General features: G+C 54.0%; 8 protein-coding genes and 1 long non-coding RNA gene across 26 annotated transcripts in view; 4 read left to right on the forward strand and 5 right to left on the reverse strand.

Moving 5' to 3' along the window:
• Positions 1 to 21228: 21228 nt before the first annotated feature.
• On the forward strand, positions 21229 to 27118 carry ACHE (acetylcholinesterase (Yt blood group)). Of its 9 annotated transcripts, none has more exons than XM_061402073.1 (6): positions 21229 to 21359; positions 22471 to 22632; positions 22958 to 24047; positions 24412 to 24896; positions 25688 to 25857; positions 25982 to 26529. In XM_061402073.1, exons 3-6 carry the CDS (start codon positions 22983 to 22985, stop codon positions 26107 to 26109), a joined length of 1848 nt encoding a protein of 615 aa, XP_061258057.1. In that variant the 5' UTR covers positions 21229 to 21359; positions 22471 to 22632; positions 22958 to 22982; the 3' UTR covers positions 26110 to 26529. The 9 variants fall into 9 exon arrangements, with proteins under 9 accessions (XP_061258057.1, XP_061258052.1, XP_061258053.1 ...); XM_061402069.1 differs by lacking the exon at positions 25982 to 26529 and adding an exon at positions 26773 to 27118 and having other exon boundaries at positions 21232 to 21359; positions 22961 to 24047; XM_061402068.1 differs by lacking the exon at positions 22471 to 22632 and having other exon boundaries at positions 22961 to 24047.
• Positions 27119 to 27221: 103 nt separating this feature from the next.
• On the forward strand, positions 27222 to 28351 carry UFSP1 (UFM1 specific peptidase 1 (inactive)). The gene has a single exon (XM_061402104.1). It carries the CDS (start codon positions 27775 to 27777, stop codon positions 28177 to 28179), a length of 405 nt encoding a protein of 134 aa, XP_061258088.1. The 5' UTR covers positions 27222 to 27774; the 3' UTR covers positions 28180 to 28351.
• Positions 28352 to 28643: 292 nt separating this feature from the next.
• SRRT (serrate, RNA effector molecule) lies at positions 28644 to 42677 on the reverse strand. 2 transcript variants are annotated; one of them, XM_061402061.1, is made up of 20 exons: positions 42372 to 42677; positions 41965 to 42104; positions 36109 to 36237; positions 35725 to 35871; positions 35282 to 35470; positions 33271 to 33440; positions 32959 to 33143; positions 32679 to 32777; positions 32483 to 32600; positions 31998 to 32155; positions 31617 to 31678; positions 31428 to 31506; positions 30943 to 31131; positions 30394 to 30567; positions 30146 to 30299; positions 29800 to 29993; positions 29456 to 29612; positions 29173 to 29262; positions 28939 to 29065; positions 28644 to 28837 (listed from the first exon to the last, which is right to left on the reverse strand). In XM_061402061.1, exons 2-20 carry the CDS (start codon positions 42084 to 42086, stop codon positions 28762 to 28764), a joined length of 2619 nt encoding a protein of 872 aa, XP_061258045.1. In that variant the 5' UTR covers positions 42087 to 42104; positions 42372 to 42677; the 3' UTR covers positions 28644 to 28761. The 2 variants fall into 2 exon arrangements, with proteins under 2 accessions (XP_061258045.1, XP_061258044.1); XM_061402060.1 differs by having other exon boundaries at positions 29173 to 29274.
• An 896-nt stretch (positions 42678 to 43573) lies between these two features.
• TRIP6 (thyroid hormone receptor interactor 6) lies at positions 43574 to 47631 on the reverse strand. 2 transcript variants are annotated; one of them, XM_061402084.1, is made up of 9 exons: positions 47197 to 47631; positions 46798 to 46925; positions 46582 to 46707; positions 45932 to 46318; positions 45518 to 45611; positions 45241 to 45410; positions 44361 to 44539; positions 43979 to 44099; positions 43574 to 43844 (listed from the first exon to the last, which is right to left on the reverse strand). In XM_061402084.1, exons 1-9 carry the CDS (start codon positions 47303 to 47305, stop codon positions 43713 to 43715), a joined length of 1446 nt encoding a protein of 481 aa, XP_061258068.1. In that variant the 5' UTR covers positions 47306 to 47631; the 3' UTR covers positions 43574 to 43712. The 2 variants fall into 2 exon arrangements, with proteins under 2 accessions (XP_061258068.1, XP_061258069.1); XM_061402085.1 differs by lacking the exon at positions 45932 to 46318 and having other exon boundaries at positions 47197 to 47629.
• A 153-nt stretch (positions 47632 to 47784) lies between these two features.
• SLC12A9 (solute carrier family 12 member 9) lies at positions 47785 to 57400 on the reverse strand. Of its 3 annotated transcripts, XM_061402058.1 has the most exons (14): positions 57229 to 57317; positions 56253 to 56475; positions 55905 to 56039; positions 55320 to 55451; positions 54379 to 54687; positions 53443 to 53550; positions 53213 to 53324; positions 52525 to 52682; positions 52344 to 52426; positions 52060 to 52184; positions 51714 to 51906; positions 51376 to 51550; positions 51003 to 51149; positions 47785 to 49063 (listed from the first exon to the last, which is right to left on the reverse strand). In XM_061402058.1, exons 2-14 carry the CDS (start codon positions 56431 to 56433, stop codon positions 48177 to 48179), a joined length of 2745 nt encoding a protein of 914 aa, XP_061258042.1. In that variant the 5' UTR covers positions 56434 to 56475; positions 57229 to 57317; the 3' UTR covers positions 47785 to 48176. The 3 variants fall into 3 exon arrangements, with proteins under 3 accessions (XP_061258042.1, XP_061258043.1, XP_061258040.1); XM_061402059.1 differs by lacking the exon at positions 56253 to 56475 and having other exon boundaries at positions 57229 to 57400; XM_061402056.1 differs by having other exon boundaries at positions 56253 to 57320.
• An 11659-nt stretch (positions 57401 to 69059) lies between these two features.
• Positions 69060 to 85590, forward strand: EPHB4 (EPH receptor B4). Of its 2 annotated transcripts, none has more exons than XM_061402054.1 (17): positions 69060 to 69217; positions 71771 to 71841; positions 72085 to 72372; positions 73098 to 73494; positions 74778 to 74933; positions 75115 to 75447; positions 75774 to 75898; positions 76561 to 76747; positions 77711 to 77813; positions 78035 to 78099; positions 78212 to 78325; positions 78442 to 78689; positions 81665 to 81880; positions 82177 to 82326; positions 82753 to 82946; positions 83148 to 83303; positions 84512 to 85590. In XM_061402054.1, the coding sequence occupies exons 1-17, from the start codon at positions 69166 to 69168 to the stop codon at positions 84639 to 84641; spliced, it is 2985 nt and encodes a 994-aa protein (XP_061258038.1). In that variant the 5' UTR covers positions 69060 to 69165; the 3' UTR covers positions 84642 to 85590. The 2 variants fall into 2 exon arrangements, with proteins under 2 accessions (XP_061258038.1, XP_061258039.1); XM_061402055.1 differs by having other exon boundaries at positions 69062 to 69217; positions 76582 to 76747.
• A 2362-nt stretch (positions 85591 to 87952) lies between these two features.
• Positions 87953 to 124797, reverse strand: ZAN (zonadhesin). Of its 2 annotated transcripts, XM_061402047.1 has the most exons (47): positions 124232 to 124797; positions 122880 to 122932; positions 122411 to 122557; positions 121963 to 122234; positions 121710 to 121797; positions 120535 to 120687; positions 118524 to 118688; positions 118109 to 118200; positions 117511 to 117589; positions 117273 to 117419; positions 116461 to 116732; positions 116074 to 116158; positions 113536 to 115239; positions 112623 to 112807; positions 110119 to 110260; positions 109842 to 109958; positions 109205 to 109329; positions 108859 to 109004; positions 107926 to 108069; positions 107461 to 107568; positions 107188 to 107357; positions 105925 to 106127; positions 104505 to 104646; positions 103983 to 104230; positions 103591 to 103771; positions 103234 to 103345; positions 102783 to 102877; positions 102308 to 102484; positions 100406 to 100614; positions 100000 to 100144; positions 99463 to 99707; positions 99207 to 99371; positions 98879 to 99003; positions 98274 to 98563; positions 94813 to 95024; positions 94216 to 94357; positions 93651 to 93898; positions 92450 to 92579; positions 92066 to 92240; positions 91581 to 91757; positions 91210 to 91349; positions 90632 to 90831; positions 90386 to 90524; positions 89696 to 89836; positions 88251 to 88356; positions 88114 to 88157; positions 87953 to 88035 (listed from the first exon to the last, which is right to left on the reverse strand). In XM_061402047.1, the coding sequence occupies exons 1-47, from the start codon at positions 124306 to 124308 to the stop codon at positions 87995 to 87997; spliced, it is 8703 nt and encodes a 2900-aa protein (XP_061258031.1). In that variant the 5' UTR covers positions 124309 to 124797; the 3' UTR covers positions 87953 to 87994. The 2 variants fall into 2 exon arrangements, with proteins under 2 accessions (XP_061258031.1, XP_061258030.1); XM_061402046.1 differs by having other exon boundaries at positions 87953 to 88157.
• A 57-nt stretch (positions 124798 to 124854) lies between these two features.
• Positions 124855 to 134997, forward strand: part of LOC133238703 (uncharacterized) — a 17307-nt gene continuing 7164 nt past the window's right edge. The window contains exons 1-5 of one of the 4 annotated variants that reach the window (XR_009733603.1): positions 124855 to 125165; positions 129006 to 129387; positions 132246 to 132402; positions 132857 to 133161; positions 133303 to 133507. This is a non-coding gene — a long non-coding RNA (uncharacterized LOC133238703). Of the gene's footprint in view, positions 125226 to 129005; positions 129388 to 132245; positions 132403 to 132856; positions 133162 to 133302; positions 133508 to 134997 lie in introns of all 4 variants that reach the window. The other 3 variants (XR_009733601.1, XR_009733600.1, XR_009733602.1) reach the window with 3 other exon arrangements.
• Positions 129872 to 133405, reverse strand: EPO (erythropoietin). Its single transcript, XM_061402106.1, has 4 exons — positions 133273 to 133405; positions 132926 to 133012; positions 132535 to 132714; positions 129872 to 132382 (listed from the first exon to the last, which is right to left on the reverse strand). Exons 1-4 carry the CDS (start codon positions 133393 to 133395, stop codon positions 132224 to 132226), a joined length of 549 nt encoding a protein of 182 aa, XP_061258090.1. The 5' UTR covers positions 133396 to 133405; the 3' UTR covers positions 129872 to 132223.

Genomic DNA, 134997 nt, shown 5'->3' on the forward strand with positions numbered 1-134997 from the left:
AAGTCATAACATAGACTACCATGTTCAAATCAAAAATAATGGTACCGTCATGGCAAGGCTCTAAGAATGGTTCATGCAGTGAATCCAGTACACAGTTTTGTTAAAACATACACATATATGTTTCCTATGAATACATACACACACATATACACATACATATGTATAAGTGCATTCAAACTTTGGAAAGAGACTCACTCCAATAACAGAGGTAAGGTTAGCTCAAAGAAGCATAAAGGAACTAATGTTGGGAATGATTGTCAGGCAATTCTGGCCCTATCTGTAGTTTTTACTTTGACAAGCATTGTCTCCTTGACCAGACTCTAGCCTGGCCTCCCTGAGTCTCCTTCTCTGCTGAGCCTCAACCTTGAACTATAAAGACTTGGACAGACACTAACAGAGTTTGTAACCACTCAAGGTCCCTAGGATGACCCCAGCCCTCCTTAAAAGTGCCAATCTAAGAAAACTCAAGGCTGTCAGAAGAACTTACTAATTGTTCTAGCCAACAGCTGGGATAGGGCTCCTGTCCCCAGGCCTTTGTGAAGGATAGGAGCCTAAATTTATAAGAATGAATAAGAAGGCATTGCTCATGCACGTGTGCTCAGTCACTTCAGTCATGTCCAACTCTGTGAGGCTCCTCTGTCCATGGGATTCTCCAAGGCAAGAATACTGGAGTGAATTGCCATTTCCTACTTCAGGGGATCTTCTCCACCCAGAGATCGAACCCCATTATCCTGTGTCTCCTGCTTTGGCAGGTGGAGTCTTTACCACTGAACCACCTGGGAAGCCAGGTAGCAAATCAAGATGAGTTTCACATGGACTACTCACCCCTTTGGGGAATTTTTCACTTTCCCAACACTGCTGAGCCCTTGCTTTCTCTCTTGCCTACACCTTCACTCTCCCTTTAAAATATCACACACATGTGCTAAGTCACTTCGGTCACATCCAACTCTTGGTGACCCTATGGACTGTAGCCCACCAAACTCCTCTGTGCATGAGTTTTTTTTTTAGGCAAGAACACTGGAATGAGTTGCTATGCCCTTCTCCAGGGGATCTTCCTGACCCAGGGTTCGAACCCATGTCTCATATGTCTCCTGCATTGGCAGGTGGGTTCTTTACCACTAGTGGCACCTGGGAAACTCTTTAAAGTATCACTTCTGTGCAAATCTAAGTGGAATTCACTTTATGCTAGACTCTTTTTCCTATTGAAATAGTATATTACTGATTAAGATCTGTCCTTACCACTTTACGGAGAAGGCAATGGCACCCCACTCCAGTACTCTTGCCTGGAAAATCCCATGGACAGAGGAGCCTGGTAGGCTGCAGTCCGTGGGGTCGCTAAGAGTCAGACACGACTAAGCGACTTCACTTTCACTTTTCACTTTCATGCATTGGAGAAGGAAATGGCAACCCACTCCAGTGTTCTTGCATGGAGAATCCCAGGGACAGTGGAGCCTGATGGGCTGCCGTCTCGGGTCGCACAGAGTCGGACACGACTGAAGCGACTTAGCAGTTACCACTTTAATGTCTGGCTTTGTTTATCTTTGACAACTTGGAGAATATGTTTTTAAAGGTAATTAAAAAGTACTTTAGAGGAACTTTCTGGGGAGGCTGTGGGCTAGGATACATCAGGGCTTCATCTTCCCAGCTAAACAACAACTGCATTAGCAGAATCTGTCTGATCTAACTATTTTGGAATTTTAGAGTCTGTTGAAGGCTTGAAACTTGCAGGGGAAGACCTGGATGGTAAATTGCAAATTTTGGTCAATTTTAGTTCTTAGCACAGTTGCAGCTACCCATTCAACACCTCCAGCCACATGGTAGGCAGCTATGCCTGTGTTCCTGGAGTTGCTCACACACAGCTTGTGGGAGCTAGGGTAGGCAAAAAGGACCATGTACTCCAAATGTCAAGGATCTGTGTTCTGATCCACTGATTGCTACTGATCACATAGGTGCAGGAAAAGAGGTCGATGGCCAAAGTTGTTCCACTTCTCCTGCATTCTTACAAGCCCCTTCCTCTCCACCTGAAATGATTTCTGGGTGATTTAAAGCGCCAACAGCCCTCCCCCCTTCATTTTTTTGTCTTTTCTCCTTTTGAGAGTCAGATATTAAAGACTAAGACATTAAAAAACAACTGCATATATGGGGAAGATTTGAAAGTGGCCATGCATGCCCAGGGGAAGTATTAGAAAAGACCTGACAAGATTTTAATTTGTATATTATGCTGCGATCCTTGGCACAGAGACAGAGCACAATAATAATAAAAAAAAAAAGAAAACAATAGAAGAAAACAACAGACCCTAGGGAAGGAGGAGAGTCTGATTTCCAGAGTTGCCACACTATTAGATTCAAATATTTATTGTTCAACAAGAAACAAAACATTAGCAAACCAAATTCAATATTGCATTAAAAGGATTACATACCATGATCAAGTGGAATTTATTCCAGGGATGCAAGAATGAATCCATATCTGCGAAACAATCAACATGATACACCACATTAACAAAGTTAAAGATAAAAATCATATGACCATCTCATTAGATGCAGAAAAAGCACTTGACAAAATTCAACAACTTAAGATTTTTTTTTAAACCTCTCAATAAAATGGGTCTGAGAATAACATACCTCAACATAATAAAGGCCTTCTATGACAAGTCCACAGCAAACATCATACTCAGTGGTGAAAAACTGAAAGCTACCTCTTTAAGATCAGGAACAGAACAAGGATGCCCACTCTTGCTCCTCTTATTCAACATAGTATTGGAAATCCTAGGCAAGAAAAAGAAAAGCCTCCATATTGGAAGAGAAGAAGTAAAACTTTCCCTAGTTGCAAGTGACATGATTTTATGTATGCTGCTGAGTTGCTTCAGTCGTGTCCGACTCCGTGCGACCCCATAGACGCCAGCCCACCAGGCTCCCCCTTCCCTCGGATTCTCCAGGCAAGAACACTGGAGTGGGTTGCCATTTCCTTCTCCAATGCATGAAGGTGAAAAGTGAAAGTGAAGTCGCTCAGTCAAGTCCGACCCTCATCGACCCCATGGACTGCAGCCTTCCAGGCTCCTCCATCCATGGCATTTTCCAGGCAAGAGTACTGGAGTGGGGTGCCATTGCCTTCTCCAGATTTTATGTATAGAAAACCCTAAAGATTCCATCCAAAAAAAATACTTGAAAAAATAAATGAATACAGCAAAGTGCAGGGAATGAAACCAATATACAAAAATATGTTGCATTTTTATATTCTAACAACAAGCTAACTGAAAAATTAAGGAAACAATCCCATTTATAATCACAGCAAAAAGAGTAAAATACCTAGGAATAAATTTAACTGAGTGAAAGGCCTGTGCAATGAAAACTGTAAAACATTGCTGAAAGAAATTGAAGAAGACACAGAGAAATGGAAAGATAGTCTGTGCTCATGCCCCATACAGCCATCCCCAAGTTCCCTTCAGTTGACCCAGTGTGCCATATGCATATTCATTTTTTAAAGGTATTCTGTACTCATGGGTTAGAAGATATCACATTGTTAAAATGTTCATACTACCTAAAGCAATCTACAGATTCAGTGTAATCCCTACCAAAACCCCAACGATATTGTTCACAGGAATAGAACCAAATGTTCTAAAATTTATATGGAACTACAGAAGACTCCACCAATCTGTTCTCCGTATCAGTGAGTTTTGTTTTGGGTTTAGATTCCACATCTAAGTGAGATCAGGCAGTACTTGTCGTTTTCTGCCTGAGTTATTTCACTTAGCATAATGCCCTCAAGGTCTATCCACGTTGCTGCACGTGTCAGGATTTTCTTCTTTTTATGGCTAAATAATATCAGATTGTGATATTAGAATAATATGTGTATACACATTTCCTTTTCCATTCATCCATGAATGGACATTTCTCTGTCTTGGCTATTGTAAATAATACTGCAGTGAATATGAAGGTGCAGGAATCTTTTCAAGTTAGTGGGTTATCTTCCTTGAATGAATACTCAGAAGTGGAAATGCTAAATCATATGGTAACTCTACTTTTGATGTTTTCAAGGATCATCCATACTTTTTTCCTTACATTCCAACAGTGCACAGAGGCTCCCTCTTTTCCACATCCTCTCCAACACTTGTTATCGCTTGTCTTTTGATAATAGCCATTCTAACGGGTTAATGTGATTTTGATTTGCATATCCCTGGTAATCAATGATGCTGAGCACATTTTCTTGTACCTGTTGGCTTTCTGTGTATCTGTAGTATGTTTATGATATAGGAACATTGTGGGTAAAATGCTTTTAAGTATATTTTTTGAAACTTCTGTTTCCGTGTGAAGTTTGTTCCTTGTGAAATTTTTCCCATTAATCAATATCCCCCTTCTCTCCTCACCCCTGCTTCTCTCTTCTTCCTTGTTTTATGTATGCACAGTGGTTCCTAAGAAAGGAGTACCTAGCTCACCCTATTCATGTACCCAAGATCATAAAGTGGCATTTCAAGTGGCAGCCACTTCTGTTCTTAACTTTCATGCTGGCAGTTTTATTTTATCACCACCACTTTAATGTAGTTCCTATAAATCCATTATATAAGCTTTATGATTTAACGCAAACACTCTAGCCTGAGAAAAAGCAAGCAGGGGGTGGGAGGACGGGGAGGGAGTAAGAGAACAAGTTTGCCAGTTTCCGTTTGCAATATGACTTAATATTATTGCCATCATTTTCATTCTAATGAGGGCTAATACCCTAATTAATTTCAGTTTGAGATTTATCCTCTTAGGAGGAATGCTCACATTAAGTTAGAGAAATGAATGCCACCATTTATAGATTTATGAGTTTAAAAAAAAAAAGCTCACAGGAAGCTTGTGCAAGTATTTCTCACATGGCAACTGACTTCTGGGGGCTGTGTATAAGGAAGACCAAGTCAGCTTGAAGACTTCTGAAGGTTCACCAAAACGATTTCAACTCAAGGAAATTTAATCTCACCTTTCCCTAGCATTTATATCTTCTCTTAGTCACCTTCCTAAAGTCTGGTGTATTAGAAAGTTCTGTTAACACTAGCCTACCTGATACAGTCAGCCCAGGAACAACTATAAACATGGAGGGCACTATTGCCTACTGGAGAAGGCGATGGCACCCCACTCCAGTACTCTTGCCTGGAGAATCCCAGGGACGGGGGAGCCTGGTGGGCTGCCGTCTATGGGGTCGCACAGAGTCAGACATGACTGAAGCAACTTAGCATAGCATAGCATTGCCCTACTACTTATAAAGCCTTATAAAGGGCTTCCTTGGTAGCTCAGCTGGTAAAGAATCCACCTGCAATGCAGGAGACCACGGTTTGATCCCTGGGTTGGGAAGATCCCCTGGAGAAGGGAATGGCTACCCACTCCATTCTGGCCTGGATAATTCCATGGAGGGTATATTCCATGGGTTTGCAAAGAGTCAGACACAACTGAGCGACTTTAACTATAATGCCAACAGAATACTGAACAGTAAACACTCAACTAAAATGTAATTGAAGCTTTGGACCAAAACTGATGAAACTGAAAGATCTGTGTGTGTTGAGCATCCCAGACCATAATCTGTCACTCAGCTTTTACTTCCTATTAGTTACAGTCTTGTTGCTTCGAAGCTCTTGGAGTTTTTTGTTTGTTTGTTTGCCTTTGTTTTCTGGTTGGAAAGTTGCTTTTGTAAAACTACGCATTTATAAATACAAAGTTGCTCTTAATAGTGAAAGTCACTCAGTCATGTCCAACTCTTTGTGACCCCATGGACTATGCACTCCATGGAATTTGCTCTTAGGATTTGGTTTTTTGATTGTTTGTTTAAAAAATTAATCCACAAGTCGTCTTCTGGCTTTGATGAACCTCAGTTCTTGCTGAGTTTGGGGTTTGTTTTTTTTCAATTCTGATATCTAGACCAACTTCCAACTCAAACCACACTAAGAAACCCCTTTGCTTCCAAGTCTTAGGACTGTTTCAGAAGTTAAAACTGTTTTTTCCATGTCGGTGATCTTAAAAACTATCCTTTTTGTTGTTTAGTCACTAAGTCATATCTGACTCTTTTGAGACCCCATGTGCTATAGCCCACCAGGCTCTTCTGTCCATGGGGTCTCCCAGGCAAGAATACTGTAGTGGGTTGCCATTTCTTTCTCTAGAGAATCTCCCCCACCCAGCAATCAAACCTCATCTCCTGCACCGGCAGGCGGATTCTTTACCACTGAGCCACCAGGAAAACCTTAAGAAAAAAAAAAAACTATCTTAGGAGTTTTTAATAGTTCTATTCTCTAACTGCAATCTGAAGTTGCTATAACATCTAGCCTTGGTGAATTGGTTAAAGTGTGCATTTTATTCAAAAGTAAAATTTAAGATAAAATATATACTCAACACATCTAGAAAACTTGGCTTGTGGTACACAATGGTGGATTACTCAGTAACTGTTATAGGTAGCTTTTGGGTCACACTTTTCATTTCTGGGTAGTGCTTTTACAATTCATTCCACTTTTATGACGTGAATGAACACCATATTTTAAAAAATATTACCAGGTTCAGTACCATTCTTACACTTTATACTACAGGAAATTTCATTTAATGGGTTTAAAATAAAACATTGTTGATGGGACTGTTAAAAGCAAACTACTATTCCTCCAGTTTACATGGAACATTCATTCACCAAGATAGACCACGCTCTCGGCCATAAAACACACCTGAACGTATTTCAGATAGAAATCATACAATGTCTGCTCTCAGACCACAGTGGAATTAAACTGGAAATCACTAATAGAAAGATAACTAGAAAAACATCATACTATATACAGATTAAGCAACCCACTTCTAAATAACACGAGCCAAAGAAGAAACCTCAAGAGAAATTTAAAAATATTTTGAACTAAATGAAAATGGAAATATAACTTATCAAAATCTGTGGGACGCAGTGAAAGCAGTGCTTTAAAAGGAAATGTATTGCATTGAATGCATGTATTAGAAAAGACGATCTAAACTTAATCATCTAAGTTTCCACCTTAAGAATTCAGAAAAAAGAAGAGCAAGTTAAATTCAAGGCGAGCTGAAGAAAAGAAACAATAAGAATTAGAGCAGAAATCAATGTAACTGAACACAGGAAATCAAGAGAAAAAAATTAACTAAGCAAAAGCTAGTTCTTTGAAAAGATCAATAAAGTCAATAAGCCTCTAGCCAGGATAACTAAGAAAAAGAGAGCGACTTCCCCGGTGGCCCAGTGACTAAGACTTCACACTCCCAATACAGAGGGCCCAGGTTCAATCCCTGGTCGAGAAACTAGATCCCACATGCCACAACTAAGACCCAGCACAGCCAAATAAATAAAAATAATTTTAAGAGAAAAAGAGAAAGGGCACAAATTACTAATATCAGAAATGAAAGAGGGAACATCACTACAGATCCTCTGGACATTAAAAAGATAATAAAGGAATACTAAGAATAACTCCAAGCCCACAAATTTGATAACAGATGAAACAGATGAAATGGCTGCTGCTGCTGCTAAGTCGCTTCAGTCATGTCAGACTCTGTGCAACCCCATAGATGACAGCCCACCAGGCTCCTCTGTCCCTGGGAGTCTCCAGGCAAGAACACTGGAGTGGGTTGCCATTTTCTTCTCCAATGCATGCATGCATGCAAAGTCACTTCAGTCGTGTCCGACTCTGTGCTACCCTATGGACAGCAGCCCTCCAGGCTCCTCTGTCCACAGGATTCTCCAGGCAAGAATACTGGAGTGGGTTGCCATTTCCTTCTCCCCAGATGAAATGGACTGATTTCCTTTTTGGTTTAAAAACTGAACGCCATACATGCAGGGCAAGAAGAGACTGAAAGAGTGACCACTGCAGTGCCCAGGTGGGACTGTATATTGTCAAAGGTGTTGGGTTACTCTTGAGATAGAGTGACTTTGTTAGTGTAGTAATAGCATGTCTTGTGAGTTCTAAACAACACCCAAGGCAACCAAGAGTTTGGATCCATCCACTAGGGTTCCAATTGGTGAGGAATTGATTAACCAGTGCCTTATGAGCTGGGATGTGGGGGAAAAAAAAGATGGCCTCAGACCCTTGCAGGCAAACCCAAATGTCCTTTTGTTACTGAAAGGTATGCATCGGTGGGGGGGTGTCAGCTGCTCGCTACTCAAAAGCCAGTAAACAGGCCAGGTTGATGGAAAGGAAAGTTTGCTTTATTTCAGATGCCAGCAACTAGTGGGGGGAGGGTGATGGACATCTGCCCAAAGGCTGACTCTCCCCACCTCCGACAAGCAAGGGGTGAGAGCTTTTATAGATTCGGGGGGGGGGGGCGGCGAGTGGCGGGAGGGGTCCATGCAGAAACAGCACAGTCATCTCTAATAGTCACTTTCAAATCAGTCATCTGTGGTCTGACTAGCATCACCTTGGTTTTTTAGGTACAGTTAATCTTAATCATTCCACTCTTTGTCCACCCTGTTCTATTTGCTTTCTTGTTCTTACACCCCGAAGCCACCCCAATTGGTAAAGAATCTGCCTGCAATGCTGGAGACCTGGGTTCGATTCCTGGGTTGGGAAGATCCCCTAGAGAAGGAAATGGCAACCCACTCCAGTATTCTTGCCTGGAGAATCCCAGGGACCGGGGAGCCTGGCAGGCTACAATCCATGGGGTCGCAAGAGTTGGACACGACTTAGTGCACCGTCGTGTCATGTCAATCTTTAGTTCTTGCAGTCAGTTCTCAGAACTGTGACAGCTCAAGTCCTGGATACAGTCTGGTCATCATGTAGTTAACTTTTCCACCTCATATTTTGGTATCTATGACAGCTCACAGGACATGGCTCCAAATATTATCTATAGCCCTTGAGAAAGAACTAAGGGTCCTTGACTATGCTTAGTGACTACATTATTATTATTTAGTCACCATAAACTGTGGAAAATTCTGAAAGAGATGGGAATACCAGACCACCTGACCTGCCTCTTGAGAAACTTGTATGAAGGTCAGGAAGTAATAGTTGGAATTGGACATGGAACAACAGACTGGTTCCAAATAGGAAAAGGAATACATCAAGGCTGTATATTGTCACCTTGTCTATTTACTTATATGCAGAGTACATTATGAGAAATGCTGGGCTGGAGGAAGCACAAGCTGGAATCAAGACTGCCAGGAGAAATATCAATAACCTCAGATATGCAGATGACACCACCCTTATGGCAGAAAGTGAAGAACTAAAGAGCCCCTTGATGAAAGTGAAAGAGGAGAGTGAAAATTTTGGCTTAAAGCTCAACATTCAGAAAACTAAGATCATGGGATCCAGTCCCATCACTTCATGGCACATAGATAGGGAAACAGTGGAAACAGTGGCTGACTTTATTTCTCTGGGCTCCAAAACCACGGCAGATGGGGATTGCATAAAAGACGCTTACTCCTTGGAAGGAAAGTTATGACCAATCTAGACAGCATATTGAAAAGCAGAGACATTGCTTTGTCAACGAAGGTCCATCTAGTCAAGGCTATGTGGTCATGTATGGATGTGAGAGTTGGTCTGTGAAGAAAGCTGAGTGCCGAAGAAGTGATGCTTTTGAACTGTGGTGTTGGAGAAGACTCTTGAGAGTCCCTTGGACTGCAAGGAGATCCAGCCAGTCCATCCTAAAGGAGGTCAGTCCTGGAAATACATTGGAAGCACTGATGTTGAAGCTGAAACTCCAATACTTTGGCCACCTGATGCGAAGAGCTGACTCATTTGAAAACACCCTGATGCTGGGAGGGATTGAGGGCAGGAGGAGAACGGGAAAACAGAGGATGAGATGGTTGGATGGCATCAACTGACTCAATGGGCATGGGTTTGGGAGGACTCCAGGAGTTGGTGATAGACAGGGAGGCCTGGCGTGCTGTGGTTCATGGGGTCTCAAAGAGTCAGACACAACTGAGCAATTGAACTGAACTGAACTGAACTGAACTGAGTCTCCTTAGACTGTTTTCCTTTGTTTCATCATTTTTCACTTCTCTGATTAAACTTATTTTTTGACTAAAGTTTTCCACAGGCAAAAGGCAGGCAGAAGACATGGCAAGGACCACAGAGTCCTGATCCGTTTCATTTTCCCACCACACACCCTGACCCCAACAAGTACCCACTCATGAATCATGCACCTCGTGGCTTCCCATTGGCCAAGCCATAGGGTTAGTCTCTTTAGAACAGACCAGCTCAAAGAGCTAACAACCAGGGTTCATGAGCCATCACCAGCCAGACCACTCTGAGGTCCCCCCGTTGGTGGCTGGTTTACTCCCTTCTGAGAGCTCCACCTGAAGAAGCACGTGTACACTGCTAGGAGCTGTGACTCTGCGGAAGTGGATGGGGTTTCTGTCCCCTTCCAGAGCTGGGACCAAAATCCTAGGGGACTCCTCCCGTCCTGCTGTCTCTGCCACAATGTCTGAGCCATACCTTCCGGAGCCGCAGACCCATCTAATGCAAACGGCAGCCCTGCTAGAGAGATACCTTGAGCTATTTCACTAGTATTTTGCCTTCTCAAAAGTGGTTCTCTGCTCTGATCCCCAGTTCCATATGTACCTTTCTTTACCTGGCAGCACAAGGAGGGACAAGCCTACTAGCTCCCAGTTGCTATTTTCCTTCAGCTCTGGTTTGATAAACCCAGAGGCAGAATTCACTGATAGAGGTGGCAGAGTCTGAACTTGCAGGATGCCAAAGGATATGTTCTTTGTATTGTGTGTTGTGTCGCTCGGTTGTGTCTATTTGAGACCCCATGGGCTGCAGCCTGCCAGGCTCCTCTGTCCATGGTGATTCTCCAGGCAAGAATACTGGAGTGGGTTGCTATGCCCTCCTCCAGGTGATCTTCTCAACGCTGGGATCGAACCCAGGTCTCCTGCACTGCAGGCAGATTCTTTACCAGCTGAGCTACCATGTTCTATGCATTAGGAGAAAAGAACAAGACTGTACCCTGGAAGGCTCTGCTGGAGTAGGCGGGGCCTCAGAGATGGTGGAGGCGGAGAGGGCAGGTCTTATCTGTTGTTCGGGTTTTGTTGTTTATTTGGCTGCACCAGGTCTCAGTTGGGGCACACAGATCTTTAGTTGTGGCATGTGGGATCTAGTTTCCTGACCAGTGATCGAACCCAGAGCCTCTTCACTGGGAACACGGAGTCTTATCCACTGGACCTTCAGGGAAGTTCCTGTTGTTCGAGTTTTAAGACTTTCCACAGGTTGACCTACTCAACAATGTGTTGTTGGTCCAGCTGTTCAGGTGGGGTCCCCGCAGCCATGAGGTCAAACCACATGTGCTTCCAGGTCATTTTCCCCTGACCCTTTAGAGCCCATTAGGATAGCCCCTTTGGCTTTCTGAGCCACTTCTCCATCTCTGGTCTTTCCCCCAGCCTGCACCCATTCCTGGGATTTGTCAGTTTCCCCCAGATCAGCAATGGGTGGCCCAACGTCATAAATATCGTGAGTCGCAACTGGGCTCAGCATGGCTAACCCTTCCCACACCAGGTAGTGAGGGCGGACAGGAGCATCTTAGCTCTCATTCCTGCAGTGAAGGTGGCCCAATCAGGGCCTTTGAAGACAGGGGCAATGTGCAACTAAGAACCAGTGCAGCCAAATAAATAATGGATGTCCCAGGTGGTCCAGTGGTTAAGACTCCATACTCCCAATGCAGGGGGCCTGGGCTCACTCCCTGGTCAGGGAACTAGACCCCCATATGCTGCAACTGAAGATCATGCATGCTGCAACTAAGACCCAGTACAGACAAATAAAAAACAAATTTTAAAAGGGCAGGGGCACATAGACTGCCTGCCTCATTCCCAACTTCCTATGAATTTGTTGCACCTCCTCTATAGATTTCCGGGGTCCCACATGCTCAGGAAGGTCCCTGTCATTGAGCAAGCCTCCCTGCCAGATAGAATAATCCAATCTCTAAGGGAGTGAGGACCGTGAACCTCCTGCAGGCTTGTCGGAGGCTAGAGTGTCTGGTGCTGTACTTTTTTACTGCTTCCACCGGATCAGGAAAACCATCACCTCTCCTATCCCCTGGCCACACCAACCATGCCTGCTAACTTTCCCTGACCTTTAGCTGAAATTTGGCACCTATATCCAAAGCTCAGTGGGTGTGTATTCTTTCACCACGAACATTTCCTGGATACATGTCATTTAAAACTAATTAACAAGTACTAACTGTTTTAGAAAAGGCAGAGGAACCAGAGATCAAGTTGCCAATATCCGCTAGATCATGGAAAAAGCAAGAGAGTTCCAGAAAAACATCTATTTCTGCTTTATTGACTATGCCAAAGCCTTTGACTGTGTGGATCACAATAAACTGTGGAAAATTCTGAAAGAGATGGGAATACCAGACCACCTGACCTGCCTCTTGAGAAATTTGTATGCAGGTCAGGAAGCAACACTTAGAACTGGACATGGAACAACAGACTGGTTCCAAATAGGAAAAGGAGTACGTCAAGGCTGTATATTATCACCCTGCTTATTTAACTTCTATGCAGAGTACATCATGAGAAATGCTGGTCTGGAAGAAACACAAGCTGGAATCAAGATTGCCAGGAGAAATATCAATAACCTCAGATATGCAGATAACACCACCCTTATGGCAGAAAGTGAAGAGGAACTAAAAAGCCTCTTGATGAAAGTGAAAGTGGAGAATGAAAAAGTTGGCTTAAAGCTCAACATTCAGAAAACAAAGATCATGGCATCCGGTCCCATCACTTCATGGGAAATAGATGGGGAAACAGTGGAAACAGTGTCAGACTTTATTTTTTGGGGCTCCAAAATCACCGCAGATGGTGACTGCAGCCATGAAATTAAAAGACACTTACTCCTTGGAAGGAAAGTTATGACCAACCTAGATAGCATATTGAAAAGCAGAGACATTACTTTGCCAACAAAGGTTCGTCTAGTCAAGGCTATGGTTTTTCCTGTGGTCATGTATGGATGTGAGAGTTGAACTGTGAAGAAGGCTGAGCGCCAAAGAATTGATACCTTTGAACTGTGGTGTTGGAGAAGACTCTTGAGAGTCCCTTGGACTGCAAGGAGATCCAACCAGTCCATTCTGAAAGGAGATCAGCCCTGGGATTTCTTTGGAAGGAATTATGCTAAAGCTGAGGTTCCAGTACTTTGGCCACCTGATGCGAAGAGTTGACTCATTGGAAAAGACTGATGCGGGGAGGGATTGGGGGCAGGAGGAGAAGGGGACGACAGAGGATGAGATGGCTGGATGGCATCACTGACTCAATGGACGTGAGTCTGGGTGAACTCCGGGAGTTGGTGATGGACAGGGAGGCCTGGTGTGCTGTGATTCATGGGGTCGCAAAGAGTCGGACACGACTGAGTGACTGAACTGAACTGAACTGAAATTTATAAAACTACTTAACAGTTCGAAGGAAAATGTTAAAACAGGTAAGAAGATAAACAATAAGGTCCTACTGTAAGGCACAGGGAACTATATTCAGTATCTTGTAATAGCCTATAATGAAAAAGAATATGAAAATATATGTGTGTGTGTGTATATATATGTGTGTGTGTGTGTGTGAATCACTTTGCTATACACCAGAATCTAACACAACAATGTAAAACCATTATACTAAAAAAACTAAAAAATTATAAGATAAAAAAATAATAAATAGAAACAAAGGGAGGGCGGGAAGGCAGAAGAAGAAAAGTATCAAGATATTGATCTCATTATTGCTCATAGTAGGGAATTAATTCCTAAAGAAGCAGAATTACAGCTATAAGTTACATATTCTATAACACTAACCATTGTTAAATAACTTAATATTCCAAATTATCAGGAGAAACATACACAAAATAAAGCAGAGTCCAAACAATAAAAGTGTTTTTAAGTTATAAAAAATAGGGGAGAAAATGTAAGAAAAAAAAGCTGTCAAATAATAAAAGAAAATTAATTGAGTTCACCTATATTTCAAAGACTTTAACACTGGCACACAAAGAAAAACCCAACTCTGCTATTTATAAAAGATACATCTCAAAGTGATTCAGAAACTTTTTTGAATATTTTAATTTTATTGGAGTACAGATGATTTACAATGTTGTGTTAGTTTCAAGTGTACAGCAAAGTGATTCAGTTACGTAAATACATGTGCTCACTCTTTTGAAATTCTTTTCTCGATTCAGAAACTTTTGATGGCCAAAAGTTTCCTGCTACTGCTGCTGCTAAGTCGCTTTCAGTTGTGTCCGACTCTGTGTGACCCCAGAGATGGCAGCCCACCAGGCTCCCCCGTCCCTTGGATTCTCCAGGCAAGAACACTGGAGTGGGTTGCCATTTCCTTCTCCAATGCATGAAAGTGAAAAGTGAAAGTGAAGTCGCTCAGTCGTGTCTGACTCTTCGGGACCCCATGGACTGCAGCCTACCAGGCTCCTCCATCCATAGGCAAATGCAAATGAGAAAGTGAAGGTCATAATATTATTCTCGTTTATTATAATCCTTTTATTCCTTATTTCCTTTCTATAATTTTTTTTTCCTTTGGAATATCTGCCAGGGTATCCAAGGCTAAGAGTTTTGACAATCTGTGCACCAGCAGTTAGAGCACAATGTTTTGAAAACAGCAAAGATCCAGTGTGTGGATTCACAGACACAGTTGCAATACAAAGGAAAAGAGGAAGAATCTAAGAACCAAAGAGTATCCTGGTTACAACTCTTACATTAAAATTTTGGTGAGAGGAGTTGCAGGTTCAATCCCTGATGGGGGACTAGGGTGCCACATGGCACATGGCGAAAAAACTCAAAACAAACAAAGACCTCCCTCCAGCACTCCTTGTGTCACAACCTCTTCCCACCCGGAGCTTCTGAAAACTACTAATCTGCCCACTATTCCCGCAGCTTTGTCTTTGTGAGAAGTCATATAAATGAAGCGTTTGAGTTTGGCTTCTTTCGCTCAGCATAATGCCTTTCGGAGTCATCCAAGTTATTGGTATATCAATCCGGGCTTTCCAGGTGGCACTAGTGGTAAAGAATACACCTGCCAATGCAGGAGATGCAAGGGACACGGGCTCGATCCCTGGGTTGGGAAGATCCCCTGGAGTAGGAAATGGCAACTCACTCCAGTATTCTTGCCTGGGAAATCCCATGGACAGAGGAGCCTGGCAGGCTACAGTCCCCGGGGTCGCAAAGAGTCAGACATGACTGACTGAGCACAACAGTTCTTTCATTTTATCGCAGACTTATTCTGTGGTGTAGCTATACCACAGTTTATTTAGTCATTCACTGCTGGATGAACATTTGGATCGTTTCCAATGCGTGGCATTTCTATGAGAACAGAAAATTTCACTTTTCTAATGCCAACACCCAGGAGAGGGATCGATGGGTCATATGGTAAGTCACAGAAGAGGAGGCTGGCTCCAAAGCATGCCAACTCCATCACAGGCCAGAGTTCCCACCCAAAACCCAGGGCCTCCCCTTACCAGCTGATAAAAGGAAGCAAATGCTTAACCTCTCTGTCTGTCAATTTCAGTTTCCTGTCTGTTACCTTGTAAGGATTACAGGATGTATCCCTTTGGGATGTTGTGAGCAAGAATTAAATACGATGGTGTTTTGCCAAGCGGTCAGGCCAGTGGCTAGCAAATGCTAGTAAATGCTGATGTGGAAGTAATGCTGAGTTTGGGCTACTCACCAACCCCACTCTGGTGTCCCTGATGTTGTGGACGTTCAACTTGGGACTCCAGCTGTCCAAAGGACCACTGGCCATGTGGCTAACTCTGCAGTCAGCCCCAGCAGGCCCTGCTGTCCTCTGCACCACTCTTGGGTCCAATGCTCAGTGTCGGTGGACCATAGCCAGGTTCATTCAAGAAACCTGCTTTGGGCTGACTCTCACTGGCTGGCTAATACCTGCAGGCAGCCAGGAGCGGCTGGGAATACTTACAGGAGCTCCCTGGGTGTCAGACATAGATGGTACTTCGTTCAACCTCGCCAGCTGTTCCCAAGGAGTCAGCCAAGATGCGTTGCTAACATTTAAACCAAAGCCATCATCAGGGTTGGCTGGAGCCTGTTTGAAACCAGGACCTGAGAAGGCAACAGGTCAGTGCTCTAGGATCCATCAGATGGGTGCTGAGTCACACTCCTAGATCCTGAGTTCCTTCAGGACTCTGACACAGAGCAGATAAATAATAACCTGGGGCTAAATGCATTTACTGTGAATTAAATTACACATTTCACTTCTTTCGGAACCTGTATGTTTCTGGATAGAAATCAGTACCCGAGAAGCGTACTGATGTTTATAATTAATCAATCTGGGGCGCAAGATATGAAACCCCCACTCCACCCTGCCCTCGGCTAGGAAGGGAAGGTGAATAAAGGATGTTTGATGAACTGCATGGGACATACCGTAAACTAGTTAAATATCAGGCTTCCCTGGTGGCTCAGCAGTAAAGAATCCACCTGCCAATGCAGGAGATGCAGGTTTGATCCCTGGGTCAGGCAGATCCCCTGGAGAAGGAAATGGCAACCCACTCCAGTATTCTTGCCTGGGAAAGTCCATGGAGAGAGGAGCCTGGTGGCCCACTGTCCATAGGATGGCAAAGAGTCAGACACAACTTAGCAACTACACAAGTTAAATAGTTAACAGAAATGTGAAAATAAAATTAGACTATCCAGAGACTGACTAAAAGTGTGAAATGCTCAAAACTGCCAAAAGAGGGGAAAGGTACAAACAGGATGGATGAATGAATCCAACAAGGAATCATGAAATGATGTCACTTGGAGCAAGAATGAATTTTAGGCCAACCTTCAGATAGGGTCGCAAGGCAGGGTGGAGAGAGGGGAGGAGGGTCTCTTTCTTGCATGGCTTAGGAGCCCAACTCTGGGGCTCAACCACACGGCTTAATGCGGGTTAGGGCAGAAGTCACGTCAGGCGCCCTCCAGCCTGAGGTGGGGGCAATCCTAGAGGGCATCCTTAGCCTGAACCCGCAGCACAGTCTCGCTCCGAGCACAAGCATGGGGATGGTGGGAGGACCCGAGTGCGGGCTCAGCATCTGGAACCCCTTGACCGCCCTCATCCCCACGCCCAGTGCGCTCACCGGCCTCCTCCGGGAGAGGGAGCACGTCACCAAGTCCCTCAGCTCATTGCTACCAGCGGCTGTGGCAGCAGCACCCCAGCCCCCACCAGACCCTTGCCCAATGCCCAAGAACTAGTACATATCCCTGCAGAAGCAGCCGGGTTTAGCAGAGGTCCCAAGTCACAGAAATTGCAGGGTGGGGATGTTCATGAAAGAAGTGGGATGGGCAGGAGTCCCTGGAGGTCCAGTGGGTAGGACTTCCTGCTTTCACTGCCCTGGGCTCAGTGTTCAATCCCTGGTTGCTGCTGCTGCTGCTAAGTCGCTTCAGTCGTGTCCAACTCTGTGCGATCCAATGGACAGCAGCCCACCAGGCTCCCCCATCCCTCGGATTCTCCAGGCAAGAACACTGGAGTGGGTTGCCATTTCCTTCTCCAATACATGAAAGTGAAAAGTCAAAGTGAAGTCGCTCAGTCGTATCCAACTCTTCTCGACCCCATGGACTGCAGCCTACCAGGCTCCTCTGTCCATGGGATTTTCCAGGCAAGAGTACTGGAGTGGGGTGCTATTGCCTTCTCCACAATCCCTGGTTAGGGATCTTATATCCCGTAAGTCCTGGGGTATAGCCAAAAAAAAGGAGGGGTGAGGATGGGGGTACAGGGTGGGGGACATCATTCCTGAGTTGAAACATTTTAGACGTGTGTTTCAGTCTTGCACTGACAGAGGCGAAGGAGGCCATTGTGGGGTTTGGCAAACCTCAGTATCCCTGGTATCTGCTCCCTCTTCTTCCTTAGGACAGCCACGCTTTAGATGAGTACACAGTCATCCAGAACAAAAACTATATCTCTGAACTTCCTGTATAGCCAGTTATGACCTTAGGATTAAGTTCTGGCCAGTGGGATATAAACCGAAGTGCTGTGTCTGTGATTCCCAAGAAATGTCCTTAAAGGGAAGAGCGATGACCTTTTCTTCAGACCTTCCTCCTTCCTGCTGGCTGGGAATGTAGATGTGATGGCTGATGCTCCAGCAGCCACATTATACCATGCAGTTAAAGCTACATACTGAAGACAGGTAACAAAATTCTCTGTAAAGGAACCAGGTCCCTGATATCAAGGACAGCCTGCCAACCCTGAATGGCCTGCTTCTGGGTCCCTTTTGTCTAAGAGAGAAGTACATTTCCATTACATTTCATTCAAGCCATTATAGTGTGGTTTTCTGTCTTGTTGGCAGAGGTGGGGCAAGGGCTATAATGGAAGTAGGGGTCTCCTGTATTAGCAAACATGGGAGACAGAGGCGCAAGGGAAGTAGAGTTGGCATCACTGGTGGTAGGAGCCTGACTGAATCCTGAATAAACAGACATGGTGAAGGAAGAAATGGATCAGCACATCTCTGTAGTGGTGGTTATGCCCGAGAGTGGGATCACAGAGGACACTGGGGAGGTGACCTTGTTGGACTAAGGAGGGACAGGTGTCATGGCTAGACAGGTGAGGTCCCCATGTTGACAAAGCTTGGGGGGAGGCTCAAGGTAAAAAGAGGAATTGTTCCCAGAAGTTCTATCCGATTTAAAGAATAGGCTCAAGTCCTTGTCCATCTAGCTTGGTGGCCAGAGGACTCCCTGTTAGTTCTTATATCCGCTGACTGCCCACAGCACCTCCTACTGACCTACACAGCCTGTTGATCCCAAGGAAGTCAGTCTGGCCCCTCTGGGGGGGCACCTCATCCAGCATTTGTCCTCCTGTGGTCCTCTCCTCACGGATCTGCCCTGGCCACTTGTTAAAATGCCTACTTAAAGACTCCACTTAATACCTGATGGATCAGCCCCTCTAAGTGGCCCTGTGATTCTGACGTATACTGAGGTCCAATCCATCTTTTGACAAGTTCGGAAACTGAGGCCCAGAGCAGTGGGGCCCCTGCAGAGACCTCCCTGCCAGTCAGCAGAACACTAAAAACCTGGTCCAGGGCTGGCTCCAATGCCCTGTGGATCTCCCAACACCTGCACCCTTTATCCTGGCTCTCTCTGGTGGTCCGCTGCTAATTTTAAAATTCTCTGAGATGGGGGACACAACCTACATGGTCTCCTCCATTCTCACAATCCTAGGACAGACTGCAGGCTGAGGATGCCCGGTGGCCCCTCGCACATCTCCCAGAGCAGGGGCCTCTTTCTGCAGCACCTACTGCTGAGGCACAGGGCCTGCGAGCCCCAGGACCCCACGAAGACTTGCAGATTCCTCTGACTGGACATTCAACTCCCCCTAGCGCCTGGAGAAGCACAGTAGGGGCTCCAAGAACAGAACACCCTCCTCGGATCCCCCACCTACCCCACTACCGGCCTGCCTACCTGCCCTTCCTTCCATCTCCCTACTGCAGCTCTGGCCCTGCCCTCTCCACGCCTGGGGTAGGAGGAGAGAGTGATGACATAACGTTGCAACCCCTTCCCGCCCCCGAATCTCGAGCATCTTCAGAGGCAAATTCCCCTTCCCTCTCCTACTGGCTGACCTTCCATATTCCACCCCCTCCCAAAAAAATAAAGTTCTGACTGGCTTCAGAAAGCTCCACAACCTGCCTTGGCCTTACCGGCCATGGATTACTCCACAGGTACTGCCCCACAAGTGGGCAAGAGCAAGCAGTCTACTCTGAGAACATGCCCTTCTCTTTTCACTTTCTAAGCTATCAGTAGTTCATAACCCCAGGCTATAAGCTGTGATTCATCTCCCTTATCTCCGTGCTCCAGCCTAGGACCTCATGACCAGAGAAGTCAAGTGAGGTGCCCGCGTGGCACAGACGGTTCGGGAGCGGCACCTACACCACCCGCAAAGGCCTCCAGTTTCCGAGGCCGGAGAGGCTGCATTCCGCGCCACCTGGCGGCCGCCGCCCGCAAGCGGAACGTGGACCCAGCACCGGGTCCCGCGCTAGCAAGGGCCGGTGTTTGTTCCCGCGTGATGGGCGGGCAGATTGGGGGCCGCCCAGCTTGGAGAGCCGTGAACGAGCGGCCCCGGGCGGGGCACGGCTCTGGATTCCCGCGGTCCTCGCGAGACCCCGAGACCCTCCCCACCCCTCCCCCGCCTCCCCGGGCCCTAGCGACGTCTGACGGCGACTTAGGGCGCTGAGGAGAGCTCGGCAGCCAAGTGAGCGTGCGCGCGTGCCCACCCCACATGGCCTCGCACCGCCGCGCGCGCGTGCACGCGCACGCTCACCCCGAAGCTCGCCCGCGTCGGCCGTTCTCCCACGCAGTGAGCGGGCTCCCGAGCCGGCGGCCCCAGGAGAGGAAGGGGCTTACGTGCGGCGCGCTCGCGTGAGCACACCGCTGCCCACTTTTTCCACCTCACCTCGGGCGCGGGGACGCCGCCGTGGCCGCACAGTCCCCTTGGGTGACTCCCTATAGGGCGGGACCTGGCTGGGGGGGAGGGGGGCGGGTGGTCTGTGCGGCTCAGGCCCCTCCGACCCGGCTAGGGGCGCCCGGGCCAGGCCGCTCCCACCTGCCGGCCGCGGCGACCAATGAGAGCCTGGCCTGGTGATGTCATGCCCCGAGCGGACCCTCGTGACGAAAGTCCGAGGTCACCCGTCAGGGAACCGGCGCGAACCCACCCGCGGGGGTTCCGGAAGTTTCCACTGCGGCGGCGGCGGCGGCGGAATGCTGCCTCGCCCCTCAGCCTCTTCGCGTTGCAACCACATTGGCCTTCCTTGTCGGGCGTCCCGGGGTCACCTTTCCCTCCCGCGAGGGGTCTCCTCCCTCTTCAGGGGTCCACTTCCTATCGCGTTCTGATCTGTTCACAGCCTCATTCCCACAGGTGTCACCTTTCCTGCACTAGTGTTACCCGGCCCCCTGAGAGGGTCGTCAGCCAAGTTTTCGCATGCTGGTCCTCCCGCCACCCCTGCGCTGTCGTGGCCAGGGATGCTCATTTATTCGGCCCCCAGCCCCGACTTGTCCAAGTGTGTCCGTCCGTCCGTCCGTGAGTGTCGGTCACTGCGTTTGTCTCCGGCTGTCACTGCAGGAGGCCGTCCACACGTGTCTGTCTCCGCGGGCTTCTTCTGTCCCTCTGCCTGTCCCTGTGGGTGTCTGCTCCGCCGCTGAGGCTCTTGCGGTCGTGTCTGTCAGCGCGTGTCTGTCCGTCTGTCGGCGTCTGTCACTGGAGTCCGTCTGGGCCCCGGGGTCTCTGGGTCTGGGCTCGGAGGGAGGGAGAGGGAGGGGAGGTGGCAGCCGAGGAAGGCGGGGAGGGGCGGGGGCGGAGACAAGGGGCGGGGGCGGGCGGGGGCGCCGAGCGGCCCGGAGGGGGTGTGTGCGGGGGGCCGGAGGCGGCGGCTGTCAGAGTCGGCTCAGCCTGCGCCGGGGAACATCGGCCGCCTCCAGCTCCCGGCGTGGCCCGGCCCGGCCCGGCCCGGCCGCCTCAGGTGAGTCTCCCGCCCCACCCGGGACCCCCACCACCACCACTCCGGGCAGCGGTCCATCCCGCGGCCCGGGTACGGTGAGCTCCCCGAGGGACCCAGGCCCCCAAAACGGGACGCCCCCCGCGCCCCAGGGCCTGCCCAGCGACGCCCCCCGCCGCCCCACACTCATCCTTAACTCTTCCCTCGCCGCCGCCGCATACTTACGGTTGCCCGCGCGGGAGACGGCAGCCCGCAGGGCCCGCCGCGGCTTCTGCTCCCGAATTCCTGTGGGGACCCCCGACCGCCGCTGCCCCTGCTCTCTCCCAAGTCCGGAGCCCCCCGGAAGATGCCCCCAGCTTGGGGGCGGAATCTGAGCTGCGCAGGTTCCTGGAGCGCGGCTGGGTCCTCGGGGATCCCGCGACCCCAGTGCCCCTGCGCAGCGCCAGCCGAAGCCCCCTCCCAGACGCAGGCGTCCCCCTCCCGCGGGGACTCCGTCTCTATTTTGGGGATAGGGGAGGCTTAGCGGAAGCCCCGAGTTATAATTAGCCCCACTCGGGTTTCCTAGTTAATCTCCATCACCACCACCCAGCTCAGGACGGCGAGGACTGGGTGAGGGGTGACCGGCGGGAGAGGGGGGGAGTTCCGACCCGGGGAATTTTGATCCCTTGGCTGGAGATGCCGGAACCACAGCAGCTGCTGCCCCAAAATAGCGCCCCTGCCCCTGCAGCCGGGGATCTCCGGAGCTTCGAGAATACAGGCGTCCCGGCTCGCCCTTCAGACCCCTCGCCAATGCCCGCGAGCCCCCAGACCCCCGCCCCAAGTTCCCGGCTCCTGGACTCGGGGCGGGGAGCGCCGTCCTTTTCTCGGTCTCTACTGCCCCCCGCCGGCGGCAGCGTGCACCGCAGCATCGGGAGGATGGAGGACTTGAGTCCTGGGGGGCCAGGGCCGGCGAGCCTGTTGTCTGAAGCTAGGCGAGAGGGGTGCGCAGTAGACTGGCACCCGCCGGTACCAGTGCGCTGTGTCAGACAGTGGATGAGGCGGGGCTGGGTGGAGCAGGATATGGAGGATGCAGGATTTGGGGTACCCTGGAGCCTGTGACTCCCACACTGTGAATGCCCAACCCATACCCCTCCAGGGCCCGGCCCTGGCCAACTGCAGGAGAGGCTGCGCCTTCACGCCACCTCAAGTTCCCCCATCGGGCGCCTCCCGTCAGTGAGGGCCCCGCCCCTGTCGGTGGCCTGCGGCCTCTAGTTGTGGTGCCTCCACTGGGCCCAAGGCACTCCACTGGGGGAAGGAGGTGAGGGCAGTGGGTTCTGCCTCGCAGGGGAGGGTGTTGCTGGGCAGGTCTGTCTCTGTTCCCTGCATTTGTCTATGTGTGTGTGTGTGTGTGTGTGTGTGTGTGTGTGTGCACGCACGCGTGTGCCTGATCTCTGTCCCCTCTAGCTTCTTCTATGTCCTTGTCTCTGCCTGTCTTCCTCCCTCCCTCCACTCTCTCCTCCTCTCTGCCAAACTGCCCCACCTCCTCTGCAGCTCAGTGATAACCCCTGGGCAAGAGTGTTACCTAATCATCTCCTCCCTCCTGGCAGCCTTGAGCCTTCAGCCTCTGCCTTTCTTTCTCCCAGCAGACGCCTGCCTGCCCTGGCAGCCATGAGGCCCCCGTGGTGTCCCCTGCACACGCCCTCCCTGACTCCCCCGCTCCTTCTCCTCCTCTTCCTTCTGGGAGGAGGGGCAGAGGCCGAGGGCCCAGAGGACCCAGAGCTGCTGGTGATGGTGCGCGGGGGCCGACTGCGGGGTCTCCGCCTAATGGCCCCCAGGGGCCCTGTCTCTGCTTTTCTGGGCATCCCCTTCGCAGAGCCACCTGTGGGCCCCCGTCGCTTTCTGCCACCAGAGCCCAAGCGGCCCTGGCCAGGGGTGCTGAGTGCCACGGCCTTCCAAAGCGTCTGTTACCAGTATGTGGACACCTTGTACCCCGGCTTTGAGGGCACTGAGATGTGGAACCCCAACCGTGAGCTGAGTGAGGACTGCCTCTACCTCAACGTGTGGACACCGTATCCCCGGCCTTCGTCCCCCACCCCTGTCCTCGTCTGGATCTATGGGGGTGGCTTCTACAGCGGGGCCTCCTCCCTGGATGTGTACGATGGCCGCTTCCTGACCCAGGCTGAGGGGACTGTGCTGGTGTCCATGAACTACCGGGTGGGCGCCTTTGGCTTCTTGGCCCTGCCGGGGAGCCGGGAGGCCCCAGGCAATGTGGGGCTACTGGATCAGAGGCTGGCACTGCAGTGGGTGCAGGAGAATGTGGCAGCCTTCGGGGGGGACCCAACATCAGTGACTCTGTTTGGGGAAAGTGCAGGTGCCGCTTCTGTGGGCATGCACCTGCTGTCCCCACCCAGCCGGGGCCTGTTCCACAGGGCCGTGCTGCAGAGCGGGGCACCCAATGGGCCCTGGGCCACGGTGGGCGTAGGAGAGGCCCGCCGGAGGGCCACACTGCTGGCCCGCCTTGTGGGCTGTCCCCCGGGTGGGGCTGGTGGCAATGACACAGAGCTGGTGGCCTGCCTGCGGGCACGGCCAGCTCAGGACCTGGTGGACCATGAGTGGCGCGTGCTGCCTCAGGAAAGCGTCTTCCGCTTCTCCTTCGTGCCTGTGGTGGACGGAGACTTCCTCAGTGACACACCTGAGGCCCTCATCAATGCTGGAGACTTCCATGGCCTGCAGGTGACTAGTGGCTAGAGTGGGTGGAGCTGGTTCGTCTAGGCCTGTTCTCCCACCCGCCCCTCCCCTTGGGGACCCAGGCATGAGGGTGCCTCCAGACCCACTCCCAAAGGCCCGGGCTTCTGGGACCCATGGCCCCCTCCTCTTCCCTGAGGGCTCCATCCCAGGGTGGTCAGAGGGACAGAGAGGAAAGGAAATGTGGGTATATTTTCTCTTTCTCTCTTTCCCTTCCCCAATCTCAAACTCTTCCTTCCTGGTTCCGGGTCTGTAACTCTTCATCTCTCTGGCTCTTTGTCCATGTGTTTCTGTCTGCCTGTCTGTGTGTGCTTCCCCTGCCCCGCCCCATCCCTCCATCCTGTCCCCCCAGGTGCTGGTGGGTGTGGTGAAGGATGAGGGCTCCTATTTTCTGGTTTATGGGGCCCCAGGCTTCAGCAAAGACAACGAGTCTCTCATCAGCCGGGCCCAGTTCCTGGCCGGGGTGCGGGTCGGGGTCCCCCAGGCAAGTGACCTGGCTGCCGAGGCTGTGGTCCTGCATTACACAGACTGGCTGCACCCTGAGGACCCAGCACGCCTGAGGGAGGCCTTGAGTGATGTGGTGGGTGACCACAACGTCGTGTGCCCCGTGGCCCAGCTGGCTGGGCGACTGGCTGCTCAGGGCGCTCGTGTCTATGCCTACATCTTTGAACACCGTGCATCCACGCTCTCCTGGCCCCTCTGGATGGGGGTGCCCCACGGCTACGAGATCGAGTTCATCTTCGGGCTCCCCCTGGAACCCTCGCTCAACTACACCATCGAGGAGAGAACCTTTGCCCAGCGACTGATGAGATACTGGGCCAACTTCGCCCGCACAGGGTCAGCGGTGCTGAGGGAAGGAGGGCCTCCAGGAGCCAGGGATAAACAGACAGAGGGGGAGATAAGCAGGCACAGAAACAAAAGGCCAAAGAGTTCACAAAGGAAAGGAGACAAAGAGGGAGAGAAAGAATGATAAAGGAGACCCCGAGAGAAGGGAAGGAGGAAGGCAAGGTCCTGATGATACAAAGACAGGGCAGAGGGATAAAGGAGTCACCATAGCAGATAGGAGCATGGACTGTAGAACTGCATCAGCTGGACCAGTGATGACTTTTATTAGCCGTCTGAAGAAGGGGACCATAAATATCCCCATCACCTGGGTGTCAGCAGAAGTAATGTTTTTAGAGCTATGACTGGGCCTGGTTATAGAGAAAGGGCCCAGTAAATCATAGCAATTTTTTAAATGGGAGAAACAAAGATGGAACAAATAATTGAGGGTAAAGAAGAGGAACAACGGGGAGTTCCCTGATGGGCCAGTGGTTAAGACTTTCGGCTTCCACAGCAGAGGGTGTGGAACTACTGTATGCAGAGTGTGGCAAAAAAAAAAAAAAAAAAAACCACACCAAAGAACAAGAATAGGAACAGAAAGAGGGAGGGCAGGAGGAAGGGAAAGACCTCAGAGGACAGAGCATATTGGAAAAGAGAAAGGATTAATGAGGTGGTGGGAGGAAGGGGATGGGCTCTCCCGGGAGCCTAAGAGGGCAGGGCAGGGGTCAGGAAGCAGGCTGCCCCCTCTTACTCCCCATCTCCATTCCTCAGACCCCAAGGGCTGAGCCTCCCCTTTCCTTCCGCAGAGACCCCAATGACCCCCGGGACCCCAAAGCCCCACAGTGGCCACCGTATACGGCGGGAGCGCAGCAGTACGTGAGCCTGAATCTGCGGCCTCTAGAGGTGCGGCGAGGGCTGCGAGCCCAGGCCTGCGCTTTCTGGAATCGCTTCCTGCCCAAACTACTCAGCGCCACCGGTACGCCGGGGCCTGCGGGCAGGGGTTGGGCGGAACGGGGGAGCAGGGGGCGTAAAGGGGCTTGGAGAAAGAGAGTGAGGGGATTGGGAGCCGGCCGGGTGTAACCCCTCTCTTCTCCCCCCAGCCTCGGAGGCCCCCTGCACCTGCTCAGGCCCCGCCCACGGGGAGGCGGCGCCGAGGCCCAGGCCCGGCCTCCCCCTGCCCCTCCTTCTCCTCCTCTTTCTCCTCCTCTCCCGGCTCCTGCGGCTGTGACCACGGCCTCTCCCCACTCCGGCCTCAGGGCCGCCCACCCCCTCCTCTAAAGAGTGGTCGGATCGTGGGGAAGGGCCTCATTCAGGGATCTCCGACCCAGCGCCCCCCCTCCCTCCTCAAACCGAGAAACTGAAACTAGACAGGGAAGGGCGGGAGGAGGGGCGGGAGGCGGTACACCTACGACCCATCTCAGGGACCCACACACCTTCATTGTTTAAATGGAAATGAAAAAGCCAATTTTCTTTTTTTATATAAAATTATTCTCTGGAGCCTGAGCTCGGTGTTGGGGGGTGAGGGAGGCCCTGGGGCTAGATAGCACCCCCTAGTGGAGCTATAAACGCCAACCATTTCTGTCTCTTCTCTTTTCCCCACCAACCCACGGACCTCCTCCTCTGATCCCTTCGGTCCTCCTGTCTTCCGGTCATCTTCTTCCCCTCCCTCCTCCTTACCGCCATCCTTCTCTGGCTCCGCCTCTACCCTCGCCCGCCCTCTGGTCTTGTCTTTCGCATATTCTCCTGATCCTCTTTCCACCACCCCACGTGGTCGCCTGCATTCTCCGTGTCCTCTCTGAACTCACGCTACCCCATCTCCAACTCCCGCATGTCCGTTCCCCTTCTTCCCCATGTCCTCCCCCCACCCACCTGCCGGGCACTCTGGCCGCAGACACACTGGACGAGGCGGAGCGCCAGTGGAAGGCCGAGTTCCATCGCTGGAGCTCCTACATGGTGCACTGGAAGAACCAGTTTGACCATTACAGCAAGCAGGATCGCTGCTCAGACCTGTGACCCAGGCGGGACCCTCACATCCCCTGCCCTGCCCGCTGTGCCTGGCCCCTCAGCTGTATATACTATTTATTTATGGGCTGGGATATTACACGGAGGATCCCTAGACCCTGCCCACCCACCCCCGACTTTCCCCTGGGGCTCCCGGCCCTCTGCATGCCTCGGGCCGAGCCCCCTCCCCCGCGGTGCCTTCGCCCTCTGGGCTGCCAATAAACTGTTAACAGCCACGGGAGTGTGCGCGACTGGGGAGTCGGGGTCCGGGCAGAACGCTCCAACCACTGGGCGGAGTGAATAAAGGGGTGGGTGCTAAAGTCGGAGCGGGGAGAGGAAGCTGGGCGCAGCGTACCGTCTTCCCAGCCGCAGCCGGTAGGGCCCGCCGGCGAGTAGGAGCTCACGCCTGCGCAGTGAGGCCGGCGGCGCGGGCGCGGCGGTGCATTGTGGGAGACCCGAGGACCTGCTTGGTCTTCACCGCCGCGATCGCGCCATGCGCTGCTACCAGGGGCCGGACGAGCGATCCCAGGGCCCTTGCGCCGGTACTGCCTGCGGTCAGCCCTAGACTCGGGGCGGAGAAGGAGCGCTGGAACCTGGAGTTCGCGCCTCACTGCCTGGAGGACGCACCTGCCTGGCCCAACAACCGCCGCTCCCGCCCACCGTCCTGGAGCTGCTGAAGGACGTCCATCTGGGCCTGGCCCTGCCCGGCCGCGGCCCCACCCGCCTGGCCCTCCTCTCGGGCCACTACCTCTACTACCACTACGGCTGCGACGGAGTGGACGACCGCGGCTGGGGATGTGGCTACCGCACTCTGCAGACGCTGTTCTCATGGCCAGAGGGCCTGCCCGTGGGTGTACCCGAACTGGGTGCAGTGCAGGCGGCCCTGGAGGACATGGGCGACAAGCCCCCCGGGTTCCGGGGCTCTCAGAGCTGGATCGGCTGTGTAGAAGCCAGCCTCTGCCTGGACCACTTCGGGGGGCCCCAAGGGCGGCTGTGTCACGTTCCCCGTGGAGCAGGGCTTCACGGGGAACTGGAGAGGCTGTACTCCCACTTCGCGGGGGGTGGGGGGCCTGTAATGGTTGGCGGAGATGCAGATGCCCAGTCCAAGGCCTTGCTGGGAGTATGCCTGGGCCCAGGCACCGAAGCTTACGTCCTGGTGTTGGACCCTCACTGCTGGGGTGCTCCGAAGAACCCCAGTGAACTACAGGCTGCTGGTTGGGTGGGCTGGCAAGAGGTAAGCACAGCCTTTGACCCCCACTCCTTCTACAACCTGTGTATGACCAGCTGTAACTCCTAAGAGCAGAACCGTGCCCTGGACTGAGGCTAAGTTCCCAGCACTGAGCAGCCTCTAGCCCTGTACATTCATCCACCCTCATCTCAAAGGCAGAGGCTGCCTAATGTCAGACCCCCAGGAAGTCCCAGCAAAGCCTGAGACCTTTGTTGTCAATAAAGTGGCAAGACCCAGCTAACCATGGCCCCAGCAATTTTGGGGGAGAATTTGGGGAGGTCTATGTTGTACTATATATATATAGATATACACACACACACACATACACATACATATATTCTGCCTGCAATGCAAGAACCCAGGTCTGATCCCTAGGTCAGGAAGGTCCCCTGGAGAAGAGCATGGCAAGCCACTCCAGTATTCTTGCCTGGAGAAATCCATGGACAGAGGAGCCTGGTGGGCTACAGTCCATGGGGTCACAAAGAATCAGACACGACTGAGCAATGAACACTTCATATATACTAAGCCAAGAGTCACCACGCAAGTGCTTTTACTGGCAGTAGGGCTGAACGTACAAAAACTTCTCAGAGCTGGATAAGACAAGGCAGTCACAAGTACAGATGATACCAGGAGTGAGGAAAAGTAGGTGAGTCAAAAGAAGTCCACATCATCTGGAGCATCCAGGTCACGGTATTCCACAATGGCCCGTGGGTCTCCACGGACCATCCTGTGCGGTCAGAAAGAGTTAAGACAGGGTTAGAGTTGAGGGTCTCTGAAAGGAAGTTTGCAGAGGACCAAGAAAACGTAACCATCTTATCCCATTCTCACCTGTTTCGAGGTTTCCCAGGGTAACCTCCCTGGCCTCGGAAAGCATCATAGTTCCCTCGGCCAGCACCATAGGGAGCATGGGGGTATGGGGGTCCTCCTGTGGGGACTGCAGGGCGAACAGCACCAGCTAGGAAAAAGATCAGTACAGAGTTGAAACGCTGTGACCTCAACTATACCCTAAGTTTTCTTTCTCCCAGCCCCAGTTCAAGTCCTTCAACTCCCTCTTACACTTACCTCCATAGCCCAAGATGGGGGGCCTGGGCTGACCATAGGGCATCAGGCCCTGGGGAGTCTGGTGTGGGTAGGGAAGTCCCGGGGTCAGACCTGGGGGGAGTACAACAAGGACAGGAACATGAATTACTGCGGGGGAGGGGGCGGGGGAGGAAGACAATGAATGCGCTTTTAGTAATATGGCCTGAGACTGGGGTAGAAACTTAGGTCTCACCAGTTAGAACCAGGAGTCTTTGAACAGTCAAGGGACAGAGAATGGGGCAGACCCTCATGGATCGTATCTTACTCTGGGCAGGGCCTGGTGGCTGAGCTGGCTTGATCTCAGGCAGAGCAGGGCGCTTGGCATCAGTGAGAAAGTTGTTAAAAAAGGCTACCTCCTTCTTCACTTCCTCAATCTTTTCTGCATGCTTATTGAAGATATGTTTACGTACAAACTCGGGGCCCTGGGCGAAGAGAAGAGGGGATTAGGACAGACTGAACAGTGTGGGCTCCCTTGCTGCCCAGACCCAATCTTCAAGGACAGTCCTCCCCTCTCCAATCCCAGTGAACACTTCCTCCCCAGGCTTGAAGAGGCCTCCTGGCTCAACCCTCTCTTCCCATTGTCCTAACAACATAATTGTCATCACAGACCTTGAATTTCTTGCCACTGAGAGGGCATAGCCACTTATCCTTGCCCAGTTCCTGGGTGTTGGAGGTCACAAACTTTTCCACTTCCTGTTCAGGGTCTTTGCGACCCATCTTCTGGGCCTCTTCCTCTGAGAGAGATTCTCGCACACTCAGCAGCGGAGTCAGTTTCTCCTCAAATGTCTTCTGCCACTCTAGGACTATGGTTGGGGTACAGACAGGAGCAGGTTGGAGAAAGGAGCCAGGAGGAGGGGATTGGAGGAGAGGGTGGCAGAGCACTACTACCAGGGCAGAACCAAGGCCAGAGGCAGCGGAGAGCAAGAGAAACCAGGATGGGGAGCGGGGAACTCACCTTCCCCATGGCTGATGCGGTTGGGTGGCATGGGCCCCCGAACGTGGATGATGCCACAACGGTTGGGCATTTCATCCTCGTTGGGGTACTCGCACGTGTTATAATAATCCAGGGAGTGCACGATGCGCAAATAGAGAAGGAGCTTGTCCAAAACCTAAGAAACATGAGAAGCAGTGAGTTCATCACTCTTCCCCCTTTACCGCCTGAGCCAGGCTCTCCCACGCCCCACACTCCGCTCCCACTGGCACCTTGATCAGCTTCTCATCCCGCTCCACGTTGATCTCTGCAGGGTTCCCTTCCTTCGGAGGCTCCTCGGGAGGGGCCCCCCCACTGCTCCCCAGCAGCTCCTCCTCCTCAGCGCTCACCTCCTCAATCAGGTAGTCAGTGATATTCTTCAAGATCGGGTTCTGTGAGGGCAGACTCTGGAAGGGTGAGAGGTGAGGTGAGAGAGGCAGACAAAACTCTTCAGGGCAGCCTAGGAACCTTTGCATTTGAAAAGGCCAAGTGGGGCAGAAAGGAGCTCAGGACTCAGCTGGCCTGTTACCTCTCTGTTGTTATATTTCAATATAATATTTTATAGAATACTATATTTATAATAAATATTACATTTACACGTCTGTTCTGCCTTAGCCCATAAATAATCACTAACATCAATCTGTTTCATTGGAGCTGAAGGTGCTGCCCAGGAGAAGGGCAAAGACGTGGGTGGGTACAAGGGGTCAATGCTACAGATCAGGTAAGGCCAGAGGTGCCCATAGCTGACGAGGTGGTAAAAAGCTCCCTGAGGAGTCACTGACCGCTGGCAGGGCAGGAGTCCCGGGCTCCGGGGCCCAGAGCTGGGTCCTGTCGTCCAGTGTGTGGACCAGCTTGGCTGCCAGCTTGATGTCGTTGCGCACGATCTGCTTGTGCTGGGTGATGCCGTTGATGTTGCGGACACGACGAGTGAGGTCTCTGTTTACGCCAGGGCTCAGCTCACACTCCCGGAGCTGGAGGGGACCGAAAGCTTAGCAACACTTGCCCGAGAAGAGCCACTAGAAGACTGGCCCCACGAGCACACTAGTGATCAGACCGAGCCCCTGTGTACAGGGACCAGGATGTGTTGCTCACTCCAACAGTCTTAGGGCCACACCCAGAGACAACCGCATGCAGTCCACGTGAGCAGGCAAAATGGATGAAATAAAGACTGGATGGATGGAGCCGTCAATGAACAAAGGAACGAGACTGTGCGGAGCATGCAAGGCCCTACTTTCTCTTCCTCAACAGCCCCACTCCCAGCACTCACTCGGATATTCTGCAGGTTCCAACAGATCTCCTTAATGTTCACGCTGCGGTCAAAGGTCACCCAACCACGGCGGAAAAACCTGAACAAGAAAATGCCCACATAATCCTGGGATGGAGGTGATGCTGGCCACTCATCTTCCCTAAAGCTTTTCCCCAAGGTGTCCAGGGTCACGCCTCCCACCTTCCTCACCTCCTCTCCGGCTGGGGCTCCGATAACGCCACACGCATAAAGCCTGGATATCGTTTACAAAGCTGTAAAAGCAGAAACAGAAACCCTACCTAGTGATTCAACAATTTACTTCTTCCTCCAATCCCTATGTCCTTAGAACCCTGGGGAACTGCCTTTTCATCTATCCTTGGACTAGGAAAAAACAATACAAGGGCTTAAGAACAGCAGCAGCTGAAAGCAAATGCTGCAGTCAGGGCTGGCCTCTCTGGAGGCCGTGGGCCCAGGGGGAAGGGGCTTCCCTGTTAGAGAAACAGGGGTGTGTGTGCATCAGAAGCAGCGCCAGGTTCTCATCCCCCTGCCGTCCCCACCCAAAGCCTAGGTGTCACCCCTGCCCACACTCACAGAAATGATCTCAGCCCGGGAGATGTTGGGCGCGATGTTGCGCATGAAGAGAGAGCACGTCTTATGCAGGGGTCGGGGTTTGCATTCCAGCCCAGGGGCGTCCTTAGGCTTCTCCCTCTCTTCTTCCTTGGGCTTCTCCTTTTCCTTGAGTGTTTCATCTATGCAGGGAGCAGTGGGAGTCAGCGAAAATTTGTTGTTGGGTGAAGGGAGAATAGAGAAGTTGTTAGTGAGTAAAGTCGCTCAGTCGTGTCCGACTCTGCGACCCCGTGGACTGCAGCCTACCAGGCTCCTCTGTCCATCAGATTCTCCAGGCAAGGATACTGGAGTGGGTTGCCATTTCCTTCTCCAAGAGAAGTTGTTACGCCTCCCGCAACCAGTCTCTCCCAAAAGGTCCCCTCCTTATCAATTTCACCCACCTCTCGCCTCACCAGCCCCCTCACCCTCCCCAGCACCATCAGTAGCAAGAGACTGAAAATAAGACCTACCAGCCTCCTCCTTCTCCTCCTCGGCCTGGCCACTCTCAGACTCTGACTCCGACTCGGACACACTGCCTTCGTCAAAGCTGTCATCACCACTGTGCTTCCTGTTCCGCTTCTTGCTGCTCTGTGAGACCCACAGCAAGGGGGGAGTCAGGAACCAGGACCCAGCCCCGACTGCAGCCTTATCCAAGCGAGAACCTACCTTTTTGGCTTCTTTCTCAGAGTCTTCCTTCTTCTCTTCTTTGTCCCCATCACCTTCAGATTTCTTAATTTTGTCATCACTGGAACTCTCATTTTCAGCCTATAGGTAGAGACAAATCACCAGGAACATCATTCTCTCCTTCAGCCTTTTTCAGAGAGCCCTGCCAACTCTCCAGCAGCTCAGTCCACAAGTTTGCCTCTCGCCCACCCAATACCCAACACCCTAAAGTGGCTCCATTTCCCGCCCTCCAGGCCTCACAAGACAGCACCAGCACTGAGACCTGTTTGCCATCTTCTTTCTTGTCATCCTTTTCGTTGGCCTTGCGCTCTCCATCGCCCAGGCCTGGTCCGACCCGGCTTTCCTCTTTCTTGTTGGGCTCCCCAGGCTTTCCTGCCTGCTCCTCCTCCTCCTCCTGCTCCAGGATCCGCAGATCATTCTCTGTACCTCCTTCCATCTTAATCACAGCTACCAACACAGGGAGCAGAGGTCACATTCCAAGGGTCCTGGCCTTCTGCCTCTGGCTTTCTATCAATTTTCATCTTCAGCCAAGACCCTGGTCACCAGACAAGTCCACCCCTCCCAATCCACACACCTGCATCCAGCATCTTGACAATGGCGTCAGCTTTGTCTATGTCCAGCAGAAGATTATCAAACCAGCCACTCTCCATGAGGGACAGGAACACCCTTAGTCGGTTTTGCAGGGCCCCTCGGGCCTCCTGCCGACGCTTCCCCACCTCATCTGGGTGGTACTTAGACCGAAACCTGAGAAGGAGGTGGGGAGGGAAGAGCCAAACAGTCACTGGAGGCCAGAGCCAGGACATGGGGAGGGGCCCGGGAAAGTCAGGGCACAGCCCCCATCCTCTCACACCCACAGACGGTCATAACAGTGGATCAGGGGAGGGGGTGCACCTGAACCACCCAAACCCCCCGAAAGGAACCAGAGGTTAGGCTCTGAGAAGATCTGGGGGAGATCCAAGAACTAAGAGCTCTAGATTTGGAAAGAGTATGACTACAGGGGGAGTCAGGGCTGGGGGCAGAATGACTGCCCAAAATGTCTGGGAAACACCAATTTTAAGGAGTGTAGTTTCCCACAGCTTCCCAAAGTACCACTAAAGAAATAGTAGGTCCCAAAGAACCTCCCTCTCCTTGCCAACCCCAAACTAGAATCATTAAAAGGACTGCTCCCACCAGCTCCCTCCATCCCTTGGTGGAAGACAGGGAAACCTGAAATCACCAGAAAGGAAAAGCCACAAAAGGCAGGACACCTTTCTCCCCGCTAGGGAAGATAAGCAGCTGGTGAAGGGACAGGGAAAGACCAAAGGGAGAAACTGAAGTGCCCTTATAACCTCAGGTACTGCCCACAGGGATCAAGAGAGGACAGGGATGGAGGGTTAGGTTAGAGCATGAAAAAGAAAACACTTAAAATAGGACCCTGGGCAGGAGAGGGCGGGGAGGACAAAAGAAATTAGGATATGCAAAGAAGAAAGGGCAAAGTGTGAGAAAGTCCCAGAACAAAAACAAGGAGGAAAACTAAAGACTAAACGAAAACTAGGAAAAAAACAAAACCCCAGTGGAAAGAAGTGTCAGACAGGAGCAAGAACGGGGACAGAGAAAGAATGACAGGTCTATGAGTGAGTAAGACAAAGACATGGGTTAAGAAGAAAGAGGAGACAGGGACAGAACAGAACCACAGCTGAGCAGAAGAGGAAGGGAAAGCCGCAGGCGTCACCTCCAGGATCTTTACCTTGGCCGCTTGGTCAAACAGAGCTCAAGATTTAACTAGCCGCGCCCAGGGCCCATGCTGGCTGGTGGGCCACCGGCTGGCTCCTGGCTGGGGCGCCCGGCCCGGGTGCCCCACCCCCGCGGGACTCCGCGGTGGGGGCCCTGACTGACTAGCTGCCTGAGCAATCACATTCAGCTAAACCGCTGCATTGTGCACAACGGTGCCCTGCCTGTCTGCCTGGCCCGGGCAGCGCGGTCAGCCCAGGGGGCTCATGTATGGGCTGGGTATGGTGGGGGTGGAGGTGGGTTTGCTCCGAGCTCCGTCGATGAGCGGGTGTAGTTCCCAGTTCTGGCTCTTTTCAAGGAGGAGGAGCAGAAAGAGGATGAGGAGGAGGAGGAGCAGGAAGGGGGGAAAAGATGGTTGATTAAAATTAAAACATCCACAAAAGGAAAAAAATCAAAATTCTTTTTCTGTCAAACGATCCTGAGAGCTTTGCTTTTCTTGTCTGGTTTCACTCGTTGCTTTTGGGAGGACGCCACCGCCACACAGGGTCCCAGCGATCAGGGATGGCGGTGACCCCAAACGCAAGGGGGAGGCGGTGTGTCTGCCGCTCCAGAGGAACAGGTGGCTCTGGCCAGCTGCCTGGAGGTGGCTCACTCACCGAGGACGGCAGGAAGGGAGATTGGGGTGGGGGGGGGTGGGGGGCCGTGGCGGACGTGGAGGTGAGGAGACCCATCGGCCAGGGCTGGCACACTCCCCTCCCCCGCCCCCAGAAGTGCTGGACTGGGGGAGATGGGGAGAGCACCGGGCTGCAGGCCCCACTGGCAGGGCCAGGGGAAACATGCCAGGGACAAGACGGTAGGCGAGGAGGGGCACTCACCACTCCTCATCCTTGTGAGCCAGGAAGAAGTCCTGCATCTGCTGCCTCCGGAAGTCCAGCTTGTAGTCGTTGTAGCGCTTGACCGCCTCGGTCTCGTCCACAGCATCATCCAGGGACAGGAGGAACTCCTTGAAGGTCTTCATCACAGGGGGCGGCACGCCCAGGTCGATCTCTGCTATGCTGCCCAGCCTGTGGGGGCGGGGGGACGCGCTGGTCAGGAAGTCTTGAATGTGGGGGAAGAGGGTGGGAGAATGGGGGGGGCCAAGGCAGCCAGCTGCCCTCTCCCTTTGCCCACCAAGACCATCACCCCGAGGTACCAACGGCTGCCACCGCCCACTGGTGCGCTTGTGTGCCCAACCCAATTCTCCTGGCTTCAGCCACCCCAATCCATCCCCAAACGTGGACCCCCTTCTCCCGGGCCCCCCCTGAAGCGCAGGTCTCACCTGGCCTGGATAGGCAGAACAGGGTGCTGCACGATGTGGACGTCTGGGTGGCCCCAGGGCTGAGGGGGGCCATAAGCTGGGCCCCCACCCCCCCCAGCATAGGGCATCTCATAGCCACTGTGGTATGGGTCAGAGCTGTGCTCATCCCTGAGGGTGGGGGACACAAAAGTCAGGCGGAGAAGGCAAGCAGCTCTCCAGAGGACAGAGGACGGGACCGAAGGGGGGTGCACGTGGACTGCGGTCTCTCCCACAAGGGCTTAAAGGGACCAAAAGAGATGACTTGAGGGGAAGTCTGAGCAAAGGAAACGACCGAGAAAGTTCTCAGCAGAAGTGAGGGGGGAGAGCCGAGGCCCGGAGAGAGGACAGAGGCTGTCGCCATCTCACCAGTCTCGCCGCATGCGCTTCTGCGGGGGGCTGAGCTCGTGCCGTGGAGGCGAGAAGCGCTCCCGCCGATTCCGGTCATAGTCACGATATTCGCCCCGACTGCGGCGCTCCCGGCCCCGGTCCCACTCTCTGGAGGTAAGAACAAGCAGCGGTAAATACGACAACACAGCTGGGTATCCCAAGACCACACTCCTGGACGGGCTCTTTCTATCCTATCTGAGTTGTTGTTCAGTCGCTAAGTCGTGTCCAACTCTGCAACCTCGTGGACTGCAGCACGCCAGGCCCCTCTGTCCTTCACTATCTCTCAGTTTGCTCAAATTCATGTCCACTGAGTCGGTGATGCTCTCTAACCTTCTCACCCTCTGCTGCCCCTTCTACTTTGGCCTTGAATCTTTCCCGGCATCAGGGTTTTTTCCAGTGAGTTGGCTCTTTGCATCAGGTAGCTGAAGTACTGGATCTGAATACATCCAGACTAAAAGCTGCAAACTGTATTCCAAAAGAACCCTCTAAGCGGAAAGACTTGTCTACTTCCACCACTTCAGCCACTACCCACAAGCTGATGACTCGTCAACTCTTCCTCCAGCCTGGCCTTTTTTCTGAACTCCAGAGCAATGTTACCAACCCCTTCTATTATTGCCACCTCCAATTCAACATGACCAGAATCAAGCCTGTTATTTCCATCGCTATGGGCCCAAACTTGCCGCCCCCGACCCACAGCTTCCCACTTTCAGCTGCACCAACAGACTGCCCCGCATCCAGTTACCAAGGGTCACTCTCACCGCTAACTTGTTATCAGCTTATTAACTCTCTGCCTCAAACGCAACGAAGGCTGTTCTTTCCCCTGCCATTCCCATAAACTCAGCCAGGTCTATGTGCCCTGGTCCCGGCCACTTCTCCTTTTAAGTGCAGCCTTGGTTCGTATTCCCTACCTCTGGTCTCTCCCCTTCCTCCTCTCCAAGGTCAAAGGGCTCTTTCTCAAACAAAATGTGAACATGTCATGCCCTTGCTTAAATTCAAAACTCTGGTTCCTGGCGACCATTCCAGATTCTCTACCAATCACCAGTGAACCCCATCTGCATCTTAACAAAGGAAAATCCTCTGCTATAACCCAGTAGTTCTCAAACTTTTCAGTCTTGGGACGACCTCCTTACACTCTTAAAAATTAAAGAGCTTTTGCTTATATGAGTTATATTTATCAACATTTAACTGTATTCAAAATCAGAACAGAAAAAGACTATTCACTTTGAAATCACACAGTAATACGAATTATATATTTGTACACGAAATGGCTATTTTCCAATAAAAAATTCTGTGAAAAAAGTCGCACTGTTTTTTTTCATTTACAAATTTTTTCAAGGTCTGGCTTAATTTTAAAGGAGACAACTGGATTCTCACAGTATATACGTCTCCATTCAACCTGTTAAGATACGTTGTTTGGTTGGAAAATGTGAAGTACACAGTGATATGTACTTGAAAAAGGGAGTACGTTAATAACCTTTTCAGATTATTGGGGATATTCTGTTTGGTTTGGCTGTGCCATGCAGCTTTCGAGATCTTAGTTCCCCAACCAGAAATCCAACCTGGGCTCTCAGCAGTGACAGCCCAGAGTCCCCAACCACTGGACTGCCAGGGAATTCCCTATTCACTGTTTTTGACACTCCCCAAAATTTGGCAAGAGATAGTTATCTTAAAGGCTAGCTGCAATGTGGAATCTGAAACCAAATCAATGAACATTTTGTACTCCGCTACATTAAAGTTCATTGTTCTTCTTTGCTCTTTTAATGGACCTTGGCACATCTCATTACACAGTATTAAAATATATCATTTAGTATCACTACCTATCTCACCATAAAAGCCTTTAAAGCAATGGGGAGCTGACAAACTGACATTGTAGATAAAAGTTTTCCAAAATTTAGTTTTCTCTGCCAAGTTCCACTTTCTTACTGGCAACAAAACTGACAATTTTCCCTAAAGTAACAAGTGGTTAGACAGCAGCACCAACTCAATGGATATGAATTTGAGCACACTCCGGGAGATAGTGGGGGACAGAGGAGCCTGGCGTGCTGCAGTCCATGGGGTCACAGAGTCGGACACGACATAGTGACTGAACAACAAGAGTAGCAAGTTCTCTTAGCTTTTATTCCCAAGAAAATGTCTACCCAAAACCCAAATATGAATAAGCACTGTTTGACAGCCATCCATTCAGGTAAAAAAAAAAAAAGGCATCTCACAGGAGAGGAGTGATCAGGGCTGTTAACTCAGCTCACAACTCAATCCCACAAAAGGTCCTCCTCAAGATAACCACTATACCACAGGCGTGCAGGCTTAGTCGCTCAGTCGTGTCCGATTCTTTTCAACCCCATGGACTTTCCAATCCCATGGGTTCGATCCCCAACCCAGGGATCGAGCCCCGTCCTTGCAGGTGACTCTTTACCACTGCGCCACCTGGGAAGCCCAGGTGATACAATATGCAGAAGTGCTTTATGCATACTTCCTATTCATCACATGTATTAAAAACTATATTAAGAAGTTAAGAATTAATAAAGTTTAAAATTGTTATTGATAAAAAAAATAAAAAAATAAAATAGAATTGTTATCGCTTCATCAATGACAGTACATGAAGCTTTTATCGAGCACCGGTGCCACTGCTGTGATTTGGGCTAGGGCACCAGCGCGAATCAAAGCAGTTTTACTCACCATTGCTAGGGCACAGTGTCAATACAGTGAAAGCAACAATACTACCTTAGTATCACTATGAAAAGTTGCGAGCTAACAACAAATGCTTGGAGAGGGTGTAGAGAAAGGGGGACCTCCCCCCTACACTGCTGGCAGGAATGTAAGCTGTCTGCAGCCACTACGGAAAACAGGATGGAGGTTCCTCAAAAGACTGATATTACACTTGCCATATGATCTAGCAATCCTGCTTAGTCACCCCGTCATGTTCAACTCTTTTCGAACCCACAGACTGCAGCCCGCCAGGCTCCTCTGTCCATGGGGATTCTCCAGGCAAGAATACTGGACTGGGTTGCCATGCCCTCCTCCATGGGATCTTCCCAACCCAGATCTCCCACATCGCAAGCAGATTCTTTACCGTCTGAGCCACCAGAGAAGACCTACTCCTGGGCATCACTCAGACAAAACCGTACGTAAGTCAGAAAGATAAATGCAACCCTATGTTCACAGCAGCACTATTTACAGCAGCCAAGATATGGAAACAATCTAAATGACGGCCTACAGAGAGATGGATAAACTAACACAGTGTATGGTGTTCAGAAAGGAATGCTACTTAGCCATAAAAAGGAATGAAGCAACGCCATGTAGCAACACGGATGGACCTAGAGATCACCACACGAGGCGAAGTGACTCAAAGAGAAAGACAAATACTGTATGATGTTACTTACACGTGGAATCTAAAACATAACACAAATGAACATATCTATGAAACAGAAACACTCACAGACATACAGGACAGACTTGTGGCTGCCAAGGGGGGAGAGGAATGGAGCGGGAGTTTGGCGTTAGCAAGTGCAAGCTATTATATATAGAATTGGTAAGTGACAAGTTTTACTGTATAGCACAGGAAACTAGTACTCTGTAATAAACCATAATGAAAAAGAATTTTTAAAAAAGAACAAAAATTTTAAAAGATAAAAAACAGTTGTAGGCTCACAGACCTCTGAGGTATTATGAGAACCACTACTCTAAAAAAACTAGAACCTATGTTCTTTTCTGTGAACAACATTATGTCCCCAAGTCCAAGCTGTACAGCCCATCTGTGTCTGAGGAATTCCCACTAATCTTTCCAAACTTTCCTAAGTGTCCCCTTCCTGTCACCCTCCCCTACAATACCTTCACCACTTCTCCTCTCCCTCAGATCTGTTCCCTCAACATTTCACATCTTCATCATGACCTCTCATAGATAAATATATTCATTTACAGCATACACCCAAGGCCATTTTGCCCCACACTCCAAGCCCCTGACTGTCAACTCCTTAAAGACAATAACTATCCCTTGGCCATCTTCAGAATTCAGAAGAATGCATTTGGTTGTCCTCTTTTATTATTTTTACACCTTTATTTGCTTTAATTTTTTGCGGCATTTATTCCCAGGCCGAAGTTTTTTCTTCAGGTTCTTCTGGGAAATCTTTTACTTCTGGGCAGCCTCCTCTTCTGGTTTAGGAACAAGCCATTCTTTTTCAGTAAGGATCACCTCAATGTGGCAAGGAGAGCTCATGTACAGGTTGACCCGACCATGAGCTCTGTAAGTCCTGCACGGCACCCTGGGCCTTTGTTCACCTGGATGTGCTCAATGACCAGAGAATCTACATCTAAGCCCGTAAGTCCAGCATGACTCTCTGCATTTTTGAGCACGTGCAGTAAAACGTCAGCACTCTTTTTGGGCCACCAACCCTGTGTCCAGCCTCACTGCTTGGCCTGTGCACACCTCCCAACTCCACCGTTACGACGGAATGGCACACACAGCTTCTTTAAAGTGACAGCCTTCAGATACTTGGTGGCTTTTCAGATATGCACACCCTTAATTGCCTGGGCAGTTTCATGAGTGTTCTTAAAGTAAACACAAAGATTTGAACCTCTTGATCTGCATGATTTTGTGGGGTTTTCTGGATCAAGTGAATAGTGCACCGTTTTTAGAAGTCACCCCAGGCTGCTTACTGGAAAAGCGTCTCCTGACTTTCTTAGAAAAATACTAAAGAAAACAAGGTGCCGCAGACAGTCTCCACAGTGAAGAGATACGTTGAGGGAAACACTGAACAACTTACTAAACTTCTTTTTCAAGATGACACTAGATGAATAAACGCTACTCAATAAGCCATCTCAAACTTTTTTTCTGATAACCTGTTTCCAAATCAAGTCTGTGATATCAACTCACTGACCAGATACTTATGATGTTCCTTAGATAAAAATCTTCCTCAATTCCTTTAAATATCAACTATTTAACAGAAAAAACCTCAACTCTAATCTACTCCAGAACATCCCAGAAAGCTAATCACTACTGCTAAGTCACTTCAGTCGTGTCCGAGTCTGTGCGACCCCAGAGACGGCAGCCCACCAGGCTCCCTCGTCCCTCGGATTCTCCAGGCAAGAACACCGGAGTGGGTTGCCATTTCCTTCTCCAAAGCATGAAAGTGAAAAGTGAAAGGGAAGTCGCTCAGTCGCGTCCGACTCTTAGCGACCTCATGGACTGCAGCCTACCAGGCTCCTCCATCCATGGGATTTTCCAGGCAAGAGTACTGGAGTGGGATGCCATTGCCTTCTCCAAATCACTAGCTACATCAAACCTAATCAAGTAATCCCATCCATGGATCACCGATGGCATCACCAACTCATTGGACATTAGTTTTAGCAATCTCCAGGAGTTGGTGATGGACAGGGAAGCCTGGTATGCTGCAGTCCATGGGGTCACAATGGGTCCGACCCTACTGAGCAACTGAACTGAACTGATCACTGTTCAAAGAACTCTTTCTGATTCTAGGCTACACTATTACAAGAAATTTAATTATATCCTGATAGAGAACTAGTCTGATAACCTCTCCAATCAAGCCAATTCTGTATTATTACTTTTTCTGAGTCAACTTTCTGGGGGTATAATTTACAAACAATAGAATGCACACACAAACACTGCTTTTTCCTACTCAAACTCTTACCTCTGTTGTTCTGATCTTCTGAACATTTCAAAAATTAAGCCATAGAGCAATGAAGTCAAACCACATGAAACAGTCAAAAACGAGTGATTTCATATGGCTCGACCTAATAAAGCTTTAAGAAAACTGCAATGAAACTTGAATGCCCGACAATAAAACAGGGAGCCGAAATTAAGAAAAAATTGTGTCCTACCGGTCATTCCAATCATCCCCTCGACGTCTTTCATCTCTCTCCCGGGAACGGTCGTAGTCGCTGCGCTCTCGTCTAAACTTGTCCCTGCGCCTTCGATCATACTCGTCATCGCTGTCACCCATGGCTCTGGCTGAGGGGGCCTGGAATCCGGAGAGGGATAATCTGGGCGTTCAACAATGACGGCAGGAGCAGAGGACCCCACCCCACCCGCCCTTTGCAGCAGCGTGCCCGCCTCCCTCCAAAAAGGCCAGCCCTCCGCCGACCCCGCCATCATAAGGCCTCGGCCCCCGCAGCTGGAGGCCTCCGACTCTCCAGTCGCTCCCAGGGGCCTCCTCGCCCACTCGCAAGCCCCTCTCCCTGCTTCCCGCCCCAGCCCGGCTCTTGCCGCTCCAGGCCCCTCCCCCCACCTGGAAGCGGTCGCGGCCGTTTGTCTCGCGGTCCAGCCAGCAGGTTCTTTGGGAGATCTGGGCCCGCCCCTTGCCTCGGGCGCGCGACGGGGACGACGAGGAGGGTAAGAGGGAGACTGGGCGCTCTTGGCGACGGGGCCGAATAGACGCGAAGAAACCGGGACAGCCGAGGATGGACGGTCGGCGCGCGCAGCTCGAGCTGCGCCTGCGTCACCCGCAGACCAGCGCCCGGAACCACAAACTGCATCCACCAGGGGCTGGTGGAGAACTAACTCGGAGAGGGAAAGGCGGGGAGCACCGGGGGCTGATGGGAAGGGGCGGGCACCCAGAAGTCTCGCGCGTTCTGCGGGACGAGAACTGTGCGAGCAAGAGGAACTACGGGAGCCGGGCGGGACCAAGCCTGGGGAGGGCGGTAAACGCCCCCTCCCCCCGCCCCGGCCGTGAGGGAGCGCTTCCTCCCGCCGAGGTCGAGGGTCGCGCTTCCCCGGATGTGTCCGAAGTCTAAACCAGTTGGCATTCAGCCGCTTTCCCCTATGTTTAATCGCGGAGCCCCCCCGACTTCATCAGGAATGGTTCTCCCCTCTCCTTGCGCAGGGCAGAGATGTAGGGACTCTTCCGTTTTCGCGGATTCAGCAACCATTTTAAAGCATTTCCCACCATTTTGTGATCCCACCAGAGAACCAGTGGTTATTGGTTGTCAGTACGCGCTACCTGCAAAACCCATTGTTCCTGCTCTTCTTCCACAAAGGCACCCGATCTTTAAGTAAAAGTGGCAGACCCCAACCAGCACCTTGATGAGATCAGTTGTAGGTTGTGAGCCTGACGGCCAAGCAGGATCTGGGCTGCCCCAGATTAAATGCACCACCACCCCAGGGATAACAAAAAAGTCCTTGTTCAGTGAGTTGAGTGTGAAGACTTAAGGAAATGCTGCCTTTCTTGCACATACTGCAGCCTTGTTCCCAGGGCTTGTGGCGGGGTTGGGAGGGGGGAGTATCTCTACAGCAACTACTTTTAAAAGAGTGTACAATGGAGTTGCAAAAAACTGACCCAGGACTAGGAAGACCCTTCCGATCTTGGTTCTGCCATTTGGGAGCCATGCAACCTGAGGAAGTCACTTCTCAGGTGAAAATGCAGGCCAGTCACCACAACCTGCTTGTGCTGGGTTGATGTGAGAGTATCAGATGAGACAACAGACTTTAAAGTGTTTTGTAAACTCTGGCGGGGTTGTTATTTCGTGACTGGAGGACAAGGAAACAGCATTTGGTGACAAAGTTATAAAGGTAGTTGTCGGGGAGGGTGGTGGATGGGAAGGGAGGGCACAGCAGGTGCTCCTGGGGAGACTCAGCAGTCGGTGGTGACAGTGGCTGAGAGCTCCTGGATCCGCCAGGCACTGCAGGTCTTGCACAAGATGTGCCCATCCAGTGGGTAGCAGCCCTGACACTCACCCTCAGAGGAGAGCAGCAGCCCACACTCCTGTTTAGAAAGAAGCAACAGCTTTCCATCAGGCCCGGACCCCTGAGATCCTTCTCCATCATGCTTTACCACACCCAGTGCCCCGGACCCCAATAACCCTTCCCCTCCCCCCACCGTTGCCCAGGCCCCCCTACCTCACACTTGTAACAGCCAATGTGAAAACTGCGATCCAGAGCTACGATTCGCACGGTCTCCTCCTGACCTGGTTCGGGCATGATGGCCCCACCACATACTGAGCATCTTGGGGCAAACTTCCTGGGGGTGGAAGGGAACCCAGGAGGCTGTCAAGCCCCAGGGTTGGAGGGGACTAACAGTGGATCCCAAAGAAGGCGGGACAAGGCAGGGGATGGGAGAGACCAAAGGGAGGTAGAGTTTGGGATCTTAGGGAAAGAGAGAAAGAGGCACAGCCAGGGTTGCCAAACAGGAGAGGCTGGTACTGCAATGGGAAGGAGTCATGAGGAAGATGGGAAAGGCCAGCCCAGACATCCTGAGACAGAAGCTGGGGACCCAGCTGACCTGTGGAAGTCCTCAATGCAGTGGATCTGGCTCGTGGCATCCACAGTGAAAGGAATGCCGTCGAGGCCGCGGTGGCACACCACACAGGTGAAGCAGCCCGGGTGGTAGGCCTTCCCCATAGCCCGCAGAATCCGGTCCAGGATGGGCTGGGAGCACGTGGAGCACTTCTCCAGGGTGGCCTGGCAGGAAAGAGGGTAGGAAGGTCGGGGGCTGGGGAGACCCACAGGAGCCCTTACAGGCATCCATCCAGCCCATCCATCTTATCTCTATCCACCTGCATGGGATTCAGTGAAAGGTGACCTTGAACAGATCTGAGTACTGACCCCAGCACTGCAGCTTCCTGGACAAGTTATTTAACCTCTCTGAGCTTCATTTTCCTTCAGCAGTAGTAGCTGCTTCACTGGGATATTGTGGGGATTTAGCACATTCCTGTAAATCTAAAATAAATGCCTGGGACTTCACTGGCAGTCCAGTGGTTAAGAATCTGCCCTGCAAGGCAGGGGACATGAGTTCCATCCCTGGTCTGGGAAGATCCCATTCGCCTCAGAACAACTAACCCCATGCACCACAACTACTGAGCCTACACTCTAGAGCCTGTAGTCTGCAACAAGAGAAGCCACCGCAATGAAAAGCCCGCGCACCGCAGCTAGAGAAAGCTGGCTGGCAGCAACGAAGTGCCAGCGCAGCCAAAAATAAATAAATGTTTCACACGTATGAGGGAATATCGTCCTTCTCCAGCAGCCAGTGTGGAGCTCCTTCCTTCATTCATCCCTTCTTCTCGTTTATCAGTGTCAGTTCCCCTGCTTCAAGCCCTATTCCTCTAGTTTCCAACTCATTTATTGTAGTTGGATGGAAGCCCTCCCGGCCCCCAACCACTCACCACATAGCAGCTCTCACAATACGCCCTCCTCTCCACGGCGTAGAAATGCTGGCCCCGAAGCTGGGCCCGGCACGTAGAACACACAAAGCAGCCCACGTGGAAGACGCGATCCAGGGCCACAACCCCGGCCCCATCCCCGACCACGTCTTCTCCGCAGCCACCACAGCGGCCTGGGGACGGGGAGGGACAGGGTCAACCCCCTCAAAGGCCGGGAAGCCGGATCCGCTGTCCATCTGACTCTGCAGTCCCACCTCCCTGAGGTCGGGGATCAGCTCACCGAAGTACTCCCCGCTGGGCGGGTGGTTCATGTCGTGCACCAGCTTCTTGGTCAACCTCTCAAGCTCCTCCTCGGGAGGCTGGCTCAGGGGGACCTGGGAGGTGAGACTCAGGGGTTTGGCCCTACCTCTAGCTCCCAGTGCTGTCACTGAGAGTCCTGAGGGTGACCAGACCATTCTACCCAGAAAGCTTATCACAGAACAAGTCCAAGCCCAGGGGCCGGGGGAGCCCCTCTGGCAGCCAGAGTATAGATCTAGGCCCCTCCGTTTTTTAGTCCTGACCTGCCCCACATCCACAGGGGATCCAGAGCCCCAACATCCCAGACCTCCAATATTAACACCCCCTCCCCTGCACCCCACCCAGTCAGCATCTAGTTGTCTTTGATGGACCCGAAATCCCAGGGCCCAGGGCTTACCTGGGGCCCATACCCGCCTCCTCTTGCGCCTGCAGGGCCGGAGACCCCCGGGGCCTCCTCCTTAACCCCCGGCCCTGGCTCGCGGTGGCTCCTGTAGCCAGCCCCCCAGACTTCACCTCGGCCTGGGAGAGGAAAGTGGGGGCCCGGGGAGGGCCCGGAGGCCTGAGAGGCCCCCCGCCTGGGAGGGCCGCAGCCTCTCACGGGTCGTGCCACTTTCACTTGCACAGGGAAGGCAGGGCCGGCGGGGGTGCTGGCCGTAGCATAGGAGGCCGGAGTGGGGGCCCCATAGGGGGACCCTGGGAGCGGCGGGGGAGGAAGCGCCCCTCCATTCGGCCTCAAGGGGCCTGACCCTGAGCGGTAGGCTGGGGGCTCAGGGGGCTCGTAAGCCTGGGGAGAAACGCAGAGTGGGAGTGAGCTGGGCCCATTTCCAGGACACCCATCTATAGGAACCCCCCCACCCCTTGGGGCACCCAGGCAAGAACCAGCTTTGACAAGGGCCCAGAGTAAGCATCCCTCACGTGGGGCTTGTGGGTGGGTGCAGGGGGGAGGGGCGGGTTGGGAATGGGGGGATTCAGAGTAGGAACCAGGCTTGGGGGGGGCGGGGTCAAGGATCGGAAGGGGCAGGGGCAGGGGCAGGACAGGGGAGTCACCTGCCGGTCAGGCCGCCGCGGGGCGTGACCTCGACCCCCGTCCAACTCAGCCAGCATGCTGGTCAGGGAGTCTATCTCAGCATCCAGACTTCCCGGGCGCAAGCCCCCCCTGTCTGGGGGGAGGCCCTGGGGAGGGAGCAAAAAGCAGGGAGAAATGCAAATCCCACGGTCTCCCCCCTGGCCCAAATCACCCCATCCCTCAGTGCCTGTGCTCACCTGTGAGTGCTGGGGTGCTCCGTGGCACCCCACCCAGGCCAGCCCCCGGTCCTCCGGTTCCCCGGGGGTCTGGTAACACTGCTCAGATGGGAGGGGGCAAAAATTGACCCGGGGGTGGGGCTGGAGCGCTGGGGTGAGGGAAGAGAGAGCCAAGGTGGGGATGAGGAAGGTCAAGGTGACGACGCCCATGGAGGCCACTCTTCACCCTTGAAGAGGGACTCACGTCTTGAGTCCCTCTTCATCCCCCCCCCACCCCCGGCCCTGCACCTGGGGTCTGAGAATGGGGCTGGGAGGGGAAGGGGCGGCAGGGGCCTGCTCAGTGGGGCGCGGACGGCGCAAGGCAGAGCTGAGAGCGCTGGTGGCCCCGGGGGCCTCTGGGCCTCACTGGGGCTGCCTTACCTGCTCCGTGGGCCAGGGGAGGCCCTGAGGCCCCTCGGGGGAGCGCTCTCCCCTGAGGGGCTCTAGTGGGCTCCGGCTGCTTCGGGGGGAGCCAGGTGGGCCCGGACATGGTCTGGAAAGGGGGACTTCAGACAGCGGGTCGGGCCCCACGGAGCCCCAGGGCTCTGACTTGGATCCCTTCTTCTGTCCCACACCTTGCTTGGGACTCCAGGAAAGAAACTTTTTCTGGTTTTTTTTTTTCCCCTTCCTCCCTAATTTTGGGGATGGCCACGCCCCCGGTGACATCATCGCATTCCTGGGGGAGGGTCACGTGGCCCCCTAGGCCCTAAACTGCCGTCCCTCCCCGAGTCGGGCCCCCTCCTGCGAGCAGGGAGCGCTTTCCTCCAGAGCCCCGAGTCTGCGGGCTGCCGGCAGCCTGCATCTCCACCAGCACGCCCCCACCCCCAGGCCGGCGCCCGGGTCCCACACGTGGCCATCTCCCTGCTGAGAGTCTCTCCAGCGCTCCTCTGTCCCCATCCCCCATACAGATTTCTCCCTCTTTCCATCCCACGTACCACCCCCCTCCTTCCAGAAATGCTCAGCCGGCACTTAGTGTTTTGATCTTTTATTCACGTTGAGCAGTTAGAAAAATAAAACAGAACAAAAACATCACAACCTCAGGGGTCCAGGGGGGTCTGTTGGGGCGGGGGAGACTGAGGTAGCCTAGAGTCACAAGTGGAGACCCAGCCCCCGTCAAGGCACGGGTGAAGGCAGGGAGGCCCGCAGGGAGGGCCGTGGACTCCTTCCCCGGGAAGGTGGTGGGGACAGCTGCCCTGCGTTAGTAACTGTACCCGAGGCTAGGAGACCAGGATGCCCTAGTACGACGTCCACCAGGGGCCGAGTCCCACGTGCGAGGCTGGCAAGCGGCAGCCCTTCCCCTTCTCACCCTACACTCAAGGTGGGCCACAGGACCTGGACACTCTCTCTGCTTGGCGTGGGCATCAGAGATCAGTGCAAGTGACAGGGGTGACGCCGTGAATGAGCAGCGTGGGGCCCAGATCGCGGCTCAGAATTTCCAGGAGCCCCAGGTAGCGCAGGTAGCGGGCAGAATCAGCAGGCGGCCGCGGCAGGTACAAGAAGGTGAGGGCGGTGGCGGGCCCCACCTCGCCATCCCCTTCCTCAGGCCCACCGGGCCCTCCTCTACCACGCCCCTGCTGGGCCCGAACCAGGGCGTTGGCGCTGCATGCCAGGGCCTCTGCCTCAGCGTCTCCCCGCCTGCCGTTCACAAAGTCCCCTTCCTCCTCCTCCTCCGGCTCCTCGGAGGCAGCCCCCTCGCCCCACACCACCTCCCGCACCTCGGCCCGGATCCTCAACTGGCTCAGCAGTGCCCGCAGCCGCCCCTCGGCTGCCCCCGGGGCCTCCCGAGGCCCCAAGCACAAGAAGATCCGGAGGCGGGCACTGTGCCAGGCAGGCACCATGCCCAAGATGGTCGCCATCTGCAGCAGGAAGAGGCCGCACACGTCCACGTAGCCGGGCCCGCCCCGCGGCCGCAGCAGGTTGAGGGGCCACACGTCCACGTGGTGCGGCTGGGAGGTGCCCCCAGACCCCCGGCTCAGCCGCTCGGGGGGCAGGGCCCCACAGGCCCGGGCCAGGACCACGTTCTTGTTCATCTTCAGGGCGTCTGCCACGGTAGCCACGTAGTCCTGGGGACTGAGAGCCCGGGGGCTCCCAGGAGCCCGGGGTGGAGGGAACAGGGTGCTCAGGGCCGGGGCCCCAGCCTCTTGGGTGCCATCCGCAGGCTCAGAGAAAGCCGGGTCAGTCAGGAAGTGATCCTGGGGTGCAGCATCATCATAGAAACCCAGGACCAGCGTGTTGGGCTTCATGCCACCTGGGGGGCAGAGAGGTAAGGGGGAAGGAACCCAGGGGAGTTAGACGGGTGGGCTGAGCTCACAGCGCACCAACGGGCACCCACTCCCACGCTGACAGTGCCGTGTGTCAGCCATCAGGCATGACGTGTGCACTCTGCTTGGCCTCTTAAGGCCACATTACGCACATTTGCATAATGACTTTCCGTGTTCCCAAACACTTTCACATGCGTTGATTTATCTCCGTGACTAATCTCCCCCACCTAAATCGGCAAAGTGCGCCCTAAAGCTTGCTTTAACTAAGGAGCACTTCCGGTCCATGGCAGTAGGATGCATCCATTCTGGGCTTCAAGCCGCACACCTTTTCATGATAGGAGGTAAGCCTGACTCCACTGGCAGATGGGACCCCCCGATTAACCAAGCTCATGGGCTCGACTCCCAGGGAGATAACGCTTAGACCCTGCTCGCGGAGGATGAAAGCTCAGGACAGGGGGGCTGCACAATCCGTTTCTAGGACTGCAGAGTCCTAATGATGGCCTGTCCAAAGCACGGCCCCCAGTGAGCTTACCACCTGGACACTGACCGGGGGCCCCATCCTGTTGAAAGCACTTCATATTTTTAACTCATCAGAGCCCTGAAGCAACACTATGAGGTAGAGAGGATTACTCACCCTCTCTTACAGATAAGGAACCTGAGACCCAGAGTGGTGAAGTCGCTAGCCCAAAGGCTCATGGCTGGTAGACTCTGGGGCCAGCAGTGACCATGATGTCTTGGGCACCAGAGCCCGTTCTCTTAGCCACTAAGTGGGGGGTGGCCAACCACAAAGCCCCCAGTCCCTGCTGACAGCTCCTGGGCTTTAGCGTCTGAACAACCAATATGGAATGGGATCGTTTCCCCTGTGGCAGGGTTGGGTTTACAAGAAGACTCAGACCTCTTCTAAGACCCATTCTCAAGGGGCAAATGGTTTACTCAGAATCTATCAGTAAGTCAAATTCTCCTTGCTGGGGAACTGACTGCTTAAAGAAAACCTTTCCCTTTTTATGTGAGTTATTTTCAGCGGGATGAACTGCATGAAAGGTGTGGTCTCTAGGTCCGGCCTCCCCCACAAAAGATGGGACTGGAGGAGATGCTGCAGGGTCTATCTGATACTATCTGATAAGGCTTGCTAACACCCCTAGAACTCCTTACCAGGTGGGAACTCCAACCAATCTTGCAAATTAAACTAGTCACACCCCATTCTGAGCATTTTCCAGGGTTCTCATTGAAACCAACCAAACGAGCAGGGCAATGTCCAACAGCTGAACTTTAGCCAGACTATAACGGGGCAGGAAGCATGCACTCAGGGAGGGTGCAAACGTTAATCCTGAGACAGAAAGGAGGAGGCGGCTCATCAGGGGTTTGGAGGAAGGTGGGGTGCTGGGCCAGAGGACACGGTCACAAAGCCAGGAACATTCCACTCCATCCGAGAGCATCCGCCACTCCCCTGCCACCCTTGGCTCTTTATAGTGTCTGGGGGCCTCGTTAGTTACATCACTTCCCCCTTCTCTGCTCAAGTCTCAGCTGAGATACTATCTCATCACAAAACCTTGTCCACCACATCAGTGACCACGGTCTTCCTCTTTCTGAACTCCAGTGGTTAGAAAGCATCTGCCCTGGATTTTGATGGGGGCAACACCTAGCCTCAAATCCTTCTCCCACTGTGCCCAGGAAAACAACATGCTCTTCAGAGCCTGTGCTCCAATCATGGGTCAGAAAGAAACCAAAAAAGCCATGTCCTTCCATCTCTAGTCCTAAGGCAGCTCCTCAGAGACCTCCTCACACACTGTCTTTTATCTTTGAGAATCAAGTCCTGTCTGCACGAGAAGGTGGGTTCCTTTCGGAGTCTGCAATCTGTGGTTTACTCTTGGCGGGGAGGGGAGCAGAGACTGAGAGGGGCCACAGAGGGGGCCGAGGGCAGCTCACCAAGACCGGAGATCCGCAGCAAGTGCTGAGCTCCCTGGCGCACGGAGGGTGAGAGGGTGAGATCCACAAAGGCCTTCACTTGGGCCCGGTCCACCAGGCTCAGCCACGCCCCGTACTGCGGCTGCACAGGATCCGAGGGCAGAGAGTCTGCAGAGAAGGCAGGCAAACACATGCGGGCCAGACTCGTGTACTTTCTCCTCAAGTCCAGATCCCACATGGGCAGAAAAGAAGGGTCTGGGCAGGGACGTGGCTGGTAGGAAGGGCCATCTGGGAAGACTGCAAGAGGTCTTGGGACACCAAGAACACGAAGAGCGTCTGGGAACCAGAGGGAGAGAGAGATGTGGGGGGGTGGTACGAGTGGAGGGCAACTGACCGAGGTCTCCCAGGGTGACATGGCCCAGCACGTAGAGACCCCCTTTCTTGAGCTGGTTGGCCAATCGCAGCAGAGGCAGGGCGCCCCGGGGGTTCCCCACCAGAAGCAGCAGCTGCGGCCGCCAGAACTTCACGTGGTCCTTCCGGACGTCCAGCCGGAGCAGGTACTTCCGCACCTGGGGTCAAGGGGAGGTGGGGGGAAGAAGGGCTCTGGCAGATGGCCCTCATCCATCACCTGGGATGGGAATCAACCCGAGGTCTCCCCGGAGCAGGGGTGTTCCCAACCCGCCTCTTCCCTCCCCCAACCGGCCCTGCGCTCCCCCTGCCAGCTCCCTGGACCTGGTGGAAAAGCAGGGCCTGGCTGACGTAGCCCCAGCTGCTGGGCCCTCCTCGAGCCGTGAGCAGGGCAGAAAGCAGGCCCATGAGGAGCAGGGAGCCGCCGGCGGCCCCGGGGCTGATGAGGAACATCATGAGCAGGCAGGAGGCCACCCCCAGCAAGCAGGTGTGCCAGGAGAAGAGGTTGAAGGTGGGGCTGAGGGCCGACAGAGAAAGAAGAGCGCTCGAGACAGCCCGAAATCACATCATCACCTCCGCTCCCGCCCAAAATCTCGCGCTTGGTCCCAGGCCTTTCCGCCGTTGTTACTCCCACCCTTCCTCTGGGGACACAGGCGGCTCCTTCTCTCACCGGAAGTTGGGGGCAGAGGCCCACTCCAGGCTCAGGCAGGACAAGTCCACGGCAGCGTAGGCCACCAAGTAGAAGACGGTGACCACGGCAGCCAGCGTGTTCAGCTTTCCGGCCAGGAGCACCAGCTGGACGAGGACCAAAAGGCTGGGTGCTCGTTCCCGCCCCCATCAAAGGCCAGCACATCCTGCCTCCTCGGGTACGTCTGCCCGCGTGCATGCCCAACAACTCCCAGGAGTGTAACCGGAGGGGCTGAGGGTGAGGGCAGCTCAAGGAGACAGGCTTACCTGCACGAGGCCCCAGGAATACAGCACAGCCCCCCAGGGGTTCCCCCCTCGGGATACCACCTTGGCCGGCGCCAGGATCACTCCTGTGCAAACAGAAAGGCAGGAGGCAGAAAAGTGAGCCTGGGGCGAGCAAGGGACAGAGACAGGCGCGGGAAGGTGCAACCAGGCAGGGGAAACCCACCGAAGAGGTCATCCTGGGCCAGGGCATGGAGGATGCGGGAGGCGCCAATGAGGGAGCTCATGGAGGCGGAGAGTGACGTGGCGTAGATCCCGACCAGCACCAGCGGGGGCCACAGGCTGATGGCTCGGAAGAAGCCATAGTCCTCCTGCAGCAGCACCCTACAGGCACGGAGAGGAGGAGGAGGCCGGAAATCAAGGTGCGTCCACCCCCAGGGACCTGGTGAGAACAGTGCTCTCAACACTGGGAGGGTTCAGCGCTGGGTGTTCTGGACTGACCCCAGCCCTGACCTCAAGAATCATACTGATAGACGGAGTGGGCCTGGGGGTCAGACTGGGCATTCTACTGGTTGTCATTGGGCTGCTGTGGATTTCATCACAGGGTGGACGTTCCCAAAGGCATAGGCACAAGAGGCCACATATTCATAGAGCCACGAATTGACTGGCAAGCCCCACCCCCAGGCCACGTGCTGACAGCAGCACCAGGCAGGAAGCAAATGCTGGCTTCCGGTGGGTCCTTACCATGGCGCCAGCCCTCCCCATTTCAGGCAGCAGCTCCGACTCACTGCCCAGTTTCCACACGCCTCAACCATGTAGGCATCTCCCACCCCCACTCCCAGCCAGCGCTTCATTTGGTGAACCAGGTGTGACAAGTCCGTTCCCACACCCCACTCCACCCCGTGCCCAGGCACCTGTCACACGTGAAGCTGGAGAGGAAGAAAAGCAGGATGTAGATGAAGAAAGTATAGGCAACAGCAACAATCGTGCCCAGAGGAATGGCCCGGCTGGGGTCTTTCAGCTCCCCTGGAGGGAAGGGAGCAGAGGGGGAGGGTCCTCCACCAGCCCCCACATCCCTGAGCCCCCACAGCACCTTGGAGGGGCACCAGGTGGCAAGGCAGCCCCCTCCCCCAGGGACGCTCACCTGACATGTTGGCCCCAGCCATGATGCCCGTGCAGCCGTTAAAAAGAACAGCAAAGACGCTGGCAAAGGTCATCATGGCCCCCGTGGTGTAGTCCTTGGCGTAGCCGGCTGAGGAGGAGGGATCATTCCCAGGGACGAAAGGGTGTCAGCATCCCTCCTAGGGATCCAGGCGTTTTGGCCCCGCCTCCCTCCCCTCCTATTCTAAAACACACCCCTTGCCTCCCCACCACCCTGACCAGCTCGCCAAGACCCCAGCTCTGACCTCCGTCTCTGGCCTGGGCCCAACTGACTTCATCTCCTCCTTCTTCCCCATGCACCTCTGTTCTTCCCTCCACACCTTCATCCACGCTCTTTCCTAGCTGCCTTCCCTCGCCCTCCTATCTGAGTTTTCCAACCCCTGGGATTTCCCTGCTGGTCCAGTGGCTAGGACTCCAAGCTCCCAATACAGGGAGCCCGGATTCAATCCTTGGTCAAGGAACTAGATCTCACATGCCACAAGTAAGACCCAGCACAGCAAAACAAACAACAATGAATTTCCCAGCCCCATTCAGGCCACTTCTAGCTCTACCAGCTTTCCCGACCCCCTCCCCACCCAGCTCATACCCAGGTCTCCCTCCTCTGGACTCCTCTATGATTCTTATCTCCTTAAATCATACCCCATCCTAATATGCAATTTGTTTCCTGAATGTACATCTTATCTCTCTGATTAAACAAGTTCCTCTAAGGCAGAGACTGTCTCGTGGTCATTCTTGCTGGGCCAAACACAAAGCGGCCAACAGGTGCCCAACAGATTCTAATCAACCTGCCCTGCTCCAGGTCCAGTCTCTCACCACTGATGATCTCTGACATCTGTTCTCATCCAGAGATTCCAAGCCACCCCCACCACGGGCTCACCCCTCGCCCTGAGAACCCCCAGCACCCCCACACCCAGCTCACCATCCAGATTAGCCTTCAGGGTGCTGCTGTTGAAGCCAGTGAAGTGGCCGACCTGGGGCGGCAGGGAGGAGCCATTGGGGCCAGGCCGAGGGGCCAACGGGATGTCCCTGGGCCCCACAGCCACAAAGCTGACCAGCACGGAGGCCAGGGAACCAGAGACCAGCAGGAATGTGAGGAAGGAGGCCCGGGCATAGAGGCCGGCCCCCAGGGTACAGACCCCGCCCACCAGGCCCAGCAGCAGGGAACCGTAGAGCAGGCTCCAGCCGTAGCCCTGGGGCAGGACCCGGAGGCCACTGGACCCTGAGGCATCTGCAGAGAGGAAAGAACAGTTAGATGGCCACGCCTCCAAGGAGGGACCCCAGTCATGACTCAGAGCAGGCAGAGACCCCATCTTTGGCCCACTTGTCCTCAGAAAGGCCATCTTTCCCACTCCCCCACCCAGCTGGACTCCCCTGGTGGCTCAGACGGTAACGAATCCACCTGTAATGCAAGAGACCCAAGTTCAATCCCTGGGTCAGGAAGATCCCCTGGGGAGGGCATGGCAACCCTCTCTAGAATTCTTGCCTGGAGAATCCCCATGGACAGAGGAACCTGGCGGCTACAGTCCACGGGGTCGCAAAGAGTCAGACATGACTGAGAGACTAACACTTCACCCAACTGTATTCCAGCATCCTAGCCCTCCGTGGTGGGGTACCAGCAATCTTGCTTTGTCAATTTTCAGAGTGTCACCCTGCCCTCCCCCACCACCCCCCCCCCGACTAGATGGTGAGCTCCTCGTGGGCCAGGACATCCTCTAGGATGTCTGCACGAAACTGGGCACACGGCAGGCACTCAAGAAAGTGCGTCTGTTCCAGGAGAGGGCTTCTCCCCCTGCTGTGATCCCAGAATCCCTGACCCTGCAAATCCTCGGGGCCACCCAGACCAGAGTGGGGCGCACAGACCAGCCCCGAAGACGTCAAGTATGGCCTCCACCAGCCCCAGCAGGGAGACGGCGCAGCCACAGACGTTAGCCAGGTAGAACATCAGGCCGATGCTGCCGCCAACCTCAGGCCCCAGAGTCCGACTGATCATGACTGAAAGTGGAAGTAGTGGGTGAGTGTTAAGGGAAAAGAAACTGAATCGGAATGGGAGGCAGGGCCCAGGCACAAAGCACCGTGCAGCTGGCCCTCCAGGCCTTGTCTCCCTGAACACACGGGACTGTTCCCAGAGGTGGTATGTCCCAGTGCGGCCACTCCCAAGCCACGTGGCTTTGTCCAAGTCACTAGCACTCTTGAATGTCCTTGCTCATAAGATGAAGACTATCTGACAGGACTGTTAGAACCAAAATGGCAGCCACGGAGACACCTGGTGGACTCGACAATGGTGGCTCTACCGTGTAAGGCCACGCTGGTGACCTTCTCCATACCAACCTGTCCACTGGATGTTCATTAGAACTGGCCTGCCCTCCAGGAGACGCAGGGAGGGGCCCTCTCCTCCCTCCACAAGACAGAAGAGCCCAGACCACCGTCCACCCAGGTTGAGGATACAGTAGGCTCCGCCCCCTCGCACAGCTCCGTTGGTGGCGATGGCACAGACGGAGAGCACGGTGAGGGCCAGGATGACGTAGGCAACCAGGAGCATGGCCAAAGCCTGAAGCAGACCAGCATGACCCACCACAAACCCTGGGACAGGAGTGGCAAAGCAGGTCAGAGGGCGGTTCACCCCTCCTGCCCCTCCCATCCCTCCCACCCTGAGGTCATCAGTTACCTCAGGGCAGAGCTAAGCCCAAGGCCACTGGGGGCCCCTCCCCCAAGGCCTTCATTCACCAGCTTCTCCCAGGGCCCTTCCCCAACCTCATTCCAGTCCCACCCTTGAGTAAACCAGCGCCAACTCACCAATCCTCAAGAAAACCACTATACTGAACATGGACAGGACTGTGGGCACCACCACACCCAGGAAGGTGGAGAGTTTCCGGGCCGGTGCCCCTCCAGGACCTCCGGCCCCATTGGCAGGGAAGGAAACCCCCTCCTCCCCCAGGAGCCGGTAGGCCAGCAGAGGAGAGTTCTCACTGGCCATGGTCGAGAGCGGGCAGAGGAAGCCACCAACGGGTTACAAGGCCTGCAAAGAGTTTGCTGAGTGGAAGCAGCTCTGTGGAGACCCCACAAAACACCTCTAATCAAACACCCAGAAACTTCCTCCAAAAGGAAACACACACACACTCACATTCACGCTCACCAGCAACTCCAAGAGTTAATGGGGGTGGGGGGCAGGCTGATCCTGGCCACTGCCCCACCAATGGTAGGCTCCAAGTCTCAGGAATGGGTAGGAAGGCGCCTCCCAGCTCCTGGGGCCACCCCTTCCCCATATCCCTGAGAGGAGGGATGGCAGCGGCTCTGGAAAGGTGCAAAGATCTTCCACCTTCTTAACTAGCAGCACAAGAGGAAGCAAATCCCTCAAAGGGGAAGTGAGTTATGGACAGGAGGCCCTCCTGACCCGTTCCTCCGGGGTCCTGGCCGCCCCCCAAGATCCTCCATGCAATCACCTCATCCCCGGGCAATAGGAAACTTCTCAATCTTCCAAAGCCCCGCCCTCCATCAACCCTCTTCCCTCAGCCCATCTCAGACAGCCTCCTCTCTCTTTAACCTCACCAGATTCCTCCCACCTACACAAGGCATCCCCCAAACTCTACCGACCCCGCCACTCCCCGACGACCAAAACAAAAACATCATCGGCCGGCCACACGAGGTGGTCCTCTTTCCTGCACCGGTTCCTTCCCACTTTCTCCCCGGGGCGGGTTGGAGCGGGCCGAGATTCGCTTCTCCCCGGCCAGGCGCACCCTCACAGCCCGGGTGTGGCAGCGCGCTCACTCACCCACTGGAGGACGCAGCCGCTCGGGGGTGATCTCCGAGAGCGGGAGGGGTCTGCTACTGGCTGAGGGGGCGCGGGTGCCGGAAAAGACAGCTGCGGCTACCGGGATGCCAGGCCTGGAGCCTGCCCCCGACCAGCACACACGCGCCCCATTGGTCCCCGAGCCCGGCCCCGCCCCGTGGGCGCGCCCGGTGGAAGCCCCGCCCCAGTGGGCTCACGCTAGCAGCGCGGCTCCCCGCCCCACGTGCGAACTGGGTGCTGCCAGGGGTCGCCTCTCAGACGCACGTCTCCGGCACGGTGTTGGCCATAGCTCCCACTGCACCCATCACCCTGGTGCAAACGAGCGCCCACCGCGTGGGCGGGACCCCACTCGGAGCTGGGCGGTGACGCTGCTGAAAGGGGCGTGTCCTGACGGCGGAAGGCCTCCGGCAGGTGGGGGGACCACGACACCTGGCCCAGGTGCGCCGCTAGGAAGGCGGGGCCCTGTCGGCCTACGCCTTAAGGGGTCCGCCTCTTCCAGCCTCCGGGATCCCCGTCCAGTGCACCGGGTTCCAGCCCCAGCCCTCACCCCTGCGGCGCCCTCCCCTAGCGCCGGGTCCAGCCCACCGGCTGCTCTCCTCGCTTCCACCACCTGAGGGCGCCATTGGCTGCCGATCCGGGCGAGCCTTGGAGGCGCTGGCCTTGGTTGGTTCAGTCTCGTCCCCCACCCGCTCTCGTGGTTCCCTGCAAGGTTGCCCCCTCCAGCAGGGATTACAGGACTTGTGAACCTTCAGGAGTCAGGATTCCCCTCCTAACTCTTTACGGCCTTCCCAGGTGGCTCAGCGATATAGAATCCGCCTGCAATGCAGGAGACAGAGACGCGGATTCAATCCCTGGGACGGGAAGATGCCCTGGAGAAAGAAATGGAAGATTCCCTGTAGATGAAAATGGCAACCCACTCCAGTATTCTTGCTGGGGAAATCCCATGGACAAGAAAAGCCTGGCAAGCTGCAGTCCGTGGGCTTGCAAGAGTCAGACGCCACTTAGTGACTAAACTACCACTGCCCACCTCAACTCTTTACAGGTATGGTCAACATTGGCACTACCTGGCAACATCCCATCTGTCAACTGTAGATAAACCCTCCTGCATAAGGTTGCTGCGCAAGTTCAATAAACTTGAATAGGCACTTGAGAACAATACTGAAATGCTCAATAAACTATCTGCATACCGTACTGTATTAAATATGCATAAGCACTTTGTGAGGTGGATCCTGCTATGATTTCCATTTTTCACAATAGGAAATTGAAGCTTGGAGAACTTCAGTAATAATTTCCTAACTTTCATAGAGGCCTTTGTGGTTACACTGTCATTTGAGCCTCAGGAAATGAACACTGCTTTTCCTGCCACTGGGCTTTGGCTGTAAATTAGCTGTAACGTTTCCCTAGGAGAGGAAGAGATTCAAGCCAGTGCAAATGTGGCTTTGCCAGGGAGCGGTCTCATGAGCAGTAAACTGTGGCATTTTCATCAGTCATCCCTGCTACCCACAATACGGAGTTTGACTCCAGGGTCTCTCTCACACCCTTCCTATTACAATTTTTGGTGATTTCAATATCTGCATTGATAAGACTTCCAACACTCTGGGCTGGCATGTGCTTAACTCGACTTTTGCATAGATCTCACTCTCCATCCCACCAATGGTTATGCCTAGACTTTATCATTACCAATAATTGGACCCCTTCCTCTTTTAGTCCATCACTTCTAGTTATGCCTATTGAGGGAAAATATTAATCTGACACTTACTAAAACAGTAGGGAAGACTTTATTCAGGGCTACTGCAATAGGTGTCAAGACACAGGAGGGGAGAAAGAATGTGCTCAACTCCAAACAGAGCAGAGAAACCTGGGGATTTATAGCCAACCAGCAGAATGAGGGGGTCAGTGAATGGAAAATTACTAAGAGGAAACACCAAGCATAGGGGGATTCTAGCTCAAGAGGCTTAACAAGATCCTTGCTGAAGGAAGGCCAGGGTGATCAATTATGAAGGGTGGATGGATTCTCTCTGAACTGGGCTAGACATGCCCAGGAAGGATGAGGGCCAAGGTGGAGGCCAAGTCCAGAAGAGGTTTCAGAGGAACCTGACTGAAGTTTGATGAAGAAGAGGGTCCTTGTCATGCCCTGACCCCAGCAATCCTCCACCTCACTGGACCCCCAATTCATTGATCCTGCCCTCTGCCCACTGCCCTCCACTCACTTCCCTTGTTACCCAGCTTAAAGTTCACAGTCAGTGAAAAGCACTGCCATACCCCTCGCTCACTTTATAACACCTTCCAGCAAAATCACAGCCCTGGTAAATGCAACTATCCTCTTCAGTCTCCTTTGCTGGCTCCTCCTCCTCTCATTTCAACTCTGGAGCACCCCTAGGTGTTGGAGGAACAGCCAAGAGGCCCCACTGATCAGAGGCTCCATTGAGCACCAGAAGCTCAGTCCACAGTCTTCTTTTAACCACTTACACCCACTCCCTTGGTGATCTCATCCAATCTCCTCTTTTGAAATACCTCCTCTATAGTAGTGCCGAAAGGGTGTATCTCCAGCCCAGATCTCTACTCTGAACTTCGGACTGTATGTATGTCCAAGAACATGCTAACATCTGTGCCTGGACATCAAATGGGCAACTCAAACTTGGCATGTCCAAGATCCAACGCTGGACCACAGCTCACTCTTCTTGTGGTTGTCCCACTTCCCCAGTTGCTCAGGTCAAAAGCCTTGGGGTTATGCTCAAATACTCTCTCACACAACCCACATCCAACCCATAACAATTTCCTTGGCTGTTAGTTTTCACATACAACCAGTATCCAACCGCAAATACCACACTAGTCCAGGTCACCATCATCTCTTGTTTGCATTATTGCAACAGCCTCCTAACTGGTGTGCCTGCTTCTGCCCTAGCCCTTACACTCAATCCTAAAGGAAATCAACCCTGGGGGAAAAAAAAAAAAGGAAATTAACCCTGAATATTCATTGGAAGGACTGATGCTGAAGCTGAAGTTCCAGTACATTGGCCACCTGATGCAAAGAGCTGACTAGTTGGAAAAGACCCTTGTGCTGGGAAAGACTGAAAGCAGGAGAAGGGGGCAACAGATGATGAGATGGTTAGATGGCATCATCAACTGAATGGACATGAGTGTGAGCAAACTCCAGGAAGTAGTGAAGGACAGGAAAGCCTGGCAGTCTGCAGTCCATGGGGTCGCAGAGTCGGACACGATTGAGCGACAGAGCAACAACTACAGTCTATTCTTAACAGATTAGTTATGCTAGTAAAGTAAGTGTCCGTTCAGGACGCTGCTCTTTTCAAAACTGTCCAATGGTTTCCCATTTTCCTCAGAATAAAAGTCAAAGGCTTTTGAGCCATTTGACAATCTTCCCATCCTAAGGTAACCATACCTACCTCCTGATTCACTGACTACAGTCCGACTACCATAGTTTATGCCTGTTGCCTTGGCATATGTAGTAACAGCACCTCTTTAGCTCAGAAGTCGTCTACATATCACATGGGTACCTTACTCATGAAGCCCTACCGGATCTTCATCTCGTCCTCACCTCCCCTGACCTTGCCCCACGACTTCTGGGCTGGTCCCAACAAGGCGCTATAAGCACACACCCAAAGAGTCTCCTTTGTCTTCTGGACTCAGATATTATCTTCTTAGTGAAATCTTCTCTGCCAGTCCCATTTAAAAATTGAACTACGCCTTCCTTCCTATCCCATTTTCCTATTTTCCTCTTCTGTCCTGTTTTTGTTTTGTTTTTTTTTTCCCTTCATAGCGCTCAACACCATCTAATACGTGTCGTTTACTGGTTTCTCGTGTTCACTGAGAAATGTAAAGCTAAGCTCCACAAAAAGTTAAGCTCCCAACAGGAAGTTAAGCTGCACAAATCAGGAATTTCTCTTTGCTTCGCTGTTCTGATTGCGGTACTTCTCACAGTCCCGGGCACCCGAGTGACCCTCAAGCACCATTCACTGACTGCTTGGGGAACCATCTCAAACCTACGCCTTACTCCTCACGTGATTGCATTGGCCCCGCCCCGCCCGCTCGGACGGGAAGATGGCGGCGCCCAGGGGGCCTCGGGAAGAGGGCAACCAACGAGAGGGTGCCGGCTCGCTAGAGCGTCCGCGCCGCCGCCTAGTCTGCGGTTGCGTCCTGGGAAGGCGCGAATTCAGAGAGTATGTGTTGGTCTTCCTCCCCACCATTTTTAAAGGAGAAAGGAATTAACTAATCCTCAGAAAGTGCTCTGTCTGACTTGCCCGCTGTCTCCCTACCGCTTGGGGTTCCCGGATCCGAGACGTGTTAGGACGTGGTTGCGGGATTCAGTATCTAGGTTTTTCTCCCCTCCTGTTGGCTCCCGGGTCTACCTGTTAGGACATCTAGGGGTATCTATCCAGCCTCCAGTTCTAGGGATCCCCGAACACACACCCGGACCGCCCCTCGGAGACAGGACGCCCAATCCCCGCCTCCAGGTGCCCCACTCCGAGTTCAGGCCCTATAAATGCTACCTCACCGGAGATCCACCCTCCCTACTCCCGCGGAGAGCTCCGCAGGATTAAGTCTTGTGAATCCCGACCCCCATCCTCCCCCAGGCCCCAGGGGCAGATGAGCCCTTGGCCACCGCCCCTCCAATTTCCTGCAGACCCGGCAAACAAAAGGCTCGGGAAGAGAGGCGAGGCTGAACTGGGCGCCCTTCCTGCAGGAACAGCTGATGGAGCAAAATGACCCAGGAGGGAGAGCAGGGGAGGGATGAAATTCCAGGGTTCCAGGAGGACCGCAGCAGGAGGCCAGACTCTTGGATCTCGGGGAAGGAGGGAGGGAGTCCCGGAAAGTGGATATGCAAGGCCCAGGCAGGACACTGCAGTTTGCTGGGCTCTCTCAGATCCCAGCAGCCCTGGTGGGGGTGATGTCAGCCGTAGGGAATGGAGAGGGTGAGGGGAACACTGGATTTCAGGTGAGCTCTCAGGCCCCTAGGCTGGAGTGGTGGGGGCTGGGAGAGGCCTGAAGCCCTGCGTCATCTCCTTTGGGGCCCAGCCTACCGCCCCCTGGCCCGACCTGCTACCCTCGGTGAGGGCCCCACCCTGGCCTGGCTTCCTGCTCCTCCCCAGCCACAGAGCTTTCCCTGCCAAGCTCAGGAACCAGCCCGGGGGCTTCTGGTCTCTTCAGAGCTTTGGTAGCCTAGCCCCCAGACACGCAGAGTCCTTATATTCCCTCCTAGAGCCGATGCCCCTGCCCCCATCCCTTTCATGGACACAATGGTATGGGAAGGGCCCTGTCCAGTGGGTGGGGGGATGCTGGCATGGAGAGGGGGCTTGGCCTCATATCCTGTCAGGCTGCCAAGGGAAGAGAGGAAACAAAAGACTTCCCCCTGCTGAGACAATGAGCCTCCCATTACCTCTCCCCACCCCTCCCTTTATGCTCTGGCCCCCAGCCCCCTAGTCTCCGTTGTCTCTACCTCCTTGGCGGCTGGTAGTCTTGGCCTCTGCGCTGAGCTCTACCCTTCTCCTGCCTTCCTTCTGATCAGCTCGCACTGATGCTTGCTCCCAGTCCTGGCTGTTTCAGTTCCCTGCCACTCAGTGCTCAGGGCCCCTTCTTCTGTCCCCAGAGCCAAGATTGGAGCCTGGCTGGGCAAGGCTCTGGTGAATGTTAGGGGGTAAATTACACCATCATTAACGGCTACTGGGAAGTAGGGGCTCCAGGAGGGAAAGCATCCAAGGCCACCAAGAGAGAGGCGTGCCCTCAGCCTGGCCTGGGTGAGAGAGGAAGGAGAGAAAGGGCACAGGTGTCCTCCAGGTCCTTGGAGGTGGGGCTGAAAGGCCATCCTGGTGCTGAGTGCGGAGTCTGGCCCACCTGCTGGCCACTAGCTGAGTGCATTGGACAGTCACTTAACCTTCTGAGCCTGTCTCATTTTTAAAGTGGATATCATAATAACGCCCATCCTGCCCCTCTAATGGGGTTGTTATGTTTTAAATACGATAATGTTTGGGGAAAAAGAAGAGGAAGTAGGTAGTAAAGCTTTCCTTAGTCTTCTCAATCTCTGCAGCCTCCTCCACACCCCTCGTTCCCACCCCCAGCAGTTTCCATCACCATCATGTGACAATAACTCCCAAACCAGTCCTCCAGCCAAAAAGCTCTCTGAGCTGCAGACCCAATGAGCTCAGATCTAGTTGACTTCTGGCCCGGATGCCTGAAGGTACACAGGGATCTGAAACACAATATGCCCAGCATGCCCCCATCCCTGTCTCTATGGTCTCCATTTTACTAGCTCCTACCAGATTGCCCTTGAGAGTCCCTTGGGCAGCAAGGAGATCAAGTCAGTCAATCCTAAAGGAAATCAGTCCTGAATATTCATTGGAAGGACTGATGCTGAAGCTGAAGCTCCAGTACTTTGGCCACCTGATGCAAAGAACTGACTCATTGGAAAAGACCTTGATGCTGGGAAAGATTAAAGGCAGGAGAAGGGGACGACAGAGGGTGAGATGGTTGGATGGCATCACCAACTTGATGGACATGAATTTGAGCAGGCTCCAGGAGTTATCAACAGACAGGGAAGCCTGGTGTGCTTCAGTCCATAGGGTCACAAAGAGTTGGACACGACTGAGCAACTGAACTGAGCTGAAGGCTAGGCTTGCAGTAGGGCTGCATGCTGGTACAATAAATCCCTACTTCATCTGGTCTTCCATCCCCCAGGGAACATGAAGGATGGGAAGAGATGCAGAAGTAAGCTGCCCAAGCCTGAAACTTGAACCATGTTTGATGTCAGTTTTCCTCCTCTCCCATCCAGGCTTCGGGTCCTGTCCACTCTAGTTCTCTGACATCTTTTGAATCCTCCCCGACTCCAACCCTCACACACACACAAACAGACACTCACCCATGTCAGTTCAAGCCCTCGCTGTCATTTGAAGAACTGCATGTGGTTTCTCTGCCTTCAGTCTCGATCATTTCAATCTATTCTCCAAAGTTGTACAAGCCAAGCAAGGACTTTCTATACTGATCTGACGATGTCACTTCTTTGCCTAAAATGCTTCTGGCTCGGGCTTCCCTGGCTGGCATTCAGGGTGGTTAAGACTCCCCACTTCCACTGCAGGGAGCTTGGGTCAGATCCCTGGTTGGGTAAGTTACTGCCTTGAGGTTCAGCCAAAAAAGAAAAAGAAAGAAAGAAATTACAATATAATAGGATAATAGAAGTTTTTCTTTAAAAAAGAATCTTCAGCTCCCCAGGTACTCAGGACAAGTGCACCCCTGGAAGGTTCCATAAAGATGGAGACTGGTTCTTGCTCACCTCCAGCTCACCCATTGTCACTGCCCTGACACCCCACAACAGGCATCGTGAACACTGACAGCTTGAGAACAGTCTCACCACATCCATGCTTTTGTACTTGCTGCTCCTTCTGCCTTGAAAGCAACCTTTCCCACCAATCTCCTCCAGGACTCATTCAGACAGCGTTGTCTCCTCCAGACAACTCACCTTGAACCTGCCAGTTGGTTCCGTGTGCTTCCTCCATAATACCATAGGACTCTCTGCCTACCACCCTTTATGGTCAACACATAGCCTCCTGTGTTCTGTTGAGATTTTATGACAATTTCTACCCCTGGATTGTTAAGTCCTAGAAGGTAGAGAATCCTATTGTGTCCCCAGTCCTGTTTCATAGTGATTATTCTAAAAATAAGCATTGGGTAAATTAAAGATCAGGGTCTTCCCTGGTGGTCTAGTGGTTAGGAATCCACCTTCCAATGCAAGTTTGATCCCAGTTCAGGGAACTAGGATCCTACATGCCATGCCACGGGGCAACTAAGCCCCCACTGCAACTCCTGAGCCCACATGTTCTAGAAGCTGTGCAGTGCAGCTAGAGAAAGTCCACTCACGGCAAGGAAGACCCAGGGAAACAAACAAACCAAAAAAAAGACAAGTAAGAAGATAAACAGTCAACAAATACTTATTAGCATCTACTATGAGAGAGGCTTGCATGGGACTTCAAGTGAACGCAACATGTAACCTTTTACGAAGCTTAGAGCCACATACAAGCAGATACACAGTCACTAATAAATTACATTAATAAAAGCACGTGTCTATTACCACTTTGTATATGATGAGTTCAGGAAGGTTTGTGGTTGTCATGTAAGGAGTGGATTCAGATTTTGTGGGCCCTGATGTTTTTACAATTTGGGGGAACCCGCTTTAAGAAAACAAAAATAAAACCATGAATATTAAATTAGGTGTAAGTTAAAGTTTACTTAGATTGAGCAATCACAACCAGCTGCAATGTTAAGATGACAGATACTATAAATATCGCAAAATCTAGAAAAACAATACAATATTTGTAGTTAATAACTGCCAACACATCATTATAATTCTGTCATGTCCTGTTAGATGACCACCTCGTCATATTATGATTTTCTATTATTTTCTATTCTCTCTCTCTCTAGTATGGCTGATTGAATTTTTTTCTTTCATTATTGAGAATTTATAAAAATCTCATTGAGCTTTACAGCTTATTATTGTTACCATCAAAATCTCTATCAAATTCCTTTTGTGTAAGAGGTGTGAGATTTGGGGCCATTTCAAATGTTCTCCTGCTGTGACTAACCCTGAAAAACTGTTTAAATGGATGGTACTCATTAACTAGGGTGGTAGGAGGAGCCTGGAAGGTGAGAGATGCCTAAACTGAAAACTTTCTGAGCTCCCAGATAAACTTAACTCTAGACTTTGACAGTCAGGTGGACCTCACAAGGAGGGGCTGGGATATGGGAAAAGGAGAAACAATTTCTACAACCGATGTTGAAAGGGATGGCTTCCTTGTTGTTTGTTTAATACATAATGAAAAGAAAAAAAAAAAAATCCTAACTCCAAGCCCACTCCAAACAACTGTAACCATGTGGCTAGCAAAAGAAAACCCTACCAGCTGTTGAGGGTGGGGGTGCCCCACACAGGTCCTGCCACTGGCAGTATATTGATCATGGACAAGGAACAGGGGCAATAGCCTAATAGCCTAGTATCTGGGGTGGGAAAACAGTGAAGTACCCTAAGTGCCCTAATAATGAAGAAAGGTGGGCTTGAGACTTGAGGTCTATGGACCCAGTGCCATGGATACTCACCTGTGTAATTTAACTCGGTGGATACTGAATTAGCTTACCTCCAAAGTGGTTCTGGGTGGTTGGAAGCTGGAGGAAATGATCTCACACCCACAGAAGAGACCAAGCATGGTTTTTGAACATTTGAGTGTATCATCTCCACGGACGAGGGAAATAATGTGATTTCCACCAGAGCGTAGATCTTTGAGGTCAGGAGCCCTGTTTTACAAACAAATCTTGCAAGTAGCAGAGTGATCACTTGGCACATAGTAGATGTTCAATAAAGGTTTCATTTTATTCACTCTTTGATTGGTAAACACTGGTGACTCAGTGGTAAAGAATCCCCCTGCCAATGCAGGAGACTTGGTTTCTTTCTATCCCTGGGTCAGGAAGATCCCTGGAGAAGGAAATGGCAACCCACTCCAGTATTTTTGCCTAGAGAATCCCATGGACAGAGGACTGCAGTCCATGGGGTTGCAAAAGAATTGGACACAACACAGTGACTTAACAACAACAGGTATTAGGAACTGGATCACACGCTGTGCGATGAGGGCTGAGGACCCAGGACTGACTGTATTTTCTTCCCTGTGGCGCTCTGCTCCCTGTCGCTGAGGGAATCCTGGTGCTCAAGGGTCAGAAATACAGGGTTTGAATCTGTGATGGGCTGTTGCATCTCTTCACCCCTCTGACTCATTAGCCCGTCACTCCATCCAGCCTCATTTCTCGGGGCACCTGGGTTTCCTTTCCATTCAGGCCATGCACCCCCCCTCATCCACCCCCACCATGATGATGAACTGCCTCTCCCATCAAAGGAGAGGAGTTAGGCAACCAGGAGCCTGAGGGGGATTGAGGGCAGAGCCCAGGAGGAGACATACAAACATAACTTTTAGAGGCTGGAGAATCAGTGTAGACTGAGAGCAGAGTCAGAGGGTGTCGGGAGGAGATGGATACCCTGGAGGACAGGCTGAGTAAGAAGGGAGACAGGGCTTGGATTGTGGAGGGAGGAGGGAATTCCCAGCTCTGACCTGGTCTGCCTGGCTCCAGCCAAGCCGGCTGTTTCCTGCCCTCCGTGACCCCCCACCCCGGAGCAGGACCCAGGCAGGGCCACGAGGAAGGGCAGGGGTGTGGGGAGCAGCACTTGCAGCAGAAAGATAAGTGCGCTGGGACAAGAAGTCATTACAGGCCTGGCTGTCCTCACTGTGGGTTAGAGGGGCTTGGCAGCCCCTCAAACATCTAGGACTCCTCTCCCTCTCTCTTGGCTCCTGGGCTCCTCAAGACTCTGTCCCCCTTAATTGCCTTCTGAGTCTAAGCTCTTTCCTTCCAGCTCTTTTACTGGCTGACTCCTGCAGTACTGTCTTGATCTCCCTAAGACCCACCCCACGGGTGCCCAGACAGAACGGGGCTTGGGGGAGGAGCTGCTTTTCTGGGGCCCCCCTCTAGCTGATGAGATGGAGGGGGAATGGCCACGAGAGGAACGGCCCTCCCAGACATGTCGAGGGCCCTCAGGAGCCAGACAGGAAACAGCTTCAGGAAAGACAGCATCAGACCCGGCCTGAGTCCCAGGGGTCAAGGCTGAGGGCAACGCGGGAGCCCTCCTAAACGCGACGGTGGGAGAGTGAGGACCATGATTTGGGAATCTGGCCCTCCCTCTCTCGGATCCAAGTACTTTTTATTTACCCTTGCTTGCTCCCCATCTCAACCCAAATGACCCGTTCCTCCGCACGTTTTCAGAGCTAGGTTGTGCACATAGTAGGTCCCCAATACTTAATGTTTGTTGAATGACTGTGTGAACGTTCGCTCCACGGTTATCTAAGCTGAGATCGCTGCCTCGGGGCCCGCTGGGCCACCCCTCCGTCCTCAAAAGTTTCCCTCCAAACACGGTCCCCTACGCCAACTAGGGGGTGGTGGGCGAATCCAGGAGAAGAATCCGAAGTCCGCAGGAAGCATCCGACAGGGCTTCCCGTGTGCGGCCCTCCAGGCTGCTGGGTGCGATTCTCCGCTCCCTGGTGTCTGCTGGGCTCAGGCCTGCCCGGGACGGGGGCGGGGGCGGTGGGGTGCGGGGGGCGGGCATCCCTGGGCCCCGGGCCCGACACGCGCGGTCCGGGCCAGGGCGCACGGCCTCGGTGCAGGTCCGGGCGGTCCCCAGCTCCTCGCCCGCCGCCCCTCCCCCTTCTCCAAACTTTCTCCCAACTTCCCGACCTCCTCCGCTCTGCGCCCCGCTCCGCTTCCCTCATGAATTATTCAGCAGGCGCGCTCCAATCAGCGCGCCCCGGCCCCCCTCGCCAAGCCGCGGCTCGGGATGGGGGAGCTCCCCCCGCCCCCCGCGCGCCCCTCCCTCCCGGCCAGGCGCCGCCCGGCCCAGTCCCCAGCCCGGCCCAGCCTCAGCCCGCCCGGCCCGCGCCGCAGTCTCCCTCCCTCCCGCTTCGCTCCCCGCTCGGCTCTCACCCTCCCCGCCGGCGCGGAGCGCACTCGGCCCGGCGGCACGAGCAGCGCCACTCCAGGGAGGGGGGGAGACCGCGAGCGGCCGGCCCACCCCCAGCAGCCTTCTGGGGCGGGACCCCGAGGCCCCGGAGGGACCCCGACTCCAGCCACGTCTAGCTCTGCGCCCGCCCGGGCGGCCGCTGCCAGGACGCCCCCCGCCTTCTCGTCTGCGCGCGCGGCCGGGACGCGGGGCCACACCTGGGCGCCGCCACCCGGTGCCCGGCGCGCCCGCATGGGCCCGCGCTGAGGGCCCCGAGCGAGTCCCGCGCGCGGAGTTGGCGTCCACCCGCTCCGGCGGGGGTTCAGACCTGGGGGGGCTAGCGCCCCCCAAACTCGGATCGGATCCAACCAGAGTGAGGCGGCGCCATGGAGCTCCGGGCTCTGCTCTGCTGGGCTTCGCTTGCAGCCGCCCTAGAAGGTGAGTTCTCTTGGGGGCACCCCGGCCCTTCTGGGGCCCCCGAAGAAGGGCCTCGGAGTGGAAGGGCCGACCTCTCTCTCCCCCTAACCCGCTGCCCAGCTCCGAACGCTCCGGACCAATAGTGCTGGCGCGGGAGGGGGGCGGGGAGGAGGCGGCTCAGCGGGGAGTGGAGTTTTCTTTTGTTTGGGAAAGACTTGGAGTCGAGCTCCGTCCCGGGACGTGCCCCGGTCCCGGCTTCCCGAACAGTTAAACTCGCGTCTCCAGACGCCCTTGGCAGCCTTTCGTTTCTCCCGACTCCAACCTGCAGAGCTCTCTCCAGAGTTTCTGTCCCTCTTCCCACCTCCGCCAAACAGGAGGAAACATTTCTGGAGGAACAAGAGGACAGGCAGAACTTTGTGCTAGGCCATAAAACTCCGCCCGCCCCCCATTCCATAGCGTTCACACCTTGATCCTACAATTCCCTACACCGCCGTCGGGGATGGCCGCCTTCTGCACTCAAGTCTCCAAACCTCCCAATCTCTCCCCAATCCGCGGCCCCTGGAGCAGAGAGCCACCTACCCTGGCTTCCCCAGGCTGCACCCCAGCCCGTTAAATGCAGCGTAGACCCCAGCCCTTGCCCCAGTCCCACCAGAGTCCTTTTCTCTAACCCTAACCTGCCTCTTGTCCCCTGAACTCAGCCTGACTTATGTCTCCTAGGCTCTCTTAAATTTCTACTTTTTCTGCACCGTTGCAAATGTTACTTTATCCATGAGCCTCTGCCCTCCCCTCAACCTCTAGCGGGGAAGCAAGAGCCCTATAAACCCTCCTCCCACAGCCCTAATCTCCTTTCAATGAGTTGCCTCCTTCCCCTCCTTCCCTGCCTACAATCAAAGGGGTCTCTGGGGAGTGGGCCATGGGGGGCTGCTGAGAAGAAGGAATCAAAGGCAGTTGGAAATGCGTCTTCTCCAGGCTGGGCAGTGCTGCTCTGGACTGGGGATCAAAGGCAGGGTGTGGGGAAGAAGGGAGACTTGCTGGGCTCAGGGAGCCCGAGAAAGAACCAGAGGGAGAGAGAGGGAAGGCCAAGCAGAGAGAAAACCCACCAGGATGACGTGTGGTGAGAGAGAAAGAAAGATGCCAAGGGAACAGGGAGTAACTTTGAATTCCTGTTACCTAAGTGCTTGCCGAGCCCAAGGCCCGGTGCTATGTGCTTTCAGTTTTCACGGTCCCAACAACCCTGTGGTGGGAAGTATTGTTACCTCCCATTTTACAGGTGAGCAGACTGAGACAGGCGTTCAGTCTTTTATCTAAGGCCCTGTGCCCCAGTGAAGGTGAAAGAGGGGAGACAGAAAGCAGAGTGACAGTCAGAGAGATGGAGGTGGCCGGAGAGCGGGGGAGAGGTGAGAGGCAAGAGAAGTGACGGCTCCAAGAGAGGGAGGCAGGCAGGACCGCGATAGGATGAGAGAAACGGGAGCCGCTTGGAGCGCCCAGGACAGCCTGAAACAGACAGTGTGTAAATTGGAGACAGGAAAACACTCTCCAGTCTGGAACAATGGAGGGTGGAGACGGCTGCCTCTATCCACCCGCTTCCCAGAACCCGGGCATCCTGTCCCCAGCATGCCGGGCTGTCTCCTGCCACCCATGGGGGGCCCTGGGCCTCTCCTCGGGCTGGCCGGGCCTCCACCTGACCCCTGGCCCTCAGTGGACATCACCTGGTCTCTGGGAGGAGGCCGCCCCACCCACCTGCTCTCCTGTCTCTCCTATAGTCCGGGGAGGGGGGACCTGGGCCCAGGTGTGCTGCAGGCTCCTCCCAGCCAGACCTGTAGCGTCCCCCTCCCCACGTCTCCCAGGGGATTCCCCTCCCCTCCCTCCACCCTCCTCCTGTGCAGTTCTCCTAATCCCCACCTTCCTCCAGAACCCCACCCCTCCCCTCCCCCGACACCCCTCCCCCGAGGCCAGAGCCGAGCCAGGTGTGCTCACCCCCCCTACCCACACCCCTAAAATCCCCTCCCCTCTGCTTTCCCGTAACCAAATCCAGACATGAGGGCTCCCCAGACAGAGGCCGAGGGCAGGGAACCCCAGCGTCCTGGCCTCCAGGACCGGCCTCCGAGGACAGCTAGGCAGTGGGGAGGGGATGGGGGTCAGGGCTGGGGTGTTTGGTCTGAAGGATCGGAGGTGGCATCTTTGCATTTGGGGGAGGGACTGCAGAGGCGGAGGGAGACCCTGGTGGGAGGGGTGGCCTACCCCATGTCAGGTCGGGGTCAGGTCTGGGCTCGAGTTTGGCCCTTTCTGAGCTGTTCGCCCATTTTTCCACTTTCAGCAGCTGTGTCTTCCCTTCTCTGGGGTACAGCAGTTCACAGAGGCCTGGCCCTGGGAGTCCTGGGGGTCAGCTCCCTGCCTGCCAGCTGTTAGGGGCGGGGCTGGCGCTCAGAAAAGAGGCTTGAAACCTGGGGACGGGTGGGGGTGGGCAGAGGGCAGGGCAGGCTCCCCTCCTCGGCCTGTCTGTCTGTCTCAGCTCCCAGGTCTTCCTGTGTCTCTCCCAAGCTCCGACTGACTCTGTATGTGTGTCTGTCTCAGAGACTCTACTGAACACGAAATTGGAAACTGCCGATCTGAAGTGGGTGACATTCCCTCAGGCGGATGGGCAGGTAAGAGCTGGGGCTCAGGTAAGAGCTGGGGCTGGGGCTCGGGAGGAAAGCCAATGGGGGTGGGGGGCCACTGTGCTGCTGCTTCCCGTGCCATACACCCATCCCCCACATCTCAGCAGCCAGGGCAGGTGTCTTCTGAGCCCTCGCCCCCCAAGGGTCCCCCAGCCTCCCTCCTGGCTTCATGGCAAAGACCCTGCAACTAACCCTCCCCCACCAGCTCAGCAGCCCCCCTTCTCCCTGCAGTGGGAGGAGCTGAGCGGCCTGGACGAGGAGCAGCACAGCGTCCGGACCTACGAGGTGTGTGACATGCAGCGGGCCCCAGGCCTGGCCCACTGGCTGCGCACCGGCTGGGTCCCCCGCCGAGGGGCCGTCCACGTGTACGCCACGCTGCGCTTCACCATGCTGGAGTGCCTCTCCCTGCCGAGGGCCGGCCGCTCCTGCAAGGAGACCTTCACCGTCTTCTACTTCGAGAGCGACGCAGACACGGCCACGGCCCACACGCCAGCCTGGATGGAGAACCCCTACATCAAGGTACCCAGGCGCCCTGGGGTTTGGGGGGCTGGCCTGGGGGATGGAAGCAGGAGGCCCCCGGCTTGAGGAGGGAAGCGGGTGGTCTGCTAGGTGGAATGGCCAGTCTACTCCACTGGGCAAGTACACCTCGCCCCCCTCACCTCATTTTTTGGCTGGGTCAGCACATCTTGCAGGATCTTAGTTCCCCTGCCAGGAATTGAACGCATGCCCTTGTTAGTGAAAGTGTGAAGTGCTAACCAGTGAGTCGCCAGGGAATTCCCACCTCGCCCCTTCACAGCCTTTGCACCAGCTGATGCCTCAACCCTGGAGTGCCTTCTCTGTGCCTCTCCCACCCAGCTCCTACCTGTCTTGTGATTCCAGCTCTGGGGTCCCGCCTGCCATCGCACTCATTATACTTTTAACTTTTCATTGACTTTTCATCATTTCCTTCCTTTCTGTTTCCTCGGCACAGAGTCCGGGGCCTGGCCTAGAACAGGTGTTGATAAGTGTCTATAGGGTGAGTGAGTGCACAGCAAGGGGAGCCTGGACTCTTCATAGGAGCTTAACAAATGTTAATGGACAATGTTGGGGCCTGCAAGAAAGCGCACACTGGGAAGGGTGGAGAGAAGGTCCTGGAACAGGTGACTGAGCAGGTCACAGAGAGGGTGAGCCTGGGCAAAAGACAGTCCCACGGGCTCCTCGGGGAGTGGAAGACTGTGGCAGTGAGTCTCTTCCCGCCCTGGCAGGTGGACACGGTGGCTGCTGAGCACCTCACCCGGAAGCGCCCAGGGGCCGAGGCCACGGGGAAGGTGAATGTCAAGACGCTGCGTCTGGGCCCGCTCACCAAGGCCGGCTTCTACCTGGCCTTCCAGGACCAGGGCGCCTGCATGGCCCTGCTGTCCCTGCACCTCTTCTATAAGAAGTGCGCCCAGCAGACCGTGAACCTCACCTACTTCCCGGAGACTGTGCCTCGGGAGCTGGTGGTGCCCGTGGCCGGCAGCTGCGTGGCCGATGCCATGCCCGCCCCCGGCCCCAGCCCCAGCCTCTACTGCCGGGAAGACGGCCAGTGGGCCGAGCAGCCGGTCACGGGCTGCAGCTGCAATGCGGGGTTCGAGGCCGCTGAGGGGAACACCAAGTGCCGAGGTGAGGGGAGGAGGCCAGTACCCTGATCAGGGACCCGCTTCTCAAGATTTCCAGTTTGAACGTTCTTTGCTCTCCTGGGCACTCAGTTACTGGAGGGTGTGTTTTCCGGGCCCCCAGCACCGTTTTGAGCTCTCCATCACTTCCATGCTCTTGCTTCTGACTCCACGCAGTTGCTCTCTGGACCTAAGAGGCTCTCTTGGGCTAGGGGACCTTGTTGGACTCAGAGGCTTCGTGAACTCTAGTCCTATTCATTATGGTTTCCTCTAATTTACTGATACTGAATTCTCACTCACCTTGTTCTCAAGAGCAGAAGTTCTTAACCTGGGTTTTGTGGATAGGACAAGGGAATCTGTGAACTTTGATGGAAGAAAAAAAAAAAAGATGGCTTTTCCTTTTCACTCATCTCTACCTGAAACTGGTCACTCCTTTTATGGAGTGTCAGTCACAGCCCAGCGGAGCAAGACCTGAGATTTGGGCCCCGTTCAAATGCTGGGGGGTTTCACAGCTCAATGGAGATGATTTGCAAGAAGGGCAAAATGTTGTTTTCCTTCTCTGTGACTTCACAATTCCGTTGGCTATCAGTCCTGCCACTGTATCTCATTAATACAGAAACACACCCTTTGCCATGTTGTAAACTTTTCTTCCTGTATTTTTTTTTCCAAGTATCTTTATTCTTATGTGTGTGTGTGCTTAGTCACTCAGTTGTATATGACTCTTTGCGACCCCATGGACTATAGCCCATCAGGCTCTTCTATCCATGGAATTCTCCAGGCCAGAATACTGGAGTCGGTTGCCATTCCCTTCTCCACCTGTTTTGATCGTTGTATTTTCACTTACTTGGTTTTATTGGTAATCTGTATATTTTATGGTGTATGTTTAAAATCATTATTCTGAGCAAGGGTCTTGAGTTTCACCAGGCTGCCACGGAGTAGTGAGGGGTGTACACCAGGGTTCAGACCCTTGATCTGGAGGAAAGTCTTCTCCTCTTACAGGCTAGGTTTCTGAGCTCCTCACTCCCTGCTCCCCTCTTGGCACTTCATGCAACTTGATTTTATTTTTTTGGCCACACTGTGTGGCATGTGGGACCCTTATTCCCTGACCAGGGATTGAACTTGCACTCCCTGCGGTGGGAGCTCAGAGTCTTAATCAAAGGACCGCCAGGGAAGTCCCTCATGCACCTTTAATAACCACTGAATGTCATTTTTTTCCCCCGGATCTCCACCCCCAACCCCACCGCTGAATGTCTTTGATGCGAGTTCTGATGGACACTTTCTCTCTCTCAGCCTGTGCTCAGGGCACCTTCAAGCCCCTGTCCGGGGAGGGGTCCTGCCAGCCGTGCCCAGCCAACAGCCACTCTAACGCCATTGGCTCGTCCATCTGCCAGTGTCGCATCGGGTACTTCCGGGCCAGCACAGACCCCCGAAGTGCGCCCTGTACCAGTAAGTGGCCAGCGACCCCTGGGGTAGACCCCTCACCCCAGCCCCCATCCTCCCATGCCTTCCTCCTCTTGACCCTGGCCTGGTGCGTGGCCAACGCAAGATGTCAGTGTGGCTGCCCATCTGTCCCCACTGCCCATGCCCAGCCATTTCAGCCTCTGCCTGACACCCTGGTCTCCCGCAGCACCCCCGTCAGCCCCGAGAAGCGTGGTTCCCCGCCTGAACGGCTCCGCCCTGCGCTTGGAGTGGAGTGCGCCCCTCGAGTCAGGCGGCCGGGAGGACCTCACTTACGCGCTCCGCTGCCGGGAGTGCCGGCCCGGTGGGTCCTGCACGCCCTGCGGGGGAGACCTGACCTTCGACCCCGGCCCCCGGGACCTGGTGGAGCCCTGGGTGGCGATTCGCGGTCTGCGTCCTGACGTCACCTATACGTTTGAGGTCACCGCCTTGAATGGGGTGTCCTCCTTGGCCAGTGGGCCGGTCCCGTTTGAGGCTGTGAATGTCACCACGGACCGCGAGGGTGAGACTGGGGACTAGGGGCAGCCTGTGGTTGGATGGGAGAGGCCAGCGAGGAGGGTGGACAGTCTGAAGGCCTGAGGCAGGGAAAAGGCAGCAGCTGGGGAGTGGAGTTCCCAGGAAATACACTGGGTTAAGGCCTTTGGGGCAGGAGGCAGAAAGAGAGTGTTAAGTAGATGCAAAGGCGGGCTCCGGAGTCCAGAGAGAGCCGGGAGGAAATCCCGAAACAGCTGGAGGACCCAGACAAGTGTGGCCAGCAGAGGGAGAGCCAAGGAAGATAGGGGCCAGACCTGCTCCGCTCCAGGGCCCCAACGCGTCTCTCTCTCACAGTGCCACCCCCCGTGTCTGACATCCGGGTGACTCGGTCATCACCCAGCAGCTTGAGCCTGGCATGGGCCGTTCCCCGGGCGCCCAGCGGGGCAGTGCTGGACTACGAGGTCAAGTACCACGAGAAGGTGAGAACCAGGCCCGCCCTGGGGGGTTGCAGTGGGCAGTGCGACCTGCTCCAGGGGCCGGGACACCTGAATGGTAGGCATCTGCCATGTATCAGCTGAATGATCTTGTGTCAGCCTCTTGGCCTCTCTGAGCTTCGTGTCTTCCTTATAAAGCTCTTAGGAAAAAAATTTCCTGGTGGTCCAGTGGTTAGGACTCCATACTTCCCTGGTCAAGGAACTAAGATCTTGCATGGCAAGCAGGATGGCCCTCCCCTCCCCACAAAATGCTTTAGGTAATAGAACCTACCCACAGAATGGCTACCAAGACTAAACAATATAATTCATGCAATACACACAGCTCAGTGCATACATAGTGAAAGTCACTCAGTCGTGTCCGACTCTTAGTAACCCCATGGACTATACAGTCTGTGGAATTCTCCAGGCCAGAATAGGTAGCCTTTCCTTTCTCCAGGGGATCTTCCCAACCCAGGGATCGAACCCGGGTCTCCCGCATTGCAGGCGGATTCTTTACCAACTGCGCCACAAGGGAAGCCCCAGTGCATACATAACTGAGCACAAAGGCCTCACCTGTCTCACAACAGGGTGGAGATGCTAGTGATGGAGGCCCAGGGCAGGGGAGGTGGGAAGAGCCACGGAATCTGGGGGCCCTGGCTTACGGCCAGCCCCTCTCTCCTCCGGAACAGGGCGCTGAGGGCCCCAGCAGCGTGCGGTTCCTGAAGACGTCGGAGAACCGGGCAGAGCTGCGGGGACTGAAGCGGGGAGCCAGCTACCTGGTCCAGGTGCGGGCACGCTCCGAGGCCGGCTACGGGCCCTTTGGCCAGGAGCACCACAGCCAGACCCAGCTGGACGGTGAGTCTGGGGGGCAGGACGTGCCTGGGGTTGGCTGTCCCCCCCAGGGCAAGGAGGCCTTGGCTCTCTGGACCCCCAAAGTCACGTCCCTCTTGCTTCTCTTTCCACCACGAGGCATTCTGGCCTGGTGATGGGACACAGAAACCGAATCCAACAGCTGGGTGTGAAGGCCCACTCAGCAGCTTTCCAGCTATGTGACCTTTAGCAAAAACTTGACCCCTGAGCCCCAGCTCTCTCATCCAACACTTGGAAGTAGGAGGCCTCTCTCCCAGGGCTCCAAGGATTAAATGAGGTGACACTTTGATAGTTTTTATATGCTGGCCCAAGGGGTTTTGTCCTAAACCTTTTAATTTTTTTTACAGTTTTATTGGGATATGATTCATCTACCTTATGATTCACCCATTTAAAATGTATAATTCATTGGCTTGTAATACATTCACAGAGTTGTGCAACCATGCCCATAATTAATTTTAGAACATTTCAGCACCTCAGAAAGACACATATACCCCTTCTATTACCTCTCAGCCCCCAGCAAACACTCATCTACCTTTTTTGTGTCTAGATTCGTCCATTCTGAATCTTTCATACACATGTTGTCACACGATACAGTCTTGTGACTGGCTGCTGCTTCTCTCACGTGGCATAATGTTTTCTAGGTTCAGCCATATTGTAGAATATATCAGGACTTCATTCCTCTTTGTAGCTGAAAAATACTCTGTTGAGTGGCTGTCCCATTTTTCTTTATCCATTCATCTGTTGATGGACGTTTAGGTTGTTTCCACCTTTTCATATTTAGCCTTAGGTACCTCCTATTCAAGTGGGACTTCTTTTGTGGTCACCAGTATTTATGACAGAACAGAATCAAACCCACTCAGGCCGGGAAACTTCTTCCCTGGCCCTGAGGGACTTGAGTGGAGCCCACGGGCCCTCAGGGTCTCCCTGATCTCAGTTCTTCTCCTCCAGAGAATGAGACCTGGAGGGAGCAGCTGGCCCTGATTGCAGGCACCGCGGTCGTGGGTGTGGTGCTAGTGTTCGTGGTCATCGTCATCGCAGTTCTCTGCCTCAGGTGAGCGACCTGGGCACCTGGAGACCCTGATGAAACCCCCTGGGGCTGGCCGCCCACCCTCTTGCTCCAGGTCGAGGCTCCCTGGATGTCCAGGGAACCTACCTGCTTTCACTTGGAATCCTCTCTGACTCCTGCTTCTCTCTTCCCATCCATTCCCTCTGGAACTCAGTTCCCTCTGGGACATGTGACTCAGTTTACCTTTTCTGTCCCATCCACTCCAGGAAGCAGAGCAACGGGAGAGAAGCTGAGTACTCAGACAAACACGCCCAGTATCTCATTGGGCACGGTGGGTATACCCTTCCTGAAGGATTCGGGGCTGGGGCAAGAGCTGTGAGCCCACGGCATCTGAGTGCAATGGGAGTCACCTCTTGGCTAACAGGCCCCATGCGATTCCCCAGGTACTAAGGTCTACATTGACCCCTTCACTTACGAAGACCCTAATGAGGCTGTCAGGGAGTTTGCAAAAGAGATCGATGTCTCCTATGTCAAGATTGAAGAGGTGATTGGTGCAGGTGAGTGGAAAACGCCTGGGTGCCAGGGAGGAGAGTGGAGTTGGTGGTGGGGTGGACGGCAGGGCCAGCCAGATCCCCCGGGAGAGGAGAGCTGACCCGAAGCGTCCTTCCTGAAGGCGAGTTTGGTGAGGTGTGCCGGGGGCGCCTCAAGGCCCCTGGGAAGAAGGAGAGCTGCGTAGCCATCAAGACCCTGAAGGGCGGCTACACGGAGCGGCAGCGGCGGGAGTTCCTGAGTGAGGCCTCCATCATGGGCCAGTTCGAGCACCCCAATATCATCCGCCTGGAGGGCGTGGTCACCAACAGCGTGCCCGTCATGATCCTCACCGAGTTCATGGAGAACGGTGCCCTGGACTCCTTCCTGCGGGTGAGCCCCCCCCCACAACACCCCAGTCCACCCTGCCCTCCCCCAGCACAGCCCAGGACAGACGGTGGGCCCCGTGTTGCTGCCTCTGCGCCATTCATCCTCCGCCAGGGAAGGCTGAGTCCTGGGACTGGTCTCCCTGTGGGGCCGGCAGACCCCAGGATCTGGAGGGGCTGTCATCTATCTTTGTGACAAATATTTACTGAGCATCTCCTTGTGCACCCGCCACTGTCCGGGGCCTCGGGAATTCGACCCTGAACATCTCTGGTCTTGGCGAGCTGCTGGTACAATGTGGAAGACTGAAAGTTAACAAGTATGAACAAGCTTTTATAGAAAGCAAACAAAATTTCACATGTGAAAAAAAATTAAACAGGCTTATAGAAATGAGAGGAAAGAGCTCATTTTTGCTACTTGAACAAAATTGTATGAAGTTTTATTATTTTTTTTCAACTTTACTAGGCATCTTTAAAAAAAAAAAACAAAAAAAAAACACTTTTTTTTTTTTGGCTGCACCACACGGCTTGTGGCACTTCCCTGATCAGGGATCAAACCTGTGCTCCCTGCAGGGGAAGTGCGGAGTCTTAACCACTAGACCACCAGGGAAGTCCCCGAAAGGTTTTTCTACAGAGCAAAGCAATGTTGCATTTAACAGAATGACAACAACTCCCTGGTATCACTAATGCCTGTGTGATACTCATATTTCTCCAGTTGTCCCCAACATGTCGCAGCATCCAGTTCAGGATCAAGCATTGCACTGGCAGTTATTGTTTTGAGTCTTTTTACATCCCAGGACAGTCCTTTGTCTTTCTGATACTCTCAAGGGCTGGGCCACTTGTCCATTCAAATGTCTTTTCTAGATTGATTGGATTCTTCCTCGCGGGGTCATTTAGCTTGTTTCTCTGTGTTTCCCATAAGGGAAGCTGTATCTAACACTGTGATAAGTTCAGAATTCTACGTCTGTGGCCAGCCTCCATCAGGCGGTGCGGTGTGCTTCCCACGGTACTGCATTGGGAAACACAGGCTGCCCGGCTCCCATCACGAGGGATGCTGCGGCACACACTGGGGCAGTGCCTTGTGGATGCTGGAGTTTGTTCCATTGTCTGGTTGCAGGAGAGGGAAGGGGGTCTGTCTTAGAAGAGGTGGCATCTGGGTAGATGAGAAAGCCAGCCGTGAGAAGATGGGGGCAGGGGGAAGCATACTGGGGACTGAAGAGCCCCCCAGGGTATACGGGATCTGGTGCGTTCAAGAAGCAGAAAGGCTGGTGAAGCTGAACCAGGTCAGCAGAGGAGCAATGGTGGATCACCTCGTAGTTGGCGGCTGGGTCTCGTGGTCTTAGAACTGGGGGTGTGATTAGAAGTCCAAAAGAGGAAGCTTTGGGGAGGATATCAGCAGGAGTGACAGTCGCTCAGTCGTGTATGACTCTTTGCGACCCCAAGGACTGTAGCCTGCCATGGAATTTTCCTCTGGCATGAGGAGGCAGAGAAGGACAGCCTCCTCTGTCCATGGAATTTTCCAGGCATGAATACTGGAGTGGGTTGCCTATCCCTTTTCCAGGGGATCTTCCCAGTCCAGGGATTGAACCCAGGTTTCCCGCATTGCAGGCGGATTCTTTACTGCTGAGCCACCAGGGAAGCCTGCCGATGAGGAGACTGGCAGTCACTCAGGCCGTGGGGGGTGCAGTGGGTGTGGAGAAGCAGTTGGGTTTGGGGTGTGTTTTGGAGGCATAGCAGGCAGAACTTGCTGATGGATCGTAGGCTGTGAACAGGGGAGAGAGAGGAATCGTGGAGACTCCGAGGTCTCTACCCTGAGTGCCTGGGAGTGCAGGCGCAGGCTTGGAGGATGGGTTCAGAGTTCAGTTTCTGGACTCAGCGTTGCTGGCCCTGCAGGGCTGCCAAGAATCCCCTGCGTGCTAGCTGAACCCAGAGGATGGACTTAGTTAACCATTTGTGACTGGCAGGCTTACCTGGTGAGAGCAGACTCTATGAAGGTGAAGGTCGGGCTTTAGACCTTGGCTTTGGTGCTGCGGTTACCGAGCACACCCGACTCCTCACCATTCTCTTGCATCCTATATACAGTAGGTCCAAGAGGGCTGAGCGAGAGTGTGGCTGGATCAGTGCCAAGGCACACCTCTCCACCTGGAGACAGGTGTCTTCAGAGCACACTCGTAACTGTCATCGCTCCGTTGCTGTCAAATAAAAAGAACACGTTAGATCCAAACCATTTGCCTAATATTTCCTGGATCGAATGCACTGTACTAGGTTAAATGGAAGAAAGTATAATCTTATTTAAATTTTCATTTTTATTATTTTTTTAACACCAAAACATTTTGTATTGGGGTATAGCCGATTAACAGTGTTGTGATAGTTTCGGGTAAACAGCAAAGGTACTCAGCCATACATATACACGTACCCATTCTCCCCCAAACCGCCCTCCCATCCAGGCTGGCACGTAACATTGAGCAGAGTTCCATGTGCTATATAGTAGGTTCCCGGCTCCTTATAGTCTAATTACAAGAGACTTGAGTGCATGTATTTGAAACAGGAACAGTTATAAGCATTATGTCACGATACTGCAGAAAAGACTGAGAGGACTCAAGAGTGAAAGAAAGCAGAAGGGGTTTACCTAGGATGTTGGCAGGCCTGCCCTACAGGTGGGCGTGAGATGGGTCTGGAAGGGATAAATACGGTTTATTTTTTAATGTATTTGTTTTTATTGATTTATTTGGCTGTGCCAGGTCTGTGGCAGGCAGGATCTTTGCTCTTGGTTGCAGTTTTCAGAATCTTCAGTTGCAGCATGCAAACCCCTAGCTGTGGCTTTTGGGATCTTAGTTCCCCGACCAGGGATTGAAACCCAGGCCCTCTGTATTGGGAGTGCAGAGTCTCAGCCACTGGAGCACCGGGGAAGTCCCATAAATATAGTTTAGAATGTCGGGGAAAGAGGAGCGCCCTAACTGCGACCCCCACCGTGTCCATCTCCAGCTGAACGACGGCCAGTTCACCGTGATCCAGCTCGTGGGCATGCTACGGGGCATCGCCTCGGGCATGCGCTACCTCGCCGAGATGAGCTATGTCCACCGAGACCTGGCTGCCCGCAACATCCTGGTCAACAGCAACCTCGTCTGCAAGGTCTCAGACTTTGGCCTCTCCCGATTCCTGGAGGAGAACTCCTCCGACCCCACCTACACGAGCTCTCTGGTGAGGCTGGGGGACAACCATGTGATCTAGGTTCTTAGGGCCGGGTTGGAAAGGTGGGAGGCTGAGGGACTGACAGCTCTGGTCCAGGCCAGGATGTAGGAGCAGACCTACATTGTGGCGGACGTGGGGGCTGGGGGATCAGCTTAAGGAACCGGCTGCTAGGAGTCTGGGAAAAGAACAGAGTTGGGGAGCTGGCCATTTGGGGCGCCGAAAGAAAGGAGGCCTAAGCTGGGGGAGATGCAGAATGCCTGAGTCCTGGGGGTCCCTCAGCTCACCTTGTCCTCCCCCGTCTTTAGGGAGGAAAGATTCCCATCCGCTGGACAGCCCCCGAGGCCATTGCCTTCCGGAAGTTCACATCGGCCAGTGATGCCTGGAGCTACGGAATTGTCATGTGGGAGGTCATGTCATTTGGGGAGCGGCCATACTGGGATATGAGCAATCAGGATGTAAGTATCCTGTGGTCCCACCAACCTGCCCTGGAATGTCTTGGCTCTTGGGATGTGGGGCGGTGGGGTGGCAGGGGATCCTTCTTAGAGAGCTCATCACTGTTGGGTCCTTGAGGTGGTGAGAGTGGCATGGTGAGGAGGTGATCTGTGTTTAGAGTTTGATAACAGCTCATCTGGTCACAGACGGAGGCAGAGATGGAAGGCAGGCTTGGGAGGTTACATGTCTGGATCATAGCTCAAGAGCTTCTAGGACACTGAGCCATAGCCAGCCTGGGCCCTGGCAGGGAGGGCCACCCCTAGGTTAGCCCTTCTGGCCTGCAGCACCCATCCCGGCGTCTGTTAAGTCACCACTTCAGTGGGGTCCTTCGGCAGCTTCATTTTCCCCTTGACTCCCTCACCCAGTGCGTCTTCCACCCATCATTCCAGGTGATCAACGCCATTGAACAGGACTACCGGTTGCCCCCGCCCCCAGACTGCCCCACCTCCCTGCATCAGCTCATGCTGGACTGTTGGCAGAAAGACCGGAATGCGCGGCCCCGCTTCCCCCAGGTGGTCAGCGCCCTCGACAAGATGATCCGGAACCCTGCCAGCCTCAAAATCGTGGCCCGGGAGAACGGCGGGTGAGGACCCCAGAGGATGGGCCCTCTTTCCTGCTCTGTGCCACCCTGAGAACCTCGCTTCCTCCCCTCCGCCACCCCAGAAGTATCGGTCCTTTCGGTGGTATGTGGGCTGTGCCCTTCCGCCTCTCCAGGCCTGGGCTCTGCGTCCTCACCCTGACACACGCTGTTGCTAAGGGTATCCTCCCCATCCTTGCCCCCCAGGGCCTCGCACCCCCTCCTGGATCAGCGGCAGCCTCACTACTCAGCTTTTGGCTCCGTGGGGGAGTGGCTTCGAGCCATCAAGATGGGAAGATACGAAGAAAGCTTTGCAGCTGCTGGGTTTGGCTCCTTTGAGCTGGTCAGCCAGATCTCCACTGAGTAAGTCATGGTGGGAGCTGGGGACCGGGAGGGCGGTGGTGAGGGCCAAGCAACCAGGAGGGTGGAATCTGGGTGACCACAGTCAGGCCCACAGTTTGAGCAGGGGCCTTTGAGGTCAACTTCTGGTGCCCATTCTAGAGCCCCTCCCCCCGCAAACAGTAACAGCTGCAGGGACTGAGAGCTCGGGAATCTTCCAGGTCAGCTGTGCCTGCCTCACCCCCTTGCACCACCTCGGCCGTGGGCCATCTCGCTCCCGCCTTGAAATCTATATCTATCTTTGTGCATCTATCTACATTCCAGACCCTGCTCTCACATTAACAACGTGTCAACTCTGGATGTTTTCCCACCCATAAAAGGAGAAGATTGGCCTGGGTTTTGGAAATCCTTTCCAGCTTTAATGTTAAATGGTTTTACAATTCCAGTGCCTTCCAAATACTGCTTTCCCCTAGTTGGCCTCTCCCTGGTCCTTCTTTCCACCTTTACATTCCTGTCCCAAGGACTCCTCTCACCCTGGGTTGGAATCACAGAAATAGGACTAGAAATCCAGACACAGAGGGTCCAAGAGGCCCTTTCCTTGGGAAGCCCGTCTTGTCCCAGCAGGTCTGGGCCCCTCCTGACTGGCTTGAGCCTTCCCTTGACACGGGTTCACTGACATGGGTTCTTGCCTTCCACTTCTCATCGCTTCTTTCTTACCTCAGCCTCCCTGCATCAGGACGGGGGCTGGGAGCAGTCTGTTTGTGTCCTCTCTCTCGCCCATTCCTTTCTCCACCCACCCAGCTCCTCTCTTTCTCCTTCCGATTTTTCCTTTTGATTTCTTTGTCCGGAAGACTTTTCCTTCTGACTTCTTTGTCCTCTGAAGCATTCTTTCGCCAACCTCATTTTATGGGCTTTTCTCTCCCTTTCGTTCCTCCTCTTCCCTGATTCTCTGCCTTTCCTTCTAGTTTCAGCATCCAGGGCGAAGCCCTCCACCCCTTGTTTCTCTATCCCTGCGGGTACCTAGCCTCGCCCCCTACTGCGGCTGCGCGCAGAACTGTGGTGTGCGCCTAAATCGGCCCCCACCCCCGGAAACTGCCCGACAACTGTTGACGTCTACCCGCTTCTCCGCTGGCCATTCTGATTGGCTGGCACGACCGAGGCGGGGACGGGTTTTTGAAGGAGAGATGTCCTGGGAGCTTAGTGGTCTCACCTAGCTGTTGATTCTTCCGCAGGGACCTGCTCCGAATCGGAGTCACTCTGGCGGGACACCAGAAGAAAATCCTGGCCAGTGTCCAGCACATGAAATCCCAGGCCAAGCCTGGAGCCCCAGGCGGGTCGGGAGCACCGGCCCCCCAGTACTGAACTGCATCTGTACGCCTGGCTCCGTAGCTCTAGAGCGGCAGGGACTCCAGCGCCCGGGGATCCCTTTCTTCCTGGGGCAGAGTCGGGTAGGGGGGACTCAAGAGGCTCCCACCCCACGCCCCACTGACTGGATTGCACTTTGAACCCATGGGGGTGGGGAGCTGGCAGTTTGGAGAGAGGATTTGGGGATTCTGCAGTGTGGAATCATAACGCTCCCCCCGGGGGGTGGGGGGGACCCCAAACCGAGGGCGCAGGAGCCTTTCCCTCAGGATTGGGTGTGACCGGAGGAAAAGGAGTCCCCGGAGTCTGCCAACATCCCAGGGCTAGTTGGGCACGATCTCCACAGCCTCCCTTGGATCCCCAATTAGGGCCCCCAGGTGCCCCTCCTCACCTTGAAGGGTAGCAGCCCTGCAGACCAAAGAGAAGGGAGGACTAGCCTGCGAGCTCGGGAGGCGAGAAGGGGCATCATGGCCCAGTGACGAAATCATTGGACTTGGATGTCCCAACCTTGCTGCTGTCTCCGCCGAACTCAGTTTTCCCTTGTAAATACCCCTCCCCCATCTGCTGCCTTCATATTGAAGGTTTTTGAGTTTTAATTTTTTGTTTTTGGTCTTATTTTTCCTTTTTTTTTTTTTTTTTCAGTTTTTGTTGTTTTCTACAGTCCTTGTCATAACTTTTTGTGTTAGAGGGGACCTGTTTCATTATTGCCTCTTTGGCCCAAGTGGAAACAGGGACCCGTCATTGTGTCTTGTTTCCAGAACAGTGCCTTGGTCACGCCACAACCCCCCGACATTTCCCTGCCCCCCAAGTACCCCCAAACTGTGTCCATGAGGGGGTGTCGGGCGGGGGGAAGTGCTGGAAAGCAGAGACAGACACCGGTGCTTGGAGGGGTTCTTAAATTATATTTAAAACGATTGTTTTGTATAAATAAAAGAAAATGGGAAGTGTCTTCACTCTGGGGATGATTAGGAGTGGGAGGGAGGTGATGCAATAGACTTCTGTAGAGGGGGGCTCTGGTATGGAGGGGCTTTTGAGCCAGGCTGACTGAGGGGTCAGAGGTGTGTAGATAGGGCTGTGGCAGGGGTGGGGGCTGGGTGCTTGGTTCCCAGCCCCAGGGTGTGTTTGAGGTGGTGGGGTGGGGGCACTGGAGATGAGTCATTGGCAGCTGCTTCTAACGGCTCCAGATGGCTCTGCCAAGAGCCTGGGGCACCTCCGGGGTGGGGCTGCCCTCCTTCCCCCCACCGGCCCTGGTTTCTGAGCCCTGGCTGAGGGGCTCTATGAGACAGGGGAGGCCTATAACTTGGGGCCGTCGTCCTACAGCCCCCTGATGTGGGAAGGGGGATCTGCTGGGGTGGAGGCCCCGTCAGATGAGGGAGACAGATGTGGGCCAGATGTTGACAGCTGGGGTTAGTTTAGAGGCAGTGGGGGGAGTGTCTGCATTTGGTTGTGGGGGAGGGGCAGAGGCTGGCGTGGAGGACACGGACCCCCCACGTGTATGTACACACACACACACACACACACACACACACACACACGCTGGGCTGGGTCTGGAGGACAATTCCCCCTTTCAAGATGCTGCCCAGGCAGGTTCTCCCAGCCTCTTGGGAAGGGAGGGGAAATCACCTGAGTATCTTCCCCCAAATTCCCCCTCCTGAGCAGGAAGACGAGGCTGGGGTCAATTCCCTGATGTCTTTCTCACCATCTTCAGTTTCCCGGCCTGCCCGCCCCAGGGGACACCTGCAGGGGCAGGCCTGGACCGGCCGCTTTGTCAAGCTGGTGCAGCCTTGCCATTTTTGCATCTCAGTTGCCCCCTGTTGTGCTGGGGTTGGTGTGTGTGAGTTGTTCAGTCATGTCCAACTCTGCGACCCCATGGACTGTAGCCCACCAGATGCCTCTGTCCATGGAATTTTCCAGGGAAGAATACTAGAGTGGGTTGCCATGACCTTCTCCAAGGCGTCTTCCCAACTCAGGGATTGAACTTGGGTCTCCTGCATTGCGGGCACATTCTTTACCATCTGAGCCACCAGGGAAGCTTCACCGGGGTTGATACAGGACCCCAAACCCCAGCTTCTGCCCCTCCCAGCCCAGGAAGCCTCCAGGAGTGGTCCCGTCCCCAGTTTCCTGCCTCTACTACTGCCTTTGGGAATCTCTAATGCTCTGGAATCCTCTGTCGCCTTCCTTGATGACATGGCTCATGTCTGTACCTCTAACAGGATGGGCGGGACTCTGTCCTGCCGAGGACTTAGGGAGGATGCTGGTCCAGGCCACCTCCTACCCCTGCCAACCAGACATCCAGGCTAGATAAGGAGACCTTAGGTGGGTCAGAGGTCAGGGGAGCCGGACACAGATGAATAGAAAGGCAAAGGGTCAAAGAGCAGGAAAAGGGAGGTCAGTGCGGGGGGGACAAGGGGTGGTGCCAGGCATGCAGCTGGGAGTCCTGTGATGCTCAGGTTAAACGCAGCCAGCCCAGCTCCAGAGTGCGAGCTGCTTCCTCCAGCTGAGAGGCAGGGTGACCTGGCCGGGGGCACCCCTTCTTGCTTGGAGCCCTTTCCCCAACCAACTTGGGTCTTGCTTCCTTGGGTCAGCCACATAAAGGTGGCCACTGGGCTCATTTGGAGGACAGAGTAAGGATTCCTCTCTAGAACCCAGGGTCCTGCCTGCTTTGGCATCCCCTCTCCTTGGTATCTCACATCTGAGCCCAGTGGGCAGCCTTCCTTTTTTTCTTAGAGCCCGCGCAGGACGTCCCAGCCCCCTCCCCCAGGACCTGCCTGGTGGGAGGCACAAGGCATGGAGCTAAGGGCGGGCATGTCTGCACTTTGGCCCTTGGCTGAGGTGAGCTGGTCACTCCTAGCAGGATGGAGCTCCAAGCTCCTCCCAAGCCAGGCCTCAGCCCCCACCCTCAGTTACCATAGCAACCCCAAGGCCCTTTGGGTCACAGGCCAGTTCACCCTTTGGAAAAAGCCACATTTCCCATCCTGAGCCTCTGCCCAGAGCTTTAATCTCATCATTAGAAACATAAAACCTCAGGATCACCTTTCACTCACCCAAGTGGGAAGCTCAGAGGCCAAGACCTACAAGAACTAGGATTCCTGGGGTGCCCTCTTTTCTCCTGTATCCCTGAAGCCCTTCACGGGACTTTGTCTAAGGGACAGGCAGCCCCTTACCTCCTCAGACCTCGGTTACTCTCCCTGTGGACACTTTCTGGAGCATCCAGCCTTAGGTCCCCGGGCCTGCGTTTCCCTTCTGTCTCTCCCCACCACGGTCCACCTCACAGACCCTTCCTCCACCAGAATCATGTGGAAATTCACATCTCAAAAATAAATAATTTTATCTCTCTTTTTTCTGTGGACAACTCAGAACTGAGCGACTCTGAGGGCTTGCTCTGGACTAAAATCTGAGGAAAAAGAAAACATGGATAAGAGGCAGCCTCAGGCCGGGCGCCAAAGCTGTGGGCCGTGGGGCTGGGGCTTACCCGCATGTGGCGGCTTGCCTCTGGTCTGGCTCCGCATTTTCTCCCTAGAGGGCGAAACACACCGGTGATGGTCAGCACCCACTCCCCGTGTTTGCTCCCCCTAGCCGGCCCTCCTCTGCCCCTTTCCAGAAACTCACCTCCTCCCTTTCCTCCTGGAAATGCATCCTCTGGTCACCGCCGCTGGCACTATGACCACCATGGGCACCAGCAATGGCAACAGGATGGAGGCAAAGTTGGATGCTTCTGGGGTGCGGGGAACAGAAATAGAGGTGTGGAATAAGAGGTGAGGGGTATACTCCCTTCTGGTCCTCAGCTGCCACCCTGCACGTCTCTGGGTCCTGGCTCTCCCTCCAGGAAGCCACCACTCCCAGGGCTCTCAAGACCTTGGTGCCGCCCTCCTGCTCCCGGCGGACACACAACTCCCACAAACCCTTCAGGAGGATGTTCACCCAGCTAGTCCCCCAGAGTCCAGGGTATCAGCTGGGTCAGTGCTTCTCCAAGAGTAGCCCTGATATCACTTCCATCAGTCACCTGGGAGCTTGTGAAATGCAGGCATCTTGAGGCCCCACGGAGACCTACCAAATCCATGTCTCTGGGGCTGAGTCCCAGAGACAACCTTGCCCCACCCTGATCTTAGGCACGATCACAGTTGGAGAATTGCTGGTGCAGAGGCACATGGGAATTATAATTTGGGATGGAGAAAACTAATAAACGGTACCAGGGAGGCTAAGAGGGCACAAGAGAGGGGAACAACAACAGGGTGAGGCATACAGATCACAGAAGTGGGGAGCTCAGGGTCAGAGAGAAGATTCCAGAGTGCTGGGTAGGGCATAGGGACTCTGAGATTCTTTGAAGATACTGATCTTGCTAATCTTTAGGGATCATATCCAAATATTATATTATTACATCTCATATAGTAATATAAGACATTGATAATATACTATCTACTATACATCTATGGGCTTCCTTGGTGGCTCAGAGGGTAAAGAATCTGCCTGTAATGAGGGACACCCAGGTTCGATCCCTGAGTTGGGAAGATCCCCTGGAGAAGGGAATGGCAACCCACCCCAGTATTCTTGCCTGAAGAATCCCATGGACAGAGGAGCCTGGTGAGCTATAATCCATGGGGTCACAAAGAGTTGGACACAACTGAGCAACTAAGACACACATACACACGCATACATCTATAATAGATACTGTAGGTTAATATTGGAGAAGGCAATGGCACCCCACTCCAGTACTTTTGCCTGGAAAATCCCATGGACGGAGGAGCCTGGTAGGCTGCAGTCCATGGGGTCGCTAGGAGTTGGACACGACTGAGCGACTTCACTTTCACTTTTCACTTTCATGCATTGAGGAGGAAATGGCAACCCACTCCAGTGTTCTTGCCTGGAGAATCCCAGGGACGGGGGAGCCTGGTGGGCTTCTGTCTACAGGGTCGCACAGAGTCGGACACGACTGAAGCGACTTAGCAGCAGCAGCAGCAGGTTAATGTTATATACACGGACTTATTCTGCGGCCATTGTTGGGGCGGAAGGTGAGAGGAGCTTGTGAGGATACAGGTCTGGGGTGAAGTTCTTGCCTGGCTTTTCAGGGGGAGGTACATCCTGCGGCTCCATGCAACGGTCTCCCCCGTAACCAGGTTCACACTCACAGGTGAAGTGCGTTCCCTGCTCCCGGCACCGCCCATCATTCTGACAGGGGTTCTGTAGGCACGGGCTGTCTGCAAGGATGGAAGCAAGTGGGAGGGGGTTCTGGGAGGACACTCAGAGCCAGGAAGAGGGGCCTGGGGGCTGGGACACCAGGGAAGAATTTCTCCCAGAGACATTTGCTGGGGTCCGCTGACCAGGCTTCCAGTCCTGGTTCTATACCCCCGAGATCTGGGGAAACTGCTTACCCTCTTCTGAACTCCATTTTCTTTACCCTATAATGTGGGAATGCTATGCTCACCACCCCAAGTGCTGATTAAGGACTAAAGGAGATCTTGAGACACGAATGCAGAGAGCAGAGGCTCAGAAGACAAGGCCTCTGCCTTGTCCCTCCCGAGAGAGAGAGAGAGAGAGAGAGAAATGAAATGGCAGGAGCGTCCTGATCTTGATGAGATGGGCTCTTCCCAGGACTGAAAGGGCTGGAGCGTCCTGATCTTGATGAGATGGGCTCTTCCCAGGACTGAAAGGGCTGGCTGGTTTGTTCCAGGTCCAGGGACTTCCCCCTTCCCCTGCCCCTACAGGGGATGAGGGCAGCTGGAAGCTGAGGGCCCGTCCCGGCTCACCTCGGAAGCAGCCACGAGTGAGGTTCCCCAGGGTGCAGACCTCCCCAGGGCTGCAGCCGAGGGGCTCACATAGCAGGAACCCCGTGCGCGCGCAGGTGCAGCGCTGGGAGCAGTCGTCATTCACGAAGCTGTCCCCCTGCTGGAGAGGGAAAAGGCCCGGGAAGCAGGGGCGCCTGCTTGACCTCCAGGGTTGGGCTGTCCTTTCACCCCTGCGCTCCCCTGGGGTCTCCCACTTCTAGCCCTGACCTGGTAGTAGATGCCGTTCTCGGTGCAGCCGCAGTGGGCCAGGGGGAGGCTCTGGGCTCCGCTGTAGACATAGCCCGGGAGGCTGGCACAGCCCTCCACACAGGGGCCCTTGCAGCCCCGGGGGGCTGCCAGCGTGGCACAGGAGGCCGGGCAGGGTGTCATACAGCTCTGGTAGACAGTATTGGCTGGACATGACAAGGCTGAGAGGACACAGTCATAGTCAGAAAGTGGCTGAGCAGGGGTAGGCCCCTCCAGGTATGGAGAAGAAGGTCACCCAACAGAGCACAGAGCTTGCTAGAGGCAGGGAGGACCGGCTTCGTGAGTCTTTTTGTCTGTGGCACTAACTCATGAGGAGGATCAAAGGTGGGCCTTGGCACAAAGGAGTGGGCAGGGGTGATGGGGGTTAGGGCAGGGAAGGGGTTTGGTCAGGAGGACATTGACAAGGGGGAGAGTCTAGGGCTGGGGGAACCAAGAGGGAAAGCCAAGGTGGGGGCAGCTGTGGGGGCTCAGAGCAGAACAGGGAGTGGAAAGAGCTGAGGGGGTCAGGGGCCAGCTGCTGGGGCAGGTCAGGGCCTCACCGCAGTGGGTGTGGTCCCGCCAGCTGGCCGGGGTGGCGCCCGCCTCCTGGCAGATGCTGGCGTACCCGCTGAGGACCTGGCAACGCAGCCCCTCCTGCTCCTTGGGGTCGCGGGTGGCACACAGGTCAGACACACAGTGCCTGGGGGACAGCAGGGACAGGTGGGGGGCTGTCAGACACGGGGAGGGAGGCCAGGAGACCCAGCCCTACAGAAGAGGCCCTGGAAGCCCCATCAGAGAGTGGGCCGGTGCACCGTGGGGATGTGTGTGCGTGTGTGTGACAAGGTACTACGGACAGAATTGTGCCCAACAGAGAGCCAATCAGAGAACAGGCCACAGGAGCTGGATAAAGGGTCTCGGGTCCCCAACTCACTCCAGGAAGGGCTCGGGGGCCACAGTCTGGTGACAGACAGCAAAGGGGCCCTCGGGGTCCGCCAGCACCCCACACGCTTGGGTGCGGTTGATGAGCTGCAGCTCCTCCGGGTGGCATCCCGACACATCAAGAAAGCCTAGCGCCGCTTCCTCTTTCACTTCCTCCTCCTGTACAGCCCTGGGCAGAGACAGTGAAGATCCAGGTGAGGCCCACAGGGCTGCGATTGAAGGAACCAGGGAGGGGAGGGCCCGGGCACAGGCTGAGATCCACAGGGCGGGTGCCCCGGAGTTGGCGGGAGAGGAAAGATGTGATGGGATGAGAAGAATCAGGCCCATCTGAGCCCTCGGTCTCAGGGCTCCTCCTCTGCTGAGCAAGTGCGGGTGAGCTTGTGTGAACAGATTTTAGGTTGGCGCTCACGCCCACCCTGGCCGGCCACCCCCCATCCCGGGTCAGGGCCTCCCTGCTTTGAGCCCCAGCCCTCTCACCTTGAGACGCGGGGCAAGCTTCCCTCGGTCATCTTTACCTCCCAGCTGTTGCCAAAAGCAAGGAGATTCTGGGTGACGGCCCCGTTGGGCAGCATAAAGTCATTCCTCTTGTTCTGGTCGCAGTTGCCGCACAGGCCGAGCACGAGCTTCCGGTAAGTGAGGGGCAGGGAGATCACTGCGGGAGGAGGGGGCCCAGGAGTGAGACCCCCCACACCACACCTAGTCCCTCCCCACCCCTCCTGAGTCGTCTCCCAACTCCCGGAGCTTGAGGCCTTGCTCGCAGGCAGGGGGCCCTCTCACGGAGCCCAGCCTGTCTAAGAGGCAGTTTTCCTCCCCCTTCCCAGGAAGGCTCCCTTTGGCCCACTGGTTCCCACACTCAGGTACCTGCATTGTTCTTTCCGTTGAAGCTGACCACCAGCTCAAAGTCCGTGATCACAAACAGGCGATCGCTTCGTAGGGAGACCCGCAGCTGGTCGACGGGCTCATAGGGGGCAGTCACCTTCTGACCATTGACCTGCAGGAGGCAGATGGGAGCCGCAGGGAAGCCTGAATCAAGGTGACTCTCAGGCTTCCCTGGTGGCTCAGTGGTAAAGAATCCACCTGCCAATGCAGGAATGCGTGCATGCTAAGTCGCTTCAGTCGTGTCCGACTCTGTGCGACCCTATGGACTGCAGCCCACCAGGCTCCTCGGTCCATGGGATTCTCCAGGCCAAGAATACTGGAGTGGGTTGCCATACCCTTCTCCAGGGGATCTTCCCGACCCAGGGATCAAACCCATGTCTCTTATGTCTACCTGCACTGGCAGGCAGGTTCTTTACCACAAGCGCCATGTGGGTTCAATTCCTGGTCTGGGAAGATCTCACATACTGCGGAGCAACTGAGCCTGTGCGCCACAACTACTGAGCCTGAGCTCTAGAGCCCGGGAGCCGCAACTGCCGCGTTCATGAGTGGCAGCTCCTGAAGCCCGAGCACCTGGAGCCTGTGCTCTGCAACAAGAGAAGCCACTGCAATGAGACGCCTGAGCACCGCAACGAAGAGTAGCCCCGCTCACTGCCACTAGAGAAAGCCCGTGTGCAGCAACGAGGACCCAGTGTGGCCAAAACTAAATGAATAAATAAAATTATATTTAAAAAGGTGACTCTCTGCTGCTTTGGCCTCCGCTTCTCTGCACATCTCGGGACCTTGTGGTTCCATCATTCTCTGCAACAGGATATTCCAAGAAGCTTTACTATCCCGAATGCCAAAAGCATCTCTGAGATCTGCTCCTGTTGCAATTCCTTTCTTTGCAAAAAAAAAAAAAAAAAAACAACAACTGGCAGGTGGGCATCTCTGGTGCTTCTTCAGACTGACTGTCGGATCTTCCCTTCTCCCCACTGCCCCACCTCCCCCCCACCGTACCTGAAATCCTCCTGCCCACCTTGGGCTCCCAAGGAGGTAAGTGCAGCACTGATTCTGATTTCTACAGCTAGGCAGCCTCTGCCAGGAACCTCCCAGGGAACGGGAAGCCCTGGCTCCACCTGCTCCTGGTGGCCTCTCCTGGACCGACCTGCCTCCCCCGACCCACCCTGCCTGGCCCGGCTCTTACAACAAGCTCCAGTTCGTGCTGGAGCTGGACCGTGTAGCCATAGACCATCACGATGATTTCATGCAGGAAAACGGGGTTGTGAGACGCATACATCTTGTTGCGTCCCTCCACAATGAAGGGCTCCACGCCAGTGGGGAGCACATCCACGGTCTTGACCAGGTAGTAGGTCATGCGGCCCTGGAAACGGTAGCCGAGGCCATCAAACGTGCGGTAAGTGGGGTCCCCATAAACCGTGCATCGCTCCGACTCTGCCAAGAAGAGCCAGCACTGAGGAGGAATGGCCCTGCCCAGTGGAACGGCCCCCCAGGGCCCCTCACCCACCTGCCCCCAGTGCCTCCTATTCCCTGAACTTGATATTTCCACCCTCTACCTCTCCCAGCTTGAGAGGATCTCCCTTGCCTGGTTCGCTCTTTTTGCCCTGAAGGTAGATCCCAGAGAGAATCTGCAGGCAATCAGGGAGCTGGTAAGAGGTGAGAGCCCACCTCTGTCTATGTCAGCAGCTTCCTCTCCCCCAGAGCCCCCACCTTGGGCGCCCCCCGCTTGCACCTCCCAAGGGCCCCCTTACTGTAGGGTTTGCAGATTTCTTTGTCGTCTTCGTTGATCTCACACCGGGAGCCTTCGGGGCAGGCAAAGGGCCGGCACTGAATGGCTCCCGCCCCGCAGGTACACCTCTGGGAGCAGCTGTTGGAGAACCACGCGTTACCCTCCTGCAGCCGCGGAAAAAGGAGGAGTGAGCAGGGAAGGGCCAGCTCTCTTTCCTTGACGACTTCAGTCTAAGCCCACAGTCTGACAGCTCACTTGGCACAGGCCAGAGGCAGTTCCAGTGCCATCGCACCCTGTGTCCCTATACCGCTCCCTAGAGGCACTGTGCTAAGTGTCTCAGGAGGTACAGCTGAACCCATCTTCCAGATGAGGAAATTGAGGTCACAGAAGCCCTGTGACTCATGAGGGGCACCACCAAGATCTTCAAACCAAGGCCACTCTACCATGCCTCAGTCCTCACATCCAAACCATACACCTTCCACCCCAGTCCTGGCAGGAGGCCACCCAGCCCAGCCACCAGCCTTCACACCCAGCGCCAGCCGCAGCGGCACAGGCCAGGGGAAGGCAGCATCCTGAAGGTGTGTGGGTGGCCCCCCACTACTTCCCATTCCCCACTCACGGGGAGGAATCTGCCCCGGGCGTCCCGGCAGCCACACTGACTCCTGGGCACACACCGCCGCTCCTTGAGCACGTAGCCGGGTTCACAGACGCAGCCCTCCTGGCAGACGGAGGGACCGCTGGAGCCTTTGCACCGGCCTTCCGGGTTGTCGCAGGTAGGGGGGCAGTGGGGAAAGCAGTTGGTGTAGACGTAGTTGGGGGGGCAGTCCAGAGCTGGAAGGGTTGGGGAGAAACACAGACTGAGCGTGGGCTCCATGGTGGGCCTGAGGACAGAATAGAGCAAGAATGGTCCTCCGGTCTTGGCGTGCGAGCCTGTAGTCGGGCAGCACGTGCAGCGTGACCTTGGTGCATCTGGTCAGCAAGCATGTGACTGGCCTGTGTACCGGCATGACAGGAGCCCAGGGCAGGGAGGGACTCACTCTGCTGGGGGAGCTAAATAAAGCCCTTTGAGCAGAAGTAGTTGCAAACAAATGGAAACGTTCACAGACAGCAAGAGTCCACAACATGAAGATGTCAGTTCTCCCTAAATTAATTTTATTACCATTATTAGGTCACGTGGGGCCACGTTCGGGGTCTTAGTTCCCCAACTGGGGATCGAACCTGCGCACCCTGTAGTCCTAACCATTGGACTGCCCAGGAATTCCCTCCCTAAGATAATTTGTACATTTAATATGATAGCAATAAAATATACCAACAGGATTTTGTGTTTTTTGTTTAAATAGGGAAAGATGACATTAAAGTGGAGATGAGGATATAAACAAACCAAAAAAGCTGGGAAAACTCTAAACCAAAACAAACAAACAAAAAAAAATAAATGTCCCTGCCAGAAATCTAAACACTACTTAAACTCTCAATGATCACAACATTGTGTTGCTAGTAAATGAAGCTAAATGGAGCAGTGGAAGAGGAGAAAAAGCCCAAAGAGGAACTCAAATACACATGGGAATTTAATATAAAATGTGACATCTGAGTCAGTGGAAAAAGAGACTGGTCATTTAATAATACTGGGAAAAAATAAACATGAAGTTGATTGAGTTCTCACCCTACACACCAGGATACATCCCCACAGATCAAAATATTTAAATATACGAAAAAAGAAACCATACAAATGCTAGGGCAAAATGTAGGCAAATTTTTTTAACTTCAGAGTAGGGAAGGCGTTTGTAACTGGGGCTCAAAATGCAGAAGCCATAATACAAAGACGGTTATATCTGACCTCGTAAATACATATACATATATATATATATATGGTTCTGCATGGTAAAAAAATAAAAAGCCAAAGATGAAAAAAAAAGACATGGAAAAAATTTTTTGACTCATAGCACTAATGAAGGGCTGGCTACTCTCTGTAGCAGACAAAGGACATCTATAAAATATTTCAATAAAGGGCAACAAACCAGTGGAAAAATGGTGAATAGGTAGGAAGAAATCACAGGAAGGGAAATCCAAACGGCTCCTAAATGTATGAAAGAATGCACAACCTCACTCATAATAGGAAAAATACAAATTAAGACTCTTTTTATCTTTCACTTATCAGATTGGCAAAAATCCAAAAGCATGATAATCCTCTGTGTTGGCGAGGCTGCGGGGAAATGGGCAGTCTCGTGTGTTGCTGGTGGGAATGTAAATGCCTCAACCTCTATGGAAGGCCATTTGGCAAGATCTCTCAAAAGCATAAATCCACACAATCCTCGATCCAACAATTCCACTGCTAGGAATTTATCCTACAGATAAGAGACACATACATAGAAACCTGCATCTGCGTAAGGTTATGCATCGAAGTACTGCTTACAATAGCCAAAGACTGGAAACAACTAGGAAGTCCATCAATAGAAACTAGTTAAATAAACCATGACAAATGAATTATGACGTGTCTGCAAAAGAGAGGAAGGATACTTTTTACATATCTGACCAGGAAGGGCAGCCAAGTGAAAAATAATGAGGTACAAACGACTGTGTCCTGTCTGTTGTTGGTAAGAAAATATGGGAAATAAATTTGCATTTGTTTGTAAGTGCAGATAGAAAAGACTTTTGGAAAAATACTCAGATGTGGATAAGAGCAGGCTGGGCCTGGGCCCCAGAGTCAGGATGAAAAGAGACTTTTCACTGGGAATCTTCTAATACTTTAAAAAATTTTGAACCATAGGAATGCAGCACATACGAAAAACACATTATTGTTTTAAAATTTTAAAAGTCCTGAAATTAAATAGCAGTGCTGGTTGTATAACCTTGTGAAGATACTGAAAATCCATGTGGGCTCTTAGTTCCCTGACCAGAGATCGAACTCACATTCCCTGCAGCGGAATCTTAACCCCTGAACCACTAGGGAAATCCCCAAATTGTATACTTTTAAAGGGTAGAAGAATATAATACGTGAATAAGAATTAAAAAAAAAATTTAAAGGAAAGAGAGAAGAATGCCTTGGAATCTGCCAGGAGAGGAGAAGAAAGAACTTTCGGAGTGCAAGGAAGGGTGTGTATGAAGGCAGGAAGGGGTGTGGGAAAGCGAGGCCCACGTGGGGAACAGGATGGTTTGTCGCAGGTGATGCCGGTCACAAGGAAAAGGGGGAGTTGGGGGTGGACAGCTCACAGGATCTCAAACATTGCGGAGAGGAGCGCGGACTTGCAGGCGCAATGGCTCGCGGGTGTAACATGATCACATATCCTTTGGAATGACAGTGCTAAGAAGCAGCCTGTGCCATCCTGTGATAGGGGGCACCGGCTAAGAGCTTACTGTAAATGGTCCACATTAGAGAAAATGAGGCCAGAAATAGGTCTGCTGCTGCTGCTGCTAAGTCGCTTCAGTCGTGTCCGACTCTGTGCGACCCCACAGACGGCAGCCCACCAGGCTCCTCCATCCATGGGATTTTCCAAGCAAGAGTACTGGAGTAGGGTGCCATTGCCTTCTCCAGAAATAGGTCAGGAAACACCAAAAAGAAGAATGGAGGAGCTTTCAGGGCTCCACAGATGGGGGCCTTCCCTGGTGGTCCAGTGGCTAAGACTCCACTCTACCAATGCAGGGGAGCTGGGGCCTGATCCCTGATTAGGGAACTAGATCCCACGTGTGTGTGTGCTTAGTCGCTCAGTCGTGTCCGACTCTTTGCGACCCCATGGGCTATAGCCCACCAGGCTCCTTTGTCCATGGGGATTCTCCAGGCAAGAATACTGGAGTGTGTTGTCATGCCCTCCTCCAGGGGATCTTCCCAACCCAGGAATCGAACACAGGTCTCCTGCACTGCAGGCGGATTCCTTACTGTCTGAGCCACCAGGGAAGCCCAGATCCCACGTGCTGCAGCTAAAGATCCAGCAGGCTGAAACTAAGACCTGGTGCAACCAGATAAATAAAAATAAAAATAATTTTTTTTAAAGAAGTACCAAACTCACATTTTTAAAAAGAGAGAGACACACACAGATGAAAAGAAGGTTTGGGAGCAGTCTAGGGGTGGCCGGAGGGGACACTCACGGCAGAAGCTGCTGTTTCTCCAGATGGGAGGCCTGATGCCCCGGGCTTGGCAGGCGGTCGCGAAGGCTTGCAGAGACTGGCAGAGGGTGCTGCTCAGGCCTCCAAACTCACAGAGGCTGTCGGTGCATCTGACCAAGAAGGGACTGAGGATCACGCGGCTGGCACACCTTGCCCAGCCTGGAGTCTGAAAGACTGCCTGGCATTGCTCCTTGGCTCTCTCCAGGTCAGCTGGCTGGCAGGTCGTTTCTGGCTCCTCCGATTCTTCTTCGGCCTTGTCATCATCTCGGCAACTGGGAAGGGAAAGGGGGTCATTACAGGGACAGCCACGGCCTCATCTATGAAAACGACTTGGCGCTCCCAAACCGCCCTCTAGACCACCCCTGTCTTCACCTGGAAGCTGGCCTGGGCTCTGACCAGCTTTCCACGTGGCCCCTGTCACCTCCCACGGTTTGAAGCCAAGACAGGAAGACCCAGAGGCCACCCCCTGTCAAGCGATACACATAGAGGACCACTCCAGTCTTTCCATCGTGGGTGGGCCATACGGTCTAGAATCCCAACTCGAATTCCTATGCCAACAAAGGGAGAGAGTCTTTGGGGACAATTACCTTGGGTCGATCTCCTTATCTTGCCAGCTGTCCACATACGTGATGTCATCTGGGGCTAGCTCATCATTAGGCATCAGTAGTTCATCCTCTTCCTCACCGTTGAAGTTCCCGCACATGCCGCAGGTCTGGGTGGGCAGAGAGGAAAGAGGGATCTTCCGCACCGGGGATGGCAGAGGGCATTTGTGGTTGCCACCCCCTTTCTACTCCGAAGAGAAAGGCACCCCGCCTCCCTGCAGCTTTTTCCCATTCTGGGGAGTGACTCTTCAGTCGGGCACCCCGCTTCCTGCAGGCTGACACCCCTACAAAGTGACCCAGATGTTTTCCTCACCTTTCCATAATAGGCTTTCGGGATTTCGATCTCAAGGAAACCACTGCCATCAAACTTGACTTCCACCCCAATGCTGATGGTGAGCACCATGTAGCCATCCCTGGAAATGACTTTGACCCCCCGGATCTGGGAGGTCGCGGGCAGGGGGACCCATGTGCCATTGATCTAGAGAGGAAGGCAGGACCCGTGAGCAGCAGGAAGGACCAGAGTCCCGTCCCCAGAGCCCACGTCCTCCCCCCACCACCGCCCCGCTCACCAGCACGTGGTCCTTCTTCAGGGTGACCAGAGTATTAAAGACGTGTACGTAGACCTTGCGGAGGTAGAAAGTGTGGGCTTGGTCTTGCTGCTTCCCATTCTTGCCACTGATCTTGAAGAAAGGCAGGTCCATGGTGGAGTGGCACGTTTTCGCCAAGACGTAAGTGCAGGCGCCCCGGACGGCATGGTAACTGCCATCGAAGCTTATGTACTGGGACCTGTCCTGGATCTGGCACACTCCCATCCCTGGAGGACAGAAAGGCGGCTGAGGAGTGGTCCAGCCTCTAGCAAGAACAGGCCTTCTCCCTACCTTCAAGGAAAGGATGTGGAGGAGAGGGAGCCTCAGAAGGGGAGGGGACAAAGAAAAGAGTCAAGACCCGAGGAGGTGGAGCAGGTGCGGCTCAGCCTGGGAGAGACTTATAACATCCCGAGTTCACGATTGCCATGGGAGCCATGAGTGAACCCCGAGGAGCCCTCCTGGACGGAGGGGCAGTTTTGGTGGCTGAAGGTCCTCCTCCACGCTTGGTGGGCCTCCTACCTGCCCCCCGGCACCGCATCAGCCCATCGCGGGGCCAGCACATCTGGCCAGGCTTGCAGGAGGTTTGGAGGCAGGAGATGTTGTTGTGGATGGAGCAGGCGCAGAGCCGAGAACACGTGCTGTCCGTGTACCATCTCTCCCCAACCTGCGGGGCGCGGACATCAGTGGAGCCGATAGAAACTTGGAAGCTGGAGAGGGATGGAGGCCTGCCCCCACCCACCGCACCCCGGGGCCCCCAAGAGGTCGGCTTCGTTCGGCCTCCCACCTCCATCACCAGCCTTTCTCAAGCTCCAGGCTTCTGAATTTTGCTTCTCAGCCCCCAGCACTGCCCCTCCCCACCTCTTTGCAGGCTCTGAGCCCTCTGGCCCCCAACTCATGGAGGCCCCCTTGCAGTCTGGCTTCTCACCGGGTGGTAGGCGCCCCCGGGGCTGGTGCAGCCACACTCGCTGAGGGGCACACAGGTGGTCCCACTCAGGATGTGGCCTCTCTGACACTCACAGCCCTCGGCACAGGGCAGTGAAGACGGGCAGTACGACGGGGTGCTCAGGCTGAGACAGGTGCCCGGGCAGGGGTCGGCGCAGGGGCTGTATCTGCTGCCTGACGGGCACTTCAGAGCTAAGAAGAGATTGGCATGTGGGAAGGAAGAGTCATTTCCAGCTCTCTTGACCTTGGGGCCTGAAGAGCTCCTAAGGGCTTCCCTGGTGGTCCAGTGGTTAAGAATCCGCCTGCCCATGCAGGAGACACGGGTTCTATCCCTGATCCGGGAAGACCCCACGTGCCGCCGAGCAATTAAGCCGGTGCGCCACAACTACTGAGCCTGTGCTCCAGAGCCTGGGAGCCGCAACTACTGAGCCCACCCACTACAACTACTGAAGCCCACGTGCCCTAGAGCCCGTGCTTTGCAACGAGAGAAGCCACCGCAAAGAGAAGCCCAAGCCCGGAAACTAGAGAAGAACCTGCGCAGCCACGAAGACCCAGCACAGCCAAATTAAATGAATAAATTAAATATTTTTAATGGATTAAAAAAAAAAGAATTCCTAAGAGAGAATTCCCTGGCAGTTCAGTGGTTAAGACTCCTCGCTTTCACGGCTGAGGGCACAGGTTCAACCCCTGGCGGGGGAACTAAGATCCTACAAACGATACAGGACAAATAAATTTTTCAAGAGTGCTCCTTGAACGGATGAACAAAAAGGGGTCCGTCCACACAATGGAATATGATTCAGCCTTACAAAGAAGGAAACCCTGGTGCCCTCTGCAACATGGGTGAGCCTTGGGGACATTATACTAAGATAAGGTGAAGTCGCTCAGTCATGTCTGACTCTTTGCAACCCCATGGACTGTAGTCTACCAGGCTCCTCCATCCGTGGGATTCTCCAGGCAAGAATACTGGAGGGGGTTGCCATTTCCTTCTTCAAGAGATCTTCCCACTCCAGGGATTGAACTCAGGTCTCCCGCATTGTAGGCAGACGCTTTACTGTAGGAGCCACCAGGAAAGTCATACTAAGATAAGCTAGTCACAAAAAGATGAATACTGTGTGATTTCACTTAGATGAGGTCTCTAGAGTCCTTGAATGCATAGAGATAGAGAGTAGATGATGCTTGCCAGGGGCTGGGGGGAGAGGGATGGGGACCTGTGTTTAATGGGGACAGAGTTTCAGTTCGGGAAGAAGAAAAAGTTCTGGAAACAATGGTGATAATGGTTGCATGACAAGGTGAATGCACTTAATGTTGCTGAACTGGACACTAAAAAATTTGTTACAATGGTAATTTTTGTGTTCTGTATATTTTGCTACAATTAAAAGAAAACAAAAAGGGTTCCTGGGAAAGAGGAAGAAAGGTCATCACACGGGTGACCTGGGGAAGATGAGAAGGAGAGAGCAGCCAAATGAAGTCAGAACTTTTTGGTGCTGGTAAGTCGCTTCAGGTCTGACTCTTTGTGACACTATGGACTATAGCTCTGTCCACGGGGATTCTCCAGGCAAGAATACTGGGGTGGGTTGCCATGCCCTTCTCCAGGGGTCTTCTGACCCAGGTCTCTTAGGTCCCGACCTGCATCTCTTACGTCTCCTGCATTGACAGGCAGGTTCTTTCCCACTAGTGCCATTGGTGAGGTGAAAGTCAGATGGGGTCTCTCAGCGGAGGGAGTCGAGGGGAAGATAGGGGCTGGGCTCCGAGAGACTGGAGAGTGGGGGACAGAGGGCGTCCCACATGGGGGCTGGGGGCCGGGCTGCGAAGGGGAGAGCGGAGGAGCAGAACTGAGGGAGAGGGAGAGAGGGCGGGGCTCAGGGGACTCCGCTAGGTCACTCACGGCAGAAGGTGCTGCTCCGCCAGGTGAGGACCTGGCCGGCACGGGCACACAGGGATGCGTAGGCCTGCAGGGAGCGGCACAGGGTGAAGGCATCGCCCTTGGTCCCACACTGGCCGTACACACAGCTGGCGAAGCTGGCCTGCGGGGACACCACCCTGTGGCATGTGGAGAAGGGTCCTGGTGGATGAAACGAGGTAGGTGAGAGTGAGCCTCGGGAGGAAGCGGAACCACAAGCCTGCTCTGGGGCAAAGTCAACATCCACTTCCACCCAAACCCGTGATTATTAAGAACCTACTGCCTGAGATGCAAAAAAACCCCACAGATCCATCAGAGCCCCCAGGTGACCACTGCCTCCGCATCCCCTCTGCTGTCTCAACTTCCTGTCTCACCTCCCTCCCTCAATGATCAGCCCCCCTCCTCTGTCTCCTGTCCTGGGGGGTGGGGGGGAGCAAACAGGGGCCCCTGTGTGGCTTACCCTGAGGATTCACTAAGATATCACAGTTCTTACTCCAGGGGTCAGTTGCATTCTTTTCCAGGCACCTGGGGGGCCTGGCATCTGCAGCAAAGCAGCTAACAGAGGAGGAGGGGAAGGGACAGGGATTTAGGATCAGAGGACTCTTCCCAAAAGCCAAAGCAGACATGGAGAGGGAAGCGGGAAGGGGAACCAGGGTGGGAGAGGAGAACAGAGTGAGGGCCTTGAGTGGTAAGGTCAGCAGATGCAGCAGGAAGGAGAAAGGTTAGATCTCAGGGTGGACTTCCCCAGAGACAGGTCAGGAAGCCCGGGAGAAATCAGCAGGCAGGGGTGTGGGAGGTCAGAACAACCTTCCATCAACTCCAGGAGAGATTGGGGACACTGCCAGGCTGCCTGCCAAGCAGGCAGCTCCCTGCCCCGGTCCAGCTCCCCGCTCTCCCCATTCCCAGCTCACCCAGATTCAGATAACTCATTTAGCTTCCAGGAGGCCCCCAAGCGCACGGAGTTGACAGCAGGTCTCTTATCAGGCTGCAGATTGTCGTCCAGGCTGTTGTTGTTGTAGTTCCCTGGGGGACCAAGCAGTCAGAGAGGCCACAGGCTCGGTCCCAGGACCAAGAAGCCACCCTCTCTCCAAGAGAAGCCTTTTCTCTTCCTTCATCTTTGGCTTCCCTTCACGCATACCCTCACACACAATGCCCTCAACCGAGTAACAGATCGCCAAGCACTTGTTCACGTGTGGATGAGCAAGATCCCTGAGAGGCTCGGGTTGCCCGTGGCCCCCGCTTCGCCTGCACGTGCCCAGGGAACTCACCACACATCCCACAGAGCCGGCCGGCGTAGGAGGAGGGAGCAGTCACTTCCACCAGGTGGTACCCGTCGTATCGAACTTGAAGCCCGAAGTCCGTGTAGAGGAGGACAAAGGAGCCACTGGACCTCACGGTCATCCGGCCGTGCGCAAACCACAGGGGCAGAGCCACCTGGCGACCATCCAGCTACAGAGGTAGGGAGGACGAGGTAGGGAAAGGCTCCGGGGACAGGATAACAACGGGGCAGAGACCAGGGAGCAGGTGGGGGGCGGGGGGGGGGGTGGATAGCGGGTGTGTTTCGGTGTCTGCCGGACAGGCATAACTGCAGGCAAGAGGGAAGGGCAGAGATGCCGCGTGGGCTGGGGGTGGGGCCGGGGAGGCGGGCGCAGGCACGCACCATGACCTTGCGGCCTTTGAGCATCCAGACTCTGATGCCGAAGGCCTGCACCTGGACGGCTTTGACGTAGGAGGCCTCCAAGTTTCCGCCGCGGAACTCGTTGGTGGCGCTCACAAAGAAGTAATTCTCCAGGGACTTCAACAAGCAAGGCCGGGTCAGGATGTAGGTGCAGGTGCCCATGAAGTGGTGCAGGGCTCCATCGAATGTCAGGTAGTGGGGATCCCCCCAGACAGTGCAGGTGGCCGACCCTGGGCACCAGGAGACGGTGTTCAGGGATGCCGTCACCTTGATCTGCCATCTTGGCCAGTCCACGTGGTGATGGTACCCACGGCTCATCGGGGTGGTCGGTGAGGCGTGGAGAGGTCAAGGTCAGGGACTGCTCCAGCCTCACTGTCTGGGTTCTTAAAGGCGTTGTTTTGACTCTGGGCAATCACCCCCCAGCCCCTGCTTATACCCCAGCTCTCTGCTTTAGGACAGGACCATGCCTCCGCTCAAGGTCACTTGGGCAGCCCCCAGGCTCACCTTGAGGGTGGCAGCCATAGGTGCCATCCTGCTGACCGCACATCTCCTGGGCCTGGCACTGCCACGGCACACAGCGAGTTCTGTTGGTGCCCTCACAGATGCAGAGCTGTCTGCAGCCTGGCTTGAACCACCGCTCCCCTATCTGGAAGGAAAAGAAGTCGTCCCCTGGTCAGGATTTCCCTGATAGTCCAGTGGTTAAGAATCTGCCTTGCAATGCAGGAGAGAGACACAGGTTCGATCCCAGTTTGGGGAACAGAGATCCCACATGTGGCAAAGTAACTAAGCCTGTGTGTAGCAACTACAAAGCCTGTACACACTGGAGTATGGGCACCACAGCTAGAGTCAGTATGCCACCATGAATAGACAAACACGTGCTTTTTAAAAGAGAAAGTGATCTTAGCACTGCTATTCAGATCACTGCCTGCTCATTGGGAAGGCGTTCGTGTCATCCCAAAGCTCCAGGCTCAGCTCCATTCGCTTATTCATTCAGTCATTCCATTATTTGTCTGTCCACTGTTTCAACAGATAGTTATCATCTGCCTTGTGCCAGGCGTCAGGAATTCAGTAATGAACCAGATGGACGATGCCCCTGCCCTAACAGAACTCACAGTCCAGAGGGGACAGTCAACATGTAAACAACAGATCCCGTGCCCCAGCCCGTTATGTACCCAGAGGTGACCATCAGGGCACCCAGGGTGCTTCCTGCCATTGGCACTTGCTGCAAGAGTTTAGGGGTGCTTCTCAGGGTCCCATCAGGAGGGCTTCAAGGAGGAGGCAGCATTTCAACAGGATCTCAGAGGAGGAGAAGGTGGCTAACTCAGGTGGTGCCTGGGAGGCCGAGCAGGGGGAAAGGGGCTGCAAAGAAGGTGAAATTGAAAGAGTAAAATGGGGATAAGGAGTGTTCTGGGGCCAGCCTGGAACACAGCTCTGAGTAGGGGAGAGCCCCGTGGACATCAGGTCGGGGAGGGCTTGGATGGATCTCATCCTGAGGCCTTGCAAAGAAGGAAGAGAGGTTTCACAGATCAGGGCCAGCTCCAAGCACTGCCTCTGAGAAGATGGTTCGGATGGGGTCCAGGTAGCAACTGAGAAATGGACCCTCCATAGGCGAGAGAATGCGGGTGAGATGCAGACATGCCTCGGCTTTCAGAGGATGAGAAACAAGAGAAGTGACTCAGGGAAGTGATGGGCAGGGGAGACGGGAAGGGAGAGAACCGGGGGTCCCAGGTTCTGCTGGGGCCTGGGCTGACTCTGGGGAAAAGTACTGGAATTGAAGAAAGAAAAAGGGGAATTAGACCTAAGCGCTCCTCCTCCCGCTCCCCCCACCCCCAGTCTCCTGCCCACCAGCTGGTCAGAGACTTCAGAACCCGCACAAGTGCCTTCTGGCTGCAGCACTGAGAGCGGCCCAGCCCCGGCGGCCCACCTTGAAGTAGCCGGCCGTGGGGTCAAGGCAGCCACACTCGGACCGGGGGACGCACTGGAGCCCGCTGAGGACAAAGCCCTGGTTGCACTCGCAGCCTTCTACGCAGCGGTTCTGGCAGGCCATGCCCAAGAATGTGGAATGGCAGGTGTCAGGGCACAGCTTGGCACACAGGGTGTATCTGCTGTTGGGTGGGCAGGCCAGCGCTGGTGGAGGGGGGGGGGCACAGGTGAGGCAGGGTTGGAAGAAAAGGAAAGAGGTAGTTCCCAACCTGGAGCTCGGAAGGCCCATGGCCAGAGGCTTCAGCCCGATCTCCAGAAGAGAGGAACTGGGAGAAACCACCAAGGAGCTCAGCCTCCACCCCCTGGGCCTGGAGGGGACCTTGCAGGGAGGTGCCAAGAGGCAGGACCCCGGGAGCAGACCCACCAGGAGCCTCAGCATCTCTGCTGTGTAGGCAGGCCCCAGGGGAGCAGTCAGAACCCATGTGGCCCCACCGAGGCGCTCAAGCAGGACCCCAGAGAGCTGGGCCAGGACTGGGAGCTGTGGGGCGCCCTCCCACCCAGCAGTCTGCATTTAACGTGTATATTGCTCCACCTGGTGTGCATTCACACACATGTGCATTGCTCTCACACCCATACCCTCAGGCCATTGGGAAGGCTTTCTTTTTCTCTTTTTCTTTTTTAAAAAATCTTTTCCCAAAGAACTTTAATTAAGACTTTAACAGAAATAAAAAAGGTCAGAGTATACTCAAGGACCAGATCAGACGTAACAAAACCAAGCTGAACCCAGGGTGGAAATGCTGTTGTTGAGTCGCTAAGTCGTGTCTGACTCTTTGTGACCCCATGGACTGTAGCCCACCAGGCTCATCCGTCCATAGGAATCTCCAGGCAAGAACACTGGAGTGGGTTGCCATTCCCTTCTCCAGGGGATCTTCCAGACCCAGGGATCAAACCCAGGTCTCCTGCATTGCAGGCAGAATCTTTACCGTCTGAGCCACCAGGGAAGCCCTAGAGTGAAAATACTGCCTGGAAAATCCACAGCTGGGAGGAAACCCCGGGAAGCCTTCCTGAGTGTGCAGGTGACCGTGTGATTTTCTCAGGGGAGGTTTCCGACCCTGCGGATTTCCTGGTCCTTGTGTAGGGGTGAAGGGGTTCCACCTAGGCGCCAACCCCCCACCCCCCCGGCCTGTGCCACCATTCTCAGAAGCCGCCAGCCCTCTGACGTGTGAGCGTGAAGAAAGGGATCCGGCATCTTCGCACGACTCACGGCAGAACTGGGGTCCCCTCCAGGGCTTCACTGCGTAGCCAGCTTCCTGGCAGGTCTCAGTCAAGGCCGACATGTGGGCACACAGTATCTGCTGCAGCCCCTGGAAGTTGCACATGTCAAGCTTGCAGTTGTGGAAGAAGGAAGAGACCTTGAGGTGAGGCAGGCAGGCCCTAGGGAGAGAAGCCAGGTCAGAAGGGATGAGAGGACAGAACCTCCTTCCTCCCATTTTGATGGGCCCGGGCATGGCCCCTCCTGCTCCTCCCCAATACGTACTGAAAGGCTCCGTTAGCGACCACGAGCCGTCCGCAGTGCTCCGGACTCGACAATGTGTTCTTCAAGTCAGTATCACAAGATGGGAGAGATGCCTGGTTCTCCTGGCACCTGGAAGAGACTCAACCCCACAAGCCCTAAGGACCGAGGCTCGCCTCCATCCCCTCCCGGCCCGGGCGGTCTCCCCGCTCTCGACGCCCCCTAGTGGACAACATCTGAACGCCAAGAGGTGGGAAAACGGGGCCCGCCAGCAGGAGGCGGGGCTGCTCAGAATCGCCTGGGCACCACAGATGGTGAGGGTGGGGTAAACGTGGTGGCAGGGAACTTCGCAGGCAACCAGATCTAGGAGAAAGACAGACGTGGGGGCATACAGAGAGCGCAGAACAGGAGTGATGCCGGCCAGGGTTCTTGGCTCCTCAAAGGGGCAAAGGAGCAGGAGGGCGGAGTAGGGGGCAGGGAGGTCCTCACGCCTGGTCCTCATCCTCCGAGATCTGCCAGCTGTGACCCAGCTCCTTCTCATCTCGTGCTGGTCTGCCATCTGGCTTCTGGTTGTCGTTGCTACTGTCGCCGTCGTAGTTGCCACAGAAACCACAGAGTTTGCTGGAGTAGGTGCTGCAGGGGGCGGACAAGGACGGGTGTTCGTGGAGAGTAAGGGTCTCCATCATCTGAGGGACCACAGAGGGGCGGGGGTCGGGGGAGGCCATGGGCAGAGGCGGGCTGTGCACCAAGAGGTGCAGACAGGGAACCAGGGCTCCACGCCAGGCACCAGGCACACCATGACCTCCAGCTCTCGCCCTTAAGCTATCTTCACGTCTCCACTCCTCCCATTCTTCTGCTCACATCCCGTCTTCCAGTCATGGCAAACTTCTTGCTGGCTCTAAGACATTCCACTTTTCCCCTTGGAATTACTGTTCACTTTTTTTTTTTTTTTCAAATTTTTTTGCCTGTACCATGCAGCATGCAGGATCTTAGTCCCCCAACCAGGGATCAAACCTGTGCCCCATGCATTGGAAGTGCAAAGTCTTCCCTGGACCACCAGGGAAGCCTCCACTATTTCTGTCAATCTTTCTTTCCCTTGTTTGGCCATCTGGGGATCTACTCATCCTTGAAGACTGCAGTCAAGAGGCCACTGTTTTGAAGGCTCCCAAGGCTCATCAGCAACTCCTTCTAGAACATTCCCGAAGCCTTGTGTATATATCCTGCTATTATCCCACGGCCCTGAAAGCATTTCCTCCCCCTCCGCAACCAAAAGGAGGCCTGCCGGTGGAGCTAGGTGTTTCCTACCCATGACTGAGAATGAATGCCCGAGATGGCAGGGAAAGGGGGATGGGAGAGGCCCCGAGAGGGAGGGAGGGGCAGAGTGAGAGGAGTGGTAGCCGCCTCACTGTGTCGCCCCCTCACCTGGGCACACGCACATACAGCTGCTGGTCACCATCCCATCTCACCCGCAGACCGAACACCGTCTGCAACTGCACAAACCGCCCGCTTGGAGTCAAGAAGACGCCTCCAGAAGGTATGGCCGGGAGGGTGACTCGCTGACCCCCAACCTGGAAGGTGGGGGTGGCCAAGGGAGGAGAGAGAGGAGAGACAGATCCAGGGGTCAAGGAGACCCCGCAGCTGACTCCCACAACCCCACGGCACGCTCGTGACCTTTTCCGCTCCACATGGAACGCTCTAGGGGAGCTGGGCGGATGAAGCCCCGCCCCCCCGCAGCAGCCCCAGGGGGCTGCGTGGAGGATGGCCTTACCAGCGTGTGTCTGCCCTTGAGCAGGGTGATGGTGGTCTCAGACAGAGTCACAGAGACCTTGCTCAGGCAGGACACCCCCTCCAGGCCTCGCTGCTCATTCTTCACTGTTACCCTGAAAAATGGCTCTGGGCCGGGAGAATAGGGGTCAGGGGAGAACGCCAGGGGGCTCGCTCATTCCAGAAGTATTTCTGAGCACCCACAGAGGGGGGCGCGCCCACAGAGGGGGTCGCCCCCACCTGACCCTGTGGGGATAAAGCCAGAGGGGAGGCAGGACCCCAGCAGGAGTGGGGGCGTCGTCCAGGACAGCCTGGGGCCGCGTGCCCCGAGAAGCCTTCCCCACCCCAGCCAAAGGGGGTGTCTGCTGCCAGGTACGCCCTCAGGCCAAGCAGGTCCAGGAAGCAACTGATGCCGAGAGGAGTCTTCACCTGCCTGCTCCCCATGGTCTGGTCCTGAGAAAGTCCTGCTTTGCAGATGGACATGTCATCCCTCGCTCTATAGTCAGTCCTCTCCCATCTTGCCCCGCCATCAGCTCTGGCCCTTCCCCACTGGCCATGCGCGCCCAGGCCCAGCTCTCCCAACCTCAGACTCCAGGGCCAGGCCGTGGGGACGGGGAAGGGAGGCATCTCCAGGGTCCTACCTGTCGAGTTGCCACAGGGTTGGGCCAAGAGGTAGGTGCACTTGCCCATGAAGTTAAAGTACCTCCCGTCGAAGGTGAAGTAATGAGGGTCTCCATAGACGAAGCAGGTGGCAGTGCCTGCCGAGGGGACACGGGGGACATGTGAAGCTGGGTTACCAGGCCAGGCACCATGGCCACCTCACCCACCTAGTGGTCCCAGCTCCCCTGGTCAAGGAAGGGATGGGGACCCCAGTGTCACACCCATGGGGACAGGCAGGGAGAGCATGAGGGGTCTCACCATAGGGGTGGCATCTGTACTGGCCATGCTTCAGTTGGCACACTGTGTTTGTCCCGCACTTGTAGGGCTGGCACTCTATCTGACTGCCAGGCTGGCAGCGGCAACGTTCTGTGCAGTTGGGGCTGAACCACTCTGTCCCTGACTGAGAGTGAGGGGGCTGGGGTCACAAGGGTACCACTCCTGGGCAGACTGTTTCATCCCATGGTCTCATCCCCTCCTTCTGCAGACCTCGCCTTGTTCAGACTCCTCTCCCCATCGCCTAGCAGAGATTCCTGCTCGCCCCAGGCCCTTTGCACATGCTATGTCGGAGCCTGTCCTCCTTCCCCCCATCTAAACCATTCCCATACAACCAGCAGAGTTCAGCTCAAGGGTTGCTATCTTCTCAGGAAGACCTTCCAGACCACCCTGACTAGCTGTGGGTACTTCTCCTTCCTAGGACTTAACACAACCACACTTTTATATTAATTTTTGTGATTATTTGATAAGCTCTCCCACACGGGAGTGTGTCTATCTTTACTCGCTATCTCAGCCCCAACGCATAGCACAGTGCCTGGCAAAGGGTTCTCATTTAATGAATACTTCCTTATGTTTCCCCCAGAATGTGAACCTGCCCTATTCATGGTGACCCCAACGCCAAGAGGGTTGAAGGTACCCACTTACGTTTATTGAATTTATAAGTGAACATAAATCCATATGTGTTTCCCAGGGCAGAGGGAAAAGATGCCTGACGCTGATGGTTCTGACATCAGCAGATGGTTCTATCCCAGCTACTGCTGAAGCTAATTTCAACACTGACACAGGGACACCCGGGAGACAGGTTGGGAGGGCTGGAGGACGAAGTCACCCTCAAGGAGACAAGCAGGAACTCTGATGCTCCAGGGGAAGACCACCAGAGCTGAGAAGATGTACTATTCAATAATGAATAGCTGACTGCACTTTTATTTAATAGGTTGACTATATTTATCATAAATTGCTAACAATAATAATTAACATTTAAGTAACTGGTCTGTGTCGGGACCTAATTTCATCTTCACAGCAACCATATGAGGTAAAAAATTTTATTGTGCACGTTTTATAGATATGGAAACAGATTTGAAGAGGTCAAGAGAGAACCTTGCCCAGGGTCACTCAGCAAACAAGTGCTGGAGCCAGGTTGCAGCTCAGATCAGCCTGACTCTCGGCGGCTCTATTTAATTAATATAATGGCCAATAGCCCACGTCTGGCCACTGAGCTCTTCAAATGCAGCCAGTGCAGACTGACATGGCTCTAAGTGTGAAATACACATTGGATTTTGAAGACTTCATTGGAAAAAAAAAAAAAGTACGTAAACAATCTCATTAATAACTATTAATTACCTTTTGAAATAGGTAGATGACTGGAGTTAATTTAACCTGTTTCCTTGTACCTTTGTTTTTTTTCAAGATTTTTTTTTGATGTGGACCATTTTTAAAGTCTTTACTGAATTTGTTACAATATTCCTTTTTTATGTTTTGCTTTGGTTTTTTTTTTTTGGCCCCAAGGCTTGTGGGATCTTAGCTTCTTAACCAGGGATTGAACCTGCATCCCCCTGCATTGGAAGGTGAGTCTTAACCACTGGATCACCAGGGAAGCCCCATACTTTTTCTTAAGGTGGCTATCAGGACACATAAGTGCCATATGAGGCTTGCCTCCGTCCCTTCTGGACAGCACTAGCCGGCAGGCAGCCTCCAGAGACTCTGGGGGCACCCGGGGGCAATCAACAAGGAGAGACAAGACTAGCATCACCTCTCCTTTGACGGATCCTATCAGAATCTGCAAATTCCTTGTTTGTTTGTTTTGTTTTGGCTACATCTCTCAGCTTTCGAGATCTTAGTTCCCCAATGAGGGATTGAACCCAGGGCCCTGGCAGTGAAAGTGCCGAGTTCTAACCACTAATTCCCTGCAAGTTCCTTTGGAAGAAGGTACTGGAATGCTTCATTCTGCCCTGAAAATGCCTGAATGTACTCAGTGTCCGGGGCTCTCTGTATACACAGGGACCCCTGACTTTCCTCAGGATGGAGATAAGGGCCCTGCAATACCTGGCTGGTCTAGGGTCTAGTGCGTCATGGCTGCCTGTACAGGATGGAGAAATACAAAAATTTCAAAGCTTCCAGGAGCACCGAGGACAGGGCCTCAGGACGGCAGGATCTTCCGCACAACCTAGAGTCAGGCTGGGCCAAAGTGACTGCTTAGCAAATATTTATTGTGTGAAGAGAGTGACCATCAAAAAGCACACGCCATGAGACTTCCCTGGCGGTCCAGTGGTTAAGACTCTGCGCCTCCACTGCAAGGATTGAGGGTTCAATCCCTGGCCGGGGAACTATGAATGAAAGACTCCAGTACCAGGTCATCAATGCTCAAGAGCTGACCCCTTGAGAATGTCCCGTGGGTCCAAATTTATGCCATCTGGGGAGCAGGTGGCGCCAGACCCCGGGGTTTCGGCTCACAGTCCCCCTCTGGGGAAATGGACAGCCCCAGGTCTCACCTTGTAGTAATTTTCATTGTAGAAGCAATTACAGGAAGAGGCATTGATGCAGCGGGAGTCATGGAACAGAAAGCCTGAGTTGCAGACACAGCCAGGCTTGCAAAGGAGACCACAGGTGGGCTTGGGGCTCTGGCAGGACGCTGGGCAGGCACAGCGTTCATAGTGGGCATTCGGAGGGCACGTGGCTGAGGGGAAACCAGCCTCCATTAAACCCCCAGCTTTTCTCCTGTCTCCCCTCTACCCAGCAACCCCCGACACTGCCACCATTCTTCTCCAGGAAGTAGGCCCATGTTACTCAGCCATTCAAAGGAAGGAAGTCCTGACACAAACCACAACCTGGATAAACCACAACCCTGACAACAACACATGCTGAGAAAAAAGAAGCCAGTCACAAAAGACCACCTATTACATGATTCCCAGTGTATGAATTGTCCAGAACAGGCAAATCCAGAGAGACAGAAAGCAGGTTTGTGGTGGTCAGGGGCTGAGGGGTTGGGGGGCAGGGAACGCCCACTGATGGATATGGGCTTTCTTTTTGAGGTGATGCAAAATGTCCTGAAATGGAAAAGGGAGGGTGGTTGCACAATTTTATGAACACACTAAAACCACCAAATCATACATTTTGAAAGGATGAACTTTGACTGCAGTGAATTATATCTCAGTAAAAGGAGAAGCACTAGTAAGTCTAGGGGTTGGTTCACAACACCTACCCTACCATCCCCCACCCCACCCCACCCATCCCCCACCCCACCCCCACCATCCTTCTCAAGGTTGTCCTCATCTTTCTTTCTAAAGTCACCATGATTGGCTCCTCTTCCCTCTGAGACTGCGCTTTTCTACAGCATGCGTTTCCCCAGCCCTCTTCACCACTGTCTCTGACTTCCAGCTCTTTGTCCAAGGCTTCACCACGTACCGGGAGTAGGTCTCGGGGTTGTAGTGGTGGCTGGGGTCACAGGGGTCACGGAGGTAGTTGGCTTCGTGAAGACTGTCGGCTGAGTGGGTACAAGAGCTGGGCTGGGCTGGGGTGTCATGGGAGGTGTGGGCCTTTCAGTGGGGACAGTGGGCTTTTCTGTGGGGATGGTGGTCTTTTTAGTGGGAATGGTGGTCTTTTTGGTGGGGACAGTGGTTTTTTCTGTGGGAATGGTGGTCTTTTTAGTGGGAATGGTGGTCTTTTCAGTGGGAACAGTGGTTTTTTCTGTGGAGATGGTTGTTTCTTCAGTGGGAATGGTGGTCGTTTTGGTGGGGACAGTGGCTTTTTCTGTGGGAATGGTGGTCTTTTCAGTGGGAACAGTGGCTTTTTCTGTGGAGATGGTTGTTTTTTCAGTGGGAATGGTGGTCTTTTCTGTGGGGACAGTGACTTTTTCTGTGGAAATGGTTGTTTTTTCAGTGGGAATGGTGGTCTTTTCTGTGGGGACAGTGACTTTTTCTGTGGAGATGGTTGTTTTTTCAGTGGGAATGGTAGTCTTTTCTATGGGGACAGTGACTTTTTCCGTGGGGATGGTTGTTTTTTCTGTGGGAATGGTAGTCTTTTCTGTGGGGACAGTGACTTTTTCCGTGGGGATGGTTGTTTTTTCTGTGGGAATGGTAGTCTTTTCTGTGGGGACAGTGACTTTTTCTGTGGAAATGGTTGTTTTTTCTGTGGGAATGGTAGTCTTTTCTGTGGGGACAGTGACTTTTTCTGTGGGGATGGTTGTTTTTTCAGTGGGAATGGTGGTCTTTTCTGTGGGGACAGTGACTTTTTCTGTGGGAATGGTGGTCTTTTCTGTGGAGACCATGGGTTTTTCTGTGGGGATGGTTGTTTTTTCAGTGGGAATGGTGGTCTTTTCTGTGGGGACCATGGGTTTTTCTGTGGGGATGGTTGTTTTTTCTGTGGGAATGGTAGTCTTTTCTGTGGGGACAGTGACTTTTTCTGTGGGGATGGTTGTTTTTTCAGTGGGAATGGTGGTCTTTTCTGTGGGGACAGTGACTTTTTCTGTGGGAATGGTGGTCTTTTCTGTGGAGACCATGGGTTTTTCTGTGGGGATGGTTGTTTTTTCAGTGGGGATGGTGGTCCTTTCCGTGGAGACTATGGGTTTTTCTGTAGGGACAGGGGGCCATTCACTAGGGAAAAGGGGCCATTCAGGTAGGAAGGTGGGTTCTTCAGTGAGGATGGTGGGTTTTTCTGTGAGGATAGTGGTCTTTTTAGCAGGAATGGTGGTCTTTTCAGTGGGGACAGTGGGCTTTTCTGTGGGGATGGTGGTCTTTTTAGTGGGGATGGTGGTCTTTTTACTGGGAATGGTGGTCTTTTCGGTGGGGACAGTGGGCTTTTCTGTGGGGATGGTGGGCCCTTCCGGAAGGAAGGTGGGTTCTTCAGGGAGGATGGTGGGCTTTTCTGTGGGAACTGTAGGTCTTTCTGTGGGAACAGTCAGCTTTTCTGCGGTAACCACAGGCTTTTCTGTGGGGACAGTGGGTGTTTCACTGGGGACAGTTGGTTTTTCTGTGGCGGCCACAGGTTTTTCTGTGGGGACAGGGGATGTTTCACTGGAGGTGGTGGATGTTTCTTCAGGGGTCACAGGGGTTTCAGAAGGGCCAGTAGGGGGACCTAGAGGTTTGGGAGGGAGCACTGTAGATGCCGGTCCTGCAAAGAAAAACAATTCCTGGAGTTTAGTCAATATCACACCACCCCCATCTTGACCCCCATCTAATTGGAGTGGGTAACTTTGTTGCACCCCTTCTAACCCCTACCCAATCTCCACTCACTCAACACTCAACAAAAACTGCCCCTAACATATGTCTGCTCTTGCGCTGGGTTCAGGAAACGAAACAAATGGGAGCCTTCCCTTCAGGCTCACCATTCACTAGGTAAGGGGGTCCAACCACAGAAATCCATGGCACCAAAGTCACATTCATTCAAGCAAGCATTCCAATGGGGCCGGGAAGGTACAGGTGGGCAGAACACAGAAGACAAAGCTTGGTGAGGCCTCAGACACAAAAATGTTAGTCGCTAAGTTGTGTCCGACTCTTTGTGACCCCATGGACTGCAGCTCACAAAGCTCCTCTGTCCATGGAATTCTTCAGGCAAGAATACTGGAGTGGGTAGCCTATCCCTTCTCCAGGGGATCTTCCTGACTCAGGGATTGAACCTGGGCCTCCTGCATTGCAGGTGGATTCTTTACCAGCTGAGCCACCAGGACACAAAAGAGGACTTATATTTTAACACATTACTGAAAGGGTTAGCGGGGGTCGGGGGGTGGCGGGGGGCGGTGTTGGTGTTTGCAGAAATGAATGCCTGTGGCCAGCAATTTGTTATGTAAGTGAATATGGAAACGTCTCCAGTCAGTAATGTTCGGGTGACAGAGGACACATTCATAAGTCTCTGATCAGTAAGTTGTGAACAGCGTGTGCAGAGAAGCCCAAGTGCTGTTCATCTCAGAGCGTGGCCCCCTTTCCGGGGCCTGGGGTCCTGTCTTACCTTGACAGGTCCCCTGACCGATGAAGATGAAACCCAAAGCAACGACGAAGGCAGCGTGGGAGCCCCTCTCAACCTCAAACATCAGCTGAAGGTCCGAGGGAGAAAAAAACAAGAGAAAAATAGAAGTGAAGGCCTGGCAAGGTGGCGAATCTCTTGGCAGAGGGTCTGTCTTCCACCAAGATGTTGCCTTATTCTGGCCTCAACAGCGCAATGCAGGCCCTGGCCTTCCCAGAGGCTGGAGAGCCTGGTGGGTTCAGAGTGCCCTCTGCTCCGCCCTTCCTCCAGAGATCCATCCTCACAGTCCTGGTGGTGCTCCCGAGCCCCAGCCGTTCACCCTCTCTCCAGCCCGGCAGCAACACTCATACAGTGACTCTCCCTGTTTCTCACCTGCATAGGTTGTTGATGTCCCGAAGGGATGGTCATGGAGTCGTTCAGCCAGTCAGGGCCCTGAGACCCAACTCGTTCCCAGAGAGAACTTGGGGGGCTGCCCGCAGGGCTCCCCAGCAGAAGCCTGAGCTTCGTGCCCTTTCCACGGCCATCCATGTGGTAGGTGAAGGCCACACAGATGGCACCCGGGGCACAGAAGGGCCGGCTCACCAGTTTGTAAGACTGGCCTTCCTGGGAGAACTTGTTAGCCTCAAGGTAGACGAAGTGACTTTCTGGGCATAAGAAGGGAACGGGCAAGGTGAGAAGCTGCCTCCGGACGAGGCCTGTGCTTTCCTGAGCGACACCTTGCTTTCCAAATAGGGGTCAGACACAAACACCCACACTCCCCACATTGCAGCGGGCATTTTTGTTTGTTTGTTGTTTTGTTTTGTTTCCTGCTGTTTGCTGACTTCTCACTGGAAGGAGGCATGATCAGAAAGAAAGGGAAAACCAAACCAGCAGCCCAGATTCCTGTACTGGCTACATCAGTAAATGTCTTGACCAAAAATGACAGTGGATTCTGAGGCCTTGGGCTCAATGAGAAATGCGATGCCTGGATTTTTTAGGGGGTTTTCAAGTGAACCCAGAACATAATAATCCTCAACTCATTCTACCTGTGTTGCCTCCAAAGCTCTTGCCCCATGACCGCTTTCCAGTAAACACCCCCTGGTTGATCCTCACCCCTTACATCTGGTGTCAGTCACACCAGCCCACCCACTAGCTGTGAGCAGATTCAGGAACTCGTTTCCTTGAGGGCTTCTCCATCTCCTCACCTCCACTGAGGGCGATTCCGAAGGGACCTGTGCCATGGATGAGCGTATTTGCACTTCCCTGGGTCCAGCGTCCGCCATCCTGTAATACCTGGACCCAGTCACAGAAGGGGTGGTCCTTGTCTTCAAAGTCACACTGAGGAAAGCTCTCTGGGGGATCAGAATGGGAGGTCCGAGAAATCTGTGCCATGCTCTCTGTTCCCTCCTCAACCCCTACCCCTGTTCTCCGAGCCCCTCTCACCCCCACAGGGAGCAATGCTGATTGCATCCACGGCCACCGCTGGCTCTGGGATCTTGGCAAACACACCCATCAAGGTGAACTGAAGAGAGAGGGAGAAGGGGCCGGGAGTGAGAAAACAGCATAAGTGCTCTGTGCTTAGTCGCTCAGTTGTGTCCAGCTCTGTGACCCCATAGGCTGTAGCTTGCCAGGTTCCTCTGTCCATAGGGATTCCTCAGGCAAGAATACTGGAGTGAGTTGCCATGCTCTCCTCCAGGGGATCTTCCCAACCCAGAGATTGAACCCAGGTCTCCTGCATTGCAGGTGGATTCTTTACTATCTGAACCAACAGGGAAGCCCAAGAATATTGGAGTGGATAGCCTATCCCTTCTTCAGGGGATCTTCCCAACCCAGGGATCGAACTGGGCTCTCCTGCACTGCAGGCGGATTCTTTACCAGCTGAGCTTCCAGGGAAGCCCTGCCTGAAAGCTCAGCCCCCTCCATCTGGTTTTACTCTATGCAGGGACCCAGGCACCCGGCTTCCAGGGCCCAGACTCTCAATCCATGTCAATATCAAGCATGCCTCCCATAAAAGGAGACCTGATCCCTTGCTACTCTATACCTGAATCTGTCCCTGGCCTGTGTAATTGACAGAGACAGGCTGCCAGTTGGGTCCAGGTTGTCCTGAGAAAATGGTGTGTTTCCGGATGCTGCCTACAATGGAAGGAACCCAAGAGAGCCATGAGATGAAGGGGGCTGGGAAATGACATCACACCGGTACTCAGAAGGATGAGTAGCTGAGGGAATACCTGGAGTAGGTTCTCAGCACATCCTTTTTTCTCACTCTCCTGGTTTTTTAAAATCTATTTTTCCAGAAGCCCATGCCTTTCCCGCTCCCAAATTCCACCCCACGGAATCATCTTGCCAGTATCTCAGATTTCCCCGGACCCTGGGGGATGCCCCCCGTTTCCTCGTTAACCCAACTCTGGGAAAAGAGCCCCAGGACAGTGTGAATCCTGGGACGCTGTCATTCTCACCCAAGACAGATGCATAGGCCGTGAAGCCTGCACCAGGAGACCGGCCACGGAGGAGGTAGTGAAAGGAGAGACTCAGGCAGCCGGAGGACTGGATCAGGGGGCTCAGGAGGACAGATTTCTGACTCGCTTTTGCATTCTTGGGGTCCAGGAGCATGTAATAGCCATCTGGGGAGGAAAAGATCAGTAAAGTGGAGAGTGACCCAGGGCTAGGGGCTGCAGGGGCAGGGAGCCTGGCCCTGGGGAGCTTTAACAGCTGCCAAGGATAAGCCAGCACCAAGGTGAGCCTACACCCATCACACGGATGGCTGAGGCCTTGGGTTCTTCCAGAAATGCTTGGCAGGTTGGGATGAGGACACAGGAAACGCGGCATCTTGTCAGAAGCAACAGTCAGAGACTTGTCCTTTGGATTCTGATGTTTGAGGTCCCCTCAGAGTCACATCCTCTTCCTTTTCTTCAGCCACTGGATGTAAGTGACTCACACAGCGTGGTGAGAGTGCAGGTATGATGCTGACTGATGGGGATGTCCCCACCCAGCCACCCACCCCCACCAGCCCACCAGCTCAGGCAGCCAATCAGCCTGGACCTCGCTCCGTGATGCCACTGGTAGGTAGCCTGGAAGCTGAGCTGCAGGAGGGGGGTGCCACGGAGGGGTGTGGATTAAGGAGGCATGTGTCACGACACCCAAAGACGTCTACCTGGAGAGCACGCTTGGCCCAGGGAGCCCCCGAAAAAGGTGAGCTTTGTAGAGGAGAGAAGAAGGCTGAAATGGAGAGAATGGCAGGAAGCGAGCCTGAGAAAAGAAAGGAGCCAACAGGGAAGGAGGAGGGAAGGGGTAAAAGGGTGAAAGAAAGCAATGTGTTGATCCTGGGACGTCTACGAAGTGGAGGAGAAGGGAAGAACCATGGGAAAACATAAGGGAGCAAGGTGGGAAAAGGAGGAGAGAAAAAATGGAAGATAACATTTGCTGAAACTGCTGGGCATGAGGTACAGTGCTAAACGCTGAGGGAGATGTAGAGCTGGGCTGGCCCTGCTCTCCAGGGTCTTAGTTTGAAGGTGAGGTGGGGTTTTCTCCAAGTCTTTCTAGAAGGCAAACCTCAGGCAGCAGAAAAGATCAGAGGAGGGGATCAGAGGGAAGGATGGAGAAGAATGGACTCTGCCCTTGCCCTGTCCCTTCAGTGGATTCTCGTACAAAAACAAGCTGGTGACCCTTTGAAATGTAAGAGCAGACCACGCCCCTGCTCCTGCAATGGCCCCCGCATCCATGGAGAATGCAAGCCACAGTCTGTCCTGACAATGGCCTTCAAAGCTCCAAGCGGTCTGAACCTCCGAGGACCCTTCTGGGCTCATCTTCTCCATCCCAGGCATGTGGCTCCTTGCTGTGCTTCAACACCCACCCCCCAATCCACTGCCCCTCAGGGTCTTTGCAAGGCTGGCCCCTTTGCTTAGAACGTTCTTCCCCTCGATAATTTCGTGCCCCTCTCCCTCACCTCCTAAAAGTTTGTGCTCAAACATGACCTCTACAAGACCTCCTCTGACCACCCTATTTAAAACTTACATCCCAGCCTACCCTGCTCCCAATCTCCTTACTCTGTTCAACCTTTTTTTCCCCTGATAGTACTGGTCATCTTATAACTGTATAATTTACTTCTTCATTGTTTCAGGAACTGTCCCCCCGTCTCCTCCCACACCACCCTCTGGTGTGGGACAGTACCTGGCACATCGTAGGTGCTCAATAAATGTTTGTTGGATGAATGAAGAAGGAAGGGTGACGGGGAAAAGAGGTGAGGAGAGGGTGGTGTTGGCTCTGCCGGGTAGAGCTTTGGGGGTGGCAATGGCGGGGAGCTGGCTGGGCACTTAGAGTTTGCTTTCTGCCCTGTAACTTAAGCTGATGGATGTTGGAGGTAACTCCATCCCAAGGGAGTTACTGTAGGGGGTCAGGCAGGCATTGTAAATGCCCGCAGAGGTCTCTAGAAGCTCAAAGTCAGAGGACAGAAGCGTGGCCATTACTCACCCCCAGGGCTAGAGAAGTCTCCCTCAGGCCCCACGTCCTGCACCCCCGTCGGCCCCTTCTTCTGGACCCACTTGGCCCCAGAGGCCGTCGAGATCCAGCTCCAGCCGCAGAGATCTTTTAGAGTGTCAAAGTTGCACGTCTGCATCATGCAGACTGAGAGGAAAGAAAGGAGGAAGGAGGCAGTTCAGAAAAGTATGCCTCAGATGCAACATCACGAATCAGCTATACCCCCGATGCGTGTGCGCACATGCTCAGTCCCTTCAGTCGTGTCTGACTCTGCGACTCCGTGGACTACAGCCTGCCAGGTTCCTCTGTCCATGGGATTCTCCAGGCAAGAATACTGGAGTGGGTTGCCATGCCCTCCTCCAGGGGATCTTCCCGACCCAGGTATCGAACCCATGTCTCTTACATCTCCTGCATCGGCAGGTGGGTTCTTTACCACTAGTGCCCCCTGGGAAAGTCCAATACTCCCATATAAAATAAAAATTAAAAAAAAGAGAGAGAGAGAAAAAAGATTGCCTCAGTCTGGAGTCAGACTCCTGAGTCCCAACCTGGGTCCTGATGTTACCACAGCTGGCTTGCCAGGCAGATTCGGTCCCGCTCCCCAGCAGCTGTGTTCCTGCCACAGGTTACTTAAGCCATCCAAGCCTCAGTTTCCCCATCAATAAACTGGGAGCAAGAGCACCGGCCTGTTGTAAGTTACATCATGTGCAGGAGCGTCTCGCACAGTGCCTGTGCTCAGTAAGTGTTAGTTCCTTGCATGCACCTTCTGGAATATTCTTTCCTTTGAATTTAGTCCCCTCGAATCTCAAACATGAGCTTAGAGGGCCAATTCTGAACAGATCCCGGGTATTAATTACAGCCAGGTTGACCAGACACCCATGTTTGTCAGAGACTGGTTTCCTGGGATGCAGGACTTTTTGCTAACATAGGCACAGCCCCAGGCAAACCAGAAAGGCCAGTCACTTTAGGACAGGTGTCGCCCCAGTTATGTGTTTCAGGAGAACCTGTCTTCAGACGTGGCAGCTTTAGGAATCAGGTGTGGGGTGTGGAGGTAGATGGAAGCAAGTCGCCCTAAGCCTGGGAGAAGCCAGGGTCACAGTCCCTGAGCGAGTCCTGCCACCTGGGCACCTGCACAAAGGGTGGGGGGAGAGAGGAGGCGGGCGTGGGCTCACCCCGATTGCAGGAGCCCCGATGGATGGAGATAGCGTCCAGAGCGATGTCCAGATAAGTCGTGCTGCCCCACACGCCTTCGAATGTCAGCTGCGGGAGGGAGGAGGGGGCCATCCACCCCGTGAGCCTCTTTCCTTCGGGCTCCCACTTTCCTGCCCGAATTCAGAAGCTCCCCCAACCCCCGTGCCCCGTCCTGGACCCCCCGCCCAACACCCAGATTCCCACGGGGACCCCAGACTCTGCCTGCAGCCTCACCCGGCTGGGCAGGACGAGCCCCAGAGGCACCGTGACAGCGGTGGGGATCCAGGAGGGGCTTTGCGTGTTCACGTGTTTCCACAGCAGGTTGGGGTGCTTGCCCTTGGCGCCTGAGGCCAGCCACAGCTTGAGTTGGGCACCCCACGACAGCCCAAACATGAAGTAGGCGAAGCGCACGCAGAGGGGGCCCTGCTCCCATATAGGGGGGCTTCGCAGGCGGGCCACCCCGCCCGGGTGGAAGGCGCTGGAGTCCATGTGCAGGTAGTAGCCCTCTGGGGGAGGCAGAGCCCTGAATGGTGAAGCCTTGCCCACTCCCACCCCACCCCCACCAAGGGCTGCCCCCCAGCCCCTTCCCAGAGCCCTAGCACCCACTTCCGGCCAGCTCCCTGCACCCAGATCTGCCCGTGTCCACCTTCCAGCTGCCTCCCTAAACCTTCAGCCTCCTCACCTCCACTGGGGTACCCCCCGGGAGGGGCAGTGCCGCTGGCGAGGAAGGGCCTGCTTTCTCGAGTCCAGTCTCCATCGTCTTTAGTCGCTTGGCTCCAATCACAGAGGGGTCTGGAGTCATCCTCAAAATCACACTGGGTGAGAATGGCTGGGGAGAGGAGAGGGGAGCCTGCATGCAGAGCCAACCCCAGGGTGTGTGTGGGGGTGGGCAGGATGTCTAGGTCGGGGGTGGCAATCTGAGGTCCCAGGCAGGCAGGCTTGTCTAGGCAGCCTCCTCCCATGCTGTTTGCATGTGAACCTTTCAGGCAAGGCTTGTTCTCGGCTCCTCCCCGGATCCCTCCACTCTCCATCCTCTGAGGGTTGCCCTTCACATATTTATTACGTGTTTATGTCACCGCAGGGCCGAGGGCACCTGAGGTGGCCACCCCTGGGAGGGACAGGAGGCTGAGCAGCCCCAGGTGTCAACTCACAGTTTTCCCGCGAGCTGCGAGCAAGGGGCTTCCAGTCTGGAGGCTTCTCTTTCCTTGGTGTTGATTTGGAAAGAGAGAGAAAGAGGGGGAAAAAAATGTAGTTCTCATCATTACCAAGAACTGCTGAGCCTCCACGATTGTGAGCTTTCCGGAAGTTTGGTCCTTTCTTTTTATCCATATTGTATCAACGTGTATTCAGGGAACATACACTTACTTGAGGGTTTTCAAAAAGGTCACTCACAGCCTTCTCACCTTGTCATCTGTCTCCTGAAAAGCATCTCCCCTCCAAGTTCCTCATGTCCCCTCTGGCTCCCTCTACCCCCTGTGCCCTGGATGTCACGCGTGGCTCTCTAACATGAGAAGAGCCAGTTTCTCTGTGCAGGAATTCTGAGAGTTTGAGAGTTTACATCTGAGAGTTTACATCGGAGGCATCTCTTTCTTTCAGGTCGAGGTTTTCCTGTGCTGTTGCCCAAGTTTTCTTCACGGAGTAGGGACCATATGGGTCTGGTGTTGCCAGATGCGTGGCGGGGACGGTCCTGCCCTGACTGAACACACAGACCAGTGACCCTTACAGATTCCACAGAGAAGCCAGTGGCCTTTCCCAGGTGGCGTGGGCCACGTAGAACAGCTGTTTGTTTTAGTAGTTCAAGTCCTGCTTGTTCACATCCCTTCAAACATGGAACTTCCCGGTGGTTTAGTGGTTAAGAATCTGCGTTTCAATGCAGGGGACTAGGGTTCGATCCCTGGTTGGGGAAATAGATCCCACATGCCGTGGGGCAACCATGCCTGCGTGCAGCAACGACCGAGTCCACATGCCACAGTGACTGAGCCCACATGACGCAACGAAAATCCCGAGTGCCACAACTAATGACGCAACGAAAATCCCGAGTGCCACAACTAAGACCCGACACAGCCAAATGGATAAATGTTCAAAAAAAAATCCTCTCAAACAAGCTCCAGGACACCAAGCCATCCATCACCTGTTGCTGCTTCCTACTTGCTGTGTCTCTGTCCACTGGCTCTGCCCTGGGTTTTGTCCATTTTCTGAGAACCCACCCTCTCTGTCCTCCCCTGCCACCCCCAGACCCGTCTCCCGAGCTCTGCACCTCCTCCCTGTCCCCTCACACTTCACCTCTGTCCTGCTTCTGCTCAGCGGCTCACACCCCCAGGTCCAGGCTCAGCAGGCTGCAGGGCCCCACCTGCTTCTGTTCCGAGCCTCCTAACATCCATCAGGGGGTCCCTCCTTCCTCCCCGGGGCCACACCATTCATCACCAGCCCGCTTGTCCTTTCCAGCTTTGCCCCTCGTTCTCTTCCTCAGAGGCACCCCCAATACCCCCTGAGCCCAGCTTACCGGGTTGGGGCAGGCATGTGGTCCTGGCCCCAGGCAGCCCCCAGGAGCAGCACCAGAGTCCAGACTGGAGGAGCCATGCGGGACCTCAGAGGCGGCTCTCGGGGAGAGGAGGAAGCCAGAGTGAGGAGCCCAGGCCACCTTATCCCCCCCTGCCCCTCCTCGCTTGGCGTCCTTCTGAGGAAGCCATGAAAACTGCACAGAGAACACAAGAATGCTCTGGGAAATGAAAACTACGAGAACCGAAGCCTAAACCCTTACAGAAGAGTTAAACGTTGAAATCAAGAGAAATAAAATAAGAACGAGAGAGGGAAAGAAAGAGAGGGAGAAAAGCGAGAGAGAGACTCAGTCCAGGATGACTGACATTCAGCCAGGAGAGTCCAGAAAAGAAATAATAAAGGAAAAGAAATTACTTAAGAAAAAACACAGAAGAAGATTCCCCAGAACTGACAAATGAGTCTCTTGATTAAAAGGGGTCCATTCCGACAAATGCAAAGAGACCCATGAAAGGTGTGTCATGAAATCTCAGACTGTCAGGGCTGAAGAGAACATTCCCAAACACTTTCAGACAGAAAAAAGCAGGTCACGTACTAAAGATCAGGAATCAGCATAGCACCAGAATTTTCAGTAGTAACCATGGATTCTGAGATCCAGTGGAACACTGTCTGCAGAATTCCAACCATTTCAAACCTAAAGTTCTACACAGCTGGCAACAGGGGCGAAGGCAACAGAAAGATGGAGTGAAGTGAGGACTGAAAATGCTTCTTGGCAAAGAATTGAAAAAGACAAGTCACAGAGGAAGACCTACAAGGAGCCAGGAAACATTGGAAAAGAGGTTCTGCTTCCGTTGTCATAAGGGAAATGCTGATCAAGACTACAATTTTCATGTTGGCAACAGTTCAAAGGATTGAAGCATTGAGCGTTGGTCACGGTACAGGTACTGTACACACTGAAATACATTGATGCTAAGACTATGTTCGAGAAAGCGTCTTAGAAGGTAATTTGACAATGACTATTCAACTTTCAAATGTGTTTATCTTGGATCCAATTTATCTTTCTAGGATTTTACCTGCAGAAATATGTGTGTATTTTCACAAAGATGTACATGCCTTAAAGATGTCAATTGCAGCATCATTTACAATAGGAAGGAAAAGTCAAGGTTACCTAAATGTTTGCTGGGCTTCCCAGGTGGTGCTAGTGGTAAAGAATCTGCTTGCCAGTACAGGAGACCTAACAGATGCAAGCGATGTGGATTCTATCCCTGGATCAGGAAGATCCCCTAGAGGAGGACATGGCAACCCAGTCCAGTATTCTTGCCTGGAGAATCCCATGGACAGAAGAGCCTGGCGGGCTACAGTCCACAGGGTTGCAAAAAGTCAGACGTGAATGAAATGACTTAGTATGCACGCAAATGTTTGCCAGATGGATGGTTGGATTGTATTAAGAAATATTATTTATATGAAGGAATACTTTGTAGCTGCACAGCAAAGTGATTCAGTTATACATATATTCTTTTTCGTATTCTTTTCCATTATGGTTTATCATAAGATATTGAATATAGTTCCCTGTGCTATATGGTAGGATCCTGTTGTTTATCCATCCTTGTATCTGCTAACCCCAAACTCCCACTCCATTCCTCCCCCCACCTCCCCACCGGCAAACACAAATTTGTTCTCTGTGTGCGTCTGTTTCATCTGTTTCTGTTTCACAAATGACTTCATTTGTGTCATTTCTTTAGATTCTATATATAAATGACAGCATGTGGTATCTGTCTTTCTCCTTCTGACTTTACTTCGTACTATATGTATGGATGTGAGAGTTGGACTGTGAAGAAGGCTGAGCGCCGAAGAATTGATGCTTTTGAACTGTGGTGTTGGAGAAGACTCTTGAGAGTCCCTTGGACTGCAAGGAGATCCAACCAGTCCATTCTGAAGGAGATCAGCCCTGGGATTTCTTTGGAGGGAATGATGCTAAAGCTGAAACTCCAGTACTTTGGCCACCTGATGCGAAGAGTTGACTCATTGGAAAAGACTCTGATGCTGGGAGGGATTGGGGGCAGGAGGAGAAGGGGATGACAGAGGATGAGATGGCTGGATGGCATCACCGACTCGATGGACGTGAGTCTGAGTGAACTCTGGGAGCTGGTGATGGACAGGGAGGCCTGGCGTGCTGTGATTCATGGGGTCGCAAAGAGTCGGATACGACTGAGCGCCTGATCTGATCTGATCTGATAATCTCTAGGTCCATCCATGCTGCTGCAAATGGCATTATTTCATTCTTCTTTATGGCTGAGTAGTATTCCGTTATATATATGTACCACATCTTTTTTATCCATTCATCTATTGGTGGACATTCAAGTGGTTTCCATGTCTTGGCTATTGTGACTAGCGCTGCTATAAACGTAGGCGTGCGTGTATCTTTTTGAGTTACGGTTTTGTCCAGATATATGCTCAGGAGTCGGATTGCTGGATTATATGGCAACTCTACTTTCAGTTTTTTGAGGAAACTCCACACTGGTTTCCATAGTGGCTGCCCCAGTTTACATTCCCACCAACAGTGTAGGAGGATTCCCTTTTCTCCATGCCTTCTCCAGCATTTGCTATTTGTACATTTTTATGAATGATGGCCATTCTGACTGGAGTGAAATGTTACCTCGTTGTTTTGATTTGCATTTCTCTAATGATTAATGATGCCGAACATCTTTTCATGTGCTTGTTGGCTGTCTGTAGAATCTCATGTTCTGTTCATTGCAAAATTATTGTCCTCATTTTCCTCATGTGAAAACTGAACTCTAGAGAAATGGTGTCAGTTGTTCAGCATTGTACCTACTCAGTGTCCTGCCAAGTCCCATGGTTCCCAGAACTGTATTCCAACAGAGGGTGGAGTCACACCCAATCAGAGCAGATCTACCTTCATCAGTTTCATCAACAGCAAGTCTACATGAGAATGCAGATAAGAGGGTGGCTTTGCCACTTTTTTAAAACCCCATTGACTCTCATGGCTGTATCTTGGCTGGAGGGCTATCCAGAGCTCAACTCTCATGAGCCTGCGTTCCTGTATCCCACCCCCGATGTTCCTAGTAAACTTCAGTTTCATTCCTTCCGCCAGTCCGTACTATCAAATCTGTGTCCAGGGTGCCTGGCCTTGGCCCCTGACACCTGACAGGGTTGCCTGGGCTGGCCATCCTCCTAAGCCGTCAGGGAGGGGCTGGTACTGCCCTGCTCCAGGTGTTGGAGAGGGAAGTCCCAACTCCCTTCAGAATTCCAGGGACTCCTTCTGCCTAAATGAGCATGCACAGGGCCCAACCCCAGAAAAGAGATCCTCTGTCCTTTTGCACCAAAGATGGGGGTACAAAGAATGCCCAGCCCAAACACCGATCTCCCCTTCCTCCAGAGCAGCTTAGGAGAGGACTTCCCTGATGGTCCAGTGGTTAAGACTCTGAGCTTCCACTGCAGGGGGCACTGGTCCAGTCGTTGGTTGGGGAAGTTCCTCATGTCTGGTGGTGCAGCCAAGAAAAAACAAAACAAAACAAAAAACCAGAGCAGGTTGGGAAAATGATCAATAAGAGGGACAGAGCCAGGAAAGGGTTAATCCAGGGACAAGCAGCAGAAGCCCATTGACCCCCCCAGCCCCTCCAGGTTAGTCAATAAGTCCTCTGAGGGCTGCTCCTACTGACCTCTCTTTGGCGCCACAGGGCTGGACGGTCACAGCTTCCAACCTGTCTGGGGTTGGGGGTTGGCACTCAGGCAGGACAGGAAGGGATGGTGGTGTGCAAGGAGCTCTGCCTTTTGGGGAGTTGGAACGGGCAAGGCCCCAGGGCCCTTATCATCTGACAAGACTGGTTGTGGTAGGAATAGGTGTGGGTGACCTTGGGATGCGGAAGAACCCAGGAATAACTCCAGGGAATGCAGCCCCTCCCCCCCCGGCTTCCCTGTGTGGCTTTGGACCCTTTGTTCACCCACTCTGGTCCTCAGTTTCCTCATCTGTAAGATAGAAAGACTAGCATAGCTCAGGTTTCCAAGAAACCAGAAAAAGAAAATCATTATTAAAAAAAATCATGGCACTTTCGTAGAGGTCCAGTGATTAAGGCTCCATGCTTCTAATTCTAGGGGCACAGGTTCGATCCCTGGTTGGGAAATTAAGATCCCACATGCCGTGAGGCACAGCCAAAAAACAAAAACATCATTATAAAAAACAGAAATTGTGTGTGGTTGGCGTAATTTTTGATTTATAGACATTTGGACATGATTCACATAGGCAGGGAAACCATTCGGCTGTTTTTCTGTTGCCAATAATCTTTCACAGGGTCGAAGTTTTATGATGGAATTTTGGAGGAATGAGCCTTGACCAGCTGGGAATAACATAGTTAACCTTCAGCCTAGATTCCAGTGTCTAAGAGGCCCCGTTTTGCTAACTCAGCTCCAGCAGCAGTCACCTACTGGGGGAAGTCAGTGGACTGAGTAGACCCAGGAGAAACCCAGGTGGCCTGGGGGCCGGGGTCAGGCAGATGCATTCGGTCAGCCTGATGTGCAGGCCAAGAGGCTGCAGTCAAGGGTGGGAGCTGGGGCTGCCGGCATCGGCTGAAGAGCTGGGAGACTTCAATGGTGGGAAGGGTGGTAGGCACTTTTGACTTAGGAATTCCTGGGAGGAAGTGGGCACCAGGGGCAGGGGATGCATCAGGAAAGAGTGGTAACAAGAAATGCCTGGGATTCACGCCTCACTGACTGAAGCTGTTTTCTTCCCTCTGTCCATTCCCTCTACCCTTCTCCCCATGAAGCTTGCTTCTAACAGAAGAGGGACCCAGAGTCCGAGAGCCTGGTCCTGACACTTCCTCTCAGTATCTTATGACCCAAGCCAGACCCATCCATGATCTCTCCGGATCTCCGTGTCCTCCAGTCTCTGCCTTCCTCATCGGGTTAGGAGAGCAAAAGCGAGACTGCTTGGGACAGCACTTTGGAAGTGGCAAAACCCTCTACAAACAGGAGGCATCTCCATGAAACAGTTATGTAACCCGCTGACTCATAACTAGGCCGAGTTGGCGCCTGTCCCACCCGGAAGTTGGAAGAGCTGGCTCAATCGCTCACCCGGAGGAACTTGGTTTTAGTTTCACCGTCTGATGAATGGGGATGATGCCTGCTGTTCTCTTCCATGGAATGACGGTGAGAATCACAGGAGATCTTGTAGGTGCCAGAGATTAATGTGCTGTTAATCATCAAATCATCATCATTATAATAGTGCAGAAGAAAGCGGGTCTTTTTGCCCCAAGGGGACTGTCCACTCTAGGAGGACACCAGGCTGTGAGTAGCACAGACCGTAATTCTGCTTTTCCATGTACTTAATCCAAAGGCTGGCACACAGTAGGAACTCCATTAATGTGAAACAAATTATGTTTTTAAATTATGTTCTTAACCTACTCGCCCATCACACCTGACTCAGGTCATACACTTCAGGTTCTGTTAATTCATTTCTTTTTTTTTAATTTTTAAATTTTATTTTTTGGCCATGCCATGCAGCATGTGGGATCTTAGTTCCCTGACCAGGGATCGAACTTGTGCCCCTTGAATTGGGAAGCACAAGAGTCTTAACCACTGGACCATTAGGGAAGTTCCTTCTTTCTTCTTCTTTTTTTTTTTTAACTGAAAGCAATAATAAGTCTGAAGCTAAGTGGAGGAATAAGGTCAGAGGGAAGAAAGATCCAGGAGATGTTTAGGCAGCACTCAGGTCAGGAGACCGACAAGACTTTGGGGTTATGAATCCTAAATCTCAAGTTCAGTTCCCAGCCGTGACTTACTAACTGGATTTCCTGGACTTCAAGATAAGTCTCTTTGCTTCATTTTTGCCAGCAAGAAAGATAGATTTCATCCTTCCTGATTCATAGAGGTGGAGTAAGAACCAGATGGCATGTGTGGAAACCATAATATGAATTTTTTTTCCAAAATGTGCGACTTCGGAGTCCTCAGGGTTCTATAGCTTCTAGGTTACCCTAGCATTTCCCAAGAGGGCCTGAAGAGGGCACTGTAGCCCAGGAGCCGCTTTGGGCAGAGTGAAAATTCTCGGGCTGACTCCTCCCACCGCAGCTTGGCCCCCACTCCACCCTCCACACACAGATATTTGGCAAATACCCTCCAACCCCTCAACCTGCTCATATTTTTCCTGCTGCACATTGCAGAACATTCCCTCCCTTGAGCATATTTGCAGGGGTGCAGGCTAACTTCTCTGTTTTGCCATATAAGCAGAAAGAGCAATCCCCCTACCCCAAGTATGATAATGGTCAGGATTACTCCCCATCTGGTTTTGTGACATCTTTTGTGGTCTGCACAGGTCTTTTTCTGCTGTTTGCGGCCGAAACATTATTTCTGGGAAGGAATTTGAAGTTGACTGTCAGGGGAAAGGGTAAAATCAGAAGTAGAAATTCCCTGGCAGTCTGGTGGTTAGGTTAGGACTCCTTGCTTCCAGTGCAGGGGGCATAGGTTCTAACCTTGTTCAGCGAACTAAAGTCCCATATGTCATGTGGACAAAAAAAAGAAGAAAGAAGTGGGGATCAAGCGTGGAGGTTGAATGAGTTTGTTCCGTGTCCCCATCCCAGAGGAGCTGAGAAGGCTTATGTGACAGGAATAAGGTTTAAGTATTTTACTTCTTGGTCTGCACCATGGAATGACCACAGTGACATTCTCCCAGGGCCATGTGAGGAATGCAAAGAGGTCGGATAAGGGAACTACCTGCAGCAGCTCTGGGCAGTGACTGACCAATGAGGTGGTTGTCCGGGAAATTGGTTCCCAATGTACCCCCATCTACTGCCCCTTCTGCAAGTTTCAGGTTGGAGCATTAATGGTAACCATCCCCAGGCAAGAAAAGTTCTGCTGGACTTAGAGGGAGCTTGTACACTGGGAAAGCCTGGTGCTGGGATGATAACATTAGAAGAAGGGGCCACAGAGAAGAGGCAGAAAAGAATAAAGTTCCAGCAGACAGTGTTGGCAGCTGCCAGCAACCCTCAAAAGGGCCCCTCCTCTTGGCACCTGTGTCCTTACTGGCCCTGAAACTCACTAAAGGTTTGCCCTGGGGAATTCCCTGGTGGTGCAGTGGTTGGGACTCCATGCTCTCACTGCCAAGGTCCAGGTTCAATCCCTGGTTAGGGAACTAAGAGCCCACAGGCTGTGCTGTGCAGCCAAAAAAAAAAAAAAAAGACTTATCCTGGGCCAGTTGGCAGCTACCTACTAAGGACTAGCCTTGAATGGAGCCACCTTATTGACAAGCGTGGGCAGAGCTTGTGGCCTCAGGCCAGTGGGGTCAAGAGGTCAGACAGGCCATGCGAGGCAGCACGTAGCGCCCCACCCCCTCCACCTCTGGCTTCCCGGACCTGCCACCTACTGCCAGGATGGGGACAGACCCGGGGAAGTACGGGGCTCCCAGGAAAATAGGAAAGACCAAGAGCCAGGTTGTGGTTTCAGTTCTTGCCAGTGAGGTTGAAAAATACACAAGACTTGGACCCAGTGAGAACCAGGGGCCAGCCCCCATTCCATCTTCATGGCTCCCACCACCCTCCTTGTCCAGTGGACTCTGCTGTCATGGAGTCCCCACGAGACCTGGAGAATTCATGTCTTCCCCCTAAATTCTCCAGTCCATCCTGTCCCTGTTTGGTACACGTAAAAGGAGGTATCCATCCTCCAGCTGGTCCCGGCACTGTGGCTGGGCAGCATGTCAAGATGAGTCTCAGTGTCTCTGCAGCATGGTGCTGCCCCCAAGTTTAGGTTGAACTCTGAATTCCTCCAGCTTTGGGGCCTCAGACTGGCCCTGTGACATCCTTAGATCTGAGTTGAGCTCTGGACAGTTCCTCTAGCCCCTGAGATGTTACCGCTGGCCCTGGAGTGTCCGTGGGACAGGCTGGCACTGAGCTGGTGGCCCGTCGACAGGGGTTGGGAGTGGCGGCGTGGAAGGCATGGCGCAGGCAGTGATGGTGAGCGAGATGGTGGACGTGCCCGGGGTGATAGCACCAGGTCACCTGTCCCCTCTCCTGCAGGCCTCCCCTGTGTACAGAGTCAGCTTTCCCCGCAGGAAATTGGAGTAGATTCGGAAAAGCTTGGACAAAGCATCAACAGTGAATGCTCGGAGTGGGGCTGCGGAGGGGGTTGCATCTGGAAGGGAGATGGCTTCTTTCTGCAAAGAGAGGACTAAAGGTTAGTGCAGTGCCAGGGGCTCCGGCAGGAGATGGGTTTCAGGGTAGAATGGCTGGGGGGTTTCCTTGGCAGGGCCCTTCTCTCACTTTGCAGAAACAGCAACCCCAGGGGCAAGGACGGGGCCAGACACACCTGGGCTCCCAGCGCCCGAAGCAGGGAGGTGAGACTGCGGAGGCCGCTGACAGCTTTGTCCACGTGCAGCCGCAGGGCCTCGCATGGCTGGGACGCGTTGGCCAATAGGGCCTGGCCCCGCAGGATAGCTTCTGAGAGCAGGGCCAGGCCCTGCCAGACTTCCAGAGCCTGCTGCTGGACCTAAAGGGAGCAGAGACTTGGAGTCAGCTAGCCCAAGCCAGCCTCTCCCTCCTCCCTCTCAGCAGCCCCATGCAAACAGAAGTTTTTTAGAATGAATGAACATTCACCCTCATCTTTGCTGTTCCATTTCTTCTCTCTCTAGCATTCTCCTGACCATCCTATGAGGTTCCCAAAATGAGACTTCCCAAGAGGAAGGAACCTGTGAACTCACCTCCATCCTCTTCCAGGCATAGAAGTTAACCTTGGTGTCTGGCACAGTGATATTCTCATTGAAGCTGCAGCCTTCTGCACAGCCCATCTGAAATGCACAAGCCTGGAGTCAGGGGCCCCAGGGCCTCCATCCGGCTTAGCCCCTCACTAGCTTCCACTTAGGCACTGGGACTACCACTCCTAGGACTTTTACTGGGGACTTTGACTCCTTGCTTCCACCCCTGAACCAAGCACCAGGTTCCTGGATCTTGCGGCGGGGGTGGGGGGGTGGGGTGGTGGGGGGGGTGGGTGTTGACCCTGGAGCCCCAAGTGTGAGTTCTGTGGAAGGTCTTGGGGAGGGGATCTCACCGTGGCATTTTCGGCCTCCCTGGCCTCCAGGATGTACCTCTCCAGGACTCGGCTGTCACAGATGAGGCGTGCGGGGGCGCCCAGGACTGGGAAGCCCAAAGGAAACAGCAGAAAGGACAGCATCAGCAGCGGAGTACAGTCTAGGAAAGAGAGCCGGGCTGCGGATGAGGTGGATTCTCGCAGGAGAAGGGCTGGTTTGGACGGCAGGTTCACCCATCCTGCTGCGCAGCCCCCAGTGAGTCCTCCCCACCTGGACCTTGGGAGCGCTCAGGCTCTGCCTCCGCGTTCATTCAATCCCGCGGCCGTGTGCACACCCCACCCCCCTCCAGCTACCGGCATCCACTTCTCCCGGCCAAACTTCAATCCCGGTGTGACAGCGGCGTCCCTTCTCGCAGATCCGGGTTGTGGCTCCCAGACCCAGGTGTCTGAGTCTTCCTCGGCACCCACAGAGCCGCGCCTCTTCTCCCTGAACCCCCAGCCCTCCGCCCCGTCTCCGGCTCAGGTTCCGACTCTCCCCGGGGGACTCCTAGAGCCCGACAGACCAGCAGGTGAAGGCTGCCCCACCCCCCTTGCCCTTCCGGGGTCCTTGGCAAGTCTCAAGTCCTTGAACCGTACCAACTCGGGGCCAAGAGCCCCAGCGGTAAATTCCTCCTCAAACAGCGCTGCCCCGGCCGAGAGTACTCACCGCGCGCCCCCATCTCCGTGCCTCGCCTGACCCCTCAGCGACCTGGGGCTCGGCGGGTGCCTGCGCCGAGGCCCCGCATCCCGGGAAGATCGACGGGGCAGGGCCGCCCCGCCGGCCGAACGAGGGGGCCGCGGTCCCCGGGCGCCGAGCGGGGTCGGGGCAGAGCGCGCAGAGCCCGGGGCCAGGGTCTGGAGGACGGCGCGGCGAGGCGACCGGCGGGGTTGGCCCGGGGACTGTTGGCCCGGGGACTGCGGCGGCGGCCGGGGGTCGGGGCTGTTATCAGCTGTGTGCGTGCGGGTGGGGGGTTGGGGGGAGGCTGTGTGCGTGAGGGGTCGCGGGAGGTGGGGACCGGAGGGGTCACAGCCGGGGCAGGACGCCTGGGTCGGGGGCTCGCCGGGGCGGAGCTGCCTGCCGTCCGACCCCCGGGTTCCGGGAGGTGCGGCTGGGTGCGCGCCGCGGGACGGGCACAACAAGGCTGCCCTGGGAGAGCAGTGCCATTCTGCTGGGAGCGCCTGGGGACCCCGACATCCCCTCCACCCCCTAGAGATGGGCCTGTCTGGGTTCTTGCAAGGCAGTCAGGAAGATGCTGGCTGGGCAAGTCAGTGGTGGCCTTCTCACGGTCCCGGTTCTTCTGGAAACCGGTGTTGTTCGAGTTGAGGGATTTAATATGGGTGGTGCACAGAGCAAGACACTTGGTGAGGTCTTCTCCTCCCACTCCTCACTTTTGAGGACCCTGAAAGCCCAGAAATTGAACTTTTAGGTCAGTGTGCCTGGCAAAATTCTTAACAATCTGAAATACAATGAACCCCCAAAGGGATGGCACCGGGGGTCTGCAGCTAAGCCTCTGTGGTTTCTAGGAAGCCCTGGGGCAGGGAGCGAACTCCAGGGAGCAGGAGTCCAAGGCTTGCTTGCCTCTCAAACCTTGGGAAGTGGCCTGAGTGTCTAGGCCTCAATGCTCTAACCTGTCAAATGGGCCTCCTGAAAGCACCATCCCTGTTCATGTTGCTTTCACAAATGCGAAACCCTGACAAATGCTGGTG

This window comes from Bos javanicus, chromosome 25 (genome assembly GCF_032452875.1).
Source record: "Bos javanicus breed banteng chromosome 25, ARS-OSU_banteng_1.0, whole genome shotgun sequence".
NCBI classification, from domain to species: domain Eukaryota; kingdom Metazoa; phylum Chordata; class Mammalia; order Artiodactyla; family Bovidae; genus Bos; species Bos javanicus.

What these genes read in the sequence shown, in the direction of transcription:
- EPHB4 (XM_061402054.1), top strand. Translation starts at nt 69,166, where the DNA reads ATGGAGCTCCGGGCTCTGCTCTGCTGGGCTTCGCTTGCAGCCGCCCTA. An exon ending in CCGAAGTGCGCCCTGTACCA is followed by an intron (nt 74,934 to 75,114) that starts GTAAGTGGCCAG and finishes GGTCTCCCGCAG; the next exon opens with CACCCCCGTCAGCCCCGAGA. An exon ending in GTCAGCCAGATCTCCACTGA is followed by an intron (nt 83,304 to 84,511) that starts GTAAGTCATGGT and finishes ATTCTTCCGCAG; the next exon opens with GGACCTGCTCCGAATCGGAG.
- TRIP6 (XM_061402084.1), bottom strand. Translation starts at nt 47,305, where the DNA reads ATGTCCGGGCCCACCTGGCTCCCCCCGAAGCAGCCGGAGCCCACTAGA. An exon ending in GAGCACCCCAGCACTCACAG is followed by an intron (nt 46,708 to 46,797) that starts GTGAGCACAGGC and finishes CTCCCTCCCCAG; the next exon opens with GGCCTCCCCCCAGACAGGGG. An exon ending in GAGGCGGGTATGGGCCCCAG is followed by an intron (nt 45,612 to 45,931) that starts GTAAGCCCTGGG and finishes CTCACCTCCCAG; the next exon opens with GTCCCCCTGAGCCAGCCTCC.
- EPO (XM_061402106.1), bottom strand. Translation starts at nt 133,395, where the DNA reads ATGCTGTCCTTTCTGCTGTTTCCTTTGGGCTTCCCAGTCCTGGGCGCC. An exon ending in ATGCCTGGAAGAGGATGGAG is followed by an intron (nt 132,715 to 132,925) that starts GTGAGTTCACAG and finishes TGCTCCCTTTAG; the next exon opens with GTCCAGCAGCAGGCTCTGGA. An exon ending in TTCGGGCGCTGGGAGCCCAG is followed by an intron (nt 132,383 to 132,534) that starts GTGTGTCTGGCC and finishes CTCTCTTTGCAG; the next exon opens with AAAGAAGCCATCTCCCTTCC.
- ZAN (XM_061402046.1), bottom strand. Translation starts at nt 124,308, where the DNA reads ATGGCTCCTCCAGTCTGGACTCTGGTGCTGCTCCTGGGGGCTGCCTGG. An exon ending in CGGAATCGCCCTCAGTGGAG is followed by an intron (nt 116,733 to 117,272) that starts GTGAGGAGATGG and finishes TCTTATGCCCAG; the next exon opens with AAAGTCACTTCGTCTACCTT. An exon ending in CCGGCTCTGTGGGATGTGTG is followed by an intron (nt 103,346 to 103,590) that starts GTGAGTTCCCTG and finishes TTGGTCCCCCAG; the next exon opens with GGAACTACAACAACAACAGC.
- ACHE (XM_061402065.1), top strand. Translation starts at nt 22,448, where the DNA reads ATGCCCAACCCATACCCCTCCAGGGCCCGGCCCTGGCCAACTGCAGGA. An exon ending in CACTCCACTGGGGGAAGGAG is followed by an intron (nt 22,633 to 22,957) that starts GTGAGGGCAGTG and finishes TCTTTCTCCCAG; the next exon opens with CAGACGCCTGCCTGCCCTGG. An exon ending in GCCAACTTCGCCCGCACAGG is followed by an intron (nt 24,897 to 25,687) that starts GTCAGCGGTGCT and finishes TTCCTTCCGCAG; the next exon opens with AGACCCCAATGACCCCCGGG.
- SRRT (XM_061402060.1), bottom strand. Translation starts at nt 42,086, where the DNA reads ATGGGTGACAGCGATGACGAGTATGATCGAAGGCGCAGGGACAAGTTT. An exon ending in TGTCAAGATGCTGGATGCAG is followed by an intron (nt 33,144 to 33,270) that starts GTGTGTGGATTG and finishes CTGTGTTGGTAG; the next exon opens with CTGTGATTAAGATGGAAGGA. An exon ending in GGAACCTGCAGAATATCCGA is followed by an intron (nt 31,132 to 31,427) that starts GTGAGTGCTGGG and finishes GGTCCCCTCCAG; the next exon opens with CTCCGGGAGTGTGAGCTGAG.
- SLC12A9 (XM_061402056.1), bottom strand. Translation starts at nt 56,433, where the DNA reads ATGGCCAGTGAGAACTCTCCTCTGCTGGCCTACCGGCTCCTGGGGGAG. An exon ending in TCCAGCTTCACGTGTGACAG is followed by an intron (nt 52,683 to 53,212) that starts GTGCCTGGGCAC and finishes CCGTGCCTGTAG; the next exon opens with GGTGCTGCTGCAGGAGGACT. An exon ending in GCTGCGGATCTCCGGTCTTG is followed by an intron (nt 49,064 to 51,002) that starts GTGAGCTGCCCT and finishes TCTGCCCCCCAG; the next exon opens with GTGGCATGAAGCCCAACACG.
- UFSP1 (XM_061402104.1), top strand. Translation starts at nt 27,775, where the DNA reads ATGGGCGACAAGCCCCCCGGGTTCCGGGGCTCTCAGAGCTGGATCGGC.